The sequence below is a fragment of the Epinephelus fuscoguttatus genome, linkage group LG24 (genome assembly GCF_011397635.1).
Source record: "Epinephelus fuscoguttatus linkage group LG24, E.fuscoguttatus.final_Chr_v1".
Classification (NCBI taxonomy): Eukaryota; Metazoa; Chordata; class Actinopteri; order Perciformes; family Serranidae; genus Epinephelus; species Epinephelus fuscoguttatus.
The window spans coordinates 5,382,011-5,503,792 of NC_064775.1; the positions used below are offsets into that span (position 1 = coordinate 5,382,011).

Sequence of the window (121,782 nt, forward strand, 5' to 3'; positions counted from 1 at the left end):
ATTTTAAAATGATGTTGCATAATTATTATAATTTTTAAGGCCATTTTCTTGTTTGTTAGTTTTTAACTTTTTTTTCCTACTAATTTTCTTTTTTTTCCCAGATTTTCTTGCTTTAGATTTTCTCTTTTCACTAATTTCTTGCAAATTTTTTGGAGGGGTCATTTCATCTTTTATTGCACGCTGTTTTCTTCCCATGTATTTAAAACAAAACAAGACAGTTTTCTCCGGTTTCAAGCGGTTAAACACAATGTCAGAGAGCAAAGTGAACCTGGACACACGTGGAAACACTTAACCTTTTCTGGAGCTGGAGCCACATGCCTGGTCCCGTGTTTCCACTGATTTTACTTTATGTTCTTCACTTCCTAACAATTAAATGAGTTTTATGTGCTGTAGCAAAGCCAGGAAGTTGTTTTAGTAGCAGCGTGGGGGCATTAAAGTAGAAACAATAGACAAAAGCTCAGGCTGGTGATAGATTTTGGAGGCAAAGTATGCACATGCAACAGGCACACTGTGATTCTCAAAGGAGGAGCACTTCAGATAGCACTCATAGTTCTTATGTAAAATACTGCTTGTCTTTTTCTATGGAATACACTAGTAATAATAGTAATTATGCCTTCATACTCACCACTGTGCTGCTCTGTAATGGGCCCTTCTAAAACGGTAATGCAGCTTACAGCCACTAGATGGAGCCCTTAACATTCATTCTAAAGGAACAGGTGACAGTTTTTGTTTCACTCTTTCAAGAATCCTGTTATGGGCAACACAAGACACAAGGCGGTATGTTTTCGGGCTGTCCGTCCGTGTCATTCTCATGAGCACGTTGTCTCAAGAACACCTTGAGGGAATTTCTTTACATTTGGCACAAAGTTTCACTTGGAATCAATGACGAACATTAGATTTGGTGGTCAAAGGTCAAGGTCTGTCTCATTCTTGTGAACACCAAGGTTCCCATGGTCTTCAAAAACCGAAAAGTAATGGAATTTCACAAAGACATTTTCCAGGCCTGGAAAAGTCATGGAAGTAATAAAAACGGGTAAATAGGACAAGAAAGTTTTTTTTATTTACAGGTCCTTGAAACGTCATGGTTTGAAATTTTGTGCATGATAATGTGTGATGTATCAAGAACATCTTGGAGTTTCCTTACATTTGGCACAAACGTCCACTTAGACTGAAAAATAAATTGATTTGAATTTGATGGTCAAACGTCAAGGCCAGTCAAGAATTCGTAGGCTAATTATGACAAAACTTCACACAAATATCTAACAGGATAAGATGATGAAGTGATGACATATTATATCCAAAAGGTCAAAGGTCAATTTAGCTGTGACATCATGATGTTCTGCATAAAACACTTTTCTGGGCATGACTCAGCGTTTTTTATGAGAGTTCAGGACATTTCGAGATGTGTTTGAAGTGACAAAAGTGGTCATTTTTTAACGAGATTTTTACAAGATTTACGTTCATATTCGTAGCAACAAAAGTGGGTGATATTTAAGAGAGTTCCAGACATTTCCACTTTGAGATATGACATGCATCCTTGTGCATGCCTCCCACCTCAGGGCCAAGCTGGTGGCCTCGAGATTTCTCAGTCCATGTCTTCTTTTCTGATATCTTCCCTTCAGTGTGGATGGAATGAGCTTTCTCTCACAGTAGCACCACACTGCCATCTAGCGGTTGAACACCCACATCTCACCCAAATGTACTCAGGGAAAACTTCACCCCCAAAATGATCATTAGTATTAGTTACTCACCTTTTTTTCTGTATTCTGATTCTGTTTCCAAACATCAAATAAAGAAACAGTTACTCTTAGAAGTCAAGAGAAGTTTGTGTAAACAGCTTTATTTAGAAAAGGAGATAAAGGCACCTCTCTAACTGGAGAGTCATTATTCAATATACCAAACACCATGAGATTGAGCTCGGATAAATCGCTGCTCGGCAGTAACGTTAGTGTTCATCAGAGGTCGTTAAACGGCACGTTAACACTCAGACTGCCTCTGGAGGAGATTTAACATGTTGAATACTGATCGAACTTTACCCTTTCCTTTAAAACGGCTCTAGTCTTAACGTTATTCTTCTTATTTAATACTCCTCCCCCTCTTCATCTTCTTCAAATGAGTCAATGCCGACCTCTTCGTAATCCTTCTCCAGAGCGGCCATGTCCTCTCTGGCCTCTGAGAACTCTCCCTCCTCCATGCCCTCTCCGACATACCAGTGGACGAAGGCCCTCTTGGCGTACATGAGATCAAACTTGTGGTCGAGACGAGCCCAGGCCTCGGCGATGGCGGTGGTGTTGCTCAGCATGCACACGGCCCTCTGCACCTTAGCCAGGTCTCCTCCGGGGACCACAGTGGGTGGCTGGTAGTTGATGCCCACCTTGAAGCCAGTGGGACACCAGTCCACAAACTGGATGGAGCGCTTGGTTTTGATGTTGCTGATGGCGACGTTGACGTCTTTGGGCACCACGTCTCCGCGGTACAGCAGGCAGCAGGCCATGTATTTACCATGGCGGGGGTCACATTTCACCATCTGATTGGCTGGCTCAAAGCAGGAGTTGGTGATTTCAGCCACAGTGAGCTGCTCGTGGTAGGCCTTCTCTGCTGAGATGACGGGGGCGTAGGTGGCCAGAGGGAAGTGGATGCGAGGGTAGGGCACCAAGTTGGTCTGGAACTCCGTCAGGTCCACGTTCAAGGCGCCGTCAAACCTCAAAGAGGCGGTGATGGAGGAGACGATCTGGCTGATGAGACGATTGAGGTTGGTGTATGACGGGCGCTCGATGTCCAGGTTCCTGCGGCAGATGTCGTAGATGGCCTCGTTGTCCACCATGAAGGCGCAGTCGGAATGCTCCAGGGTGGTGTGTGTGGTCAGGATGGAGTTGTAGGGCTCCACCACGGCTGTGGACACCTGAGGAGCGGGGTAGATGGCAAACTCCAGCTTGGACTTCTTGCCAAAGTCGACTGAGAGGCGCTCCATCAGGAGGGAGGTGAAGCCAGAGCCGGTTCCTCCTCCGAAGGAGTGGAAGACCAGGAATCCTTGCAGCCCGGTGCACTGGTCAGACTGGACGAGAAAGAAAGAATTTATTGTTAAAGAAGTTTTGAAACAGACCAAAGAAGATACTTCTGATAGGGTTATATTAAAGGTCCAGCGTGTAGGATTCAGGAGGATAAATAGACCCTTTTAGGGCTGATGTTACTGATGATGTCATTTCATTAGCTGGAGGCAAAACAACTCTCCATGACAGGGCTGTATGCTACATAGGTCAAGCCCAACCTCTTATCAATAATGACTTACAGAACAAACACGCTTAAATTTTAACCCTTTTCTTACCAGTTTGCGGATTCTGTCGAGCACAGAGTCAATGTGCTCCTTTCCGACGGTGTAGTGACCACGGGCGTAGTTGTTGGCAGCATCCTCCTTCCCTGAGATCAGCTGCTCGGGGTGGAAAAGCTGTCTGTAGGTGCCTGTACGAACCTCATCTGGAGGGGAGAGAAGAGACAGTTTGATAGCATGTTAATACTGTACTTTTATCCACACTGACGGTGCGCCATGAGACAAACGTTTAGTTTGGGGATATAGATAAAAATTTGAATTGAATTTTTTTATCCAAAGCAACCCACGACATTAAGTTCCAATTAAAGTAAAGACGCTATTAGACATGAATTCCCACCAGGTGGCGCATTGGACACAATGTGAAATACGCAAAATACACAAATTAAGCAACACGAACGAAGCTAGTAGCGCCATGTTTATTCATGAGAGTTGAAAAATCTAAACTTCAGCAACCAATTTACGCCATGATAGCCAATCAGCACTGAGATAATCTGGGGATGTATGATGGCATGGACGTATCAGCGGAAGGTCATTCATCGATTCAGCAATTTCACGCGCATTTGACGCGAGTTAAGGCCTTTGCGCACTGAGTACATGTATTTGTCAAAAATTGCCACATATCCAAAAATAAATCTGACCTAACATTGTGTCAATCACGTTTGCACACTGAGCCCGTGTGTTTTATTTTGGCACATGTTGTGAATTTTCACAACAAATACAACGATAAAACACATCATAATCAGTGTGCAATGTTTCTGTGCCTAACGATTTTTTTTCACTTGACAGATTAAAAAAATGCATCCGGAAAAAAAACTGCTTGTAAAGGCCTTTAGTCACACTTATGAGGCAAGTCAAAAAAATATTCTAGCAACGTGAAAATTTGTATCACGTTTGGTGTGAACACAACATGAATTTTAGGCAACAAATGTCATCATCATGGTTTGGCTTAAAAAAAATAGGCCTACTGTTCTTATTAATGTAATGTCACGTCACGTCACGTCACGTCACGTCACTGAGTTTTGGTTTCACATGGGAAATGAACAGCTGTCTCTCGGGTGAAAGTCCGGCGTTTGTTTGCCCAATAGAATTTGGCGAATAGTCTGAATGTTGTTGGACTACACATTTGAAAATAAGAGCATACTTTGTTGTTTCCAAACTTGGAGTGAAAAGTGAGCTTTTGAGATCTGATTGGCTGATTCAAACGGGAGTGGGTGTGGCCAAAAAAACGACTGACCTAAAAACTTTAATTGGTTAAAATGAACTTTGGTCAAAATATAAACTCATATGAATGGCCCACTGTCTAGCCAACTAGTTAATATGTGTTCAGCTAGTTTATAGCTTTATTGTCTCTAGCTTCCTTCTCTCCTAAAATCTCAAGTTTTTATCTTACTTGAGCAACACCCTTATCTCCCAAACACGAGCTCCCAGGTAAAAGAATGTGAAACAGAAGGTTGGATGAAACTCCTCACCAATCACAGTGGGCTCCAGGTCGACAAAGATGGCCCTGGGGACGTACTTCCCCGTGCCGGTCTCACTGAAGAAGGTGGTGAAGGAGTCGTCGTAGCCCCCAGAGGGCTTGTCGGTGGGCATGTGGCCGTCAGGCTGAATGCCGTGCTCCAGACAGTACAGCTCCCAGCAGGTGTTGCCCATCTGGACCCCAGCCTGGCCGACGTGGATAGAGATACACTCACGCTGTGGAGGAGAAAGGAAAAGATTTCATGTAACCGTTTGAATTCAACATGATTTTGGGAAATTTATCGCTGAAGTCATCATGTAAACCAAACCCCATTTAAATTCAGACAGACTTAACACCCATTCTTGAGAACTGGGGCAAATCATGTACTACCAAAAGAAAAAAGCATTTTGAAAGGATAATATATATGAAATAAATATCCATCCATCCATTTTCATCCACTTATCCAGGGCCGGGTTGCAGGGGCAGCAGGCCAAGCAAAGTACCCCAGACATCCTTCTCCCCAGAAACACTTTCTAGCTTCTCCTTGGGGACCCCAAGGCTGGGTCTGATCCGGGGCCTCCTAACTTGCCCGGAACACCTCTAACAGGAGGCGCCCATCCTGATCAGATGTCCGAACCACCTCAACTGACCCCTTTCGACGCTAAGGAGGAGCGGCTCCTCCTTAGTGCCAAGAACCGCCACCTTAACGTGGTAGAGGGGTTTTCGTGTCCTTGTGAACCTGGGAGCTGTGTTATCCAGGGCTAATAGCCCTTGATAGGGCCTCCAAGGCATAGTGGTCCCAAGGGGAGGGGCCAGACTAAGAGCGATTCAAGAAGACCTTGATAAAACGGCATATTCGGACTTTGAGGATCTCGCCCAGCTTGGGGACACCAAAGGGATGTAGGGATGTTGAATGCCATCCAGCTACAAAATGCATCCCCGAATTCATTTAAGCCAACCCTTTGCCCTGGGTGGTTTAATCCAAACATTGCTGCCTTTAAACCTGTCTTGACCTGCTGGAAATGACAGTTGAGCACGAGGGGGGGGGGCAGGGTTGTGAACTTTTCAGCCTCTTTTTCTCTTTAAAATTATTTCCACATTATTGCCCCAACCAGATTTTTGTGTGGACTTTGCAGAAACCTGTCAGGTTTTCACATTATCACGCGAGTCGGATGTGACACGTCACCGATCTAAATAAGGGGTCAGCGGCGATTAACATACTCTTGTCAGAGTATCTGTAGGGGCCAAAGTGCTTCCACACCCTCCTGAGGTATTTCTAGATCCTTGTAAAGGATGTGGGTGGAGGGTAGCGGGTGGAGGCAATGGGTGCATGCTTGCAGGGGACTGGAACAAGTTTGGTCTCATCATTAGAGAGTAAATTTGTCCCGAGGGAGTTTAGGATGCAACGTCGTCTTTCCTGTTTAGTTAACTGACCCTTTAGAGCGCAAATGACAGGGAGCAGTGCGTAAAAAACTTTGCTTTAAAAATTGTGACATCAATGCATCAGATGGATTTCTGCTGCTTTGTCTCACCACTATTGCAGCAGTTTGTCTGTCAACAGAAGGCCAGCTGTCAGCGGGAACACGAGAACACAAACAACCCCTGTTATATGTATGTAATAAATAATTCCACCTTTACAAAGCGCTAAAAGAGGCTGCAGCTGACCTCTGACCCTATTCCCAAAGGGAACACGTGGGCCAGTAAAATATTCATGTTGTTGGGAGATTCCTGAGGAGTCAGTCTGACAGGACGGGGCAGCTCGTCATGTTTTTCCAGTGCTACGTCTTGATAGCAACGCAAACAGCTCCCAGTGAGGATCTGTCAATTCAGTCTGTTAAGTGTTTTACTTAAAGATGATGAAACTGCCTCTCAGGCCTATTGTTAATGTGAGTGACATGCGATTTTGATAAAGTGGGGTGACCTAGTTTCTTTCAGCTTAGGCACATTTCTCAAGAAACTGACGTCTCAGCGATTTGAACCACACAAACTGGTGTTACCCAACGAAATTAATTCGCAAAATGTAAGATATATGGTTTAAATAGTGAGCCAAATGTAGATCTGTTTCAAATATGAACTCAGTCGCCAGCTAATTTGATAATCACTTCATCAGTTTGAGTCAAAACTTCCTGATTCCAGCTTCTCAAATGCAAATATTTCCTGGTTTCTTTACGTCTAAATGACAGTAAACTTAATTTCTTTGGGTTGTGGACAAAACAAGATGAAACAAGTGCACAGGTTGCCTTAAATTTTTAAGTTGGATGAATTTGAGAAGGCATGTTGAGTGATATAATACTTGTTTTCTCAAATCGAGTCAACTTAAAATTTGAAGGCAGCCTGAACACTTACGTTAAAACAAATTATTTTTTTTACAGTATTGTCACGTAATTTCAGGGCACTTCAATCGGCGTATGCACGGCTGCACGTGAACAGTAAGGGGGCAAAAACGGAATATTTTGTGCATGTAAACCAGGGCTAGGTATCGCCCGTGATTTCCTGAATCGATTCGACTCTTATTCAATTTGATGTAACATCAATTAGGATATTTCTGTTCCACCAATTTTGCTTTAATCTTAAAGAGATACTCAAAGAACTAATGCAAATGGAACAAGGAACTACCTTGCACAAGGCGAATTTGCACATCTTGTTCTCTTAGGTCTCAGCTCTCTTTCTGGTCACACGATAGCCCGTAGTTTTGTTTGCACTTTGACGTGGCGCTGCAGTGCGGTTATGAAGCCCCTCGCTTTCAGACGAGCTTAAAACTGGAGGAGAACGTGCTGCAGACTGTTGCTGTTTAATGTATTCTACATTCCACATCTGGAGACGTGCAGTGTCTTCCGTGGACCAAGCTACTCCTCATCCTGCGTCCTTGCAAGCCAACATGGTTTCATCTGCTTTCTCAAGCATCCCAGCAACAGCGTGTGATTTAGAGGGCTGAACACAATGCATTAAAGTTGACACTAATCTTTCTGTAGTGGGCTTTTGTTTTGAATTTTGATCCTTTGACCTCCCCCCTCCCCCCTAAACCAGCCTGTGATAAGGACGGAGGAGGGGAGGGGGCATGGTGATACGGGAGCTGCCAAGTATGGCGATGGCAGCCAGCTCAGCACGCAGCTATTTTGAGTGACGCTTCACTCAGACATCTACCCTACTAACCTGTTTGGACTGCAGCTTATCTCATGGAAATAACACGCTGTCAGTGCCGAGCGCTCCTATTGTTGGAGCAAGAAAACAAAGCACAAATATATGCAGACAGAACTTGGTGCCGTTTTGTGGGCCACAGAGCTTCGACAGGATATGAGAAAAAGTGGGAGTGGTGCTGGTGTTGCAACATGCCACACTGGTTCATGCCTTCAAGACACACGCAGCTTGTGAAAGTTACACTTCCTGGCATCTGGGTAACTATCTGCTTCCTGTATCTTGTCCTCAAACTACGTCACGGCTGACATTAAGGCCTCAGCATGGGAGAGCAAACATAGTGGAGCATTGTGTTGTAAGCCTGTGGTGGAGTAACCCCCAAAAATGCTTGATTTTAAATTTATCCCAGCTGAAAGTGAGCTGGAGGGATAAATGTAGTGACTCTGAAGGCAGCGTGACTGCCCACACCTCCTCTTCTTTCTTGCTGTATCACAAATGGCCCAACAGGAAGTGTCAGCAGACCTAAAACCAACAGGGGGAAACGGTCTTTTCTCGTCGTCAACGCTTTACCAAACTGCTTTTCCTCAGTTCTGACTTTCCAAACGACCTGTTACAACACTCTCACTGTTTGCTATGATGACGGGAATAAAGTGAAAAGGGGAAGGTCAACGTCCTGAAATCACGCCGACGACTTAAGACTCTTTAGCTCTTGTAAAAATGTTGATCCACGGCTACTAGAGTTTATCGTCATGCGCCTGAGCTCATAGCCGTCAGGAATAGAAATGTAAAACACACAAGGGGCCTCTGGAAGCCACATCAGCATTCCCAAAACCAGCCGGGCAAACAAGCACGCCCTCCTGACAGACACACATATGGAAACAGTTAACCTTTACTGGAGCTGGAGCCACATGCCTGGTACTGTGTCTCCACTGATTTTACTTTACGTTCTTCACTTTCTAACAATTAAATGAGTTTTAAGTGCTGTAGCAAAGCCAGGAAGTTGTTTTAGTAGCAGCCTGGAGGCATTAAAGTAGAAGCAAAAGACACAAGCTCAGGCTGGTGATAGATTTTGGAGGCAAAGTATGCACATGCAACAGGAACACTGTGACTCTCAAAGGAGGAACACTTCACATAGCACTCATAGTTCTTATGTAACACACTGCATGTCACTTTCTATGGAATACACTAGTAATAATTATGCCGCCATACTCACCATTGTGCTGCTCTGATTGTCCTTTTAGGAGAAGAGGTTCAAACTTGCAGGCTCTCACAGGGCGCCTATAATGAGATCTCTGTGAGTGAAGTGCTATCAGTGTGTGTCACAGACATTTTTATAGTTACTACAGGGGGAGGAGGAGGAGGTGGAGGAAGAGGAGGAGCCAGCAACAGCTGCAGCTTTGTTCTCTTCATAACTATTTTTTTTTTCCACAGTAAGATGTGGCTTCCTTTTTGACGTTTTCAGAGTAAGAGCAGCACCCGAGGCGCTCACATGATGTGTGTGTAAAGTTTATTTGAAGTGGGGGGGAAAGGGAGCGTTGTGATCTTAACTTAGGTATTTCAGACAGAGGGAAATAAAGTACTTGATAAAAAACTTTTTTAAAACTTTGTACTGCATTTGACTGACAGCTGGAGCTGCTTTTCAGTGTAAGATTTAATACATAAAACATATGGTCAGAAAGGATATGATGCAACACATTCAGCGCCCCAGGCAGGCCTTCCCCCACCTCCCCTCCCCCAGCTGTTATTATTATCACTGTTATTATTGTTTATATTTGTTGCATTTTTTCCTTACTCCTCAAAACAGCCCAAAACATTCTGATGGACACCCAGCATTTGCTTGAGCTGCTGCCATGCAGGACAGGTAAATCAAGGACAAACATACATGCAACACCTTAGCTAACAGCCAACTACGCTGTAATAACAAACAATAAGAGAATATGTTCTGTGCAGATTTGGTCTTCTTGTTTTCGTACTGCATCCCAAATAGGGCTGCAACTAACGATTATTTTTACTGTCGACTAATCTGTCGATTCTTTCTTCGATTAGTCGACTAATCATTTTTATCAAAAAATGTGTTAAAATGTTGAAAAATGTCGGTCTGTGTCTCCCAAACCCCAAAATTATGTCATCTAATGTCTTGTTTCGTACTCATGCCAAAGGGTTTTAGTTCACCGTCATGGGAGAGTGTGTAAAGCTGCCAATATTTGAACGTAAGAAGCTGCAGTAAGAGTATTTTGGGGGACTTTTATAGTACTTTTCTATCAAAAATGACTCAAACCGATTAGTCAACTACTAAAATAGTCACCGATTATTTTAATAGTCGATTAGTCATCGATTATTCGACTAATCGTTGCAGCCAGTGGGTCACTTTATTCAACAGAGTCACACTTGAGAAATCCTGTCCCTTGATAATCAATGAAGGGAGGTGAGAAGGGGCGACCACACAGGGGAGTGTATTTAATTGAAAAAGAAAGAAGCAGTTTGGATACTTTAAATTACTTCATCATATTGTTTACTGTTGCATTGGAGATCGAATATGGCGCTGAATTCCTCAAAGGGTAAGACACCGCCGGTTTCGTCTAACAGATGACGAACATCTCCATCCACTCACTGAAAACAAGGATCTGTTTTTGGAAAGGATGAATCTACATTTCCAGAAAAGTTATGTATATGCACAAACAGTTCTACATGGACAGTGTGTCTCAAATCAACTCAACTCAAATATTTTGAGTGCATAAGTGCGTTCACACTGAGAAGTATGGAAAAATAGAGTGCACTGTGAGCACCCGTATGGTGCACTCAAAACAGTTAAGAGCTGTGTTTGAAACCGTCCACTCACTCACTATTCCCTATTTCGTGTTTACTATGCAGTGCACTACATGGAGAACGACTGAACGAGATTTCGGACACTAACTGAAATTTTCTGAACGTCATTGCATCAGTAGCTGCGCCGCATACTCCTGTGACGCAAGTGGACGCGCCAAGCATCATGTAAACAAACCGGGCGCTTTGAGGATGATCGAACTGTATGATGGTTGTACTTTTTGTCAATAAATTGTTGAAATGCCGATGGTGTGGACGTTTGGTTTTGTCAGCTATGGTTGTGTGTCTGCATTGTGAGCTGTAATAGCCCACAGTAGTGCACGAGCTACAAGCTACCTGGCTCGTGCGAGCTAAGTGGCTATTGTTAGCTCGTGAGCTAACGTTACCGGCTAGCATCCTATTCGTTTCTTTTCTTTTTGTGCCATCTTTGCAGTTGTTGTTGTTCTTCTTCTCCTCTGGCAAAAGACGACCGCATTGCATTGTGGTATACGGGAGTAAAATGTAGGGTACATTGTTTGTTCACTCACATTTGCTGTGCATTGTGGGTATTTTATAGTCCACTATATAGTGAATGAAATTAACCGCGGAGAATTCAAACAACACCACAAAATGGCGAACACACTATATAGTGCACTATATCCGTGATAGGGAGTGATTTCGAACACAGCTAAGAAGTTGAGTGTGGAACTATGGACACTTCTCGCCCTCAATGGTCGCCATCTTGGCTATGAAGCGGAAGGGGAGGGGCCACTTTTCAAACTGGAAATGGACTGCACAACAGTACAAATACATGTGTTTTTGCACTAAGCACCACTATACTGTTGTCGGGTATAAGCCAGCAGTATGTTTATTGGGTTAATGTAGCAGTCTGTAATGATTTGGTACCGTGAACGATAACGCGAATGCTAACGCTAGTTTGCTAACTTTGCGGTTGTCATTTCCAGTGAGTGCACAACGGTTGTGTTTGGTTTGAGACAACACTACCATATCGAAATTCGCGCACTACGCCAATAAGTACATAATGTACATAGTATACTACATGGAAGTGTGCTGACGGAAGTATGTGATTTGAGACACACCAACCTTCTCTCAAAGTCGGTGGGGTTAATTTAACGGATAGAAAATTTGACAAGAAATCAGTTAGTTTGGTCTATCTATCTAAAATCTTTTTCTTTTTATTGTTCACTTCCTGTTGCTCCGGAAGTAAAGGAAACTCACTTTAAGATTATAACAGCAATATACCCTGTTATTTTCTACACAAAAGATTCCGGTTTGATCCTTGTATTGTTTGTTCAACTGAATCTGTAGATCATCTATTTTTCAGTTGTCCCTTTGTCAATTTATTTTGGTCTGAAATTCACAACTGGTTGTCCCTGAAAATCGATAACATACCTTTGTTTACTTTAAATGACATAATTTATTATATGGACAACTTGGACACTGATTTTTCTGATATTATTAATCTTGTGATTATTTTTTATATGTATACAGTCTTGTAGGTTGAAAAAGTTAACAAATAAAGCTAAAAAAAGATTATAGCTCGATTATAAGTTCTCGCTCTGTTGTTCACTGTTCCCTTTTGTTTTATTTAGTAAACTTGAATTATTGTCTTTTTTTCCTGTGCCGAAACAGAAGAATTTTGTATGTCATCTCCGTCTGTGACGTTTGCAATTGTATCCTTGTTGTTTTTACTCCTTGTCTTGTTTGTACATTCTTTGTTCTGAATAAAGTTTGTAAAAACAAAAGAAAAAAAATGCCCCCTTTTCCGTTTTTTTCTTTGTAACGCAAACGCAACACGTTCGAAACGCTTTACGTCAGCACGCTACGCGCCAATTTTGACAGTGCGGAAGTGGGAACAAAACAGCAGCGTCAACGCGTCAGTACTCCGGTGTTTTTAACATTTTATCGTTGAATTTTAGCTACTTTTGATAAACAATTATGTCTCAGCAGGCAGGGTATTCACCCAGCTTCAAGCGACCGGCGGAAATAATGCGAATGAGGCGGAAAAGAACCCGAAGCGACGCCAGTGTCTTCTCCAGCCCGAGCGGCCAGGGCTCCTCCTGCAGCCCCGGACAAAGCGACTCATCCCCGGCAGGCGTTCGGCCTTTCTCCCCGGGGCCGCTTTTTAACACCCAGGCCCGCTCTGGAGGTGGGGTGAAACGCAGAAACCCGTTCGCGAACATTGAAAACACTTACAGCCCCAAAAAGAAACTTCTTATTTATAACGACGACGGGAATGCTGAAGCTGGACACAGGTACAAGACTATGAAGGGGACTGGAGAGGAGGAGTGTGGAGGAGTTTTATCTTTCAGGGCAAAGTTGGCTGAGGCAGAAAATCAGGAGCACCAAGACAGTTCCAGCGAGGTACCTTCTGCTTGAAGAAACTAATGTGTCATTAGAATTTGGTTTTGTTGTGGCATCCATTTTTATATTTTCCATTTTCTGTCCTTTGCTGCAGAAGTGTCTCACCTTCTCTGAGGATGACTCCCTATTTGAAGAGGAGAAGGAAGATGTTAAAAGCCCACTGCTGAAGGTTGGATTTCTTTTTCTGCTTTTTGCACGTTGATACAAAAAAGATCTGTCTCCTCACCATTTCGGTTGTTCTCAGTTCAAACATTTGTTGTAAAATTCCTCTCCCGTTTCTCTACCCAGAGTCCCCAGGCCATCGCCCCAGCCTCCATAGCCCCCCCAGTCTGCACAGAGTATCCAGCAGACTGGAGCCTGAAAACCCGCCTCCTCTTCACCTCCCCGCTCACCCTGTCGTGGGCAGAGCACCCCAAAGCCCAAGAGGAAGCTTCGGGGCTCAGTCAGCACTGCAGAGCTCAGTTTGGCAGCCTGCCACACAGTCTACAGGTAGACTTTTGAGTGTAATCATCACTCATAACATCACAGTGATTATCCCTATGTATCATGTTTAGTCAGAGAATCCTTCCTGTCACCTCTCCAGGATCCCCGGTCCTGCTCAGAGCTGCGCTGTGCCTTCCAGCAGAGTCTGGTGTACTGGCAGCACCCCTCCGTGCCCTGGATCTCTCTGTTTCCCCGGATCAACGCTGAGAGGAGCTTCGCTGGGAAGAGCGCCCCATGGGCACAGGATAGAGCGCTGCAGCAGAGTCTCATGAGTGAATGGTGAGGCCAGAGATTCGCAGCAAACTAAGCTAAACTCTGCATCGCAGCATCTCTACTCCCATGCTTTCATATAAAACAAATTAAGTGCTCACCTGCTGCGAAATGGTTTTAGCATTTTCTCTGTGGTTGTCTTCTGCAGGTCGGTCAGCCTGTCATCTCTCTACAGTCTACTGAAGGCCAAGCTGTGTCCTTACTTTTACCTCTGCTCCTATCAGGTAGCTATTTGTGTGTGGAGGACGTTACAGTATTTCCCTTTGTAGTCAGTTCGCTTAATCTGATGTGCTCTGTTCTGTCAGTTTACAGTGCTGTTCAGGGCAGCAGGTCTTGGCGGCTCGAGCAGCATCACTGCCTTAATTTCTCCGACAACCAGGGGCCTTAGAGAGGCGATGAAGGCTGAAGGTAAGACTTGCCTAGCCTATTACTGGTTGATAAAAAGTGTGACGGCAGCATTGCCAACTCTTGATTCATCTTGTGTGCCTGTAGGTATAGAGTTCAGTCTCCCTCTAGTGGAGGAGAGGAGGAAGAGCAGGGAGCAGCAGAGTCTGGCAGTGCCCCAGGGAGAGGAGGACGAGCCGGAGAAAGTTCAAGAGTAAGTGTGTCGTCTCCGCTGTCTGCTACACTTGCCGCTGTATGAGTAAGAGGTTGTGTAGATAAGGTGTTAAATGGTACGACAGACAGAGGGATCTCACCAACAGTTCTGCATCCAAAAGGAATGAAAGGGTATTTAGTTTGTAGTAGGGCTGGGCGATATGGCCGGAAAAAAGAAATCTGATTTTTTCACAACAAATCCGATTCACGATTTAAATCGATTCCACGTACTTGGGGTCCAAAACTTTCAGCTGACTTTTCCGCGCATACACAGACAGACACAGGTGAACACACAGTCTATGGAGCGGAGCCTGTGTTGCGTTCAGACGTCATGTAAATAACAAATTCCAGCACTTGAGTAGGGATATTTTTGTCGGGAGCAACACCTCTCTCACTCGGCAATCAATCAAACATTTAATCATTAATCAGAGTTCCAAATATATATTTTAGTGTACTCTATGAGACTGATGTAATTCAGTTATTTCTGATAGCCATTTTGATACTTTGAACCACAAGTTCTGAACAATCGGTGACCCATTGTGAGGTCTGATCCCGATACATTTGATTTGATTTTTATTTGTCTCAAACAAGCACAAGCATGAAAACAGGCAGTATATGTAATAAAAAAAATGGCACACTGTGATAAGTGCCCCTGAATTTTAAAAACAAAGGATTAGTATGATCAGGGTACCCAGCATGATGAACCATCCTTATGACTCTTTTTGTAAATCTTTTGTAAAGTGCTTTTGGATGCATTTCCCTATACCTCAACACAGTAGGGCAGATTTGGATCAATAAGTGCATAGTACAGAATTTGAAGTGATTTCTGATCTAAAACGTGTTTAGTTTTACCCAGTATTCCAATGCTTCTGGATACTGTGGAGCGCAAATATTTGATGTGAGGTTTCCAGCAGAGCTTATGGTCAATTAAAACACCATGAAACTTAATTTCGTAAACTCTTTCGATTTCAACATTTTCAATTTCCAAATGTACTTCTAGCTTAATTTGACGATTTCCAAATATCATAAACTTAGTTTTGTCCAGGTTTAACGATAATTTGTTTACATCAAACCAACACTTTATTTTTTGCAATTCACTTTTGACCACCAATAATAGCTGCTGCAAGTTCTCCCCTGAACATAAAATATTTGTGTCATCTGCAAAAACCACCCTTGGTTAATAAGGGTCAATATTTCCTTGGTCAGTATTTACAGGAAAGATCATTTCGATGGTGTTAACGTTTTGTATATTCGCGATCATAATTTTTCTGTTGTAGTGGTTCTGAGCTGAAAGAGGGCACGGACTATAAGGCAGGTGATGAAGGAGAGAATGACGAATACAATAACGATGACGACGGCAGCTTCTCCTGGCTCGAGGAGATGGGAGTCCAGGACAAAATCAAGAAGCCAGACAGCATCAGCATACAACTGTATCCTCCCACTTCTCTCTGTAGGCCGTCCTGTTTATGTAGCATACGGTAGTGATGTCCAAGTGAAGCTTCATGAAGCACCAGTTGTATTTGCTGAACCCACTAGATGGCGCTCTTGGTGTAATGAAAAAGGCTCAAGGGATGGCAGTGCAGTTTGGTTTCAACTAGTGATGTCCAAATGAAGCTTCATGAAACACTGCCTTTATTTTTTGGATCCACTCTGGCACTCTTTGTTCAACAAAGGGTTGAAACCAAACTGCATTGCCATCCCTTGAGCCTTTTTCATTACACCAAGAGTGCCATCTAGTGGGTTCAGCAAATACAACTGGTGGTTTATGAAGCTTCGTTTGGCCATCACTGGCATATGGCTTAACTCTTCCAATACATTTAAATGATGTCTGCAACATGTTTCAAAAAAGTAAACAGATTAATCAGTCAGAATTAGTCAGAGCTCCTTGACCACTAGCGTAGTCGCAAAGAGGGTCAGACCGTGTCTCTGGATCACAAGCCGGAGTCTGTAGTGTGCGTGGAGGGATCCCACACCTTCACCCTCATCAACTTCCTCATCAACTGTAAGAGCCTTGTGGCTTCGGCGGGCTCCCAGGCAGGGTTACCTCCAACGCTCCTGGCTCCCGGTGCTTTCAAAGGAGCCACAATGCACACCCTGAAGGTATGCACACACACACACACACACACACACACAGACTGTAAATATATATATATAGGTGTTTCTGTGTCTGCATCTCTTAGCCTGTGTGTTTTTCTTCAGGCTCGCAGCGTCAATGTGAAGAGCCAAGTTGGTTCTACGTACCAGAACATCAGCAGCCTGGAGATCACAGGTACGCAGCTGCGGGATCTTCTTAATCTAAAACCTGCGTATGCTAGTGGGCTTTTCCACCTGCAAAGGCATCCACAGCATTAATGGTTTCCTCTTTCCTTCAGGACCCATCCTCCCCTCCTCCCTCCACACCATCACGACCCTCCTGCGACCTGCACAGAAAGGAAACTTCTCTGCTGCTCTTTACACACATGCGCCTACTGCTGTCATGAACACATGCAGCACTACGCAACAGGTAGGACAGCCATATACTTTCAGTGAAACAATTGAGTCAATGAGGACTTGTTGAACATCTAATGATAGCGATGGCCAAATGAAGCTTCATGAACCACCAGTTGTATTTGCTGAACCCACTAGATGGCGCTCTTGGTGTAATAAAAGGCTCAAGTGATGGCAATGCAGTTTGGTTTCAACTAGCAATGGCCAAATGAAGCTTCATGAACCATTGTCTTTATTTTTTGGGTCCACTCTGGCACTCTTTGTTCAACAAAGGGTTGAAACCAAACTGCATTGCGATCCCTTGAGCCTTTTTCATTACGCCAAGAGCGCCATCTAGTGGGTTCCACAAATACAACTGGTGCTTCATGAAGCTTCGTTTGGACATCACTGTCTAATGAACCTTATGTGTGTTTGCAGTGCACCGGTGGGTCAGACCTGTCCGGTTGCGGCCTCCATCCCGCCTCCATCGAGCAGCTGCAGCAGACGTCCACTCTCAACAAGACCGCTCTGACTCACATCAACATGAACAACTACAGCTACACCTGGAAGAACTGACGCAGGGAGGTGCTGCACGTCAAGATTGCTGTGCGTCACTTTTACTTAACAAAAGACGATAGGAGCAGACAAATGAAATGACACTAGTCTGTCTCTGGATATGTACGTGAGATGCCTTCACACAACATATATTTGATCTCTTTAAAGCTGTGCTCTTGTAACAGATGTGGATTTTAATGTTGATAAATGCATACTTTAGTAAGCTTGTTTGAGATTTTGTTTTATTTTTTTATTTTGAAGAAAAGGTTCAGGTTGTGAGACTAAATGCTGAGGAAGTAAACACATTCTCTGTGGATTTATCGACAGTTGGCAACTTTTTGTAGTTGCCACATTCCCAGATTGTACAGTAATAAAACTAGTTTTCTATTCAGTTTCAAACTTTCTTGAGATTTAATAGTTTTTAGCCCAACGGTACCAGGAGCCAGACTGAAAATAAGCCTGAGTGAGTGACATGTTAGTTTTTTGTATTTATTTATTTCCATATTGTTACAAGAACAGGTGTTTGTGTCTCCTGGTGAGTGTCAATCCAATATTATCTCTCTGAGTTTCTGTCTCCACTAACTCTTGAGGTCAGTATTTATCTCCTTAGTTTCTAAAAACACCTGATGGTTGAATTAAAGGAAACACTCTCAAAAGAAATCAAGGATTTCAGGATGGATTTCAAGGACAGAACTACACCTTGACTTAGATAAAACGAGCGACAGAGTGGGACAGGTGGAGTGCTGACTTTGGGAGTTACAAATACTGCACCATGAATTAATTAGGCATCTGGTTAATAAAGTTTCGGAGATGGAAGAATGTACTGAATCCCTGGAAAACGACCAGATAAAATAATGTGCGTATATTTAACATACCGGAGGAAAGTGAGGGCAACAATATGACAGCCTTCCTCAAACAGCTGTTCACTGATGTGCTTCAGATATTAACATCATCAGAAAAGGTAAAGATCACAACAGGCCGGTTAAGTGAAACAACAGAGAGCCTTGTACAGATCCATGAGAGGACAATTGGCAGAAAAAAGGCGGGAAAACACAACAAAGACAGAACGTAAAACCAGACATGACACATGAGGAGAGAACCTACAAAAAATGTCATGTGGGTTACATTAATTATTTTCTAATATAATAATTCATAATAATATTTTGAACTATAACAAGTTTGTGATTAAGTGCACGACACAACCTCCTTTCCTGGAACTACACCATGTGGTCCCACAAAATTTGAAAAGCCATTGAGAGTGCAATTACACCACTAGATGTCACTGTTCACCAACGATAAATGACTTTGCTGTTCAGGCCAGCTTCATTGCAGAGGGATTTCAATTAGTCAATCATTCTAACATGGACTAAACTGTTCTGTTTCAAAGCGTGGCTAATGATTGCACATATTACCTGCTAAACCTAGAGTAATAGAGTAATAATAACATGTTCTATCGGCTAATCTATACCTCAAACTAAATGCAAAGTTATCTCTAAAAACCAGCGTTTACTTCCTGTTTCCCTAAACTGGGAAGCAGCTCATTTGCTTCTATTCATGTCTTCATACATGAAAATTAAATAAGAGCACAGCTTCCTAAAGCTGCCTTATTAGGTGATCTATCATGGTACATTCACTGTGATTGACTCAGATTAAAAGTCGCTGCATGATAGTTAGCATAGAGGAACGGGAAACACATTCAGCAATGTAAAACACTCCAATTTGGAAAATGGTCAGCAGTAATGTGTAATACAAGACAGTTTAAAGCCACAGTGTGTCGGAATTTCTCCCATCTAACGTTGAGATCGTATATTGCATTCAAACGGATAGAGCACTCTAGCAGCTAACAGCTGTTAGGGGCTAGCAGTGCTGGCCTGTGATTGCATTACCTTTCTCCTTCAGCAGCTCTCTCCACCTGGGAAAGGCTACCCCGATGTTGACCCTCGTTTTTTGAATCCGCCGGTTACGTTGCCTTTTTGATTCCCTTTTGCGCTTTCTTGACGACAAGGGTTCCGTCTCCCGTGATGCTGCATATGCATGATCCTGCATTATGCTCAAAGAGTGGGACTTTGTTATGCTGCAGTAGTGCCGGGGTAGTAGCGAAGCGCCTCTTGCTCCTCTCCTTCGGCTTCTCAAGCCTCGTCCACATGGACCTGTGCACTTCTGAAACCAAAGTTTTTCGGGCTCCGGTTTCAAAAAAAAAAAAGGTCCACATGAGTGGTGTGATAAAAAAAAATATGATATCCACACGAAACCGCAAAACCCGCTACCAAGTGATATAATACGCATGCCAGTGGGTGGCGATGTAACTTCTAACGGAAAGGCCATTTTAACCAATCAGAAGTCAGAGTCAATATCGGAATAGGGAAGTGCGGAAAATAAAAACAACCCAATCCACAAAAGTCGTGTAGTTGGGGTAGCTAGCAACAGGAGCAGCCTCCTTCGTTGGTCGTTCAGGCGCCTCTGCTGTTGAATTAGGTCGAGCAGCTGGATATGCCATCCAAAGAGAGCAGATAGCACGCTCACAAATAAAGTTAGCACCAGCATTTTTGTTTGGTCTGCAATTTCACTAGCGATTTACTGTCGCTCTGACGTCAAACAATGGAGACGGGTAATAAAATACTGCGGTCATCTTATCTACACGCAACCACTGGCACTGGACTCTTCCAAGAACTTCACCCTGGACTCCGGTTTCAAAGAAACGGGGTTTCAGGGGCCCAAAAGTGCGGTTGTGTGTGGCCAACCAGCCAAATCGCATAGACTAATACACAGTTTCAGAAGTACCTGGGTCCATGTGGACTGGGTCTAGCAGTGTTGGCCTGGCTCTCAACGAAAACACCAAAGGCGGGGCTGTATGTCCCTTGCTGGCGGATGTATTCTCAAGATGGCAAAACGTTATGGAACCCCCCAGACGACTTACCTACACAATGAACAAACAAATCTGAAATTCTCCTTTTTACGAGAATAAGTCAGACATCAATTTTTTCAGTAAACGACTGAAAATGTTACACAATGTCCCTTTAAAAACATGGTCCAATAAAGCCCCTGGGACTTTGGCCCCTACAAGCCCCAACCAGCAAGAGCTGACATATAATACCTGCTAACATATTTATCACTTTTGGTTATAAAACACACTTTCTTAAGCCAACCCCTGTGTGACGTGAGGCCACAATCAGCTCTATTGTTCCCTATCCTTGGCAAGATCGACCTAAGAGTTCATCTTAGCGCAAGAGATGCCATCCGCCTCTATTGAAAGCATGTGGCCCAGCCACCAAAGCCACGTGTGCCCTTGTGATGATGCTCTTCATTCTGCTTTCTCAACAAGGTGAGGAACCAAAAGCTTCCTCTGTGAGGTAATCTTGTAAGCGCAATGGCTGATTGCTTCAAACGAGTTTGTGGGATTGTCAAACAATATCTCGGGGTTGCTTCTGACTTGTAAAGTTGTGGGTATGCTCGATAGTTTGTAGTGTCAGTCTCTTCTCAAAGGCATTTATGGTGTTTTACTCGGTTGTATGAATGGAAAGTTTGAAGCTAGCTGATATGGTGAAGGGGTTGGCCAACTACTACACCTATAAACACTTTTGCCTTTAGACCTATTCAGATGACACTTCATATGATGCATAGCTTTGCTTGCTCTTCCAGATGATGTTGAGCTTTTCCAAATCCCAGTCTTCTTGCTGACAAGGTTGCCCGAACAGGTGAAGGCCTCCACAGAGTCAAGTCTATCATTCAAGAGCCCAACCTTGGCCTACAGTAGATCAGCTTTTCATACAGTGTGCTAACTGCTTCACCTTTATTTAGCAACCCCTGAGTGTGTGTGTGTGTAAACTGGCAAAGAGGGCAGGCTAGGGCTTGTCTGTTGTCTGTAGAAATTCCTCCAGGTTCAGGAATAGCAAATGATAAATGTGTGTGTGTGTGTGTGTGTGTGTGTGTGTGGGGGGGGGGGGGGCGCACAGGTCCAGGTGGTAACATTCAGAAGAGAAAGATAATCAGCTGACCAGTAACCACAAGACAAGTTGTATTTTTCTCCGAAGACGTTTATCTAAATCAAATCTAAATGTGCACTGTCAACAATGTCAAAACAAAATGATTGTGTGTGTGTGTGAGTGAGTGTGAGAGAGAGAGAGAGAGAGAGAGAGGAAGGGGCGATGAAAACGTGATCAAACGCAGTTGTCATTTACAGCCAGATTTATATACAGTAAAAATTGACAGTGAATCGCACACACACTCACACACACACACATGAAATGCTACTACAAAATGTTATTGTCGGAATAAATAAAAGCATTTAACAAAACTCCATGCGGCACTGGTTTGTCAGTGTGGTGAGCAAATGGAAAACTGATCCCCACTGGTTGCCATAATTAACAAATGTAAAGTCAGAGATGATAGGCTCAGTTTTTCTAAAACAAAAAAGTCAACCAAGAATGAGTAGAAACAATGACAGAGGTCAACACAAACAGGCTGTTACACTATGAGGCATAAGCAAATCATCTGTACAAAAACATTAACAAGATCGAAGAGGAAGAAGTCTTGTCTTATAAAGGAAGCTGAGTTGAGATCAGTCGGGTGCTGCTGCATGCACTTTGTCAGTGTAAAACTAAAATGTTACCCTGCTTCTTTCCGTTCATCAGTCCATATTTGGTTCCTTCATTTATTAAAAACCCTGTTGAACAATGCACCTGCCAGCCAGTCTAGTCAGATGGCATACGTTACTGGGTGGAGTTTCTCCAGAAATAAAATTCCTAGGAAGCAGTTTCCCAAGTATTACTTTGGGAAGGTGACGACCAATACTGCCGCTCACTGGGAGGCGCAACCACTGAGTTTCCTCCATGCTCACTGCTGATGAGTCTAGAAGAAAATCTAGGGGCAATATACAATACGGTACACATACAAGTTTGAGTTCGTCTATCTTACAGGGAGTCCCTTGAAGGATAAGTCTGTCAGTATTGTCGAAGGTCCCATGTGAAGACTCAAACCAACAGTGAACGCATCTACCAAAAAGTATCAAGTGTATCTTCAGTAATGGTAATCGTCTTCCGCCATTGCTGTTTGAAACACTCAGTGACTGTGGCACTGGGCAAAATGTTTCTTTATTTCCAACTCGCCATGTTTGAGCGTTATCTTTGACGTTACATCGACTTATGGCCCCTCATATCTTTTGGATCGGTGTGTATTAATCTGTCCAGTGTTGTCTGATGTCTGTCGTCGCCTTCAACCACCCATGCCGGTTCAGTAAGGTCTCCAGACAGCTTCAGCAGCCGCCATGTTAGTCGGGGAGCTACTGTGGCTGGACTCCACCTCCACGCCCACTATTTCATTCTGATTGGGCAAAGACGGGTGAAGAAGGGAGGAGCCCGTGGAGGCGTTAGTGCATGGTGGCAAGATCCTCGGCGGGGAGCGGGAGTCACTGCTGCCTCCTCCCCCTGCCATCATGGAGAACTGGTACGAGCCGGCAGTGGTGGAGTAGTACAGGTGATACGGCGAGGAGGTGGACTGGAATGGCCCGTTCTGAGCCTGGTGGGGGTTGTTTGCTGGGTAGGGGGGTGGCAGATAGGTGTGGTACCTCCCCGCTGGAGTGGTCGCCATGGCGGTTGCCATGGTGATTCCAAGGGCGCTGTTGGAGACGGCGTTGTGTGAGGGGGCGTAGGTGAAGGCGCCCGCCGTCGGAGGGTAGTGGACACGGGGGTCTGAGAAGCGGGAGTCGGGCAAGGAGGGGAGGGAGGTGAAAGGTCGCTCTAAAGTCATCCTGGGGTCGCCAAAGGCTGTGAGGTCAGGACCTTGGAGAGAAAGGTCAGAGGTTACGACCTACGAATTCACCGACTTCTCCTTGTTTTCTGTGTGTCCACGTGCTCGTGTGTGTTACCTGTGAGTCGTGAGGAAAGGTCACCGAGCGTAGATCGACCTGGCGAGAGGGGATTGGCTGTGTGGACGGAAGGTGTGGTTATCTGGCCAAGGTAAGGGTACGATTGGTCGTAGGACCAAGATGGAGACGACTGCATCTGTCTGGAGTCTAAGAGAGGGGAAGAGAGAGATTAATCATTGAAAGGTGTAAAGCAAAGGGTTTTGATCAGAGTAAATGTGAGTGGTTGTTTCCACTTGAGTCGGCCATCTTTATTTCCTAGAGGGGCACTTCAGACTTTTGGTATTACACCTCTAGGGACTCACAAGACGCAGACTGAAAGTGAAGACTGAATAGCAGTGTTGAGACAGAAGCTGTTGACAGTCAAAGGGACAGAAGAGAAAGAGATAGAGGAGAGGAAGCAATTAACTTCGGGTGGGGGTGGACGGATAAAGGGGAGAGTTGTGTCTGAGTGTGTGTTGGAGTTATTTCATTCAATCCAGTCTTTTTCCCCGCAGTCTAATAAATGGCACTGATCACCCACAGACTTGCAGACAAGTGTGTACTTGTTTGTGTGTGTGTGTGTGTGTGTGTGTGCGCGCGTGTGTGTGTGTGCGCAGTCAGAAGAGGAAGCAAATTGTACACAGCAGCTAAGACGTCAATGAAGGCTTTTCAAGTCTAGCCAAGAGCTCGATGTGTATGTGGTGGTGTATCTGGGTGGTGGTGGTGAAGCCCAGGCCCCGTGCCAAGCCCCCTCCTCGCCTGGGTTTTCTCCCCAGGCAGAGCGCACTAATGTACGGCAGGAGTCACACATGACTGGCTATTTAGAAATTGAGCTAGAACACATAAAAAGACACATATGTGGTGTGGTGCATCGCTGCGGTTCTTTGTGAAAACCATGTCGCGTTTATCATTCACAGTCAAGAAAAGTAGTGAAGTGAAAAAAGGAAAGGCAGCATTAAAGGAGAAATGAAAGCCAAGCGTTGAAGGGAGGAGGGGTTGATGACGAGGATAGTGCGGGGAGAAAAGGAAAGACAGGAGGAAGAGAAAGAGAGCGAAATCGAGAATGGCTTCATAACGGTTTCCTGTTGCTATTTACACGTTCACAGCAGTGAGAAAAACACAGAAAGCAGGAAGTACTGAATGAGCGCTACCTCTCAGTTTCTCTTTTACTGAGCCTTTAGTTCCCATCACTATTCTCCACTAGCTGCTTAAAAGGAATGCTAATTATGATATTAGCCTGACTTATCTTTGGATTTGTTTGCAGTGAAGTTGCAGCTCCTTTAATGGCCACTAGATGCTGGCTCTAAGGACTCTGCTTGAGGCCCTCCTGATATGTATCTTACTATATTATCACGAAAACTCTGTCTGTGTGTGTCTGTTCCACGTTTTTCTCCTCACTGACTTGGTCAATCCATGTGAAATTTGGCACAGTGGTAGAGGGTCATGGGAGGATGCCAATGAAGCAATATTACGTCAATTGGCCAAAGGGGGGCGCTATAGCAACCGATTGAAATGTCAAACTTTGAATGGACATATCTCATGCCCCGTATGTCGTAGAGACATGAAACTTTGCACAGAGATGCCTCTCCCCATGAGGAACACATTTGCCTCAAGAACCCATAACTTCCACTTATATAGATTTTCCGCCATTTTGAATTTTTTGAAAAACACTTCAAATGGATCTCTTCCTAGGAAGTTTGAGCGATCTGCATGAAACTGGGTGAACATAATCTAGGGACCAATATCTAAAGTTCCCTCTTGGCAAAAGTTGGAAAACTTCCTAAAACTGAGCTTCTATAAGGCAATGAATATTGCGGAGGTCGTGGCTCATCACATAAAGGTGTAGAACATCTCAAGGGTTTCACCCATCACCACGCAACTTTGTAGGCATATGACCACACATAATCTGAGGGGACTCCTCCATTATTGAGCCCATCAAACAAAATGGGGGCGCTAGAGAGCTCATTTCTTATCTAGGCCTAACCGCCATATGGATTTTTACTAAACTTGGTAGATATGTAGAACAGGACGCCTCAAGGTGACTGGAGAAATTTAACTCTAATTGGCAACTGGGTGGCGCTATAGCAACAGAAAAATGCTTAAAATGGCTAAAATGCGACCGATCACATACCAATACAACATATAAACACTTTAACTATCTGCCTTTCAACGTGCTACCTCAACTACTAATGTACAGTTTTAACTATCTATGGTACTACTGTACTTTCAATAAAGCAATCGTACTATCAACTTCACAAACACTCTGTCTGAATACATTGCTCTTCTTAATGGGTTCAGTTGACTATTTAATCTGAAATTTCCTATGACCTGTATCCCAAACACACACCATGTGAAACTGTGCGTGGGCAGCTGTGCACTCAGTGGGTATGGACTAGTTTATCTTAATCTTTTAGAATTTGTATGCATAGTTTTTAATTCTGACAGTTCTACATTTTCTCTTTTTTCTCTTATAGTGTCACTTCCTGCCAGCTGACTCTCATTTCCTCCTTAAGATATGACTTACTTCCTCTCTCTCTCTCTCTCTCTCTCTCTCTCTCTCTCACACACACACACACACACACACACACACACAAACAGCGTCACTACCACTAAGGGCAGAAGAGGAACAGACACTGTATTTTAGTACCACATGGAGTATCCACGGCAACCACAACACACTCTCTCACGCGCACTGACACATACACACTCAGACCACAATGGACCTCACAAAAACCACAAGGAGGAACAATGAGATTTGATGCAAGCTGTATGCAAAAGTTTAAGAAACACACACACACACACACACACACACACACACACACACACACACACACAGGTTGCTAATAAAGTTTAATCAAGACACTCATTATTTTTCTAACGGCCATTAAATGAACTGTAATTTGAAGCAATCCTTCAACACTTTGGGTCGTATGCTTATCCCGGTCTTACTAGCCTATATTAGGAAATTTGACTACAACCTTAAAAGGAAATAAGTTCTGACAACTAGAGACAATGTTGAATCATTATTATGATGCGTATATGAGTTGGTCATGCACCGTACCTAAAGGGCTGCTGTATCTATGTATGAATGTCCAAAAATGGTCCTTTGACTACCTACTGTCAGCAAGTTTTGCGTATAGAGAAAGATTCAGCTGGAGGAAGTGAGGCATCAGTCTCACTCACCTCCCTTGCAGAACGCCAGCGACCAAACTACACCATCATAGGAGGTGTACAGAACACAATTTGTCTTAGACAAGCAAGAAAATGGAATACTCTTCCTTGCTGCCTCTTCGCTTCCTTTCTCGATTAAGGCCGACAGACGTAGGTGAGGTTTAGGTTCTTACCGGCAGTAATCTGAGCATGTGTGGGACTGGAGAAGGTAGTCGAGTTCAGTGTTGCTGATTGGCGGGTGTTGGCAGGGTGTTGATGGTGATGGTGGTGAGGAGGCGTCACCCTCATTGAGCTCCGTCTCAGCTGCTCCAGCTCCGTTAGCCTCTCGGAAAAAGCCAGCGAGCCGGGTTTGACCTCGTCCATCTTCTGACGATGACCTAGGAGAGAGAGGTGACATGACACTATCATGAATCTCAGAGGTCTGTCCATTTAGGGAGCACAAGTGATTGTGAATCAGTCACCTGCTTTGGTGCAAATCAAAGTGACAACAGGTGCAATGGAGAGGCAAAATCAAGACAACCCCCCTCCTCAGATAGTTGCTCTCTCCTTATCCTTCCTGACTGATTCTTCTCTAGTTTTGTGCTCTGCTAGTGTCCTTGTCACTGCTGGCAGCATGAGGCGGTACCTGCAGCCCAATCAGGTTGCACAGATTATCCAGCTCCTCCAGGATGGCACATCTATACGTGTGGTCGCAAGACAGTTGGCTGTGTCTTCCAGCACAGTCTCAAGAGCATGGAGGAGATACCAGGAGACCGACTGTTACACGAGGAGAGCTGCACAGGGCCGTAGAAGCGCATCAACCCAGCAGCAGGACCGGTATCTGCTCCTTTGTGTGAGGAGGAGCACTGCCAGAGCCCTACAAAATGACCTCCAGCAGGCTACTGGTGTGCATGTTTCTGACCACACTGTCCGACTCCATGAGGGTGGCATGACGGCCCAACATCCTCTAGTGGGACCTGTGCTCACAGCCCAGCACCGTGCAGCTTGATTGGCATTCGCCAGAGAACGCCAGAGCTGGCAGGTCCGCCACTTGCACCCGGTTCTCTTCACAGATGGGAGCAGGTTCACACTAATTACATGTGATAGGCGTAGAAGATCAGGAGATGCTGTGGTGGACGTTATGCTGGCTGTAACATCATCCAGCATGACCGGTTTGGCGGTGGGTCAGTGATGGTCTGGGGAGGCAGATCCTTGGAGGGTCGCGCAGACCTCCATGTCATAGCCAATACCCTGACTGCTGTTAGGTACCGAGATGAAATCCTCAGAGCGACTGTCTGACCTGACGCTGGTGCAGAGGGCCCTGGGTTCCTCCTGGTGCAGTGGGCCCTGGGTTCCTCCTGGTGCAGAGGGCCCTGGGTTCCTCCTGGTGCAGAGGGCCCTGGGTTCCTCCTGGTGCAGTGGGCCCTGGGTTCCCCCTGGTGCAGGACAATGCCCGGCCTCATGTGACCAGAGTGTGCCAGCAGTTCCTGGATGACGAAGGCATTGATGCCATCGACTGGCCCTCTTGTTCCTCTGACCTAAATCCACTTGAGCACCTTTGGGGCATTATGTATCGGTGCATCTGACGCCACCAAGTACCTTTGAATCCTGCTATCAGCTGGTTGATGATTTTGGTTTCCACTGACTGTTATTACGCAATTTTATTCTCAACAAATTGTGCAACATACATCAGTAAAGATTTTCAACTTGAATAACTGTTAATCAAGATCTGACGTGCGATAAAGGGTTCCCTTATTTTTTTCAGCAGTATATATTGCCCCCTTGCACCAGCTCTCTGCAGTTTCAATTGAAAGTGAACACAAAGATGTGTAGAGGTGATTTGTCAGCTGAATCATTCTTGTAATTTGATTACATAATCCAAGGATTACAGTAACAGTTACAGCCCCACACATGCTATAACAATGTCGCGACACTGTTAACACTCTGTCTGCTACTGCGCTTGGGAATCTGACGATGGGCGCCACATAGGGGTCTGGCTGTCTCTCTGACTGTGTGTGTGCAGTGGTCTGTCACGCTGTCTGTGGTGTTGGCTGCACTTCAAAGCACTGAGACTGAGCTCCAGTTACAGGCACTTCCTCCCAGCGGAGGAAGTGTGCGCATGTGTGTATTTATACTAAGTGTTTGTGTGTGTGGGCGAGTTAGAGACGAGTGATGGTTATTCACAGCTGAACGGAGCTGGCAGGAGTCTTCCTCGCGTCTTTTCTGACCAGTGCCACTCAGCCCAGTTCCATTTAACATGAATCATAGTTACAGGACAAACTGTGTATTAGTGCGTATTAGCTGTCTTTCTCTTCTGCTTGCCGTCATCTGCCTTTAGAAATCCTTCTGTTTCATCAGAGTGTGAGAGAGGAACTCAGTGTTGCATCAGGTTCCTTATTGACTCACTCAACTGAGAGTTTGCTGGAGGAATTGGAAACATGTCTTCACTTAGATTCTAGTTGACTACAATACAAATTTAAGTACGACTGTAGATAACAAATTGAGCTCACATGTTCATAAAGTATAGTACGATTGTTACTTTTTTAAAGATATTTTCTGGAGCTTTTTGACCTCCAAAAAACATTCGAGTCCGGCCTGCGACCCTTTGCTGTGTGTCAGTCCCCACTCTCTCTCTCCGTCTCCCCATTTCACACACTGTCCTGTCCATTAAAGACAAAAAGCCTACAAAAATAATCTCATAATCAAAGGGATAGTTGTAACACTCTCAGTTTGGCCAATTAGAAACGAGCTATGGTGACATCAACATAGTCAATGCCCATTTACAATTGGAGCTCACTGGTGAAGCCACATGTCTCTGAGTCCAAGTTTGTCTCTTCTAGAGCCAAAAAACAGTTCTTCAGGTGAGACACCAAACATTTTCATCACAGTTGTTTTTTTGCATAGTGTCCACTGTGTTATCTGTACAATTGTTTCACTAACATAGACTCAAGTAGTAGTTTCTCTAGTTTAATTTGATGTGTTTCATTAGCGCTAGCTTTGAAGCTAAATGCTAAAAACGGTTAGCTCTTTCATGGCTGCTAGGCATGGCGAGGGTTGTAACTCTTTGTGAGTTGTAAGTGTTTATTGTTCAACTGTTAAAATGCTGTTCAAACGTCAACCTCATTCAGGCTGCAACGTGCACACACACACACACACACACACACACACACACACACACACACACACACACACACACACAGGTTAATACTTTATTATTCTTGATTTTATTTATTTTAAGTTGTTATACATTTCTATTTATTTTAATATTATAATTATTGTATTCTTACAAGTTTATTGTTCCTTCTTTATTATTCATTGAAGTGCTTGAATACATTTAGCCTATTGTGAATCTTTTTTAAGCACAATAATTTAATTGTAACATCTATCCCCAGCTACTGTCACAACTCACCCCGGTACTGGGGTACGTTATAACAATATACGTCTTTGTATTTGACATTAATTTCCATAATCTGTGATGGTGTAGTAGAAGTCAAAGTGTGTGTTATTTATAGCAGACAAATATGGGTACCATGTATCAAAATTTAAGAGCTCTAACAAAAAACCCACTGAGTTACATTTGCTCAAACAAAAAGTGTTACAGTCATCCCCGGTCTCCCCTACATATAGCTAGGCCCAAATAAACTAATATACCATGGGTATTAAAAAATAGCCCTGGCATTTATTTGTTTCAATCACTGACCTCAACCAATGTATATCTGTGTGTATGTATATGTTACTATGCTACAGACAAATGTAATGTGATTACAGTAACATTGTAACATTGTACTAAACTTTTTTTTAGGTTTAGTGAAGCAATTAACCCCTTACACAGACCTAAATCCTTATTTATTGGGGGCTCATGCGGGATAGAACATCCATGAGGTGAAGTTTTTGTGAGAATCTCGTGGCCTTTTTGTGTGGACGTCATCTCTTTTGTTAAATTATTTGTGGCTGTTGCTCTGTGTTTAGCTGAAACTTTAGTTTTGAGCACCCTTGTTTTAAGGGTGGCGGTGTTCTCTGCTGCTGTCCCTTTTCCCTCCCTTGCAGACCTGCCCAGGTGTGCTGCATTACCTAACGAGGTGCAGTGCACCTGTCGTGGAGGAGGTGTTAAAGAGCTCCTGTGGCAGCAGCAGCAGAAGAGAGAGGCCTCTGGTGTGGGGACTGCTGGTCCTGTTTGCTTGTTTTACTTGTCATAAATCCCATGGATGTGAGTGTTTTAAAGGTGTTGCCATCAATACCAAGATGCTTCACTTGGTGTCATTTAGTTGTACAGAATTTTGTGACATCAACTCACATTCATGCTTTTTTTTTTTTTTAAAGCAACACAAAATGTGCGCAGGGAGAGCATAGAGAATTAGATGGGACTAAAAACGGAACCCTGTGGGACTCCACGTGTTATTATCTGCTGAGGAGGGGAAAAAGTCACTCACGTCGTGGCTCTCTGGGCCCGTCCACTGTGATTTTAATGGCTCTCTGGTATGTGGCCACCTGAGGAGGGTTGGTGAACACTGTGATGGTGAGAGTGAAGCTCTTCCCTGTGAAAGAAAAGGGAAGGAAGGAAGCGGGAGCAAAGGGCAGACAGAGAAGAGAACAGGAAATAGAATGGAAAAGAAAAATGTGTTCATTAATATTAGGATCTTTTCATTATCTTTATCTTGATTATGCTAGACTACATTGACTTTGCATTAATTAAGGTGTGCCAATATACTATTTTAAGAAACACTTAAAACCAATTGCATGTTTTATTTGACCATGACATAATCCAAAAATATCAAGTGTCTGTACCACACATATATGGGACTATTCATGTGTGTGTGGTGTGTGGAAGTGAGTGTGGAAGTACCACCCACTCACCACATGTGCAGACCACCACTGTTATTGAATGCCAGGGTCAGAGTAAAGTTACAGCGTGCAGACAGTCACACACACACACACACACACACACACGCGGGTGTTACTCTCACTTATGTGCCTGTTTACTCTCTCTTAACATTTCCCAATGATTACACGTTAAAGTGACATAGCACATTCGGAAAAAGGCGTCACAACATTTCCAAAGATAATTATAGACCAGCGCCACATGATTTGCATTCACACACACACGGTGGACTTGTTATCAAACGGACAACACGGAGCATTTAGCCTCAAACGTGTGGGAGCTTGTGCTGTGTATAGAGTGTGGGCGTCATATCAAGGCAGCAGGGATGATGCGAGAACATCTAGTAATCACACAGATGGAATATTGATATCGGACAATCCTTTAAAAACCTTTAAATATTGGCACATGACACACACGACGTTGATTTGAAATTAAAATAAAGTTTAACCAAGCACAAGTTTGCTGACCACTGATTCGACCACTAGGGGGGGTGTTATCACTTCAAATGTTCTCTCCAGCGTCCACATCTACACAGCATACACATTGTTTACTCTACATCCTGCTCTATACACAGTGTATTCCATGTGGTATAAATAGTATACAGTGTAGAGGAACATGAAGTGTGTTTTCGCGCAGGTTGTTTACAGAGAGAACTTACAGTAAGATTTTGGCTGATAGAGACACAGGAGGGAGGGAGGGAGCGGGGAGAACAGCTGAAGTCTTTGTGTCTGTTGTGTCTATCAGCCAGCCGGTGGCATCACTCTCTCACACACACACACACACACACACACACACACACATGGAATCACAAATGTACGTGTGTGTGTGTGTGTGTGTGTGTCTTGACAACAGTGTTTTCTGGGACTGTCTCTCTAATCACCCTTATGTCTCTCACTGTCTGTAGATAAGAGCAGTTTTAACATAAGAGGTGTGTGTGTTGCTCAGTTAGTGTCAATCAGATGGAATTTGTTATGCACACTATTTTCAAAACAGCAGTGTGTGTGTGTGTGTGTGTGTGTGTGTGTGTGTGTGTGTTTTACCGGAATAATAAAGTTGTGTGTGTGTGTGTGTGTGTGTGTGTGTTTTACCGGAATAATAAAGTGGTGTGTGCGTGTGTGTGTGTGTGTGTGTGTGTGTTCACAGAGTGTGATATTGTGAAAGAGAAAAATGGCAGTCCTGTTTAAAAGAGGAACTAAAAGCGAGATTTAAAACTGGTTGTACGTGTGCACACACACACACACACACACACACACACACACACACACACACACACACACAAACACACACAAAAACACAGTCATATCTGGTGGTAGTAGGCCAAACCATGATATGAAACCAACACACAAGCCATGACAGATGTTGCATCATTATTTCTTTTACCTCCACAGTAGCGCTGCCATGTTTTATTGCACTCACACTCACTGTTTAACTGTTTGAAGCTGACGGGTGTCGCAGCTCCTGTTCAGCAGAGGCCTGTTTCATCCGATTCTCAACATGCAAATTCATCTTTTGTTGACCTCGTGAAAATGCGTCCATGTCACACACCAAGATAAACTCAGATTCACCAGGCAGTCACACTGAAATGCCACTGCATCGAAAACAAAAAGAAAACAGCACTGGTGGGACGTGTGCTGATGACATGATGAAATGCAATCCTGGAAGGTTGGTTCGGGTAACAGCTCCAGGAGTTTGAAGGTTAATCAGACAGTTTTATCCGTCGGATGTGGGAGCCCTTTGCTAATAAGAGGCCTGCAGCTTTTTTATTAATTTATTTATTGCTGTTGTCGGCCTCTGTCGCCATTTTAGAAAAGCTCCACTTTCAAGTTTGAGAAATGCATGGCATATTTTGGACGGACGGCTACAAAAAGCAAAATGGTGAAGTGAAAAAGATTCGTTGCCATCAATAAATCATCAGTGGGTGCAGTTGCAGGATGGCTTCTCATTCGGAATGAAATAAATCTGAATGAAATCATTCGGAATTAAAGTTTTCCAGGTGGTTTACATGGGACATATTCATTCCGAATGAGGGTTTACACGCACGAGGTTTGGGGCAGGGAAGGTTTCTGATTGGATAGGGGGCGGGGCGGATGTTACGTGTTTACCAGAAGAAAACACTGTAGTCCTCGCTCCGGATAACAAGATTTTTGACGACGCCGTTCTTAGTGCCTTTTTCAGGCTTGTTTTGCTTATATTCTTGAAGCAGCAGAACGACAACAACCTTGTTCTGCTAATGCTTCGTCTGTTGAGGAGGAGAAGGGAGGTAGAAGACCGTGCTGTGGCGAATGGAAACCGGTTAGTACAACGAGTCCGACGTCATCGCGCCAGAAGGGCAAGGAAACGAGCATGCGCAGAAAGAATGAACTTAAAGAGGAATGAGTGTATACAAGTGCGAGAAATTCTTTCATTGGGAATTAGAAACAGAATATTCCAGCCCCTTACATCGGAATGAATTTTCAATCACATTGGCCGTTTTCATTCTGAATTAGGTGTTTACAAGATCACTTTTAATAGGAATGAACTTTCATTCCGAATGAAAAGAGAATTAAACTGTCCGTGTAAACACACTCATTGTCTTTTGAAATCACTAATGCATCATACATTCCTAAGACGTGACTGAATCACCTTAAGTGACCTTTAAAAAATGCATCACAATGAGCAAGGTTATTTTTTTTACACATTCCAACACAGCTCTAAATGTTTTCTATTAAAAGTATAATCATGGAAATGCACACTACACAGATATGATTGTAGCTGACTACAAAAAAGTCACGTGAATATTGCTTCCACTTGCTCAAAGTATAGCTACAAAAAAATTCGAGTACCAAAATCTAACTCTCAGTTTCTAGACGGTTATAATTTTGGAATAGGATTTAGCAAAACCAACCAGTTTCTTTACTAAAAAATCATGTGAGCAGTGGCAGTGTTGCTCTGGGTTGTAACTAAGTGCATCGGCAAAACAGAGAACACTGGCTGATGATGACTAAGTTTGAGAACTGTAACCTTTGACACTGACTCACACAGACACCCACACACACACACACACACACACACAGTCGCACACAGAGAAACCACTAGTCAAACCACTAAACCACTCATTGCTGTCGGCGGCTAAACTAACCACTTCCTACCCAGACTGTTAATGACATTTAAGGTGGGGACACTTCACTCAACAATGTGGCTTGTTATCATACACTGAACAACACAGGGATCTATATATATATATATATATATATATATATATATATATATATTTATATATAAAAATATATAATTTAAATTGTAGAGAAGACATATGAATCTCAAAGCGCTATTTGTTGGTGTCCTGCGTTAACTCTGATCCAGCTGTTAATTTCAAAGGCAACAGTTTTTTTTTATTATTTTACACTCGTCCTCAGATGGAGTGACGCCGGGAAAAGGAGCCTCATTGTACTCTGCGCAGCTGAATTTGCATGAAAACAAATTTCTACTCCTCATATTTCTCCATTCAATATGCATCCCCTGCGCGTGAATTATTAATGTGCTCATTTTTCAACTGCAGGACTTTGGAATCTGTCAGATATTGACAGTTACTCCCATATTTCCATTCAGCTGGGGAGTACTTGTCATTCTCGTGTGTGTGTGTGTGTGTGTGTGTTAGCGGGGCTTGTGTACACAGGCCTAGTGTTTTAAATAGATAAGTTGGGACATTTGCCTGTGACTGATTTAGTGTAACTGTGGACTAGTGTGTCCGTTAAAGAGAGAGGGGAGACGCAGCGAGGTAGACGTTGAATGGGGTGTTACGAGGAAGTTGTGAATGCTGTATTTATTCACGTGTACTTCCCCTAATTTATCCCTGCTGTGTTGTGTACTTGTGCAAAACACACTTTGAGCCTCAACCGGTCTGAAGCTTCTCTCACCGAAGCTTATATTTCTGCCATCTTTTAAAACAGACAAAAATCTGCATTCATACTTTCGTTGTTTTTGCATTTGTGTGTTTTCATTTGTGCATTTTTTCTGGTTTAGCTTCTCTGCACTGGCTCCCTGTGAAATCCAGTATTGAAATCCCTCTCCTAACTTACAAAGCTCTAAATGGTCAAGCTCCGTCATATCTTAGAGAGCTCATGGTGTCATATTATCCCACCAGAACACTGCACTCTGAGAATGCAGGGTTAGTCATAGTCCCTAAAGTCTCCAAAAGTAGATCAGGAGCCAGAGCCTTCAGCTATCAGGCTCCTCTTCTGTGGACCCATCTTCCTGTTGCAGTCCGGGAGGCAGACACCGTCTCCACATTTAAAATAGACTTAAGACTTTCCTCTTTGATAAAGATTATAGTTAGGGCTGGCTCTTATAGTTAGGGCTGGCTCTTATAGTTAGGGCCGGCTCTTATAGTTTGGGCTGGCTCTTATAGTTAGGGCCACCTCTTATAGTTAGGGCTGGCTCTTATAGTTAGGGCCGGCTCTTATAGTTAGGGCTGCCTCTTATAGTTAGGGCCGGCTCTTATAGTTCGGGCTGGCTCAGGCTTTCCTTGGACCAGCCCCTAGTTAGGCTGACTTAGGGGGTGATCACACAGAAATGAGACGCTAGAGACGCGGACGCTTCAAAGACGCTTTAAACGCTCGAAGTACTTATTCAGTGCACACTAGCTACTGGCGTCTGAAGCTCAAAAAGTTGAAAATATTTTAACTTTTCAGCGTCTACGTGCGTCTAAAAAGAAGCGTCTACAAAAACGCGTGTCTAAAAAGACGCTTGAATGCCGGTCAGACGCGCCGTATCATAGGAAACAATGGTTTTACTGGCGTTGCGTTTCTAGCGTTTCATCTCGGTGTGATCGCTCCCTTAGGCCTAGTATGCTGGGGGACTTCCTATGATACGCCGAGCACCTTTTCTCCTTCTCTCTTTCTCTCTCTCTTCATTTGCTAACATGTCACATGCATGTCACTAACTCAGCTTCTTCTCTGGACCCTTTTGTGCTCCACTGTCTCGCAGATTCCCTCAGATCGTGGCTATGCCTGTATCGTGAGCCGTGGTTCTACCATTTTTTTCCCCATTCAAGATTTTTGGGGGGAGTTAGCGCTCTGAGGCAAGTTGTGATTTGTGATACTGGGCTTTATGGATAAAATTAAAACTGAATTGAAACTGCCGTTTAAATGTGTGTGTGTGCGTGTGTGTGTGTGTGTGTGTACCTCTTCCGCTGCGGCCAACAAAGCGCAGGTCGTTGAACCTGGCCACTTGGTTCTTGATGGCGGCCGTGGCGTTGCGAAGCTCAGCCGAGTAGTTCTCATCGTTTCCCGCCATCACTGTTACCAGGGTGCCGTCGGGGATGTCGCCCAGGGCAACCACCTGGTGATATGAAAAACAGTAATGTAGATGTTGATTGTTTTTTTTTTTGTTTTTTTTTTATGAGCATTGGGACTTTAGTGTTTAGTGGCCCGTGGATGACTTGCGCTCTGAAACGTAACGTAAAAGATGCAAATTATGAAAAAATCAACTCTCCCAAACACATGTGTAAAACGTAAACGTGTGACTAGAGATTAGAGACTCTCCTGCTCCACAGCTCCACACATATACAGCCACGGAGGCTTATTTCCATATTAACGCTAATCACACCAAAGCATCAGTGTGCAAATGACCATCGCAGATACTGTTCTACGGAAGGTTTCTCTTTTAGCCTTGAGCTCTTTAAGCAAGTAACCACAGCCCGTGGTGAGTGGGACACTTTGGGACTGACCTCGTGAAATCATTTAAACTTTGCTCCTCGACAAAAGCATCTGTTTCCATGGGATAGAACTGGTCTAAGGCTGGTCTAATAGCTGATGTTTCAATAATCGGTCCGGCCCTGTGGTGAAATGTGACTGGATAAAAATATTCCGTAAGTGGTGACTCACTGGATTTGAAAAATACTGGTGTCAGCTTGCTAATACATTCATGAACTGGGGGAGAGAGAAAGACACACACACACACACACACACACACACACACACACACACACACACACACACACAGAGGCAAGAGACTGGCAGTAATGGGGCATGAAACTAGCCCAGCAGAATAAACAAAACAAAGGAAACAATTATGAAGCTCTCAGGCCAGTGTGTGTGTGTGTGTGTGTGTGTGTGTGTGTGTGTTAAAGGATGCCTTTGGTGTATACACACACATTGTACCTGTGTGTGCACCTACAATGCAGTGTGTGTGTTGTCACGTACACTACATATGCACCAGTGCATATTCTAGTGTTCATATACAGTACATGTGGGTCTCTGTATATGTGTGTGTGCACGCATCGTAACAGTCATCCATTATCAGTAAGAGGCAGTGACATCCGCTCATGACACTCCATAATGATGCACAGTGCGCCAAACTCTTCCTCTCTCTCACACACATATACACACACATATACACACATAGCACGCGCGCATGTGTGAACACTAATGCATAAAACTCAATAAATCAATCAGTGGCGTGTTCTGTGGCTAAAAGCTGCTTTTCCACAAATGCATTTTGCCTCAAAGTGCAGGAAAGCCGTCCACGTCCACACACATGAGGGAATACAATAAGAAATGCAAGAAAATTAGCCCATCATGCTGTGAAAACAGACGATGGAGACATCAAATTGTTCTTTTTTCTTGTCGTAAAAGAAGCTCAACCCCGGTAAAATGGCCAGCCTTCATAAAATGTTTAATAGCATATTCAAACAGAAATCTGTATTAGCTGATCGGACTTTTCATTGCTGCCAAATCCAAATTTGGTCATGTTGCTTTTGTGGGATTTTGGATTTTTTACAGGACAGCGTTTTTGTTTGGAGACAAATTTTTAATCAATGAAATTATGCTTTAACGTGCTCGCTATTGCTTTGCTACGTAAAAAATAATTAACAAATTTTACTCACTTTGCACCGTTAGCTGATATTAAGAATAATTATACATAAATATTCCTATTTAAATGTCATTTATAATTAAAAAAAAATGCCAAAGACTAACTGATTCCAGCTTCTGGAATATGAGGATATGCTGCTTCTTTATTTTGTATTTTTGTACATTGTGAGTCTTTTGATTGCAATACAGGAAGTTAAAGATCTCAGCTTGAGTTGTAAAATATTTCCAGACCAAAAAAGATGCAATGAAAGAGTAGAAAAGCAGAAAATTAGAATGTAATCTGAATATTTTGTCGGCTATATCGCTGTCAATTTTGATATATTTTTTTGTGAAGTATAATGACATGTATGGTTATTTTCCTGCAATGTCAGGTTGATTCCCTACAGCCTGGAGCCAAAGTGGTGATGCTGCGGTGTAAAATACAAGTCAGAGTTGTGCATGAAAAAATGCAGCAGTGATGTCAGCAAAATGTGCTTGTCTTTCACTGTGTACATAATACAAATGAAATCATTTTTTGGAGCAGATACACACCTTGAAAGCAATGGGCAAGGTCTTGTTACACCTCCAGTGTGTGGGCAGCACCGAGCAGAGGAAATTGGGACTGTCCGTCTTCACCAGCTCACCTGGGTGGTCTGAGATCACCTGTGAGACATCACAGTCACTGACCTGAACTCATTCAGTTCATTAAAACAAATTCAAGGGCTGACATATTTAATTGCATGTCACTGTACCTCCACCATGCCGCGGTCGGCCATGCGCAGTTTGCCCACCAGAGCCGCCCCACCTCCGGCCTCCTGGGCGCCCAGAGGCAGAGCCTCAGCCATCTTCCCCCCTGAGGCCAGGGTCGTTGAAGGTGGGGTGTAACGCCGGCCAGGGGCTGGGTCTGAGAGGAAAAAGACAGAGTCAGTTAAGTGGAATTTCCTTTGATGCTTGTCTAAAGGAGGTGAAGCTTAAAGAGCTGCAGTTAATCAGTGCTGCTTCCATATGTGAATATTTTCTGCTTGGACAAAGACGTTCAAATGTGAGAGGACAGATTTCAACCCATGTGACACAATGAAGACAGGAATCAGAAGGAACCTGATAAGCAGCTGTCTGTGCGTCTGTCTGCAGTGTCGGTGGCTCTGCTGGCTTGTCAGTCAGCCAAGCTACAATTGAAGCCGCATGCTGGGGGTTTGGAGTTTGGCTTACAGTTAAAAACCCTCCCACTGATGCTATGTTGTGCTGAGCTGCAGCCGCGCAGAGAGCTCAGTGAAGGGGCAGTGTGTGGTTTGAACACAGGTGTCAACAGAGACACGTGAAAATGTGAGTGTGATTCAGTGTGTTCAATAATCATACCTTGTTTGTTCCCTAATTTTAGCAGCTGGTGATGGCCTGGGTGTGTTTACGGCTGATTTATTGTTTTGCGTTCCTAATGTCACAGGATGTTGCGTCATGAAATGAACTTTTCTTGAAGCAGTGTCAAATTCTCTTGAAATTATTTCAACGTTCTCATTAAATTTGAAAGAAGCAAAATTATTATACAGAAATTCCCTGGACTTTCAAACCAGTTTCGATTTTTTAAAAGTCTATAATCAGTCCTGCAAATCTGCTGTGACTCCAGGTGCACACTCACATATTAAACTTGCTCTATTATGGGATAGATTTTTGCTTGTAATATTTTTGCTGCGCCACACATGTGCTTTAAGCATCACTGAGCCTGCCAGTGTGCGTCCGTGGTTTATTTACATCAATGGAGGAAGTTACAGACTGAAAAAGAGTTTGCAAAGCAGACACGAACACCACAGCTGCTCTGGGATCAAATCTGAAACAAACAGTGAGAGGGTTTCTTTTTCGGTTTTAGGAAAACTTAAATCCATCGTGGATAATGACGCAGAGGAGAGGAGGGAATTTGCTGCGTGACTTCATATTATTCTCCTGCCTTTACCCTACAGAGCATGCTGCCGGAGGTGAAGCTGTTGTGCACACACACTCTTATTATATATTTGAAGAGAAACATCGTGGAGAAATGACTTGTACCGTATTTCGCGTCCCACAGAAACACCATTTGTGCGCCACAGTGCGTCCACAGACACCCAGCTTCCCCGATCCGCAATATAAACCTCCCGGTTGCGTCCTGTTTACGGCACAAGCAGCAGATTCGCGTGTGGGTATTTGTCTGTAGCTTCTTGACTTCTTATCTGCCCATAAAAAAAAAAAGATGTCGTCCAGGTGCGCCGGCGGATTTCAGCCTTCGTGCGTAAAAGCCAAACGTCCAAAGTAGGTTTCCAACACTTATGCGGCGATCAAAAGTCACTCTGAGAAAGTCTTCAAAGCTCCTTAATTGTGTCTCCTCGCAGATGAAATGAAGCCTCCGCGCGTTTGTCATCAAAAGTGGAAGGAAAGTGGCAAAACACGGAGGAAAGCCGTGCGTAAATCTGACCTACTGTTCTGATTGTAACGGCCTACACTGAGTGCACCGTTACAAACAAGCCGCTCCGTCTCTCTGCGCCCCGGTTAAGTCTCTCCCCCTTCCCCGCTACATGAATAGAGCTCACGGCACACAGCGCCAGGCTTTTACCGGCAGACCTCTGGATTTGCATGTCACTCGTGCGGGAGCAGCTCTCAGCCAATGGAGAGACTCGCCGCCTGCTGTCACTGGAGGCGTATTAACCAATCAGTGGAATATCCGTCCGAGGGGAGGCGGGGTTTAGGGGAGAAGGAGATCAGGGCAAAGCACAGCAGCACTTCCTCTTGAGCTGGAGCAGCACCACAAACTGACACTATGGTCAGCATGGTGAGATGACGCAGGGGTAGGTGTTAAATCTGTGGCTGTATAATAACTGAACATGGATAAATGAGATAGGTCTGCAGAAACAAACAAACAAACAAACAAACAAAGTAAATATTGTCGCTGTGACTGGTTAAAAACAATCACAGGCTGTCAGTACCGGATATGGACGATAGGGAGCAGTAGGTGATCTAATGAACGACAGCCGCACCACACACACACGCGCCATGGAGAAGGCTCAAGTCTCTAAATGAGACTTTCATACGGTGTTAAAGCGAAGCATGACTTGAAACAACTCCTGTTGTCCAATTAGTTTTATTTATTTTACTGGTTTTAGACAGTCCCAACAAAATTCAGTCTTCAAAACCACTAAAAAAAAAAAAAAAATTTCAGTGTGACGTTGATTTAAATGATGATAATTTAGGAGAGCAGGATCCAATAGCTTTGAAAATTGTAAATATTTTTTTATGCAATGGATTAATTTTCAGTAATCGTATTCATATTCATGCAGAGGCAGCAACTGTGGTCCACAACATATTGATTTTAATTTTGTCAGGATGTGATTTTATGGGGAAAAAATTATGAAATTTAATTGCCAGTAAGCAAAACTCTAATGTAAAATGACAGGGAATAATGAAAGCAAATAACAAATAAAACACACAAAGAAAAAGAAACCAAAAAAAAAAACAGTGCAAATAAATAAATGAAATATATATATATATAAAAAAAATTAAGATAGCTTTAAAAAAGGAAATTCTAAACAAATTAATTAAATTTGTTTAAAGAAGAAAATCAAAACATGAAAATAAGTAAAACAAAACAACATGGAAAAAAGTTAAAAACAATCAAACAAACAAGGACATAACTTGGAAAAACGTGCTTAAAAACTATAATAATTCTGTAACATAATTCCAAATATTTTTCCCCCTATTTTTTATTATTAAAAAAAAAATCTAAATCTATACATTTTTGGCAAAATGTGGGACACTTTTTTTTACCAAGTTGCTTATTGCCTTTTCCCCCATGTTTCTGAAAGAAGCCGCACCGGTTTTTTATTCAGTAGTATTTGCGAAAGGCGTCTGAAAGCAGCACAAGATAAGTGATGTCACTTCAGCTTCCAAAGGGTTAAAAAAAATTGAATTTTGTCCTCCTGCTAATTTCTTGCAAAGTTTCGGGGTCATTTCTTCTGTTTTTGAAAGAAATCAAGCCAATGTGCTCAGCTTTCAAAGGGTTAACAAACAGCTGACTGATGATCTCAGCATCCCAAAATGCATCATGTTATAACTAAGCTTCAGTTCACATTTAATCCAGTGTTGTTTCAATAATTATTCCATTAAAGGTTCAAGTCCTGAAACACTGTTATTTTTCTGCTCGTTTATTACTATTAATTTTCTGTTTTTGCAAATTCCCCTGAGATGGTACATCGTAAGTAGATGAAATTTCTCCAATGATTGGATGTTTGAGATTAAATACTCCTCGACAAATATGATCTCAGTAGGCCTGACAGGGATGAAGAAATTAAGGTTCAAAAAATGCAATGCTGATTAGATTTTCCGCCATTTCTAAGATTCTGTATTATATATGGTAGTTTTTTTTTTGGATCATCACGAGACAAAGCTTATTAAAAGTTATTGTTGATATGTTATTTAGTTTTTAAAATACTCACCAGTGAACTTTCAAAGGGCCATAGCTCAGCACATAATAGACCTACCTCCAAAGCCCTCGTCCCAATCATCACAAAACTTGCAGGATATATCCAGATTGATCAAATCAGTGAGCATCTGTCTGATCATCATAAAATCTGTCTTGGATAACCAAGACTTTGATAACTATGACAAGCTGGGAGGCACTATGCTAAGTTAGCATGTAGCAAGGTGGTTAGTAAACCATTACCAGACCAGAAATAGAAGATCCTCCAATACCCTACAGGTCTGGTGTTGGACCACTTTGGTTTTGCTGTGAACTATGAAGGCGATCAAGAGGAAGTGGAAGATAAAAAACAACGTTAGCGTCCAAGCCAGTCGCACAAGCACCCTTCACACCAGGGGACGAGAGCTGCTGTGGGGGTAGCAACCTCTCGGTCAGCAGCTACTGTCTGGCAAGAAAGACTTAAAGGTACATCAGTGACAACTGTTTTGCTTGTGTTTATGTGATTGTGGACTTTAACTGAGATGTTTTAATGTATTTATTACACTGATAGATCTCAGACAGCTTGTGGGATGTAGCAGTCAGTGGGCGAAAGAAATGACATTGGTACCATGCACTCTAATGTCAGCTTTAATGTCAGCAGGAAATGGGCACTGACGTATGGCCCCATTATTGTTAAAAGAATTAAGAACTGAATTAAAACGCCATAATAATTTTATTTTCACGTGTAACAATTTGTGAAATTAAAAGACCTCTAAATATGTTGGATTTAAGACAGTAAATATTCAACTCTATTTGAAGTTATATGCTCTGAATTCCTGTTTTTGAATTTTCCAGTCGGCCATTTCAAGGTTTGCGAATAAAAAAACACATTTTTCTTCCAAGTTCACAAATTCAGTTTAAAAAAAATAAATAAATTCAGATTAAAAAAAAAAATGCCTGGGTTTTTTATTTGCTCATCTGAACATGACTGTTAACATCTAAAAACGACCGGGTGAATTTACAGTAACTTACAGTAATATCCTCTTACTCACGTGTGCTGGGGCTTTTGACTGCATCACATGGTCATCCTCAGCAGATGTAGCTCTCTCAATTTTAATTTGTAGGAATGTTGGACACTTGAAATATTTCGTGATTTAAAAAAAAAGGAAAAAGTAGTTTTGCACAACTAACTAACATCTGGTCAGTCAGGAGCCTGGTGTTTATTGGTAGGTAATTTTGGTTTCCTGTGCACCTGCCTGTTTGAGTAAGGCCTCTTTGGGAGTCAGCTGATTTGATTTGAGTTAAATCAACACGCTGTCGGATGAGTTTTTGTGAGATGCCAGTCTGCCTCTACGTCCGTCCCTCAGTAGCCAAAGGGGGGATGATAAAAAATGTAAATGCCTCCACTCTTGTCTCGGCCTGAGATGGACCTGACGTGATTTGCCCTTGGAAATATCTATTTTTCACGTCCTCATGCAGGGCCTTTTTTTATCTGAAGATCATCTGTGAGTGAATTCAGACACCTCGAGATTTGGCGTCGCAAATTATCTAATAAGAATGACCAATGAAATCACATCAATAATTAACACATTTTCCTGCTTGTATTCAAGCAACATATTCAACCTGCAGTGAAAGTATTTCTGTCAAGCTGCAATTTCATCAAAGTTACTGTCATTAAATCTGACACTGGGCATTTATTCCTCATAGAACCACACTTATAAATAATTCAAACACTGAAGGATGCACTGAAACTATATATCTGGGAAAAATTTCGGCCTTATGCCAGGTATACTGACAGATTCTTTAGAAACAATGCGAGTTTGGATGCTGATAGCAATTCATATAATCATGTATCATCATATCCTGTAGGCTGTTGGCGCTCTGAGGCACTGTTTGGAAAATTAACTAAATGCGATGCCTGAATTAATCGAAAGTAAAAATGGGTCGGATCTTCCTTAAAATTTAAAGACCAAAGTCAAAACATTTGCGTGAGTATGAATCAAATGAAGATACTGTGGGAATAAAGTCACAAATGAAACTGTGGACACAGAGAGAGCGAGAGAAACGTGGCAGAGGGAGAGGAGTTGGATTTCATTCAGCCAGCATTTCCCACCGACTGACTTGTAACGTGAGCTGCTCGGTGTCTTCTGATCCATAGTCAATACCCCGTCAAAATCACCTGTCAAAGTTATTGATACCAGCATTGCTTCGTATCATACGACTCAGTGTACAGTGCCATCTGTGAACCAAGCAAATAAAGATTCCTCAAACTTTCAGGGACGATGGAGTGGTGACTTCTGCACACTTAATATATCTGACTCGATTTAATTTTAAATTGCCTTGTTACCAACAAACAGGCAATCTACATTGCTCACAATGGCCCAGGGTACAGTGCACTGTCATGGATATCTCGGATGCTTGTTTACGGCCTTGTGGCTCTGCCGGCCATGGATGAACCAAATTCATCCAGTCATCTCCCTGGCAGTTGTGTTTGACCAGTGTATTGACTAATAGTTATTTTAAGTGCCCCGAAATTATAGAGGAACAATGTAGTTTGGCTGTTTGTTGGTAAGGAGGTCATGTTGAAATAAAATCACATCAGCATCACATCAATTTTAAGTGATGCAGAAGTTGTCACTACATCTTCCCTGTAAGTATAAGTTCTTCGTAAGATCCCAGATTGGTTATCCCTTATTCCATGCTAGCTATGCAAACTGAAAAGCTCAAATCATACAAAAATAATCCAGCAGAAGCAATGCCATTAACATTTTGTGGGGTTTGAGGATTACAGTGTGACGATCTTCTTGGAAAAACATGGATTATTGGATAATTATGGCCATAAAATATGTTATTTAAAGCAGTGTTTCTAGACCACAATACATGACAAGAACATTGACTGAAACAAGTTCAACATGATAAAAAAAAGAAATTTGTTCGTCATATGTGATGGTGAAGACGATGACTATGAGGTGTGAAGGAGGAATCAGATTTACCAAAGAGTCCGCTGCCTGTCCGTCCCTTCCTCATCAGGTACATAGCCCAAGACAGGGGGCCAGAGTTGGAGAATGCCCCAGGGTTCATGCTTCAATCCTGGGTGCAGAAGCAGCAACAGCTGGGGCCAAATTTCCAAAACCCAGAGGGAAGAGAAAAGAGGATATCAAGGGAAAAAATGATAAGATTAAGGCGGGGAAACAGCAAGAAGGAAAAGGGGCATTAAAGAAAGGGAAATTAACAAATGAATTAAGGTTGTTTTTTGTGTTTTGTATGTCCAAAGTCCAAAACACTTTCAAAGAGAGCCAGAAAACTCATTCGGAAAGAAGAGCTTCAGCCTGTCCTCATTTTCACGAACTCCTTTTATACCCCTCATTCATCACCTCACCCCAACCTCACCCCTCCTTCCATCTCACCCTATATATTAGTAAAAACCAGGAAAAAAAGTGAGGGAGAGAGGAGGAGGAGGTGATGGAGAAGGAGGAGAGGAGCCAGTCAAGCTTAATTCATTCCCTCCTTCTCTAAAGCGTAGCCACAGGGGACGGGACTCCACTTTGCCCTCAGGCTCTTTAAAGCTGCTAATTTCATTTAGCTACTCAAATGATTTTCTCCCCTTTTCCCCTCCCTCCTCTCCTCCTCCTCCTCCTCGCCCTCCACTCCGACTATTTGGAAGTTCTGGTTAAAAATTGAGGTCACTCACTTGAGCGATAGTAGTTTGTTTGATTGATTCGTCCATTCAGTGTTTTCTTTGTATCTGTGTTCACAGAGTTTGAATTTGACATCAGTTGTATGTACTGCGATGTGTTCACCATCATCACATAAAGTCTGAAAGGGCAGAGACTGCAAACCGGGGTGAGGACATCAACTCATCAGTGTGCAAACTCTCCTTCTGCGGACTTCTAGCGCTAGCCAGGTCAAGGTTTCCAAATGTATACATCAGTAAACACTGAGGAAGATGGAGAAGAAATCGACACCAGCTGAACAGGCTTCCTGTTTGCCATTGTACAAGTGTTGAAAAATAAAATGGACGACCTCTGTGCTACATCCTGGTCAGCGCCATTCAACCAGAAGACGCTATTTCTATATGCCGATTTGACACTTTTACTTCCACTTACTGTCATTTCAAAAGTATCACATATTCAGAATGGACAAGAGAAACTTGTACGTTATTTACAGTTGGGCAACATTTTCAGTGAAGACAGAAACACTTCTTCTGAAGTACCATCTCTGGCTTTGCTGACAGCTGTCAATCAAAGTACAAGGAGGATGGTGTAGGCGTGATCTTGCTGAAAATGACCAGTTATAAGACGTCCCTTGCCTTCTTTGGTTTCCACCCCTAATTGTCAAAAGTGTGGTTGATTCTACAGCAGATTTTAACTTTGAGAGCATTAAACACATTGTTTTCTTTTTCCTACGGTCACTACCTGGAGCTCACATAAACATATTGGAGTTACGCTATGTAGCGTGTGAAATATGGTATGGTGAATGTGCTAGGAAAGGTAGTATCGGCACTGTCACTACCTGGAGCTTGCATAAACATATTGGAGTTATGCTATGTAGCGTGTGAAATATGGTATGGTGAATGTGCTAGGAAAGGTAGTATCGGCACTGTCACTACCTGGAGCTTGCATAAACATATTGGAGTTGTGCTATGTAGCGTGTGAAATAGAGTATGGTCAATGTGCTAGGAAAGGTAGTGTTGGCACTGTCACTACCTGGAGCTTGCATAAACGGAGCCTGGGTTTGTTGAAGGTGGCAGTGCTGTTTGGGCTGAGAAAGCCATGTGTAAGTAAGGTAAAGGAGGTTGTTGGGTTGGTGCGGGGAGCAGTGAGACCTGGCATTAGGGGAGTGTCTCTGGGATGCCAGAGATCACTGTCTAGCCTCCTGGAGGTGTCGTGGGACCAACTAGATGAAACACTGGTGAAAGGAGGTTCCCACCTGATGACCCCAAAGACATGTTAGTTATCACTGCTCACTGGTCTGTATAGTTAAGCCTTGCCATAATAGCTTATCATAGGGCTTAGGAGGCTTTAATATTTAATCAAAAAAGAACATTATTACACAGTGATGGGCTATGACTATACACAGGTTGTGTGACATCTGTGGCATCGTGCTATGTGATCATTTTACCAGTCAGCTACTCTGTTGGTTAAAGCTCAATAGAGATTCACAACCAGACCTCAAGGTAGCACACATACTCGTGGACAGTGACTCCCCCAAAGGCCCTTTGGCTGGTGACATCACCGAAAAACTCCCTATGTGGGCGTTTCAGAGAAAGACAGAGAGTGTGTGTGCACTGGCTGTGACTGTGTGTGTAACTGCTCCCTGTAACCCTCAATGGCAACCTCAGACCATCAGACCAGCTGCGTGTGTGTGTCGCTGGGTTATGGTGAGCCACAGTGGTTGTCTGAGGTGTGTGTATTCGTAGTGAGCCAAAACCAGACCCACAGAAGCTCAGTTTATCCTGTGTGTGTGTGTGTGTGTGTGTGTGTGTGGACTGATGGTGAGTGAGTGTGGTTCTGGAGACATAAGTGCTCTGGTATCAAACACTTGCTTTTTTCCTCCTCTTGTTATTCTTTTTAATTTTGTGCAACACACACTATAATCATAGTGAAGTGGAAAAGACATGAAATCAAAAACAAATGACCCCTCTTTCTCTCTCTCTCTCTCTCTCTCTCTCTCTCTCTCCCTCACTCTTTCTGCCAGCGGCTGTCTGTCCCTGTTGTCCCCTGAGCTGGGGCCACCCTGAGGCCAATGACAGTGGCATGGTGAGGATCAATAGCCTACAGACACACACATGCTGCCACCCTGAGCAAGGGATTGATGGAGCGATAGAGAGAGTCTGGGGAAAAGGAGACGTCCTCTGGTTTTATCTCTCCTTTAACGCCTCCGCACCCGATCACACACTCGAAACATTCATTTATTTTGCTGCTCTGATCATAGTTTAATCATCTCTCCTTGTATGAACAATCATTTAGAAAGAGAAACTCAAAATTAAGACGTCACTGATCTGAAAAGCTTAGAAAATAAAAATGAAAATAACGCTTTTACAGTCAAAAATAGGAATTTAGCGCATGAGGAGTGAATTAAGTGATGATTTTATAGTGCTAATATTAAAGTTTTATGATGTCTCATGTATGAAATTTGCTTTAAATAAAGACACACACACACACACACACACACACACACACACAGTAAAAACAATAAAAAGGAGACGTTCAGTTCAGACGCTGCTCAGTAGATTTGTATCGAAGCACTCTCATCAATTGATCAGTGACGGAGGAGTTAGTAATTGTCTGTAGTTAACAGAGTAGCCAATTCTATCGCACACACACACCCGCACACACAGTACATGCACACACACCTCGTCTATAATTCATGGGGTGTATTGTGCGGATGCAGTTAACTGCTGCTTAAAAGTAATTAATTGATTTTCTGACATATCAGTTAGCAGCACCACCTAATGACACACACACACACACACACACACTGGGAATGCAGACTTGCACAGGGACTTGTCCTCCGATACTTAGGCAACACATAGATTTCCCTGCACGTTACACACACACACACACACGCACGCCTCACACAAAATTGTATAGGTGTAATTATTATTTTGAAAAGGGTTCGTTTGGACGCTGCTGCTTTATGGCATCAACTGCAAACGGGTGCTGCTGTTTCTGCCGCTGACAGATGGAGGAAGAAGTGAAAGGTTGACGGTCACTAAAGGTCAGCAAAGGTCACCACTGGGCATTTTTATACAGCACTAAGGAGATATTCAGGAGTTAAACTAACCCTTGTGCACGTTCCCGAAGAAGACGCACAAAGACGAGGCAAAATGATGGATTAAAAATTGACTGTGCTGCTGGAAACATCATGGCCGCTCGCTTTCTTGTTCACCAGCTTCCTCTTTGGGCCGCTGCTCCCTGGTTCTTTCTCATTCACACTGGAAAAAGCGCACCAAAATGAACCGTACTGCTCGGTGGAAACGGGGCTTCAGAAGTCCAACCCCATACTTCTCTTGGCCTCTGGAACTCTCCAGGAACTAAATTTAGTCCCTAGTTTTACCCGTTCCCAAGTCTCCTCAACGCTTCTTTGTCTACGAAACTAAAAAAACTTTATGTTAAAGTAAGAAGTTTGTTATAAACTACTGTAATCAGCTCTTAATAATGTCACTTTTTCCTCTGTAAATTCCACTAAAATTGGTGAAAAGTACTTTTAATGTGCAAAAAGCAATATGTGCATTAGTCCTTTGTCTGCGTGTGTGTGTGTGTGTGTGTGTGTTGAATTATTCAGCATGCCTCTGCGATGAGAGAAGATGGGCTTATTCTTGCTAAACTAAAAATTGATTTTCTGACACAAGAAATGAAGGACACGGAGAAAGAGAGATAGATAGATAGAAAGACAGAGAACGAGAGAGAGAGAGAGAGCACACCTATTCAATCATGCACGCAGCGCACAACACAGCGTTCATTCTTTCAACGTGGAAACGTAAAAGTGGAAATAGATGGAGAAAGACGGAGAAAAGCGAGACAATGTTTCTGAGAGAGAACGAGCGAGAGACGGGATGAGACGGAGAGACGGCACGGCAGAAAGAGAGATCGAGAGGAGGAGGATAGAAGTGCCTTAGGCTGTGTTTAGTGCAGTTTGAATGGCTGAGCAGGTGCATTAGAGCAGAAACTTTTAACTCTCTCTCTCACACACACACACACACACACACACACACACACACACAGCTGGCTGGACGGTGAACACGAACGTCACAACTGATCTGAAAGATTTACTGCCAGGACGTCTAACTCTGTCCATTCCGCGTTGGCAAAGTACTTAAAGACGAACTGTTGACAGATGCCTCACACTAAGGCCGTGTCAGCGTGGACACAGTTTTCACTACAAGCCTTCTGGAGCTTTTCCCCCCAACGCTATTCCGCATGTTTTCAGAAAGGTTGCTGGAGAATAGTCACAGACACCCTTTTGACCACTGAGTCAACAATCTGAACCTCTTCATTGTGAATGGTGCTTGCCCTTGGTGTGACCTAACTTTGTCTAAAATCGATGATTAATTCCTCAGGTTTAGACACATTCACATCCAGGAAATGATCGTCGCATCATTTAATAAAAGCAGGTAGTGCCTGACCATGAGCTGAATCTTGGCCCTGAAGAAGAGTCAGAAGGGCAGTGGCCTCAGAGAACTGTACAATGTAGCTTCCCTCTTGTAACGTTCTACAGCTGTCTGTGTACATAGTAAAAAGTAGGGGTGACAGTACACAGCCTTGAGGTATGCCTGTGTTTGAAAGCCTGATGCTGGACATACGTCTGTTCACCAACACTTGCTGGATTCTGTTTGTAAGAAACTCTAAAAGCTACACTAAAAACTGATCTGGTAGTTTAAAATAGGATGCAGCGTGGTCAACTAAAATGTGGGGCTGCATCTTATTAAAAGCAGAAGAAAAATCAGCAAATGAAATCCTCGCATGGCGTTTCAGTTTCTCCAGGTGCTTGTACACTTTGTCTAAAATAAAAAGTTTTGCATCATCGACGCCCTTACCAACTTGATACGCAAATTGTAGGGTATAATTTGCCTTCTGTAAAGGCCCTGACACACCAAGCCGTCGGTCAAAGTCGGGCTGTTGGTGAGCGTCTGTCGCCCTACTTTTTGCGGTGTGTCCCGCACCGTCTGCACTTCGGCGTCGGCAGCTTTTCAGCTGATTGAGCCGTTAGTCTCTGAGCTAGCCCTGGCTTTCCATTTGGATCCAACCGGAGCACCGAGCCCTGGTTATTCAGGTTAAAGTGGGAAGAAGCAGCAGGTCTGTCGGGCAGCTGTGGAGGAAACACCAGGACTGACTGGATGTAATAGTCCGTGGAGGTGCTGCGGTGCTCGGCTGCACAGATAGGAAACTCCTCAGCTGACAGGACTCCGCTCCGCTTTCCCTTTTTCTGTTATTTCCTCTCACGCAGGCGCAGAACGTACGTGCCACTTGGCCGTCGGATGTAGTCTTTGTAGTGTGTTCAAATGCAACTGACACAGGGCGACGTGAGGCGACGTAGACTATGCAACAGTTGGCGGTTTGGTGTGTCCGCACCTGAATAGAGACCATCTTATCTTTTATAGTCTTTTCAAAAGTCTTCATGACAAGGGATGTAAGCGCAACACAGCTGAAGTTGTTTAACTCCTTGGCATTTCTGGATTTGGCAACAGGCACGATGGTGGAGGTCTTCCAGATTTATGGTATCTGACCGCGTTTGACACACATTCGAAAAAGTTATATCACACATAGATATCACACAAAAGCCAGGGACTGTGTCGTATTAAGTGGCATCTAATATAATGATAACTTGCTAGCTTGCCGCATGGACCTTCAGTTAGCGCCCTACCTTGAATTTAGCCAGCTAAGGGTGTGATTTGGGACTGCTGTGACTCCCCACTGGATCAGCAATTTTTGTGTTGCTCCCATTACAAAAGTTCGACCCAGAGCTGCTGCTGGCCACAGTGCCGGCTGAAATCAAGTTGCTACAGCCAACAACTGTAGGTCCATCTCCAGAGTTGTGGCCCACTCTCCCCCCAAGTAAAGTAGTGTCCGAGGCAACGAGTGAGCTGCTCATTATTAACAGGCACATACACCTCACTGTACCAGTCACCATAGACAGCCACAAAAATCAATGACTGTTTTTCATGGCCTAGATCATTTTTGACAGTTAGAGAAAGGTACTTCCAATCAACTTATTAGCCATTCCCACCCCTCAGGCTTTGGTTACTTAATGCTTTTTGCAGCACACGTATATGTGTGTGTGCATGTTTGCATGCAAAGTAACCTCAAAGATTCTGAGAAAAAAAGAAGAAACAGATCATCAAAGCGGAAGAACCCAGCAGAATCAGCCAATCAGACACCTTAAGCCCAACCACAAAGGGACACACAAAGTCCCAAACGACCCGATGAATAAATCAGAAGGCTTCATCGCTGGAATTTACAATACAGAATAGGAGGGCGCTAATGGGTACAGGCACATACACACACATAAAGACACTCACTTGTTAACCACAATGTGGGGACAAATGGGGATGAAAGGAAGACAGAGGGTGAGGAGGAGTGAGAAAAGGGGTGAGGTGATTCTTTGCATGACTTCTTCGTTCACCGCAGGACTGAAGGGACCTCGCCTCGCCTTGAACAGGACACCTGTCCCGCCTGCTTTTACAGACACACGCCCGCCATCTCATCCATTAAGGCTGAGGGGGAACCAGTGTGGTTTGGGAGGAAAACGGGTTGGGAGCATCGAAGCTGTGGATGATCAGAGGCTTTGTCGATTGTCAGATGGCTGCTCTCTGTCGGCGGTTTCTCGAAACTTCGGAGGAGGTTAGAGTCAGCGGGGAAGTGTAGCGAAGCAAAGAGGGGGACTGGAAATAGAGGTGGGATAGTTCATTGTGTATAGGTGGGTATAGCTGCAAATGATACTGTCTTACTAAATGAAATGTATGTGAAAGTGAAAGTGAAGGAAAACTATAAGATGTCAAGGTTTATCTCCGTAAACCCGACCCAACTGCAACCGAAACATAACCACTGACTGCCTTGGACTGGGTTCAGCTTTGCCATGAATATGGTTCTGTGGCCGAGCTGGTGGTTCAAACACACACACAGAGTAACACTAACATTTTCAGAATTGACAGCAAACAGAAATAACACCAAAGCCAAAGACAGTTAGTAGATCTATGGTTGTAAGAGGTGACGCCGCACAAAAATACGAGAGAAAAAGATATCAGTCATATTGATTTTCGAAGGCCAATATTGATATTTTTGGATTACAGCTGCCAAAGTTTGACATTTTGAGAAGTGAAAGCGCTGCCTTAGGCTCTTGTTGAGTGCAGCCTATCAGTGTTGGAACAGCTGATCATCATAGAGCAATAAAAACATTTACAAAGAAATATAATTAGTTATCCTGTGTGTTCTTCTTCTTCTTTCTTCTTCTTCTTTCTTCTTCTGAGGAAATCCTACTTCCCATGCGCGAAAAATCACCAAACTTTGCACAGAGGTCCAGTCTCATGCCAGATTGCCTCGGCTGCAAAAACAGGCCAATAGTCTCTTGACCTCAGTCTCAGAAGTTGTGAGTTCAAGCCTCAGCTAAGGCAGAACGGACATTCTAATGTGAAAGTCCTATGTTCAGGCATCATGCTGTGTGGATTAGAGACTACCAAGGTTAAAATAATTATGATCCAGGCAGTTTCACAGAGAGACAAATACTCTTTATCAACACTTTTCCCTGTTTATTTGGCTTAGCTATCAGTCAATATGCAGAGTCTATCCAATAGCTACTTTTACATTTTAAAAAATGTTTTCATCTTGCCTAATTTTGCCTAAAATTGCCCGGCCCTGACCAGTTCTTTTTGTTTTTAGTCAGGCGGTGTCCTGTTTGATGAACTCACTGTATCAAAAGCAGCAGCAACGCGCTCCCACTCACTGCCATTCACTTTTCTTTGGTTCGATGACCCCGCTGCCCACCAAACAATAGGCTGTGTGCCACAAGCACCTCGATTTCTACATCAGAAATATTCGTTTCCTTGGTTTTCCTCTTGGTCACTGTGCTTTAGCATTAATGAGGTGCTGTGCATTAACCTTTAACACTTGAATGTGGGCGCGTAGGGGGCGGGATATGAACGGACCAAAACCTCTTACAGCATCCACTGGTAGAGGTCAAAGGTCATTGAGCAGGAGTCAGTGGAGGACATGGTGGATTAGCACCAACAGCCATGTGTTATCTTTACAAGGGCAGACCAGCTCATGAAGCAAAATGCACATCGAGACAAATTAAACTCCACAGCCGTCTCCAAAGTATCGCAATGTGTGAAACTGCAGTCCAGTCGACTCTTTGAAGACGCCAGCGCAGACACGCTCCAGAAACACTGAAGTGATTAAGCAAGCAAGCGAGTCGGAAGGAAGTGAGCGAGGGCAGCAGAGAGGGAGGAGAGATGAAACGGAGGAGAGGAAATGAAGGGATCTTCATTGGAGCTCCATCTTCCTGCTGCAGCTGACGGAGGAGGACAGGAGGAGGGGAACGCTGTAAGAAATGACACCGAGCTCCTGCTTACGGAATGCACTGTAAAATTACAGATCTTTATCAAGTGTAGTGTCAAAGCCAAATATATCTTCTTCTGTGCCGTAAAGCTGTGGCCTGGGAACCGGGCAAATATGCAAGCTCCTGTTTTGTTTGCTCTGGCAGGTGCTTCTGGCTCATGCTGGACTGATCACAACCGATCACGCTTATAACTGTGTCCAGGCCAGTTGTTAAAAACCCGGAGGAACCGCTGCTTTAGAATCCAAAAATAACCCACGATCAAGCTTGTGTAACGTAAACTGGGTGACGTGGGAATCCACGATAAAACCACCAGCTGAGTGTTGACATTTTTTGCAGGGGGGGAGGTGCACAGATCAAACAGCAGAAGCAGGCTGTGTGATGTGTGGCCAGATCGCCACATGGGAACCACTGTTTGTGTGTAGGTGTGTAGACCGCATGTGTATGCACGTGAGTGTGTGTGTGTGTGTGTGTGTGGAAGGGAGAAAAAGAGAGATGGATCCATAGAAGGCAGTCTGTGCTTATTCCCAGGCTTCAAAATAAGAGCCAGAGATCACAGCTGGACAAATGACCCACAACACACACACACACACACACACACACACACACACACACTACAATACAAATAGGAAGAATGAAAGAGAGACTTTATTGGGTCCTTATGGGGCTCTTGGTGTGTATCATCATGATTATGTGACTAAACATAAACATATGGACGCTGTGTGTGTGTGTGTGTGGTCTTGAATCATAATGATTGCAGCAGACAACTGCGGCATAAAACCCTACTGGATGCAATAGCTGGACAGCAGGAAGTGACTCACACTTGCGCACACACTCGTCAACATGGCAGCACAAAAGGAAAGTAATGCACATTAGTAGTAAAGGAAAAAATCTCTCTCTCTCTCTCTCTCTCTCTCTCTCTCTCTCTCTCTCCAAAAAAAAGAGAGAAATGAAAAGGAAACCACATCTATGCAAGTGTTATATGTGCCCATATGCTTGCTGAGGATATTCATGATCCCCACAGGATGAACCCTTTCCTCTAATTACGCACGTATCGTTTTAAATCTGAAGCATGCATGGACTTCAAGCAGCTGATCTGGTCAAACGTCTCAGGCTTGTCAGGTCTGAAGACAGTGACCAGTTGAGAAATAGTCGTCGCACGTGGTAAACTGAAGGGAGGAGAAGGAGGGGTTTCTGGTAACACAACAGTTCTAATTTCTCATAAGTCCTTCCTTTCTTTCTTTCATCTACTCTATCCTTTTTTCCATCTCATTCTCAATGACTTCCCAACATCAGCAGCATGCTGGGAAGCACATTTGTTTTTTTCTTGTAAGCAATCAAATGGCATGACTGAATCATTCTACTCTGGCATGACTGGATTGCTGACTGAATTTAGATTTTAGGTTGTATAGAAATGTGCATTTCACCACTAAAGCCTAGTTCACATTACACGATTTTCACCATCTGAGGATCTTGAGAGCCACCTTGGGTCGGATGGTCTGCCACGACGAGTCCTCATGTGTGAACAAGCCTACGAGCAAGTCGCCCCCTTGTCTGCAACTGGGACTGGATATCTGGCATGCTAGAAAACTGGAGAAGTGTGACACGACTGACAAAGAGCATCAGCCAATGAAGCGGGATACGTCCCACGTCAGCACGCAGGAGGACGGAGGAAATGTCAGGAGGACGAGCCGTAGGGTTGCCAGGTCTGCTTATTAGCCATGACTTTGGGCTTGTTTCTAAAGTGGAGTTGCTTATTTGGGCTTGCTCTCTAAACGTCACCTTCCTCTATATAAATATATCCGTCACTTCTTTTGGGCTTCTTTCCATAGCCCTGGTTGCTTGTTTCTCTCCCAAGATCTGGCAACAGTAGCCCCTTTTACACTGCCAGATTTTCCGCGAATGTTGAGCCGTTTTGCCGGCAAGCTGCGAGCGTTTAGACACACAGAGGCGGAAAGGTGAGTTGATCCGAGGTGCCCAATTTTCCGCCTCGTAGGGTAGACATATTGGCGGAACCCTTTTAGTTTAAAAAGACCGAGGTGGCCTTCCGCAACGGTGGATAAACAGGAAACAGCTGATAGCAGGAATTAGCGAGCAGCTAGTAGCAAGAGGGAAACACAAACCTGACAGACACTGTAAAGATGAGCAACTGGGGAGACAAGGAATTCGACGGACTGCAGTGTTCACAGCTCCACCTTTTAGTGTCAGATCTGTGTGCTAGGTACCCCAACAGAGGGGGGACCAAAGATGGGGATGGCAGGGAATGGTTCCATTGGCTCCCTCTTCCCTTCTTCCTGTTCCTGGACTGCCAAAATAACAGTTTCCATTTCTCATTTTGTGCTGTTGTTTTCATGCAGGAGCGCGCGCACACACACACACGCACACACACACACACAAACACACACACACACACACAGTTAAAGTCCAGTCAGCCCTCTCTTGTGGTTATTTATTGTAAAACTCTGCTTGGGTTGTGGCTTTGGTGTGTGTGTGTGTGTGTGTGTGTGTGAGAGAGAGAAACAGAGAGAGGTGGTGCGTGCGGTTTGCAGCATGGCAAACCACGAGACTATAAATGCAAAGCTGGGCTGCCACATGCAGACACACACTCATCCTCTCTTTCTCTGCTTTTACTCATTCGTTTATTAAAATTTCTGCATTCAAATTGCACAGACAAGAATTTGCATTGAAAATCAGCTCTGCCATATATCGTAGTGACGTACGACGAGTGTCTGCATGTTAGAAAGAAACACAAAATATGTATACGCCATATATTTCCCCCTACTGTTGCAAAGTGTGTGTCTGTGTGTGCTGAATGTGAGGCCTTGTGTTTCCAACGGTCGTTCTGCCACACACATCCTCTTTGCTTCCTTCTTCCCTCACTGTCTCCTCTGTCTGTTACAACCCCCCCTCCCTCTGTCTCTCTCACACACACATGAGCAATAGATATTTTGAAACAGTCAAAAGGCTTCTTGGCGTTTCTCAAAGTCAAGGATCCTTCCCTGGTAGGACGGGTCCTACAGAGGCAAGGCAAGAGTCCTCCCTAGCATTCAGTGAACACACGTTGGAGCAGGCTAACGAGCGCCCCCAGGTGTGTGTCGTTAACCCTCAGCAGCCTGAGGAGGTTACCTGCAGGACATGTCAATCAATACGTTTACATGCACGCAGTCGTCGAGCTAAGCTCATAGCTCGGCTGATCAGTCAAGTCGGACTCCTCATCTTGTCTTCTGACCAAGTACATCAGACTGAACTAGTTCCGGCTGACCTGAAGAGGAAGCTGATGACAAATGATGATGGTGGAGATGGATGTCGCTGTGGCTCTGTACGTTTCGTACATGCTTTACGTGTTAATTATATTACAAATGCAGTCTACCACGACTCTCTTTTTGCCATGGTGTTTGTTTGTTTGTCCGGGAGTTTGTCCTTCTTCTTCCGGGTGAAAGCCTGCAAAAGAAAAAGTGGTGCATGCGCGGAACGCCGAGTACGACGCCAGCCGGACTACGTGGATACATGCAGCAGTAGTTCAATTTTCAATTGAATTATCTAGATGTGTTAGTCCAGCTACAGATTGTCCAATTTCAGTCGGACTAAGCCAATAATTCGATTTTCTCAAGCTTCTCTGAAAGAAGGACTCAGTCCTCGGTAGAATTTGAAGGATCCTTGCTATTGGAACAGTCCTTCGGCCGGATTTGATGATGTACCATCCTTGAAATTCAACATAATTACACTCAATTGATTCATACGACTTTTATATCATAATTACAATTGCTTTCATTTTAATCACACATTTTATACAGCCTATTAACCTCTCGTGTGAAAACAACATGACAGTAAATGCTTTTAGTTTCTTGCCAAACAACAAATATTCGGTGATCTCAGCATGAGCTGGTTTTATTTATCGTCACGATCATTACAAAAGAGGATTACCTAATCATCATTGCAAAACATGGTGAACACTTACAGTATGCAGTAAGAGTAGCAGACATACGCAATCTCTGTCACCAGTGACATCAGTAGACATTCCAGGCTGCTGCAGCTGTCACTGAGAGAGTCACAGTCATATCAGTGTGTTTAATAATGTAGCATGATTTCCAAAGACACTGTCAAACCCCCACGACATTACTAAGAAGTGTTTGTTTGTGATAGATAACAGATGCAGTGATATCAGAGTGGACGTGGAGCAGTCTGTGGCACAGATTGTTTCACTATTAAAATCTGATGATGAGTACTGGTTTAAGTCACTGTTTAGCTGTGCGTCAAGACAAAAAGCTGATTTATTATATAATTATAAGTCTATTTTACTGATAAAACAATGTAAAAAAAAAAAGTGCTTATTGACAACTTAAAATAAAAAATAATAAAAAATAAAAATAAAATTAAATTAAATTAAATAAAAAAATATATCCTCTGATGAAGAAATAAGGGTTTATGTCATTTAAATTCTTAATATTCGCTCAATGGGATTTTTAGCTTGTGTCTGTCATTGTAATTTGAGGCTTTTGCCCCGAACAAAACAAAACATTTGACGATATCATTTTGGGAACTTTGTTAAAATTATAACTCTATTTTACTGATACAACAATGTCAAAAAAAATGTCCGTTACAAGTGAAGGTCCTGCAATTCAGTGCTTATTGGCAACTTCAATAAAATGAAATAAAATAAAATAAAATAAAATTAAATTAAATTAAATTAAATTAAATACAATTAAGTTAAATTAAATTAAATCAAATCAAATCAAATCAAATCAAATCAATTAAATTAAATTAAATTAAATTAAATTAATTAAATTAAAAATATATATAATGATGATGAAATAATGCTTTATGTCATTTAAATTCTTAAAATTTGCTCAGTGGGATTTTTAGCTTGTGTCTGTTATTGTAATTCGGGGCTTTTGACCAGAACAAAACAAAACATTTGACAATATCATCTTGGGAACTTTGATAACATTATAACTCTCTTGTACCGATACAACAATGTCAAAAAAAAAAAAAACTTCCATTACAAGTGAAGGTGCCGCAATTCAGTGCTTATTGGCAACTTAAATAAAATGAAAATTAAATTAAATTAAATCAAATCAAATCAAATTAAATTAAATTAAATTAAATCAATTAAATTATATTAAATTAAATCAAATCAAATCAAATTAAATTAAATTAAATTAAATTAAATTAAATTACATTAAATTACATTACATTACATTAAAAAATATATACTCTGATGATGAAATAATGCTTTATGTCATTTAAATTCTTAAAATTTGCTCAGTGGGATTCCTAGCTCGTGTCTGTCATTGTAATTTGGGGCTTTTGACCCGAACAAAACAAAACATTTGACGATATCATCTTGGGAACTTTGTCTCACACTCTCGCAGGAACCTGATACGTAACTGCGGTGCTGAAGTGACCTCCTAACACTGGCACCAGGCTCATTATTCACCAAAGAAAGCACAAGTGTGCTTTGACATTGTGATGGGTGATGAATGTGAAAAAGCTGTTGTGTGAGAAAACACAAGTGCTCTGTGAACACATGCATGTGTGAATGTGGCGACACACTCAGAGTCAGCATCACCTCTTTTAAAATCAGCCTGAAGCAGGCCCGTGGAGTTTCCTCTGCTACACTTTGCTGTCTCCTGATAACACACTTTCTTTCTGTCTCTGCAACACACACACACGCACACACACAAACACACACACAGAGCAGGTGGAGCCTCCAGATAACCAGAATCAGCTCTAGACAGGCGCGTGAGATGTGGCAATGAAAGGCGAACAATGTCGCCAAGTGGAAAGTGGCTGATGTGGCGTGCAACGTGATGGGGTCAGATGTGACGAGGCGTAAATTAAAGAAAAAGAACTGCAGAAAACAAGCTGCAAAGTAGTTTGATAAATGAACAGCGGGACGGGACCTGTGCGGACTGTACACGCAGATGATGGAAACGCACAAAAACAACTTGGAGTGTCTCACTCTCAGCCAGACGTCTGAGATATATGGAGCGGGAAAGGAGGGATTTCTCCCACAAACACACACAAACACATACACACACCTCACGTCATGACGTTTTCCATCGAGGTCAAGTGTTAAGGAAAATACATAGGACATATTTTTGGGGGCAGCAGTAGCTCAGTCCACAGGGACTCGGCTTGAGAACCAGAGGGTCGCTGGCACAAGTCCCCATACGGACCAAATATGGAGCGTGGACTCACAACTGGAGAGGTACCAGCTCACCTCCTTGGCACTGCAGGGGTGCCCTTGAGCAAGGCACCGAACCGCCAACAGCCCAGGGCGCCTGTCCATAGGCAGCCACCTCGCTCTGTGCGTTTTGGTGTCGTCAGTTCAGTAGAGTAAATGCAAACATCGGTTGGAAGCTAACAGTAAACTATCTTGTATTGTGCTATCTGCCTCAGCTGAAAGAGCTCAGATAAGTCAGAGCAGATAATCACACACACACACACACACACACACACACACACTGAGCTGATAAAGCAGCAGTGTCTGGTAGATTTATTCAAACAGACTACACACACACACACACACACATGTATGTGCACATGTAGACGGAGATAAAGCAGCAATGCGAGTGCGGTAGATTTGATGTTACGGACGTGATGTGTTGACATAACCGCTCGCCAGGAACCAATGGGATTGCATCACAGATTAAATTCACATTGACTGTTAACCGCTGCTGGGTTAACCACATGTGATTGGATCAGTTTTTACTGGTTAAAATCATCCATGCTGTGGTTTGATCATCAGCGTGGATTCTTTGTGGGCGAACCCTCGACGACACGTTTCAGAAATTTGAGGTATGTCTACTGAAGAAATCAAGATCTTCTCGTCCCGCAGGGGAGATATTTCTTAAATTAGCCACAGAGTCAGTTGGGAATTGTCTGTTGAGTTATTTGAAAAGTACTGTCGATGGAGAGATAAAGACGGACTGCTCAAACCGCGACGTAACTGCCAGGAAACCGGGAGATAAGCTGTGAGCGATCATCGCCAAGATACACTGGGAGAGCATGGGACAGAGCCTTGCTGGCCTACAATGGGAAAGGGATTGGTATATTTCCTGACGACACCCACTTTCACAGGCGCACAGAAGGCATTATGGAGACGTAAAGGAGTTCGGCTAGGTTGGGGATCTCATACAAAGACGAAAACAACAAATTTCTTGCTCCCCAAATAATTCTGTGTGTGTGTGTGTGTGATTTTATGTCAAAAACATTTTGTAAAGACAGAAAACTGTCACAGTCTCCCTCCCTCACCTGCACCTTGCCAGCCAGCCACGCCCCCCTCATCAAGACAACTCCTCTCACCTGCCTCCTGCCTCCAGCTGCAGCTCATCAGCCAATCAGCCTGGTATATAAGCCTCTCCAGCACCCACACACGCTTTGCCAGACACGGCAGCACTCACAGCACAGTACCCAACTGCTCTCGGCTCACTCACTCACCACTGAAGCTACCAGCAAATTTTTGATATGCTTGTTTAGGTTCGAAATACCTAAACAGCACAGATGACCTTGAAATACATCCATGCAGAGATACACTTACCTCGTGCACAGTCGGATTGATAGGACGACAGTGACTCAAAGATGCTGTTGGATGCCATGAAATTATTATCTTAAGATTTTCCTTCCTCTCCAGCCTTTTTGAAATCTGCACATGAATAGAAATGTCACACAAACACACACAGACAGCGAAAGGTCAAGAGGAGATCCACCAACATTCGTGGCCAATCTCTCAACCACAGACCACATCTATCTGTGCGGGCGGGTGCATTTGTACGTGAAGGATGGCAGAAGGCTTCCACCTCACCGTCTGCGTCGCCATTTTCTCATTTCCAAAATGTCTGTAAGCGTGGGTCAAAGTTCCTTTCATTGCACAGATCGTTCGGCTCTGGTCTGACCAATCAGACTCGGCTTTACGTCGCTTAGAAGCCCTGGGTTAACAGGGAAGTCTGTGCCAAACTTAGAGCATGGACCATTACCTACAAGTCAGGTGATTTGGATGAGTACAGGAAATCCAGTGATGCGCTCTGGAGGGTAATTAGCCTACATTCAAGAGTACTGTGGAAACGTAAATGGATCTAGTGTCTAGGTGCCATGTTTGACTTTTGGTTCCAAAGGTACTATACCGAAGGTGTTTGGGGGAAATGGGGCTAACGATACTCTGCAGCTTCTACAGGTGCACCATGTAGATTATACTGACCAGCTGCATCACCGTGGAAGTTGCGCCGCCTTCATCTGTAAGGCTCTACAGAGGGTGGTGAAAACCGCATGAGAACATGAGAATGGGGCTGCCATCCATCGCACGGCACTGGGTTAAAAACCAAGATAACTGCATCAAGCGTATTCTACATGAGCTCAGAAATGGAAATGGAAAACCATTGTCAGCAAACACAGTTTGTCACCTCATCTACAAATGCAAGTTCAGACTCTACCGAGCAAAGTGACAGCCATATATCAGCGACATCAAGAAACGCTGCAGGCTTCTCTGAGTAACTGCGACCGACACAAAGTGGAAAAGTGTGCTGTGGTTTGATGAGACCAGATTGATACCAGCTCAAAGTTCAAAGCCAGCATCTGTGATGGTATGGAGGTGTGTTAGTGCCCATGACATCATGGGTAACTTGCACATCTGTGAAGGCACCGTGAAGGTTGAAGGGCACATACAGGTATTGGAGCAACGTATGCTGCTATTCAAAGTCTTTCTCAGGGATGTGGCTGCTTATTCCAGTAAGACAACGCTAAACCACTTTCTGCAAGTGTTACAACACTGACGCTTCATAGTGAGAGAGCGTGGGTACTGGTGTGGCCTGCAGTCCAGCCCTGCCTGCCACTGAACATGTCTGATGCACAAAACTCAACATCAGAGACCCTGGACCGTTGAGACATCGGAGTCGTAGAAGAAGAATTTCACCTTCACAATTTCAACAGTCTTCAGTTCCCAAAAAGGAAAAGGTGATGTCCCTCAGTGGTGAACATGCTTCTGTCCCAACTTTATTATAACATGCTGCAGGCATCAAATTCAGAAGAAGGCAGTGGTGATAGATGTAGCTCAGGAGAGACTGGCAATCTGATTGATGCAATATCGCATATCAGTCTCAGTGGGGAAGCAGTGTTGTAAACACATGTGTCGTCCCAACTTTGATTTAACCACCAGTCGCTCTACCCACAAGGTGATGTAGGGAGTGATCAGACTCAGTCAGACGCACGGATGCTTTAAACTTTTGCAAGTTTGTCCACAAATTCTTTGCAGAGTCACAGCTCAGCGAGCTAGAGCTTTTGAAACTGAGCTGAAATGAAACTGAAACTTTCATCATATTTATGAGAGAACGGCAGGAAGGAATAAACAGGTGATGTAGTTAAAAACGACTTGTAAAAGTTGACAACTGTGTACTCAGTATTTGTATGATGCAGCAGTAAAAGAAGGATCCTTGCAGAACATAAATAGTGGAGGTAAAGACACTGTGGTTGTGGTATTCTTACCCCAGCCGCAGTGTCCCCGTCCTGGGCAGAGTTGATAGAAAAAGCTTCTTGTGGTTTTTCCAGCAGACCGGCGACTCAGATGCAAAATAATCCACAAAACTCTCCCGTTCTTTCAGCCTTTCTCCACTTGTGGTATCTCTATCTGTCTCTTGACTTGCTTATAGCTCTTTTCTGCTTCCGCTGTTTCTCTCTGGCGCCATACACATCTTCCTTTATCTCTCAACGCTCTTTACGACTCTCTCTCTCTCTCTCTGGTTTTGGTATGTGGTTCTCCAAATCCCCTTGTTGATGACTTTTTGTCTTCAGAGTTGAATCTCTTCCTGACATCAAGTGTCACCAATGAGAGATTGTGTTTCTCTTCTATTATCTGGCATCGTGGCTTTTGAGTAGGTATATATGTGTGTGTGTGTGTGTGTGTGTGTGTGTTGGTGTGTGTGCATGTGTGTGTAATCAAACTAACCACCTGCCCCCATCAGCCAGCAGTTTTCATCGAGGAAGTAGCTGTGGTTAGAGCAAGCAAAATGGAGGGAGAGGGCGTTGTGGTGTATGTTTTTGAGCGCTCATATGTGCATTTGTGGTTTGCGTGTGTGTTTGTGCAGCGGTTGTTAGAGAGAGTGAGTGAGTCACCTTTACTTCACCAAGCCTCGCTGCAGGTCAGACAGTTAGACCGCCGTGACCACTAGTGTGTGTGTGTGTGTGTGTGTGTGTGTGGGTGTGTTTGTGTGCGTATGACCATGATGATGGTTTGTGGAGGAGAGAAGTGTAGTCCATGGCTGATATTATTACTGATATATTTTCAGTAGGAGTGATCAGTGCTGCACTGCATTTCATACAGGATGTGTGTGAGTAACAAAAAAAAAAAAAAAAGGGGGGATTCCACTGATTTAACGTGTGAATGTCAATTTACTGAATCCATCTTTAAACTCACAAGGCCTGAAAACAACATGTGACAGCTATAATTTACCTACGCCTAACAGACCTTGAACACATCACAATGTAACTTGCTGCAACCATGAGCTGTTAGCTGCCGCCACCAGCTGCTAGCGGCTAACGCTAACTAGCTATCCTCCTGCCAGATTTGTCCTTCACAATGTAGCATTATTGGAGGACAACAATAGGTCGCGTCCTCTGACACGACTACAGCGACGTTACTGCATCCTTCCATCCCCGAGGGGTTTGTCCGTAACACGTTTTCAAGGACCAGGCACCAGCTGCTACTCGCCATCTTGTCACACAACACCGTGATCACTTTTCTTTTCTTTCTTGTACCTGCTCGTTAGTTTAAGTTTGTGGCCGTTTGTCTGGAGAGGAACATCAGCCACTGCCGTCGATGTTCACCTCACAAATCGGCGCTTCCTCGCAATAAGAATAACGTGTGTGTTACTGTGTGTGTGTGCCACGAAAGCCTCTACACCTGTTGGTTAAATATCTGCAATCAGCCTTCTGAGTGGAGGGTTGATGATGTACAAACACACACTTACTCACACACCTAACAGAAACTTAACCCTCAAATCCACGCCTCCTTAAACCCCAACACCTGCAGTGACACACTTCCACCCCTCCTTAACTCCACCTCAACACACACATACACACACAATACCAGAATAACACACACTGCCCTCAGCAGGTTTGGGTTTCACACTAAATCTGATCTGACATGCTCACTGTGTAGTTAAATTTTGCTAACCCTTGGTGATGTGATTATTGTTTGAGTCACATCGATCAAGTGTCCTAAAGTGGCGCTTGACTGAAAAGTTGAGGACTGGGTTGGGAGTGGACGTCCTACTGTATGTCCTGGGAGAGCTCAGTGGGAGGCTGCTACCCTAACCCCCCTGACCCCTCCCAGACACAACATGACCCCCAGCTGCAACTTCCTGGGTCACACTGGGGTCAGACGCTGACACAAGGGGGATTCCCTGAAAACATGGTGTTTCGCCTGGGGGCGGTGCCTTATATCCGGCACCACACGGAGCGTTGTGTGCTTGACGTGCGTTCTTGTCAGTTCGCACTGGGTCATCTTGGCACTTTTTGGATAAGACAGCAAAACTGTAACCTTAAAAGTTGTTTATTAACCTTACTTTGCCTTAACCACAAGAAAAAAACCTACGGGAGCCCTCTGGACTAACTAGCTTCAAACTGAGATTTTTTTGTGTGTGTGTGATCACTGATTTATGAAGATACCAAGAGCATAATCACCTATTCCGCACTAGGGGGTACTATTTGGGTCCACCATCATTCCTGTGGCCAAGAAAACAATACCAACCTGCCTGACTACAGCCCAGTGGCTCAGTGGCCTCCTCCACCTACATCCTAAGCACAGGAGCACCCCAGGGCTGCATTTTAGGACCCCTGCTGTACTATCTGTACACACGACTGCGTAGCCACTTCAGACTCCATCACCATCATTAAGTTTACTGTCAACACAGCTGTGGTGGGCCTGATCACGGATAACAATGAAAAGGCCAACCTGAAATAAGTAGACGACTTGACCCACTGGTGTCAGGACAACAACCTACTCCTGAAGGAGATGATTGTGGACTTTGGGAAGAAGCAGCAAAGAAAATACGCCCACTGTCATATCAGTGGTTCCCCAGTGGAGAGTATGGATAGCTTCAAATATTTTGGTGTCCACATCACTGAGACCTTGACCTGGGCGCCGCATACTGACTCATTGGTGAGAAAAACAAGGCAGAGACTGTTTTTCATGATATGCCTGAGGAAATTCTGGGTATCCCCTAAAATACTGAAGAGTTTCTACTCTTACTGCAAAGAGTGGGTCGCTCAGCTGAACGCACTATACGTACTCCTCTACCCTGCTTAAAAATGTTTAAACTAGATGCTGCAAAAATAAGGAAAGTAATAAAAATAATAAAATTAAACTACACTAAACTAGATTAGATTTTTCCACCTGTTTTCCGAACCACTCTCCACCTCCTCCCTTCCTTGTCTTCCTCTACACCCCACAGAGCTCCCACGACATCAAACCCCCTCATCTTTAGACCCGGCTCAAGTGTATTTTTCTGTGTGTGTGTGTGTGTGTGTGTGTGTGTGTGTTCTTACCAGCTGCTAAAATACAACAGCTGAAATGGCCTTTGAATGTATCAACAAACAACACTGGATTCAAAGCTGAAGTCTGGCTGCTGTCCAATGGCAGGCTCCTTCCACAGACTACCATTCAACTATAGAGAGCACTGAATTATCGTCATAGCCAGACTTTGAGTCATAACAGCACGCAGAGGTGGGAGTAAGTCACACACATGTGTAAGTCACAAGCAAGTTTCAAGTCTGAACCTTCAAGTCATTGAGCAAATCAAGCAACAAACTAATTAAGTCAAGATTACATACGCTGAAACTTTCTACTTCTACTTCACTACATACAGAACAAAATCTTGTATTTTCACCTCCACTGTTGTGAAATGGAAACTTCCTTCGTTCCTGTGCCCTTGCCTTAATGAACTCAGTTTCCCACAATCCACTGTTTTTCACACCTAGGCTCAACAAAAGCACAGCTCTTGCTTTGAATCTCTGATGTCTTCCTCCCCTCTCTGTTGCATGGAGCATAAGAAAAGGCTCCTCTTGCTGGATGGCTCTCCAACCTCCACTGGTTGCTCACTGCGGACAAACCAGACTTTTCTTTTTACGAAAAAAGGAAACAAGGGCTCCTGGTTAGTCAAATCAAGTCAAATCAAATCAAATCAAATCAAATTAATTTATAAAGCACATTTAAACAACAACAGGTAACACAGACAGACTTGCCAAACTCTCATACAGATTTAAAAGCCAAAGAATAACATGGACAAATAAATGGAGGCTCGATTATGTAAAGATTTATAAATTAAGGTTAAAATTCTAAAATCAATTCTAAAACGTACAGGGAGCCAGTGAGGAGAGGCCAGCGCAGGAGAAATGTGCTCTCTCTTGCCTCTTGCAGTTAAAAGGCTGCAGTCGTGAAAGGAAGTTCTGGCTCATCCCAACATAAAGGGCATTGCAATAATCCAGTCGGGTAGAAATAAAAGCATGGATGAGTCTTTCAAAGTCGTTAAAAGAGAGGCAGGACTTGATGTGTTTATCCAAATTAAAACCACTGTCCATGATCACACCAAGGTTTCTGACGGATGATTTTACATACAGTGTGGACTTTCACTGCTCAGGTTCATATCGGGGCCAACACAGGCGCTACTGGGTCCAAATATCAGAATCTCTGTCTTTTCTTCATTAAAATTTAAAAAATGTAAGGCCATCCATGCTTTAATGTCTTTAAGACAGTCCAGCAGTGGCTGGAGGGTGCCATTTTGTTTTAAAGGCAGATAAATGTGTGTGTCATCTGCATAAAAATGACAGTAAGTAAAGACTGCTTACCAAAAGAGTTGTTATCAGGACTCAAAATATTTGTTTATAAGTGCGTGCACTGGGACACATTCCTTAACAGTTATTTAAAAATTGACTTCCACAGTTATGCTAACAAGTCCACTGCCAAGGACCAAATGGAAGACATCAACTTTTTGCTACCTGAAACCCCTTCCAAATACCCAGTGCACAAGAGAGGTTAAAGGGCCAGTGTGTAATATTTGGCATGGTTTATTGTCAGTCTGAATCTGAATCTGAATCTTCTACCCATTAATATGTTTATACAAGTGTATAATCACTATAAAATAAAATTCGTTTGGTTTTCGTAGCCTTATAGTTATGCTTTTATATATATATATATATATATATATAGCAAGGGCTTTGCTTTAGAGAGGTCGCCATCTTGCGCCGCCATGTATGTACAGACCGAGCGGACAATCCAGCCAGCCAGAGAACGCGTTTCGCGTGTATAAACGAACCAACGAAGACAGAAGGAAGGAAGGAAGAAGGAGAAGGAAACAGCAGAGAGTGTTAGTAGTTTGTAGATAGAGAGTAGTGAAAAGTTTTTTTAGTTATAAAGTTTGCGAATTGACCACACTTACCACGCAACAGGAGAGAATGAACCCGAACTGTCATCTGCGAGGAAAAGAAGACGCAACTTCACTCCTTGTGATGCACTCTCTGCTGCGCTTTTCCTGATGATATATCTCCCCAACGATGGCAGCAGTAGCACTGAATCCCATTCTGTGCGTTCAGCCTCTCTTCTCGCCCGCTCAGCATCAAACACATGGAGAACACATCGTGCGCGAGGCTTTTTGTTCCTACGAGGCCGCCGTCATTTACCCGACGGGAGGGGTGAGCGAGTGAGCCCTGCAATCTAGAATTTGGCCACTGATGTCACTGTTTTCAAGCCATTTTACACACTGGCCCTTTAAGTGACTGGCACAGATAAAGGCCCTGACACACCAAGCCAACGGTCAGCCGTCGACCAAAGCCGGGCCATCGGTGAGCATCTGTCAGCCTAGTTTTTTGCGGTGTGTCCCGCACCATCAGCACTTTGGCATCTGCAGTTTTTCGGCCGATTGAGCATCAGCGGCGGAGCTTGTCGGTGAGAGAAATCACTCTGATTGGCTGTTCAGGTTTTATTCACTCGCCCCTGTAGTGAGTGAATCTGCCTGTAGTGAAACCGGGGCTAACCGGTGCTTCCTCCTCAGGCTCCACTTCACTCAGCTGCCCCACAGACCTGCTGCTTCTTCACACTTTAACCTGAATAACAAACTGGAGCTAGCTGGGAGCGGCTAGCGGAGTGTTAGTCGCAGCATTACCGGAGGGAAGGACAGCCGGTTAGCCTCCGCTAGCCTCCAAGCTAGCCCCGGCTCTCCGTTTGGATCCAACCGGAGCACCGAGCCCTGGTTTGTTATTCAGGTTAAAGTGGGAAGAAGCAGCGGGTTTATCGGGCAGCTGAGTGAAGTGGAGCCTGCGGAGGAAACACTGTCTGGATGTAATAATCCGTGGAGGTGCTGCGGTGCTTGGCTGCACAGATAGGAAACCCCTCGGCTGACAGGATGTACCACTCTCTCACTCCGCTCTCTCTCACGCAGGTGCAGAACGTATGTGCTACTTGGCTGTCGGATGTAGTCCGTGTAGTGTGTTCAAATGCAACTGACACAGGGCGACGTGAGGCGACGTAGACGACGCAACAGTTGGCTTTTGTCGCCGCTAGATCTTTGATGTCGGTTTGGTGTGTCCGCACCCTAAGGCTCTTCCTTCTCAATGGTCAGCTCCAGCACCATTACGCCTGAAGGCCTCAAAAAAAACAACTGATTTAAAAAAAACAGTATCACAACAAAGTGATGCTTTGAATCGTCATCATGCAGTTCTTCTCCTGAACACCCAGAGATGCTGTATGGAAGGCAGCTTAAACATCCAAGTTCCTGTAAGATATCAACAAGAGGTTTGCAGAGGATCTCATCACAGCTGACTGCCAAAGAAGACGCCAGCTCAAGGAAAGAGGCCCCTGCTGGTAAAATGGTGCATTACATACTCAGTGTGTGCCTTTGCTAACAGCACTAACAGCCAGTCAAGACCTAATCATCTACAGCAGTGGTTCACAACCCTTTTCTTACTAAATAAATCTATCTATCTGACATTCACACCCACTCTCACCACCACATTAACTACACAATCAGTTATTTTGCTCACTAGCTATGCATGGAATTCATGGAGATATTGTGATGAATGCTCATGACATCAAATTGACGAGGGATGAAGTAAGGCAAAGGGAGGTGAGGAGGGACGGTGGGAAAAAGTTTAAACGGAGGAGGAGAGAGGAGATGGAGGAGGTCCTCCCTTACAGCTGGCTGTCTGGTCAGTGTGAGAAGCTACTGGAAGCACAGTTAGTCACCCTTCTCCACACACCCAAACACACACGCACACCTCTACAGTTATGTTTGGCCCATCAGTGGAACAAAAGAGGTCTAACTGGTCCTTCAAGGACAGCGTTGTTCAGACGATGCCTCATCATTGACATCTGTTACTCTGACACACACATATGCACACACACACACACACACACACACACACACACACACACACACACACACACACACACACACAAAAAAACTTTAACAGGATGGCTAAATGATCACTCATCCATGACATCATCAGAGCTCAATGGGACAGAGGAATAAAATCCCAGTCGTGTGTGTGTGTGTGTGTGTGTGTGTGTCTCCTGGTAAATGATCTGACCCCCTGTGCTGTTACAGACAGTGAGGCCGTGCTTTTAGTTATGTGTATCAAAACCTGGATGTGGTTTGGTGCTTCAGACTCACAGATCTAAGTTCAAACTGTCAGAGTTCACCTTTGTGACAGCTAGTGTGTGTGTGTGTGTGTGTGTGTGTGTGTGTCTCACAAAGAGATGCGAAAAAAGATTCCATCGCCTCCAACTCAGCAGCAGGAGGGGGATTCTTCCAGTAAAACACCTCCTTCTGAGCACACACACACACACACACTGCGGCTCATTCTTCACACACAAACTCATGCATGCAGAGCAGTGGGATGTTGGAATATATTACATCAACACACACACACACACACAGTCACACTGAGTCACGGACACCTGGTGCTGTCGTTCCACAGACATGTTGTGTCTGTCGTGTTGTTCAGTGTGGCAGCTGCACATGGACGTACAGAAAACGGACATGAAGCTGTCCGAAGCCTGAATTTGGGTGTGAATCCTCAATGGTGATCCATACTGAGATGATGCGCTGACTCATTTCAGCTGCTTCTACGTTGGTTACATATTAGTGCTGATCTTGCTGTTAGAGTCATCATGACTGCTGCGAAATACCTGCTATACACTAAAACTTATATTAGTTCTGCTCAAGCACTCGTAGCTCTTCCACCTCTGGCTCATAGCGCTCTATAGTCCCATCAGATGACTGCGCTCTGAGAATGCTTGAGGTTACGTGAGGTTCCTAGAGTCTCCCAAAGTGAAATCAGAGCCAGAGCCTTCAGCTGTCAAACTTTGCTCTTGTGGAACCATCACCAACAGTCTCCATGTTAAAGAGTAGGCTAAAGACTTTCTGCTTATAGTTAAAGCTGACTCAGGCTTGCCTCGGACCAGCCCCTAATTAAACTGATATTTAGGCGTTATCTGGCAGGGCGCTTCTCCTGATACACTGAGCTTCTGTCTCCGTCTATCTCTCTCCATCTGTACACACTCATGTCCCAAGAATGCATGTTGTGGGATGCGATGTGTGGAGCAGGCTGCTGTGGTTGTGCAGATGAAGGTCTCCTGGTTTTGGTGTCTGTAGGCATTTTTGCTGGTAAGAAGCAGAAGTTAAAGTATTCGGCAAAACCTACACCAAAAAAACTATAAAAAGTGTAGTAGGGTTTTCTAGATTATTGTGTCCTAATCCTTTGACTGCTACACCAAAAGTACCAAAACGATTTGACGTCTTAAAGAACTGCAGAAAGTTTGTTTTTGTATCAGGTCCCATCCCCACTCTTGATTTCCGAACTGGCTGTTTTAGTAGACTCTCGGCCTTCATACTCATGTTCAATTACGCCAGAAGGACACCTTTTTTTTTTTTTTTTTTTTTTTTTTTTACAATTTTAACTTGTTTTGGGATGGTGACTCTCTTTTCAAAAGGAACAGGATACATCCCAACGAGCAGGGTCGCCGCTTGTATCCTCTTCACCGGTCCGTCGTGGCGGAGAGAGAGCTGAGCCAGAAGGCGAAGTTCTTGATTTCCTGGTCTATCTACGTCCCAACCCTCACCTATGGTCATGAGCTTTGGTTAGTGACTGAAATAATAAGATTACAGATACAAGCAGCCGAAATGAGTTTCCTCCGTGGGGTGGCTGGACTCAGCCTTAGAGATAAGGTGAGGAGCTTGGACATCCAGAGGGAGCTCGGAGTAGAGCTGCTGCTCCTTCGCATCGGGTCAGTTGAGGTGGTTCGGGCATCTGATCAGGATCCTCCTGGGCGCCACCCATAAGAGGTGTTCTGGGCATGTCCAACTGGTGGGAGGCCCTGGGGTAGACCCAGCTGAAGGGATCACATATCTTGTCTGGCCTTGGAATGCCCTGGGGTCCCCCAGGAGGAGCTGGAAAGCACTGCTGGGGAGAGGGATTTCTGGGGTGCTTTGCTTGGCCTGCTCCCCTGTGACCCGGCCCTGGATAAGTGAACAAAAATGGATGGATGGATGGATGGAGGTGTGCTTCAGAGGTGTTGAAGGTGCAAAACCAAAAAGCAATGATCCTGGGTGGATGTCCGCCGTAGGAAGGCAAAGATTAAACAGCTTTTAAAGTATGGAAGACCCAAGTGAGCTTAATCCAGGCAACGACCCTCCCGTGTCAGCCAACTGCCTGATGAGGTTGACCAGAGCATCTTCCAAGACAGTGGGAGGGGAATCATAATGGTTGTCACGCAACTTCCTACAGCTGAATCACGACAAGACAGAGATAAGCAACTGCCTGCACACCTTCAGTCGTTAGCTCAGCTTTGAATCTCTCATTAAAACAGTAGCCTATGTGAGACGTTTTAGTATCTCCAAAACCTTCGTACGAAACCAGCAGTGTATGGACTGTGAAATATTACAGTATGCAAATACTAGACACTACGCCAGCATAGATATATCAACATAGGTGAGTATGATCCTTTAAAGTTTCAACAGGGCACCATACTGGTCAGTGAAAATGGAAACTAACAATATACATGATTCAAGACATATAGTGTTGTCAACCATACTCATACCTACACACACGTACGCACACACATGCACACACACATAGAAGCGTTATGCCTTCTCGGCTCATGAGGGGATGACTGTTTACTGTACCCCCCCCTCCCCCTCCTCTGTCAGTATAGAGATCGGGAGTTGGCAAACAGAGCACGGCAAATGTGATAATTGGTCCCATGTGGTTTTCAGGAGTGTATTTCTGTGTGTGTGTGAGAGTGTGTGCTAAAGGTTTTGTTTGTTTGTTTATTTTGTCTTTTCGGAGAAGATGCTAAAAGCAAAAGTTTCAGTCCGCAAAGTTCGGAGTAACTTGGTTTAAATTAAGGGCTGAGGGTCGAGACGGGTGGAGAAATGACAGGAACAGGAACAGGAAGATAGTAAAAGAGCAGAGATTTTAAACAGTGGTGAGATACAATAAGCAGAAAGGGCTCATTCTGTGGTCTAAATCTGACTTTGTTCATGATAAAATGATGAAAAAAGCTGGGACCATTCAGCAGCTACATTTTGATGATCAGATGGTTTTACAGTACCACAGCCAGCAGCCATCAGTAACTGGGAGGATGACGTGAAAATGGTATAAAATCACCCATAGGGACAGTGTCTCTTTTTGTAGATAGTTCTGCAATGAGAAACCATGGACTGTATATAAAAATGGACAGTGCTACAGCTCCCCAAAAGAGAAGCCAAAACACCTGCATCGCCCCCTGGTGGCTGGCTGCAGTATGGGTCATCAATTCTCATTGATTTTCTGCCAAAGTTTGGCCGTTTTGCCGGTAAGCTGCGAGCATTAAGACACACAGAGCCGGATTGGCGAGTTGATCCGAGGTTCCCAATTTTCCGCCTCGTAGGGTAGACATATTGGTGGAACCCTTTTAGTTTAAACAGACCAAGGCGCCCTTCCACAACGGGAGGGGCTGTTGAAGACTTGTGGGAGGAGCTGTTGATGACGCCGCACGTGCGACCCACTGGCAGTGCATAAACAGGAAACAGCTGATAGCAGGAATTAGCGAGCAGCTAGTAGCAAGAGGGAAACACAAACCTGACAGACACTATAAAGATGAGTAACTGGGGAGACAAGGAATTGCGCGCCCTCCTTGTCCTCGCAAACGAAGAGGCCATTAACCGTCAGATGACGGGGACGGTGAAGAACGGGCCGACTTACGAGAGAATCGCCGAAGGACTGACCAGCCGTGGCTTCCCTCCCACGTCACTGTTTACGTCACACGCTGAGCCACACGTTTTGTTACTTGCTCACGCCCCCCATTGCCCCGAAAAAGGCACATTCTGTATAAACAAAAGTAGGTAGGCGGCATTTTGCTGCACTCCCTGATTTTGTTTTTATACTGCCAATGCTGAAAAAAGACTGATTGGGCTTTCCTGCAATTCCTGTCTAAAAAGGGCTTAAGACCTCAAAGTACATGTCAAAATTTTCCCAAAGATGGTTTCTGTCATTTCAGGTAGTTCTTATCATGCTGATGTTCGCTCATGTGTTCGTTTATTTTATTTTTATCGTATTCGGATTGAGGTCATGATTGATTGTCTGTACCTTTTGATTTTTGCGAAAAGCCAAAGTCACCTACCTACCTACAGTACCTACCTATCTCGTTTTTGGGAAAAGTAGTATCATAACTGTGATGCAAATGCGTTTCTGCCCCACACTGGTCCTAGACTATCTCTATACAGACCGGTGACAACTTAAATAGGAATAGATGGAAGCTTTGTGACTATATAAAAGCCCTTGCTACTTCAAGGGTTTATATATAGGTCATTTTCGAAACTTTTAGAAAACCTAACAAGAGAAATGTGTAACACTGGTATTGTCATGTCTATGCCTTTTCTATCACAGTGAATAAAGTGATGGGATTTACATTTTGTTATTATATGTTAGTGCTAATGTCCATTTTAGCTTTAGCTTTAAACATACACCAAAAACACAATATATTTAATGATTATGTTCTGTTAATCTGAATCTAGAAAGTAACTAGAAACAAAGGTTGTCAGATTAATGTAGTGGGTTAGAAGGTACAATGTTTCCCTCTGAAATGTAGTAGAAGTATAAAGTAGCAGAAAATAGAAATAGTCAAGTACAAGTATTACTGTTCCAAATCTGAAGCCATACTTATTGGCACTCCTCATCAGGTCCAGTCATCTTCTATGACCACCATCACCTTCTTCGGTCAGGACACCCTCTTTGACTGGAATTCCTGGCAAAAGTCTGCAAAAATTACAACTTATTCAGAACAGTGCTGCTAGGATCCTGATGAAAGTCTTGCTCTAAGATTACTTCAATGAATTACTCACCCAGCAAGCTTCAACCTGGGATCTACGCTCCCTAAACCAATACCTTCTCCACCTCCCCAGAACCAAGCTCCGCACTATGGGAGACGGTGCCTTTTGTTCTGCTGCCCCTCGTCTCTGGAACTCCCTGCCCGGCCACCTCAGAGCCCCACAGACAGTGGATGCCTTTAAGAGAGGCTTAAAGACTTTCCTTTTTAAAGAAGCTTTTGACTCGACCTAGGACTCTTTGAATTTGTTTTTATAATTGTTTTAATGATCTACCTTTTAACTGTGTGCTGTAGCACTTTGACACTTTTCATAAATGAAAAGTAGTACATATTTTTTGGTGATAATGTTATGATGGTAAATTTGAGAATTTATCAGCAGTCAGGTAAAAGTCATTTGAAAATCTGGGTCAAGAAACTAAGTGTGGGCAATTGTAAAAATAAAAATAATCTTTAAGGTAAGGGAAGGTTAGGGTAAGGGAATAAAATGACTGCCCCAGTTGTTTTTATAACCTCATGTAGACTGTCTAAAGTTGAAATGCATTGGTCTATCAATTCAATAAAGATTTTTTTTTAAACTTCTTTTCATTTTCATTAAATTACACAAATATATACAGCAGTTTTCAAGGTGTATATTCATACAGACCCCACACCCACCCCAATCCATCATCCTGTCCACATACATAAAAGAAATGAAAAATTAACTAAAAAAAATAAACCTAACAATAAGCAAGATAAAATAAAAACAGAAATGATAATAAATAAAAATAAATAAAAATAAATAAATAAAAATAAAAAAATGTTAATACATGAGCAGTGACAGATTAAATGAGTTCATGAATCAGATTTTTCCAGTTGAGCATATAATGGCTGCCAAAGGTCATGAAATAAGTGACCTCGGTTGTACCTCTCCAGTGTTATTTTTTCTAAAGGAAGGAGTTGAGATATAGAGTTCAAAAACATCTCGAAGGATGGCAAAGATTCACTTTTCCATAAGAGAAGTATACTTTTTTTTTTTGCAAAGTACGTTATGAAAATCAACAGTCTACATTTCTTAAGGTCTAAATGGCAATCAACTATATCATTCAATAAATAAACACATGGAGATGATACAAATTCTAATTTTAAAACTGATTTTGTAAATGAATGGATCATATTCCAGAAGCTGTTTAATCTGTCGCATTGCCAGAACATATGCAGGAATGTTCCCTCTTTTATTTTGCATCTTGGGCAGTTTGGAGAGTTTTCTATGGAGATTTTATGCATTTTTATAGGAGTGAGATAGAATTTGTGTATAAATTTGAAATTGGTTTCTTTAATTCTATTGCTTGTAAATGGAAAATATATTCTGTCACAGATGTTTTGCCAGGTATTCTCATCCAGATTCATCGCCAAATCTGTTTGCCAACTCTTTAATAGAGTTGGAAAAACTGTTTGGCATCCCTTGTTTAGGATATCATAGGTTTTGCTGATTATACCTTTAATTGAGAATGAAGTTATTAATATTTCTTCCAGTTCGGTCAGTTCGAAATTTAATTTGTTTTCTTTGATAAGTGTCTCCACCCGTTGATGTCAATTACAGATAAGTATTTTTCTAAATCAGGGTTTTGATGAATAGGTGAGTGGACAGAACTACATTTAGTGATATTGAATTTTCTTGAGCAGTCCTTCCATGCAGATAGAGTGTTAACAACAGTAAAGTATCGCTTCATGTTTTTTATTTTGTTAAAATGCTTCATGAATATAAGAGAATCCAAAGGTAGTGGGTCAACATATCCTGCTTCTATCTGTACCCAGCGTGAGTCTCGTCTTCCCAGTAAAGAATTTTGAAGTATAATCAGAGTGCCTCAGATGACTTCTTAGACTCAGACAGCTATTTATGTTGAGTAAGAATTATGATTTAATTCTATGGAGAAGAAGAATCAAATTTGGAATAAAATCTCAGGGAATTGTGATTTATAATTTTTTGTTTGGCCTAATGTTTGTTAGAAGGATTTCTCTTCTGTACTTGATTGTTTTATCCATAAGATGACCTGCTGTCTTAATGTTGTCTTGTGTTTGTATCAGTCAAATGTAATGTATTACATTTGATTACTTTTGGATGTTCTTTCCAAACAAATGTTTTAAACTGGGCAATAACGCTGAAAAAGTCCTGAAGTAGCTTATGCCAAAAGCATTCCTGCACAAATTAATGGTATGTTCTATATATTTCGGTGTCACCCCTTTGAAATCTCCAACATTTTGTAATTTAATAACATATTTTTCTCAGTAACTGCAACAGATCACAATTACTACAAGATAAAGTTCCACATTTAAACAATTTAAAATTAAAAGTTTGTCCTCCAACTCCAGCTTCATCTCTTTGTGCAAGTCACGTTGCCTGTTTGAGCAACAAAATGACACGTTTCCTTTTTGCATTATTTGAATAAACAACAGCCCCCCGAGGAACCAGCCCTGCAGTGATTGATACGTGGCCAAGGGGCGGGGGATGGGGGGGCACGTGTGGCCCTTCTCCAGTAACGAGGACTAACGCTGCTGACGATCCTCTGCTGGATTAGGCCACATTGTGTGTTTGACATTTATGACATGATTACTAAATTTAAAGGCTATGCCGCTTTGACGGCACACTTTTACGTGTGTGTGAGTGAATGCTGACGATGTAACAACCAGATTTATGGCGAGGGCGGGACTGCGTTCTCACATTGTGTGTGTGCTGTTTATGGCGTAATTACTGAATTTAAAAGCGTCCATTTGATTGCGTCCTCACTGCGTTTGTGGTGTTTGTTTTTATGCCTACATTACCAGCCACTTCTGTCTTTAAAATGTCAATGATCGTTGTGTGTGTGTGTGTGACGGCTTTAACAACACTGGGACTTAAGTGAGCTAACAGTATTACGAGCTGATTATCTGACGTGCAGTATTTACAAACCATGATAAGTCACTAATGGGTTAATGGCTTAATGGCGTACACAAACGCGCAAACACACACGCTCTTTAACACAATTATGATTATTCTCCTGTGTGGTGCCGCACTTCTTCTTTGGTCCACGCTGCATCAGAGTCAGCCAAACAATAGGACACACGCCGGCGGTGTGCATGACGCTTTGCTTTGCTGCATGTTTGGCTTGGACACACCTGCTGCATCTGTTCTCTCTCCCCCTCTCTCTCTCTTTCTCTCTGCTTCTTTACATCAAAGCTATTCATGATGCTGCAGCTAATTATCAAGCACGCATACACACACACACACACACGTGTGCAGCAGCCTTATCAATGGCGTGTTAATTGCAGACGTGTTCTGACACAAGATCGCCACGCTACCTTGAGCACCATAATTATCACCAACACACACATGCACTCTCTTAAACAGTGTGTAATTACAGGTAAGAGGAGCTACGAGGAGCAGCAGGTGGGTGCTATATCACATCTCAGACGCCCCCTGACTGGACATTTAAACACACCTCAGGGACACAAACAGAGGAGGAAGGATTTCAGGAGCAGTTTGAAAATCATCACATGTGGTTGTGTAGTTTCACAACAATGTACTGTCATTGTTTATGCAAACATAATACAGAAAAAAAGCTTGCAATATACATAGTTTTATTTATTTCACGGTAATTAGTAGCTCATAACCAAAAGGCACAGGGAAGGATGAGAGGCTGTCAGCAGATAAACAGAGATCTGTGTGGGTACATGAGACCCTAAAAAAGAGGCTGGATCATGGGGAGTACCACCAGTTGGTCCAGGAGCTTCGCATCCATGATGGCTGTTTCCAGGCATATTTTAGGATGACTCTGGGGAAGTTTCACAACCTGCTGTCTGGGTATCCAGCAACAGCTACCACCAGTTTCTCCTCCATTGTTTACGCAATGTAACCTTGTTGTCCTGACCACCACAGAATGCCCACCTCTCAAATCATCCAATTGGACGATGGGGGAAAAAAGCTGAGATGATGTAGGGTGCTTTTTCAACTCGAGGAGTACACAGTGCTGCGGCAAAAATACCTGGCACCAAGAGTGCAGAAACCTGAGGCACGTCACAACGCAAAAACTGTGAGCAAACAGCTTAATTCTCATTTAAAACGATTACAAAAAGCCGCCACCAGCTACTAAAACGCTTTCTGTGTGATCAGGGCCCAAGCTGAAGATGCTTTCTGTTTCAAAATGAGATAAACTTGGAAGCTGGAAGCTGTTGTTTGAAGGAATTACCTCCCGTAGGAGTGAGTACTTGAAAAATGCAATATAATATAAGGATTTAAAAGATGTTTGTGGTCTGTACAGAGGCTACTCCTCTTGTTTATCCACAGGAGGTTAAAATGACAGCACCGGACAAACAGCAGCTGCTGAAGGAAAGGTCAGAGACACTCTTTTCTGACCTATTCAAGAATAGAGATGTCAGCAACCTAATCTTCCTCATAGACCAGCCAATGGCATGGCACTCCGCCATCAGTACCCACTACCCCTATGTGGCGAAAGAGGGCATCCGTAATGGCTTGAAGCTCAAAATCAAACAGGCCGAAGACCTTGAAACCATCATGATGACAGTCAACATGTATAAGAATGGGACTGTCTTGGTGCAGGGGAACCTCGAACAGTTTGAGCTGGACTAGGAAAGCCTCCAACAGGGGTCTGCCCCCACTGACAACACCTACACACTAAGCTGTCCCACTTCTGACCAGCTCTTTCAAGAGTATGAGCCCAGACCCTGAAAGAGCAGCTGGACTCACACCCAGAACCCTGTGAGCCCCGCTGACACCAACCAGGACCCACCGACTCAACAGCCTCCCTCTACCCACAGACTAACACCACCAGTCATTTCTCCAGACCAACACAGCAGAGAGAGAAGACAGACATCGTCAACTTCCTCATTGCCACGCAGTGCCTAAAATCTGGTGTCCAAACACCCAGCGTGCCATGGACCTGCTGTCAGAGGAGCAGCTGGGATCTCCAACGACCTGAGGACCCAACAGGAGCAGAGTGGTCATATCCACCCTGCTACCAAGGAAAGACTTCCATCCAGACGTCATTTACAGTGTCAACAGCAGCATACCCAGAGACTACATCCTGAGGCCCAACATTCATTGACTGTTTATCCAACCATGTCCATATACTTAAGAACACTGACCCCATCCTTCCCCGGTATGAAAGACCCCCATGGAGACCAGCTCATCCGTATCTTCCCCACCACCACGCCCCATGAAGACCCCACCAGGGCAGCTATGACTCCCCTCAAGCAAGGCCAGAACCACCTCTGCCCACAAGAGCCCCACCCCAACCACAGCAACAGATGTCACACCCTGGCCCACAGAGTTACGTTCAGGCAGTGAGAGGAGAGGCAGGCCTGCCCCCACCATTACCCCTGCGCCTAAACCACACAATGAACTGGGAGACTTCCAGCAGATGCTCACCCTGCTCTGCTCTGCTCTGATCTGATAGGTCAGGCGCCGCACTAGACAACTCCTCGGTTCTCATTGTTTTGCTTTCATACAGCAAACATGTTGGGTTGTTAAAAGGAAGGAAATAATCTCATACTTATTTAATTTGTTCCGGAGTTTATCTGATTGTAACACTGAATGTACCTATGAGCGCTTCATACTTAATGACATCTGATGTCTGATTTGGGACAAGGCAAAAAAGGTACACTCAATAGAATTAATCAAAAAGGCGAACTTTCAGTTTGGCTTAAACTAAAAAGAGAGGTTGTCGCCATGAGATATATTCATGTGTGCAGCATGTATCCCTCCATCAGAATCCTCTTATTATACTGAAAATAGCTTCTTGAAGATGAAATCAATCACTACAAGGCCCAAGGAAGCGTAGTGATCTGTGGGGACCGTGACGCCAGAGCAGGCTTAGAACCAGATTCTATTCACCCACAGGGAGACAAGCATATACCTGGCCAAATTAGCATTCCCATCCCTTCAACTTTGACAAAACTGTCCACAAAAGTGGGAACCAACTGCTGCAGCTATGTCGAACACTGGGTCTGTACATCCTTGACTGTCAGCTTCGAGGGGACTCCACATCCAATGATAGTAGAATTACACTCTACATCAGGAAGACTGTAGATTTAACTACACAAAACAACCCTATGGATGGACAAACGACAGCAAGGACGACAATCACACAAACAGTTCACAATTAGACCAATTTCTCTCAACCTCACACCACCACAAAAAACGTCCTGAATGAGGCTGTACAGGACATGAACTATATACTTGACAAGGTAGCAGATTTATCCAATCTGGAAAAGTCTGAGCGTCACAGGTCAAAAAAAGTCAACCAATAAACAGACAACCTGGCAATACTGAGCTTCGCCTCCGACATCAGGAAACAATAAAATTATACAGACGAACACTTAAAACTAAGAAGGGACAATATGCGCAGCACCAACTTGATATAACTGAAGAGTCCATCGACTCAAATAAATTCTGGAAATAAATGGCATTCTTTCAGCAAACCACATAAGGAAGACTTGGCTTTTCAAAACGGTGGAATACGGAAAGAACAATTTGAAAACCTGTATAGTACTATTACGCTAAATTTGGCCCACGATGATCTCAACAAATTTTAAATCAGTAACAACAGAAACCTTGACACAAATTGCTGAGGAGGAGATACTGGCTAAAATCCAGACCCTGAATGTTGCCATATTAAAGGGAAATTTCGGTTTATTTCAACCTGTCTCTTATCGTCCTAAATTTGTTTCAAGTGACTAATGACATAAAAATAATAGTTAGCATGTTAGCTGTTAGCCTAGATACAGCCGGGGTGCATAGTAGCGTCAGACCTGTTAAAACGTAAGTGAACGGGCAACCTTCAAGTGCAAAGTTAGTCCACTAAACAAGCTTTTTTTCCACAAAGACTGTCTCATATCGTTAGGATAAATGTCAGAGAACATATAGAAAATGACATGTAAACGTGTTGTCTTACCTTACCGGTGTGCTGCCATGTTTGTTTACCATCTAGCTCTGCTTTCCAAAGCGTGGCCGAAATATATCTGGCGAGCTCTAAATAAAGCCCAGCTGGATGCTACTCCAGGTGGAGGTGTCTCGTCCTCGGTCACATCCAGACCTTGAAAATAAGGCTGCAACCGGTCCCATTCCTTGCAACAGAGGCATTCCTCTTCTGTGGGCACTGGGGCACAGCATTCACAGGTACACCACCAATCTCCAGAGCTACGCAGCCTTGCAGCAGCCATTCCTCCTCTCTCGTCCTCTACCTGTTGCGCCTCTCTCTCTCCTCCTCCGTTCTTCAATTTCACAAAGCTCTTCGTCAGTGTATTCTGGCTCAAATAATTAAGGGCGGTCATCAAACTCTGCAAAATCAAATTCCTCCTCCACAAAGTCAAAGTCTGGCAAAAAGTCAGCCATTATTCTATAAATCTTTCATAAAATAAATGAATGAACTTTTCAGGCTACTGTCCGGTTCTGCCTTCTATCTAGGCTAACGGCTAACATGCTAACTATTATTTTTTTGTCACTAGTCACTTGAAACAAATTTAGGACGATAGGAGACAGGTTGAAATAAACCGAAATTTCCCTTAAAGATTATTCAGCCTCGTTCTGAACGTTGGATATTTCCCTGACATCTGGAGCAAAGGAGTTAGCACACCATTCTTTAAAAATGGAAATAAATTTGACCCAAACAATTCCCGAGGTATATGTGTCAGCAGTTGCCTGGGGAAGTTGTTCTGCAGCATCCTAAACAGCCGACTGCGAGACTTCCTCAGTGACCACAATGTCCTGATGAGACCCAAAACAAATGTCAATGCTATTCGGCCCTAAACAGACAGAAACTGAGAGAGATACTGACAATGTAATAAAAGAAATATGACTAATGGTAATAACAGTATCAGTGGATGTAATAGAATAGTATCAATGGGAGCAACAACAGCTGTAATAAAAGCAGTAGAATGTATGCAGTACCAGAAGTATGACAAATACTAACAGTAGCAGGGACATCAGGCACAGCCACATCCAGGTACCATCACGATCCAAGGAGACCTGTGAGGAGAGAAAGCACAAAGACTCCAAGTATCATGCATTCATGTCCAAACAGCATAACTAGGGGCTGGTCCAACTTGCCGTTGATGAATTACTAATGTCATAAGCCAGACTGGTGACATGAATATTTCCTGGTTTGGGGTTTTGGATCTGCAGCGAGGTTCATCAGCAGGATTTTGATAAGGTGGTAAAATCCTGAAGCTGTTTGTGTTTCCTGAAGCGACTGCTGAGTCCTGGCAGGGGCTTCACATATTACTGGAAAATCCAGTTGCAGGCAATTTAAACATCTGTTTTCAATTTTATGTGAGCTGCTACTGGCTAATTGTTGAGTAACAAACAAGACACACACACACACACACACACACACACACACACACACACACAGAGTTGCTCAAATTTACACACTCATTTATAGAAATGTACCTCATTTCTCATGTCTCTCTCTCTCTCTGTCACCTTCTTGTAAATTCTTACTCATCACTGACTTGACGGAGCACACATTGCATGGCGCCTCTCCGGTCATCTGACCACTCAAAGCACTTTTCACACTGTTGGCTGAGGCTACCATTCAAGGCGCTACCTGCTGCTTAGTTTTTAACACACACACATCGCTGAAACAGCCATCGGGAGCATTTCGGGGTTCAGGATCTCGCTCAAGGATACTTTGACATGCAGACCGGAGGGGCCACTGATCGAACCGCTGATCTTCCGTTCAGTGGACGATCCGCTTTACCTCTGAGGAACAGATGCAGGAGAACAAATGGAATTCAGCTGTGTGTGTGTGCGTATACTGGTTTGAGTGTTCAGACAGACCTTCAGAGTTCTGTTGGAGGGTTCAGGCAGGTTTTGAGGTTCATGTTCGAATCAGATCTAGGCTGTGGGTAAAGGATGGGGGAAGGCTTTAGGGTTAGGGTATGCAGAAGTCGGTGGTGTAACTGCTGTTGATTCATCCTGTGTGTGTGTGACTCGGCAGCGTGGATTGTTTTCCAGTGACCCCTACAGGCCAGAGATGGCATAGCAATAGAAAATGTCAACATGACAAAGATGAGAAAAGTTTTTACAGCTGATGGTGTGAACATTATGGAGGCTTGTGGTAAAAACAGATGCAGAACATTCTGGCAGAAGTCAAGCTTTCTTGTTTTTTCCTTCTTTTATTTTTGGGGGAAATAGAGTGCCTATGTCCCATAGGTAGACTAGGATAAAAGATAAGGTTGTCTGATTCTTCTGCCGTCATGATAGTCCTATAATCATAAGAAAGCTAGGGTACGAATATATTTGGTTATGAGTTTAGCATGTTGGTAGGAATAAATTGTAAGAGGAACCAATTTTGGAAATGGACATCTTGCCCCACAGCTGACAGAGAAGGTCTCAATGTCTGAATGCTGCAGGTGGAGGTGGCGCAGGTCCTCCTTTATCGCTACAACAAGGTTGACACTTGAGACACTCCCCAGGTCGTAACCACTGCAGCGGTTGAGAAGAACATCTGGGACTGCTTTCTATAGGTATGGCTGAAGAAGGGGAGAAGGCTCCTCCACCTCAGAAGATCACCCCAGCCGAACCACGATGAAGATGCCGTCAACACCAAGGTTGTCCTCCGTAGTCTCTGTCGCTGTCTGGACTCGTGCCAGACGTGGCTGTCCCCGTGATGAAAAATGTGGCTGGATGGACGAAAAACATTGGCATAGAGGAATGTATCATATTGTAGGCAAGAGAAAAATACAAAAGAAACAGCAGTGTGTGTGTGTGTGTGTGTGTGTTTGTGTGTGTGTAAACAGCCACAGACAGCATGTCTCCTTGTCTGCTGCCCCTCAAATAAATTCTGCGCTGTTGTTTTTCCACTAATACAGCTACTGGAACAATCAAATATATTGACTAACACACACACACACACACACACACACACACACACACACACACACACACACACACACACAGAGTCTTGTCATAGGTCTCTACAATTGGTCCGATATGCAACATTATCTGGTCACATACTGGCTCCACTGGACACACACACACACATACACATTTAAAGACAAACAGTGATGTGCAGACACACACTTGGATATTCACATATAGACTCACACACACACACACACACACTGACCTACAGTCCACACTTGCACCAACTCTGCGTCAGCTGGTCTAGGCCCATTGATCCCAGGTTCGGTGCCACGGAGCTTTGAATCCAATACTGATAAGAAACACACACACACACACACACACACACACACGGGACAGACACATAGACTCCAGCCACAGCTGGAGTTGCATTTTTTTAAATCCTTTTTAAATCTCAAGCTTGTGTTTTTTATGCGGAGGGCAAGGATGCATCATACCAAACTCCATTAGGTTATCTTATGGCTAAGCATTTTTGTATTGTAGATCATAAAACATTAAGGGTGTTAATCATTACAGACCTGGCTCATGAAACTTTTTTTTGACAGAGACAGTGGAGTTCACACTTGACAGTTGATGCCACAGTGACATAGTTGGAAGCAGGAAGAACTACCAGTTGGATTTGGCCTCTTGGTAGACGGAGGGTGGGCTTAAGATGTTACTCAAAAACACAACTTCATTGTTCCCTTTTCTAGTATTGCAAACTAGCTGCGTTTTCAAGAGCGAACATGGTGGTGTCTTTGCTGAAATTACCCTCCGAAATACCCTCATTCTGCTGTACCATGCATCCAAGTCCTCTGACTGGGAAAGAGAAGGAAGAGAGTTGGGATACGAGCTAGACTGACGCAACTTCCACTACTCTACACAACGGACTGAATGAAATAAGACTCAGGTTAACTTAGCAATCTGACAGCCCACCCATGGGTCCTTGTAAGGTTTTATTTGATGATCACAATATGTCAACAACTGCTGTATTTTCTGTGCTAAAGTGGTTTACTCATACAACCAATTGTTTGAATTCTACGCTCCTAGCAGTTCGACCGATGCGGACTATTTCGAGATACAACCACCACAGCAGGTTCAATACAGTTATAACTCGCCCTTGTAGCATTATTATAATCCAAAGATTGATAATATCCCAACCAAAACATTCCTCATACCAGACGTTGCGCTAGACTTTTTCGTCGCCGGTCATTTTGACCGATAGGGTCATAAAAATCCGGTCATAATCTATTTTTACCGGTCATTTTAATTTTAATTTTTAAATGATAATAAAGATATTCAAAGACATTTAGTTTTCATTCGTTCGTTTTTAATAAATCCAACAAGCAAGTTATAAAGTGTGCATTACATGACATGTACGAAAAGATGAACAGACATCCACACACCCGTGCCATTACTTATGGCCCGTGCCATTACTTATGTTAAGGTTATGTAGTTATGCCTGTAGGCTCGGTGACACAAAATTAAAATTGTAATGAAGTGATTAAGGTATTGAAAAATGTGTTCAGTTATGCACTGTGTTATTTTAAATTATAAACACGGTATTTTCTCCTCACGTTCCTCACTCAGTGCGTGCTGTTGTTATTTTATTTTGAAAATTGGCTGGATTCTCTCGTCTTTTCTGTGTCCGACTTCCTGTTTGGTTCGATCCGCTCTATCCAGCTTGGAAGCGCTCACGGCTCCCGTGAAAAATAGACCAGACGCCGAACTGAAGCGCTGCCTCTACTCCGCGGGCGCTCCGCTCTGCTCAGCGGCCTGTGTGGACAGTCAGATAGGTTAACATGGGCGCTGACTGAAAACTGCCTCCGCTGCTGGGCGCCATGCTTCGGTTCCGCGTCGGGTGTGTCCAGGGCGTTATGTCAACAACGCTACATGAAGCAGATGAATGATTTTTTCTCTGCAGTGTGAAAATGGCAGCCACTTAAACCACTGACTGTGCACTCCACCACCAAGTGGGCAGGGGTGGTAATTGCAACCAGTCAAAATGACCGACGGCCTTCAGATTTTCCGGTCATTGTTGTAAAAAATCGGTCAGTGACCGAGAATATCCGGTTAACGCGACCCCTGCCTCATACACTCCTAAAGGTGCAGACAATCTGAATCCAGTGACACATTTAGCCCAATCACATCATTACATCCATAGATATCCAAGAACTGCCATTTCAAACATTCATATTTCTCCACATTGTCCATAATATGTTCATTTTGCTTGTAAATATTGCTGATAGCTCTGTATCAACATGGTGGCTAAACCCTGACCTTTTGATTGACACCTCACTTGAGCCAATAGAAGCTTCCATACTCTCCTTATGGCCTTAAAAGCAAATGTGGGACTGCGTTGAAAGATGGGGCAATTGGCAGTTGGCCTGATGACTCATGGGTCTTGTAGTCAGTGAACTCCTTACAGGCACCATAGACTATTATAAATATGCATAAATGATAAAAATATGGCTCTTCTGTTGTTAAGTGAAAAAAGGCCTTAAATAGACATTTCAGTCACTGCCAGATTTTCGGCGAATGTTGCGCCATTTTCTCTGTTTGGAGTGTTTCATCGCCTGTCTTCAAATGTGACAAAAAGGGGTCTCCACACAAAGGAGGGAGGGAGGACAAGGAGTCTGATGGCATCACCCTGTCCTCCCCGAGGGATGGCAGAAACCCTTTTAAGACTTGTCTCTCTGTCTGTCCCTCCGTCATCTCTTTCTCCAGTTTTCCCTGTTCGCTATCTCCCCTCTCCCCCTCTCCATCACTATATCAGGCAGGGCAGGCTCTGCAGTCAATAGGGCCATTAGTAAATAACAGATACATAATTTATTAAATATCCTTAGATACATATTTCAGCATCGAATTACCAGACACGGTAGGAGTGGGGGGAGAGTGAGTGTGTGAGTGTGTGAGAGAGAGGACACATGGGAGAATGGTAGCGACACAACTAGATGACACTTTGCTGTGTCAGTAACTATTTACATCAAGGTCTGAATGAAAAAAAATATATTAGATATTTAGATATTTGCTTGTCTGATCTGTCTTTCTTACAGGGCTGTTGCCTGACCTGCAGCAGAGGGAGCAAGGGGATCAGGGTGGAAACGACACCAGCTGGGCATAATAATCAATCAGGAATATTTCCACTGCCAGCTCACCTAAGGCTGGAGAGCGCCAAGCTGCGGCCAATCAGCAATTACGGCCTGCTGGATAAAGATGAATGCAGAAGCAGGAAGAGAAGGAGAAACCATAAAGGAAAAAGGACTCCAAGGAAGTTAGCAAGGCTCCCAGTGTGGTAGTGTAGTTGGTAGTTCGAATTTGGTTGCGCTATTTTTGTGGGTTGGGTTGTTTTTATTTTCCGCACTTCCCTATTTCGGTATTGACTCTGACTTCTGATTGGTTAAAATGGCCTTTCTGTTAGAATTTACATCGCCACCTACTGCTTTGACATGTGTATTACATCAGTTGGTAGCAGGTTTTCCAGTTTCGTGTGGATATCATTTTTTTTTTTTCAATTTTTTTTTTGGAAACCACAGCCTGGAAAAACTTCAGTTTCAGAAGTACATGGGTCCGTGTCGACTAGGCCCAAAGGCCCGAACATACTCGGGCGGAACGTACGCGGAACGGACTCCGTGGAGGTCCGCGCGGACTCAAAGTGGATGCCCGCAAGCCCTGTGCGCGCAAAGCTCAGATTTTACAACCGTGCGGACTCCGCTCCACACACCAGTGACTGCTCGGCAGGTATTTTTCACATCGCGGGGATTTTTCACGGACATTTTTGCACTCGACTATGAAAGCCCAGATGACTGCGGACATTCCTCACGGAGTCCGTTTCGTGTACGTTCCGCCTGAGTATGTTTGGGCCTTAAGAGTAGGTTATCCTGATTCTTGTTAGGATATGGGCAAGGTGTTGGGGCGACATGGCCTTCCAAACGGAGGTTCTTCAGAGGCACACTCCAACCCAAGTGTTTGGGGAAATCATTGGCAAGATGGCTGCACGGGCAACAAAAGAAATTTAGCTTATGCTTGTTTCCTTAATCTTTATAACAAGCATAACAAAAGAAATGACTAGTATACCAATGCAGTTCGATAGCTAGTGAATATTATATTGTTATGGCAGAGTTGCTGCACTTGTTTACTGCGCCTCTAATATCAGTGCAGCCTTGCGGGTTCAGAACATAGGTAGCCATGTTAGCCATTTGGGGTTCAGTATCTTGCCCAAGGATACTTCAACATGGGACTGGAGGAGCCAGGGATCAAGCCTCTAATGTTCCGATTGGTTGACGACCCGCTCTACCTCTGAGCCACAGTTGCCCCACAATATTGCTATGTAGCAATGCCGTTGTGGCCTTATGTAATAATTCAAAATGAGAGAATAAGAAATGGGATTGGGCCTTAGTCTGAAAGTCTAAAACTTGTCCAAGTTCTCACAAAGAAAGAAATATGAGAAAATTCACCAACGCCACCTTCCCATAAACTCATGGATCATTGCACACACCTTTGCATCTCTCAGATCTCCACTGTACATCAAACATTTCTCCCTCACATACTAATATGTGAATATTTATTCATATTTGATGCCACTTTAGATAAAAATCAATGAGGTAATCAAGTTGTCGCTATTAAATTGGCGCTGCAGTGGCGATTTTGCATATTCATCGCTGTTCACATCATTAAAAACACATCCATCGATGCCACCGCTCCCGACTCGCCTTTAATTACTTTGAGCAAACATATTGAGCTGCGTCACAAACACACACACACACACACACACCAACACACACACACACATACTAACTAACACGTTCAACTGCGAGAATGTCTGCATTGCAATAATGCTGAATCGGTATAATTTTCACAGAACACTTAAGGTGCAAAACTGCAGTGTTTTGTCAGACAGAAAGTGACAGTGAACTGATGTGTGTTGCATTCTGGGAGAATCCCGGTCTGCTGGGAAAATTAAAGGTGTCCACGGCAACGGTCAGCTGAGGTCACTCGTCGATCTGGGGTGAAGGTTTGAAGTATTCTGATGAAGAAACAAATGCGCTTAATGTCTCCAAACATCTTGAGCAAGGTCGGTAACAAAGAAGGCGAAGCTCTCGGTTTACTGGTCCATCTACGTCCCAACCCTCACCTATGGTCATGAGCTCTGGGTAGTGACGGAAAGAATGAGATCGCGGATACAAGCGACCGAAATGAGTTTCCTCTGTGGGGTGTCTGGGCTCAGCCTTAGAGATAGGGTGAGGAGCTCAGACATCCGGAGGGAGCTCGGAGTAGAGCCGCTGCTCCTTCGCGTCGAAAGAGGTCAGTTGAAGTGGTTCGGACATCTGATCAGGATCCTCCTGGGCGCCTCCTGTTAGAGGTGTTTCAGGCACGTCCCACTGGTAGGAGGCCCCAGGGCAGACCCAGAACACACTGGAGGGATTACATATCTCGTCTGGCCTGGGGACACCTTGAGGAGGATCTGGAAAGCGTTCCTGGGAAGAGGGATCTGGGGTGCTTTGCTCGGCCTGCTGCCCTCACGACCTAGCCCTGGATAAGCGGATGAAAATGGATAGATGGGCACTGGCCACCATTGTTGTCCTACTTCAATGGCGCAAGAGAGAGGTTTCAGTTCTGTAACCTCACCACTAGATGTCACTAAACCCTACACACTGGACCTTTAACTCTATGGCAGCATGCCTTTGCCTTTAGATATGGTTGGCCAACACATTGTAAAATTTTAGTTTGTGTGAAGCATGCTTAAGCTGTGCTACATTTGGCCTTGTAGAGTCCTGCAATATGACCACAGTACCAAGAGCGTTAATGTTGGGGTTATGTTTATGCTATTGAAACAATAATAGGACGTGAAATGTCGAGCAATGTTAAGTTTAAACAAACCATTAGATCTGTTCACGTGATGCATGATGTTGGCGTGATGCATTTTGAATAACGGCATTTTCCAATTCTGATGTACAAAAACGTGTGTATTTCCTCAGTTTTAGTGTGTCTGTGGTTTCTGTCTGGTGAAATGTGAAGTGTGTGTGTGTGTGTGTGTGTGTGTGTGTGTGTGTGTGTGCATGTCTTTGAAGCGGCTCACTCAGCCTCCTGCTGCTGATGGAAAATCTCTCATGTGTCGAAATGACCGCATCACCTCTTGCTACCCACACACTCTCTCTCTCTCTCTCTCTCTCTCTCTCTTTCTCTCTCACTCACACACACACACACACACACACACACACACACGCATGCACATATTCCCTTGCGTCTTACCGCTCCCACAAAGCCACAATGCATCTTGGGAACCATTAAGGAAACCAGAGACCACCGCAATGGGCAAAGGACACAAACAGAAGGAGAGAGGAGGAGGGCGAGAGAGATAGAGATGGATGATAGAGCTGTGGAGAGAAAGAGAGACAACTTTAGGAGAGTGATCTTTTTTGTATTGCATCATTGTGATTGTGATTTACATATTGTAATGAATGGAGAACCCTTTTTTTGAGTACAGTTCGAGGTCAGACTGAGGCCAATTTTGTCCATTCAGTAATGAGGGTTAATAGTCTGTTGAAGTATTAATTATGCATTTTACACCTGTACATTTTTTACAACAAATTCTCCAAACCATGCAACCACATCAGTCGTGATGTTCCTATTGTCTGAATACGACCCCCAGGAGCGTTTCCTAAATTAACATCACGTGGTTAATAACAGTTGCAGTTGCAGTTGCACCAACACTACAGTATGTGGTTAGGTTTTGAAAAAGTAAATTTGTTACTAACCTGTTCAGAGCCCAATTAAAAATAAAAAATAAAAAAATAATAATAATAATAATGATGATTTCTGCTCTTCATGCACTCCTAAATCATTAGCAAAAAAAACGAAACAAAAAGGATACGTAATTATGTGTTATTTTTTTCTGTCCATTCCAATGGATGAAAAACCTTAACGCAGAAATTATTTAATACTAAAAATGACAATAAATGGTCTTAATGGACCTTTTTTCAACAGAAAAAAAACATGAAATTATTTATTTTGCAAGAATAGTTAACCTCCTATCCTTAATTCCTAAAGTATCTCCAGAAAAACAGCACGTTGAAACCCTCCTGAGATGCATATTGTGTGTACATAATCAATAAAATGCATTATAAGTTGATTGTTTCATCGGAAACTCAAAACAGAGCAGTATTTCGCCATTTAAACAGGATTCCCCGTGTTCATTTTCAATGATATTCAGATCCATTGTTCATTCCAACAGATGGATATGTTTGAAATACTCCTGAGTAAAAGCTGTAATTTTTTTTTTTTTTTGTCATTATATAGTAAGATTAATAGACTAGTGCCTCGTGCTTCACAAGACTTGTTAAAAAAGAAGGATCCTTGCTTGGGAGGATGACAAAGCTCCTCAAGAGCAAAAGAGGACATGACACATTGTTTTCATAGGCTGAACAATGGACGGGAGAAAAAGAAGAAGAAGAAGAAGAAGGAGAAGAGGTGTTGTACACTGTGAGTGATGCAGTGGGACCGCTCAGTGATGGTCACCTGTGATGCCGCTGATATTGACACCAGCAGAGCCCGAGAGGCTGCACTTTAACGCTGAGCACTGCACTCTGCTGGGGCATCAATCACACACGCAGACACACACACACACACACACACACAGAATAAGGCTGTAATGAATCAACATTTGCTTAGCACACAATGCTCACACAGTATTTGCTTAAACCGATAAATTTCCTCCTTCTCTCAACCCCTTTTCAGCCTTAATCTCACTTTACGTCTTCTTCTCCTCATTCCTCCACATATCACACATGGTTATCAAATCCTCAAAGTCTCTATATCTTCTACCACCTTCCTGCTCTTCTTATCCCCCATCTACTCCTCTTTCTTCTTCTCATTTCTTCTCCTCGCTTCCTTTCTTCCCCTCCTCATTTCTTCTCCTCATATTCCCCAGTTTCTCTTTTCCCACCTTCCCTAACCCCTTCTTCTCCCTCTCCACTTTCCCTCTCATTTTTTCCCCCCTCATCCGTCCATCATCTTAATTCTGACCTCACTCCCTTTTCGTTTGTTCTCCTCCGCTCTTCCCTCCTTTTGTCACCTCATCCTCAGTTTCACTCTCTTTTCTCTCCTCTGCTGTCTTTGGCTTTTTCCTCCTCTCTCTCCGTCCTCTCTCTCTGATGTGACCTGATCTCAGTGGATCGAGTGTCATTTCTCTGCTGTAATTAAAGTCCAGTTTACTGCAGTCCACTCTGGTGTCTGGTGACAAGAGAGACAGATCATCCCTCAGCCCCCCCACCCACCCCCCACCCCAACACACCCACTCAAAATTCTTTTCAGGTCCAGTTTCCCCCTCCATTACTCCTTTTCTGCCTTTGTATTGTTTCTTTATCATTATAAGTTTCCCTCTCCTTGTTTCGTCTAACGCTGTGTGAAGGAATTCTCTTCCAGCCACTCAAAGTGCTTTTACACTAGGAGTGGCCATGGCTTCCATACGAGGTGCCACCAGCTACTCAGTTTTTAACACACCGGTGGAAGCATCATCAGGTGCAATTTGGCGTTCAGTACCTTGCCCAAGGATACTTCGACATGCAGACTAAAGGAGCCGGGGATCGAATCGTCGATCTTCCGATAGGTGGATGATCCATTCTACCCCAATTCCATTTCTACCCTGTAAATCTTCCACTTGGTATTGAGTGCCCTCGTTTGCGAGGTAGCCCTTGATGAGGGAAGTGAGAAACATTAGGATAGAGATCTTTCCCTAAGAAATGAGACACCACTTCATGCAAATTGGCATGGCTGACGTGCAGGCATACGCCACGCGTAGTAGCGACGCAAGATACCGGTAGTCATTCATTCGACGTCTTCTAGTTCTGATCGATTTTGTTTTGGTAAGACGATTTGTTCAAATAAATTGACGCTCTGTTCAGCCGAGTTGCTGATGAGTTTACGCTAGTCCAACCATCTGCTATTTGTATAGCCTACATTCCGATTGTACAGTAACAAATTGTTTTCCAAAACTTGCCGAAGTTGCTGACTTCGCAAGGTGTTCTGGGAGATTTCATCTTCCACTTCGTTGAAAGTGGGTCAGGGCTCCCTCGGAATATAGGGCGGGTTTTAAGTGTCCACTAACTCAGTTCTGTTTTGGGACACCACTAGCCTAAACGTGAATGCGCACAACCAAGTGCAAGTGGGTATTTCTAGGGGAAGTGTGGGTATTGGGTCAGGCCCTTTCTCGTGATGGCAAATGAGCCTTCCTGTTTCCTGTTTCAGGAAGGCCAAGCCAAGCCTGTGTCTCTGCAATAGGACCCCTACTGAGTTGCTCCATTTAAATGAACGAGAGGGCTTTTCCCACAGTTATGACATCACATCAAAAGTTCACTAATTAATATGTTATAGATAAAATGGTAAATGGGCTGCATTTGTGTAGCTCTTAAAGCAATTTGGGATTCGGTATCTTGCCCAACAATACTTTGACATGGGGACTGGAGGAGCCAAGGATCAAACTGCCGATCTACCGATTAGCAAACGACCCGCTTTACCCTCTGAGACACAGCCTACCTCTGCGAACTGTTTCTCAGTCGGGTGTCATCAGTGACAGTCTATGCTGGCTGAGTGGCAACATTATGGCAATAAGAAGACTCAAGGGAATCCCAGCACCCGACCAAAGCTCTTCATCATGTTCTGTGAATAGAACATGTTCGTGGTGACCTTTGGACGGAGCCATGATGGTTGTTTTCCTGTTTCCAATGCCAAACTATTTCTCAAAGTTTTCATTTGAAGCCGTCATTGTATTTTCTGTCCTCAGACTTGTGTGGTAAGATACGATAAAAGATCAGAGGGTTGGCCGTACAGAAGCTGAAGCTCCCTTTAGTCTGATTCCATTGGCTGTCCCATGTTGCTGACTCTGGCTTTAAAAAATGACTAATCTGTAGAGGTGGGATTATAGATCTGGTCTGGCAATGGCTTCCTCTGATAGGTCTAATTATAGTGGGTCACCATGGTGATATGATATCCAGGAAGTATCATGTCCCCCTACCCTAGACGGGGCTGATCACATGACCTGGTTTCACCTGAGAAAGGCAGATTGATGAACAGGTTCTAATTACATTACGCTCAGCAGTGATTCACTTTTAACATGTTACACATCAAGTTCATTTGCAGATGTGTTCAGGAATATGTGCCCCCTTTAAATGCGCATTCTTACATAAAAATGGGTCATATTTAAATATGACCTCAGGACCAACACAGCTATCATATACAGTTGTCAGCCTCCTGCTTGTTGTTTGTGTTTTTACTTATATTTCACTCATAATGTGCTTGTAGCAGGTTTATGATGGATTTAGAGCACTTTAAGTGTCAGCACAGTGTCTTCAGTCTGTGATTATTGATGGACTGTGTGTGTGTGCGTGTGTGTGTGTGTGTGTGTGTGTGTGTGTGTGTGTGTGAGAGACCATTTCCAGAAAACAATACACTCCTCCTTCCCAGTGTTTCTGTTAAACAACAATACACTTAAAATCCCAGTCAGTCCAAGGAGACACTGCTCTGCTTTAATGTCACTGTAAAGAGATCAAGATTGCAAACACACACTCACATACCCACACACACACATACACACACACACACACACATACAATCACACACAGAGGGGATGCCTGTGTGTGCTCGGGTGGAAGAATGAAGAGAAAGAAAGTGAAGGACAGACAGGGCGATAGTGACAGAGAGAAAGAGTCCTCCAGTTTTTAAACATCTTTTATACAATTAGAACTTAGAATAAGCCTTTATCAAAGAAACATACTGGAAATCTTATTTCTGTACTTTTCATTTGTTCAGTTACTGATACATGTTTCCCCTCCCTCTGTGTCAGAGGAATATCCTTAAACTTCTGTCATGTAGCGCAGATTTCTACCTGTTACTCATCCCTCACCCTTTTTTACAATGTGACATTTGCAGCTCCCCTTACTGCTCTTTTGATTGATATTTTTGACATGAATATTAAATCTAATTTAAGTAATTTTTTGAAGTAATTTTTTTTTAGTTAAGTTATTATTCCCTGTCAACAGTAATTCGTGACACCGCTCGTCAATCACTTTATCGTTACACCCCACTAAATTGGTAATTGCGGCCTTTTTTTCATAATTCTGACTTCACATGTGTCTGTGTGACTGTCATGGTCATTTTTGATTTGAGGTGAATTTTGTTTGCAAAAATTGTGCGCTACTGCTGGGGTGTCATTGCATAAAAAGGAAATGTATTCAGTTCACATAAAACAATGCCAACTGGGAGCACGGAATGAAATAAGCAGGAGTCTAAAACCAGAGCCTTGAGGTACCCCACTTCAGGGAACATCACAATCAGAACAGAAAAACTAAATCTTAAAAGCTTATGACATTAATACTTTGTCTTTGCTAAAAACCTGTGCACTACTGCTGGGGTGTCAATGCAAAAAAAAAAAAAAAAAAAAAAGGAAATGTATTCAGTTCACAAAAAACAATGCCAACTAGGAGCATGCAATGAAATAAGCAGAAGTCTTAAAACAGAGCCTTGAGGTACCCCATTTCAGAGAACATGGCAGTCAGAACAGAAAAATAAAATCCTTAAAGCTTATTTTTCTGATTGCAAAATTGTACAGTCATAATGTCATGCTGTATGCTTGATTCTGCTTGGACCAGGGGTCACATTAACAGGATATTCTCGGTCACTGACCGTTTTTTTTACAACAATGACCGGAAAATCTGAAGGCTGTCGGTCATTTTGACTGGTTGCAATTACCACCCCTGCCCACTTGGCGGTGGAGTGCACAGTCAGTGGTTTAAGTGGCTGCCATTTTCACACTGCAGAGAAAAGGCAATTCATCTGCTTCATGTAGCGTTGTTGACATAACGCCCTGGACAAACCGGACGTGGAACCGAAGCACGGCGCCCAGCAGCAGAGGCAGTTTTCAGTCAGCGCCCATGTTAACCTATCTGACTGTCCACACAGGCCGCTGAGCAGAGCGGAGCGCCCGCGGAGGTAGCGCTTCAGTTCGGCGTCTGGTCTATTTTTCACGGGAGCCACGAGCGCTTCTGTTGAGCTGGATAGAGCGGATCGTACCAAACAGGAAGTTGGACACAGAAAAGACGAGAGAATCCGGCCAATTTTCAAAATAAAATAACAGCACGCACTGAGTGAGGAACGTGAGGAGAAAATATCGTGTTTATAATTTAAAATGACACAACAGTGCATAACTGAACACATTTTTCAATACCTTAATCACTTCATTACAATTTTAATTTTGTGTCACCAAGCCTACAGGCATAACTACATAACGCCCTGGACACACCGGACGCGTTAGTGCCGTCCGGTGTGTCCAGGGCGAAGCCTTATGGCACGGGTGTGTGGATGTCTGCTCATCTTTTTGTTCATGTCCTTATTAATGCACACTTTATAACTTGCTTGTTGGATTTATTAAAAACGAACGAATGAAAACTAAATGTCTTTGAACATCTTTATTATCATTTAAAAACGAAAATTAAAATGACCGGTAAAAATAGATTATGACCGGATTTTTACGACCCTGTCGGTCAAAATGACCGGCGACGAAAAAGTCTAGCACAACGTCTGGCTTGGACTGTACCTTTCTTTTGTTGTTTCAGAAGCTCCTCTACTCTTGCAGTTGTAACATTCTGAAGGCACATTTAATTTATTTTGATTCGGGGAAAGAACAAGAGTCATAAGAAGCACCATTGTGTGTGGCAGGCAGCTCATTCACACTGTGGCAAAAGACACTAAAACATCAGATTAAATATAAAACATAACGCAAACAGGTGCTTTTTCAAGACGCATTTTTGCCATTTATTGACCCTTGTGTATGTCTATTTTGGGGACTCATGGGTAAAACCTCTTTAACCTGTAACTTTACTGTTATTGGGGGTTGTTTAAGGGAAAGGGCTCCACAGGGAACAGGAGAAGTGAACTGACTGTTGTATGATAATATCAGTTTCTGCTGGAGGGAAATATGAGCAGAAATCTTTAAGAGACAGAGAGGGTCCACATAGATCTCCAGGGCCGCTGCTCAACCATTTCTGGACGGCCGTGATACAATACGCTCTGCTCAGCACTCAACACAGTTTGGTTATTCAACCAATCCCTGATGACTAATACAGTCAAGTGTGTCAGGACATGTGTGTGTTTGCGTGTGTGTGTGTGTGTGTGTGTGTGTGTGTGAGTTTTTCTGCATACTAATAAAGGCAACTTGGACTTCTGAATGCCGATACTGATATGTAGGAAAGACACAGGAACTGAATGAATCTTTTGTGTGTGTATTTATTTACCTGCCTCTGCTGTTCTGTCTGGAGATGTAGTGACTTAGACCAGCGGTGTGTAAGAGAGTATAAATAATATATATAATTTGTTAAGCTATGTGTCCAAGAAAAAGTCCAGTTAGGAGAAGGGGTTTGAATTTTACAGGGAGTCAGTGCAGAGAAGCTAAAACAGGAGAAATGTGTTCTCTTTTCTTAGTTCCTGTCAATACACATGTCGCTGCATTCTGGATTAGCTGGAGAGTTTTCAATGACTTATTAGAGCAACCTGATAAAAGGGAATTACAGTAATCCAGCCTAGAGGTAATAAATGCATGGGCCAATTTTTCTGTATCGTTATGAGACAGGATAGGCCTAATTTTTGCAATATTACGCAGATGAAAGAATGCAGACCTTGAAGTTTGTTTTACTATATGAGAGCTAAAAGACAAATCTTGATCTTACGGTAGTGCTAGAGGCCAGAGCAATGCCATCCAGAGAAACTATCTTCAGAAAGAGAGTTTCTAAGGTGTTTGGGACCGAGAACAATAACTTCAGTTTTGTCTGAATTTAACTTAAGGGAATTGGAGTTCATCCAACTTTTTACGTCTTTAAGGCATCTTTCAGGTTTAGTTAATTGATCTGTTTCTTTGGCTTGATAAATAGATACAATTGTATATCATCTGCATAACAACGGAAGTTTACAGAGTGATTTCTAATGATGTGACCTAAGGGAAGCATATATAAAGGGAACGGAAGTGGTCCGAGCACACAACCTTGTGGAACTCCAAAACAAACTCCAGCATGCAAAGATGATTCATCATGAACATGAACAAGCTGAAATCGATCCGATAAATAGGATTTAAACTAACTTAGTGCAGAACCTTTAAGGCCAATTAAATGTTCCAGTCTCTGCAGTAGAATTTGATGGTCAATTGTGTCAAATGCAGCATTAAGATCCAATAAAACAAGCATAGAGATGAGTCCTTCTGAATCCAGAAAATCATTTGTAATTTGAACTAGTGCTGTCTCAGTGCTATGATGCACTCTAAATCCTGACTGAAATTCCTCAAATAAATTATTATCATGGAGAAAATCACACAGCTGGTCTGCGACTACTTTCTCACGGATCTTTGAAAGAAAGGGAAGATTAGATATTGGTCTATAGTTGGCTAACACCTCTGGATCCAGGGTGGGCTTTTTTAGTAGAGGTTTAATTACAGCTACCTTAAAGGACTGTGGTACATAGCCTGTTACTGAGGACATGTTGAACATGTCTAGAATATAAGTGTTAACTACAGGTAAGACTTCTTTAAGTAGCCTAGTTGGTATGGGGTCTAAGAGAGACTTTATCCCAAATTTTGGGCAACAACATCCACTTTTTATTTCATGGTATACACACCACTGCTCGGACTCCACTTGTCTGTCACTCCAGTGCAACGACATTCCCTTCTTGGCTTTCTTGACTACAGTATAAAGTAACATCACTGCTGCTCAGCTTTTTATGTGCTCATTCTCAACAAGCTATACATGCACAAAGTATCAGAGGACTTTAACCAAAATCTGTCCTGTCTTTTCACAATCACTTCCGACGCTGTCCTGACAAACCAGTAGTTCTGTGTGTGTGTGAGTTTCTACTCCTCTTGTTGCCGCTCAGCTCTCCTGTTGCTGTTTTGGCATCTGGCTGCTGTTATTTGTTTGTGTTTGCCCGTAGTCGGTTCCGCTGGGCCGCCTTTCCTCCAGCGTGTCACGACCAAACGTCTAACAGAGAGCTAAAGGGAGGCCTCGCGGGGTCTGTGAGTGCGAGAGAGAGAGAGAGAGGTTTTATTGTGTCCTTCAACAGTGCGTGTATATGCGCAAACAAGTGTGTGTGTGTGTGTGTGTGTGTGTGTGTGTGTGTGTGTGTAGGCACAGGTTTTGTCAGTATTTAATTTTGTGTGCACATGCGTGTATGCTCGCAGGCGAGTGAGTTTGTGTGTGTGTGTGTGTGTGTTAGAATACAGGTTCCCCAGGGTCACAGTGAAGGGCTTAGTGCAGCAACAGTACTGTGTGGCAGGTAAATAAATACACACACACACACACACACACCAGGCCCTGTCTGGAACTAGCCGGGTGAAACCACACCAGTGTGGGCTAAGAGGGGGGAGTGTGTGTGTTTGTGTGTGTGTGTGTTGGTAGATTTAGTTTTAAAGCAGATGGCCAGTTGTGATGTGAGCTCGCACCAACAGAACACACACTCCGACTCTGATAGGAGACTGTACAGTATAACTGAAGGTAATTAGAGTCAGGTCTCTCACTTAGTAATATAGTAACACGCACGTCACATCCCAACACTCCAGAAAGTAAAGTTTAGCTCGCTGGCACACGGACATGTGTATAGTTTCTTTACTAAAGCCAGTTCAGTGTTCCAGTTGGAATATTTCTCGCCAAGGAAAAATAGTGACTTTGTTTAAGAACTATTTTTAGCGGAGTCGAAATAAGGGCACAGCCGTCGCACACTGAAAAAAAGGAGCATTTTAGGGCGCAGTAAAAGCAGCATGTGTATGGTCTTCTCTTTTGTATGAAGCCAGCTTGGCTGTAGTGATTTATATTTGGAAGTACCTTGGATTATTTAGGACTTTGCTATTAATTTTATTGTTACAATTGAATCAACTATCAGGTCACCGTCCTGGTTTTGGTATCACACTCACGCTTGGTACATTGTGTTTGTGGGAGAACGTGGTGCCTTCATGCATCGTTAATAATGGACTAATCAGTGTCCATCATCTTACTATACCTTATCTTACTATGTAATGACAAAAACTCTGTGTGTCTGTTCCATGTTTTTCTCCTCACTGACTTGGTCAATCCATGTGAAATTTGGCACAGTGGTAGAGGGTCATGGGAGGATGCCAATGAAGCAATATTACATCAATTGGCCAAAGGGGGGCGCTATAGCAACCGATTAAAATTGCAAACTTTGAATGGGCATATCTCATGCCCCGTATGTCGTAGAGACATGAAACTTTGCACAGAGATGCCTCTCCTCATGAGGAACACATTTGCCTCAAGAACCCATAACTTCCACTTATAGAGATTTTCCGCCATTTTGAATTTTTTGAAAAACACTTCAAATGGATCTCTTCCTAGGAAGTTTGAGCAATCTGCATGAAACTGGGTGAACATAATCTAGGGAGCAATATCTAAAGTTCCCTCTTGGCAAAAGTTGGAAAACTTCCTAAAACTGAGCTTCTATAAGGCAATGAATATTGCGGAGGGCATGGCTCATCACATAAAGGTGTATAAAATCTCAGGTGTTTCACCCATCACCAATCAACTTTGTAGGCATATGACCACACATAATCTGAGGGGACCCCTCCATTATTGACCCCATCAAACAAAATGGGGGCGCTAGAGAGCTCATTTCTTATCTAGGCCTAACCGCCATATGGATTTTTACTAAACTTGGTAGATATGTAGAACAGGACGCCTCAAGGTGACTGGAGAAATTTAACTCTAATTGGCAACTGGGTGGCGCTATAACAACAGAAAAATGCTTCAAAATGGCTAAAATGCGACCGATCGCTGTGGCTCCCCCTGTGGACCAATGTTGGTGTTTTTCTAATTTTTGGTATGACTAAGTCATGGTATGGTATGCTGTACATAATCACGGAAACTGTCAGTGTGTCATTCTGTCAGTCAGTCATTCTGTCTGTCCCACGTTTTTCTACTCACTGACGTGGTCAATCTATGTGAAACTGCACGTAGGCATTGAGGATTGGCATAGGTAGAAGGTGACAAAGCTACCAATGGGTATGGAGTAGTAGAGAATAAATTTCTATCTGTAATCTATCCATACCTGGTGCCTTTTTTGAAAGAAAGCTATCAATGTGTTTTAATAAAACTGAGGAAGAATATATACTGGACATTACTACTACAATCCACTGATGACTCCAGCACCATGGACAGCAACGTGAAAACTTCCACCACAGTCACTGTAAGGGTGTCTTTGCTCCTTATTGCTGATTTAGCCAGTGTTCATGAGCCAGTGTTCATGTATATGACCTGTGCACTCACTACTTACCTTGCAGGTTGAGCTTTTACATGTGGTGATAAAGGTGACCTCAACTCAAAAGCAAGGTGAAGGTGCAGGTGCTGCTGGTGACAGAGGGAGTGCATGAACCTAATGTTGTGGAATTTATATTTGCTCATTTGACATCGGTGTACAGATCCCTCTGTTCTCATTGGCTGTGATGTTAAAGCGTCCAAATACACTTAATAAAAAACTCAATAAACTCCACTAAAGTACTGAGAATGCAGTCAGATATAAGACACATGCAGACCTCAGCAGCTGATATTGTTCTTTATTCCTCACCTTCATGCAAATATTCAAACATAAAACTCATTATTCAGTGCCTGGTGCTGCGAAATTGCAAAAACAAACTCATTCAATATTTGAAATCTTCGTTTGTTCAGAGTGATATCACAAAACCTGAGGGACAGGCTACAGTAGCAGGGTGCGTTCGTGTGACGCGCGCCCACAGTAACAGTGATTTCCTGTCAGCTTGCAGCATCACAACAGGATGAATCCTTGTTACTGACAGCAACACGTCACTGTCATTCACCGTAACCGTCTGTCTGTCTTCAGCCGGCTTCACTGTGCTTGGAGATGACACCGACCTGCACGGAAACACACAGAGAGATGAATGAATGGAAAAATGAAAATGGATGCAGCTTTAGTTTTAGCCTCTTTGCAACACGTTAGTTTGACTGATCAGTTTCCTGTTGATCAACCGATTGATAAATCAGCTAATCGTGTTCAGTACGTAAACCTGAGACTCCATCCTCTAATAAAAACAATCGTATTCCCTGTTGCCTGCAGCCCTGTTAACAAAGCGCAGCAACACGGCGACAATCAGGTTTGTGCGCTGCTGCACTCTTTTCATTTGCACTCAATCAGCTGTATTGATCTGAGCGCCGTGATTCGCCATCTACGACTACACAATCTGCATATTCACACACACTCATGCGCCACACAAACAAAGGGATAAAATAGGGAGGAAAAGAGAGCAGGAGAAACTCAATCCATCTGTCACCTTTGAGAGCGAGTGACCTCTTTGTGTGTGTGTGTGTGTGTGTGTGTGTGTGTCTCCCCTGGTGGCTGTTTGTGTCAAGGGAAGGGAAACTTAAATCAGCAATTACGGTAAATAATTAACAAGCTTAACAATGTATTATTAATGAGACTGACGGCCTAATTGCCCTCCGCTTAAAATGGACAGATAACACCTGAAGATAGATAGACAGATAGAGCAGACACGGAGGTAAAGACAGAGAAAGGGGGGGTGGAAAGACCACTGAGGCCAAAGAGAGACAAAAAAAGACAGTAAAGTAAGAGCAAGTTAGAGAGAAGACGGATGGAAGGAACAGCTGTAGAAGATGAGGCAAAGGAATGGAGGAAAGGAAGTAGAGGAGCACCAAACCGTTTAAAAATTATGAAATATTAAAATCCAAAGAATCAGTGAAGACACATAAAGGAATCTCTGTCTCTCTCTCCTCTCATCTTCCTCTGCTTTCTCCCCACTTAGTCTGTATCGAGTTGCCCAGACGGAGGCCTGTTAATTGAAGCGAGAGTACAGTGTGAGTGTGTGTCGGAGCTAGCATCGAGCTTTTAGCAGTATCTACACGCTATTGGATTGAGATCAAGTTGGCTGCATTAACACCTAGTAACATCTCTGCACAGCAAAACACACGAGTGTATCAGTTGGGGCTGATCATTTCTCTATACTGCTGCAACTCTTTGGCTCAGCAGGGAGAAAGCTTGGAGTACGCGCGAACGTTAAACCAAATTGTTTGGACCAAAGCGACTGTGAAAATACTCTTTATTTTGCTGTTTTATAGCATTATTTTTTGTCATTGGTGTAAAATAGAAGAAAGTCCATGATCAGAAATGAAAGACAGATTCCGGTTGACTCACCTCCGTGTGTCCGTCTGCCGAGTGTGTGAGGTGTTGGTGTGTCAGACGGCTCTAGTTAACCAGGCAGCGGTAACCTCTGGACTTAAGTCGGACCTGTGGACTTTGAAGAGGGGCGTCTAATCTTTATGGCTGAGGACAGAGTGGAGACTGGAACAGAGATAGACGGAGATATGAGGAGGTGTTGTAAGAGCCGAGAGATAGCCGACACATGTCCACACCTCTAGCCTTCGACACTTATTCTGAGCATGGGGGCTGTTTTCTTCTGTTACTACTTTATGTTGGGATACTGCATTTATCGCAGAGTTGTGTACGGTTCTGTAAAACACTACAGATGGAAAGCTGGCTGACGACAAGCCGAACACACGCAGCAGTCAAACTGAAGTCTCTCGCTCTCTCTCTCTGCATTAGCCGTATAACTGATGTCACAACCATTATGTGGTCTGTGGGTTGCTCTCTCTTTCTTCACCTCTCCATTTTTTTTCTGCTTCTCTCTGTCTCTGTCTCTCCCTCCCTCAGTTTGTCAGGACACAGGGAGTTGTGGTCAGAGGGAATTGTGGGAGGAAGAGGCAGAGAAATAAACACCACATCCCAATGAGGCTAATGTCAAATCTGCCTCATTATCAACAGAAACCCTCTTTTCATCTGTTTGTGTGTGTGTTTTCTGGATCTCTCTCACTCGTTCTCCAATACACACACACAAATACACACACATACACACACACACACCACCTACCACATAATCACATCATGACTTTTGACAAACAACGAAAGTGTTACCATGAGATTCAGATGTATGAGTAATGAATTACACTCTACATAGTTTCTGAAATTGTTTTATTGCTATTCCAAAGCATTAAAGGTAAGTTCGTAAAACACGTTGGCCACAGCAAGTAGTAACTGGCTCCACTGACGGAATAAATGGATCTGCCGCCAACGCACTGGTGCCAGACACAGCAGGACACTCCCAGAGATCCTGTGTCAAGGGTCAAGTCCGATACAAGGAGGCCCCACCTTGGATCAGGGGTACATCTGGGGTACCGGCACATCACAAGAATCCTTGAGCAGATTGGGACCTGGGAAATTTATACGCCAGGTCGACACCTTGAGCTTTTTGTCACGCTCCACAGGCCATCACTGCCACTGGGGAGTACTGTTGCCATGAGGGGGGGTACTTGGTCTCCAGTGGTGTTTGAGTGGGTGGAACATGTCAGGTGGTATCCACATGAATGCCAGAACCAAAGGTTTCCCAGCAGAACAATGCACTGGAGCAAAAATAATCCATTACTACTCTTTCTGTTTCCCTTTATGTATCAGTTTGTCAAATAGATCACTGAACATATATTATGTTGATTGGTTCTGTGCACACAACATCTATTACATCTGTCTTTCCACCATTTTTTGGGGAGTCTTTCCTTATCCGCTGTGAGGGTCCAAGAACAGAGGGATGTCGTGTGATGCAAAGCCCTCCGAGACAAATTGTGATTTGTGAATTTGGGCGTCATAAATAAAATTGAATTGAATTAAATTGAATTGGCCGGACTTTTACGAGGGGTGACGGAAATGCTTTGAGCCTCAAGGAACCATAAGAACTCTTCCACGGCTTCCATGACGTCATTGTCGTTGGCGAATCTTTTGTTGGGGAACAGGTGGAAGCCTAAGGGGGCCAGGTCTGGTGAATATCGTGGGTGAGGAAGAAGTCGGAACCCGCAGTCATGGATTGTTGCCATGGCAATCGCTCAGGTGTGGCCTGGAGCGTTGTCACGCTTCAGTAGGTCAGAGTAATAGGAAGTCATCGGCATAGTAACAAATGTCAGTGTGATTTTGAAGGTTTTCTTTTTCAAATAAATCTTTGGCTCTGTGTGGTTCTCTGAGCTTCTTTTTATTTTTGCGCTGTGATGTTTTAGAGAGTCATTAGCCCCTTTTACACTGCCAGATTTTCAGCGAATGTTGGGCTGTTTTGCCGGCAAGCTGTGAGCGTTTAGACACACAGAGCCGGATTGGCGAGTTGATCCAAGGTGCCCAATTTTCCACTTCGTACGGTAGACATATTGGTGTAACCTTTTTAGTTTAAACAGACCGAGGCGGCCTTCCACAACAGGAGGGGCTGTTGAAGACTTGTGGGAGGAGCTGTTGATGACACCGCACGTACAAGGCAGTGGATAAACAGGAAACAGCTGATAGCAGGAATTAGCGAGCAGCTAGTAGCAAGAGGGAAACACAAACCTGACAGACACTGTAAAGATGAGCAACTGGGGAGACAAGGAATTGCGCGCCCTCCTTGTCCTCGCAAACGAAGAGGCCATTAACCGTCAGATGACGGGGACGGTGAAGAATGGGCCGCTTTATGAGAGAAACGCCACCTGACCAGCTGCGGCTTCCCTCCCACGTCACTGTTTACGTCACACGCTGAGCTACACGTTTTGTTACTTGCTCACGCCCCCCATTGCCCCGAAAAAGGCGCATTCTGTATAAACAAAAGTAGGCAGGTGGCATTTTGCTGCACTCCCTGATTTTGTTTTTATACTGCCAATGCTGAAAAAAGACTGATTGGGCTTTCCTGCAAATTTGCCTGCGCCATGTCTTGTATCTACGACAAAACGCAGACAGACAGAGAAATAGGAGACATTTTATTTTAATTCCCTGGTGTCTCCAAGCACTTTTGTAGTTTACAGTTACAGTCAACCTCTAACAAGGCAATTAAAACAGGAGCTGGCAGACACATAGAAACCTGCCCCTCACACACACACACACACACACACACACACACACACACACACACACACACACACACACACACACACACACACACGCACACACACTTTCCACTCTTGTTTTAAATGGGAGCTGGCAAACATATGGACATCTCTCTCTCTTCCTTTCTCTCTCAGTCGTCCCCGATCTCCAGCACCCTCAATCTCTCTCAATTACTTCTCTTCTCCTGCCATCTCTCTTTTCTCTCTTCTGTCTCTTCATTTTCATTCCCCCATCTCACCCTCCTGCCAATGCCAATGCCTAATGGCTTTGAGCAAGGCAGCCCCCCCATCTCCCTCCTCCATCTGAGAGAGATTCAATTGGATTGGAAGCCAATCAATCACAGCGAGTATCGAGCTGTGATTGGATTTGGCTGGGACTGACGGGCTGAGGTGGGTGGGCAGAGGGGGGGCCGGTTTGATTTTAGCTCTGCTCCAATGAAGGTAGATCTGATGTATTATTGCAACGGACGTACGGACAGTGTGCGTGTGTGTGTGTGTGTGGATGGTGTGTGTGATTGCGGTTGACATGCGTCATGGTCTGAGGTTTTGAAGTGGTGCCAGCTCTGACTGATGCCTGCAGTGCAGCGTGGCTATCTGTCATATCGAGATGAACTGTATTCTGTGCCTCGAGTTACATTTTACATTTCAGACATTAAGCTAATGCGATCAAGACGGAGTGTGACCACAGAGTACGCTGAATCTTTCACATTGCAGGCATTTCAAGAAAACTATCGTAAGGAGGACGGAGAGTTGGAGAAATCTAAGTGGCTGGAAAATAAATACAAGTACTGTTCTTATGAGGCGACGTTCGTTTTCCACAAATCACCGTGTTCAGCTCAAGTGATCAAAACTGACCTTTAAACAACTGTACGATGGAGTAATTTTCACAGAGTTATCTATCCAACAGTTCAGATGTTTGACTCAAAACCAAGAAGGCTGTCCAGAGCCTAAATCAGGTTATTACACCAGGTGCCATTTCTCCAGGATCTCGCCCTGGTCCCTCAATGCAGCGCGACCACCTCTGAGTCTGGCTCTGATCCAGTCAAACTGAGATTAATTGTACTTGTAAAACCTAAGAATTAACAACCTACACACACACACACACACACACACACACACACACACACACACACACACAGGTGGAATTAAAATTAATACAATTATGGATTATCATTATTATTATATCTTATGTTTTCATAATACACAAAAACACACACATGTAAATGGTTCTGACACCAGTGGCAATCTGTAGCCACACATAATGCTGTAAGGAGCCGTTCAATACTAATTCACTAACCCTAACCTGCTTAGCACTGACCACTCACTCTGCATGTGTGTGTGTGTGTGTGTGTGTGTGTAAGTGGGAAGAGTGTGCTTGCATGTTTTCCTTTTCAGTGTAGTGAAAGCATATGTGACAAAGTGTGATTATGTGTGTGTGTGAGTCTAGCAGACCACGTCTAGTGTGTGTGTGTGTGTGTGTGTGTGTGTGTAACGCATTTAGTACTCCACATACATATTTCTTTGCTGTAACATGAGCAGTAGGCCAGATCAATAGAAATGTTTCTTTGTTAATGAAGATGTGTGTGTGTGTGTGTGTGTGTGTGTGTGTACTCAGGGTGTGGAGGGGGGGCACTTAAGCTGACCACTGCATCTGACCACAGTGGTCAGTCAGTGGATGATTTATACAACCCACAAAAATTCACCATCAGTACACACACACACACACACACACACACACCTAGACGCACACACACAGAGGGATTCCAGGTCAAGGGCATCCACATACTGTCCAAGCCTTTACTAATATGTTCCTTTAGAGTCACAGTAGAATAATACAGTCGTCAGATGACCTTATTTTTGGGCCTTTTTTGGTATTTTGGGTGAGAAATTGTGAAATTCTTTTAAAAAAAAAAACACGGAGTCAAGAAGAAAACAGGCGTTTAGTTTGTTATCTCACATCTTTTTTCATTCATAAACTGATCACAATTGGGTATATTGAGCTATATAGAGGATCTGATTCTTTGTTTAACGTCAGCTGGGACCCGTCAGAACCCAACTGGTCAGGCCGGGTTCAGATAACAAGTCAAAAATTTTGCTCTGGTTCGACCCACTTGACATGCTGCTGTGTTGTGCTACGGCCTATTCAAGTGCTGGGAGTTGTTATTTACGTGACAACGCCTCAACGCAACACAGGCTCCGCTCCAATTGAGTGTGTGTGTTGTGCTGTTGCGCGAGCAGCGTGTTTGACTGTGCGTAACAGCAGCCTTTTGATTGTTATTTACACACTGTCCATAACAATAGCTACGGTGCCCTCCAAAAGTATTGGAACAGTGAGTCCAATTCGCTTACTTTTGTTGTAGACTGAAAATATTTAGGTTTGACATCAAAAGATGAATATGAGACAAGAGATCAACATTTCAGCTTTTATTTCCAGGTATTTACATCTGGATCTGATACACAACTTAGAAGATAGCACACAAAACACAAAATAGAACACAAAATTTTTAGGTGAGCAAAAGTATTGGAACATATAAACTTAAAATAAAGTGAATGAGACTTAATATTTAGTTGCAGATCCTTTGCTTTCAATAACTGCATCAAGCCTGTGACCCATTGACATCACCAAACTTTTGCATTCTTCTTTTGTGATGCTTTTCCAGGCTTTCACCGCAGCCTCTTTCAGTTGTTGTTTGTTTTGGGGGGTTACTCCCTTCAGTCTCCTCTTCAGCAGGTAAAATGCATGCTCTATTGGGTTTAAGTCTGGAGACTGACTTGGCTAGTCTAAAACCTTCCACTTCTTGCCCCTGATGAACTCCTTTGTTGTTTTGGCAGTGTGTTTTGGGTCGTTATCTTGCTGCATGATGAAGGATCTCCCAATCAGTTTGGTTGCATCTTTCTTTAAATTAGCAGACAAAATGTTTCTGTAGACTTCTTCATTTTGCTGCTGCCATCATGTGTTACATCATCAATGAAGATGAAAGAGCCCGTCCCAGAAGAAGCCATGCAAGCCCAAGCCATGACATTACCTCCACCGTGTTTCACAGATGAGCTTGTATGTTTGGGATCATGAGCAGATCCTTTCTTTCTCCAAACTTTCACCTTTCCGTCACTTTGGAAAAAGTTAATCTTTGTCTCAACTTTTTCCCAGAATTTTTGAGGCTCATCTCTGTACCTTTTGGCAAATTCCAGCCTGGCCTGCCTATTCTTCTTGCTAATGAGTGGTTTGCATCTTCTGGTGTAGCCTCTGTACTTTTGTTCATGAAGTCTTCTCCGAACAGTAGATTGTGATACCTTCACTCCTGCCCTCTGGAGGTTGTTGCTGATGTCACTAACAGTTGTTTTAGGGTCTTTCTTTACAGCTCTCACAATGTTTCTGTCATCAACTGCTGATGTTTTCCTTGGTCTACCTGTTCGACGTCTGTTGCTTAGTACACCAGTGGTTTCTTTCTTCTTCAGGACATTCCAGATGGTTGTACTGGCTATGGCCAATGTTTGTGCAATGGCTCTGATTGATTGTCCATCTTCTCTCAGATTCACAATTGCTTCTTTTTCACCCATAGACAGCTCTCTGGTTTTCATGTTGGTTCCACCTCTAAATGCAGTCTGCACAGGCAAAATCTATCGTACCCAATCTGAAACTGAGCTCAGACATTCAGTGCTATTTATTGTTTGAATAATCAATGTAATTGGGAGACACCTGGGCAACAAAACACACCTGTCAGTGACATGTTCCAATACTTTTGCTCTCATGAAAAATGGGTGGGTTCAAACAAAAGGTGCTATCTTCTAAAATGTGTATATCAGATCCAGATGTAAATACCTGGAAATAAAAGCTGAAATGTTGATCTCTTGTCCCATATTCATCTTTTGATGTCAAACCCAAATATTTTCAGTTTACAACAAAAAAAAAGGAATTGGCCTCACTGTTCCAATACTTTTGGAGGGCACTGTATGTCAGGTAACAAACTGCGTCAGGCTCGGACTTAAAAATCAGAAAGTCTGTCAGGTCCGGGCTCGGTTATATTTGACGCAGACTCGGGTCGGGTTCAGTCAGGAAAATGCAGCCTGAGCCACGCTCTTGTGTGAGTAAGAGCAAAGGTTGAGCCCTGCCTGCAGCAAAACACAACACGCCACAAATGACAGCAAAATGCAGTACAAGTGCATTTATTTATATTTTTTTACCAAAAGCATTACAAGCATTTGTTTCATCGTAGCTATGTGTGAAAGTTTCATGCGTTTATGGCGCACGGCGTTTATCCGCAGGTGCGACAGCTGTGCAGAACCAACAACAAATTAATACATGATTGTACATTATTATATAAATGTAGCATTATCAACACAAAAGATGTACAGGTGACAAAAATAAAGGCTGCAACAAACACTGGAGAGAAGGCTACTCCCTTAAAGGGACAGAGACATTCCCTCGAGATAGCGACAAGGCCAAAAAGATTAAAGGGAGGGTTTGTTGTTTTAGAACTATTTACTTATTTTCTGAAAACTAAATAAGTAAATATTAACGAACAACTTGGATGCAGTGTTTTTTTTTTCTTAATGCATTGCAGAGCTTTTCAGTTATCAAGCATGTGATTGATTTTAATAACTGTAATGTACTTCAAGTGTGCAGCTGTATTATCTCAGAAAATTGTCTTGTGGGAGATTTTCAGCGTCAGCTTCTTCCAAAAAGTTATTATTTAAATCTTCTGTAAAGCGTCTCTGTCCAAACACCATGGCGGGGGGCAGAAAGGGCTGATGGGAAATGAATGTCACTTCCTAACAACTTGATTCCTTTCCTCTATCATCATCATATCACTTATTGGCAGCCATGCAGCCTCATTAGCATATCTAATTCATACATCACTCACACGAGGTGTCGAGTATGCATGAATCTTCTGGGTCAATATTTCATTTATCCTCCATTTGCACAATCACTGTGTTTGTGTGAGAACGGGTGTTGTACAGGTGCAATGTGAGTGTGTGTGTGTTGTGTATATCTAGTCATGTAGGTGTGCGGGTGTGATAAGAGGACAGTTAATGATTAAAGCCTGATTAGATTTGGATCGGGAACACTGTGGTGGTGTTACTTCATTAGGTTGGACTTCAAAGTTTAAAGGCTAAAGTCTCACATGGTTTCAGCAGCACTAAATTATCAACGCTATAAATCATGAACTGTTTGCAGTTATTGTTTCTCTGACTGAGAGGCAGGGAAGCTTCATTTGAGCCTACAGTTGCACAGAAAAAGATTGCAGTGTCTACAGCTCTTTTTAGTTTTTTTCTCTGCCATTTTTGTTTGATTGTCTGAGTTTTGTCTCTTTTCTGTCAGAAGTAGGTTTTTGTCTCTACTTGTCGCTACTGTCGCTACTTCTTTCAGGTAGGCCCACCACAGCTTTGTCATCAGCAAACCTAATGATGGTATTGAAGTGGCTACGTAATTGTGTGTGTACAGAGAGTACAACAGGGGACCCAAAACGCAGCCCTGGGGTGCTCCTCTGTTAAGGATAAGGGTGGAGAAGTTGTGCCTGCTCACTCTCACCACCTGTGTGCCTGTCAGGAAGTCATCCCAGCTTCATCATCAGTTGTTCTTGCACAAATAATTTTACTTATACTTAAAAAAACCCCAAAAACTGCACTTTGTGTTTAGTGCGAATTAAAGAGCAAAAGCAAAATACGCGTTGTCAAAAATGAAGCCAAAAAAAAAACAAAAAGAAAAAGAAAGCAAGCAAGCAAGAAAGAAAGGAACACCAGGGCGAGCGGTCAGTGTCCTCCATCCATCCATACTCCTCTCCCGCAACATGCATCAGTGGTTGTAATGTGCATGTCCGTGTGTGTGACAGTCTCCATTGATCCCCTGTCATCCTGATCACATTACAACCCCCCTCCGATTAGATCTACATTTTTAATTTTCCTCCATGGATGACCAAAAAGACGTGAGCACAGGATGAAGCAGTGGAGCAATGAGAGGAGAATTGTGGATGTGGATGAATATAGGGACTCGGCAGGGTCAGTGGAGGTCAGCTGGGAGGGAGAGCAACAGAGGGATAGTGGGATAGACAGCATATCTTAACATTGGCTCGCTTTAAAGGCCCACGCTCATCATTTAGTTTCATTGCTACAACTCATGTGTAGTGTACTACCCACTATGTTCCAAAGCAAACCCGACGTTTTTAGACCTTCCAGGCAACTGTTAGCCTACTTTCAGTCCGTTCTTGAATTTAAAACAGCTGCAGTTATAAGATAATAGCCTACATTTGTTTGCTAAGGAATGTCATACACATTGATTGATTAGTTTTATATAGAAACAAGGACACATTGCAGTTTGGTGTAGGAGTGAAGCAGGTTTTACAGATGGCCGATCTGTGGAGAACACATCTTCAGTACATCATCTCTCCGGGGTAAACATACCCCCACTTTAATGTTATTAATAACCATATTTATTATCATTACAGCCTGTGGCCACTCCAACCCCCCAACCCCCGACACACACACACATGCTGCATTAATACACACAAGCACATACAAGTAGAGGCAGCAGACACAGTAAGTGATATAGATGACAACACTCATCACTCACTGCTGAATAAGAGTCATGACCTTGGACCAAATGTCATTAAGGACTTCTTCTCTTTTTTCCCTTCTTCTTCTTTGCTGCTTTTCTGCACTGCATGCTTTTGCGTGCTTTGCGCAGCCTGTGTTAATGAAAGGTTGAAGTCTTTGTACTAGGATTATAAATTCTGCAATATAGGAAACTTTAACAATAAAATAAAGGTAAAGTGTTGGTACCTGATTGGTACCAGTTTGTGGCCTTTTACACTCACACAATACATCTTTCATTATGATGCATTACTTTAAAAATGAGGCAGGGCCCTGACACAAGGATAAGCAAGAACATCTCAGTATCCATCTCTGCATCCATATCCACATCGGAGGCACAGTGACACTGGCTGTGATCCTGATAATGTGCATCTTTCAGGCAAGGGATTGTAAACTGAACCACCTCTGTGCCCACATCAGTTTCTAATTGGATATCAGGAACTGTAATGTCCTTTATTTAACTGAAACTTGGCTAAATCCTGGAATACCAGACTGCATTCAACCAGGTGATTCTTTTTCTGTATGCCGATCTGACAAGTGTGTGCTTTATGGCGAATAAGGACTGGTGTGACAGTGTGAGGTGTTGTCCCTTTCCTGCACGCCCTGCGCCACAAGGGGAATTAACTCTTGGGATCACTGCTACCGCAGTTCAGGGGCAGCTGCAGAGTGGAGTCGCTGCCTTTTTTTAGGGGCAGCCATCTTGTTAAAGCAACACAATGGAGTTTTTCGGCCCTCAAAATATATATCCAAGATCCTTGTGATGGTACATCAACTCACATTGGTTGGATGACACGTCCGTCATTGCTTGAGAGCGTCTGTTTCGCTTGCAGTTGCAGGGTTCGGGTAGGAACCCAGACACAAAAAGGACTACAAAATTTGGCTGCTTTACGGCATACGTCATATCCCCCTCCACTCTTTAGAGTAGCGTAGCCAAACCGAGGTGAGTGAAGTTAGACGTGGTTGTCATGGCTGAAGCGACAAAGAAAAGGAAGAAGGTGAAGGTGTTGTCCGAGGAGCTGGCAGAGGTTTTATCGCACGTCACCGGTATCGTTGGCTTGTCAACAAATGCACGCACAGAAAGATTTTTGTGTCAGCTGTAACAGACAATACCGTTTTTCGTCTGTAGGGGGACCCCGTGAGGTAAAAAGCGCAATCCTCCATTGTGTTGCTGGGCGTACAACTGAAGACATGCATGAACACATAAGTATGTAAACTCAATGATAATATGCATTTCTGGGAAATCCACCAACCCCTCGCCACATGCAGGTACACCAAAACAAACTTTTCTTTCACCTCATTTTCCACCTTTCTTTTCACGCCATCCTTCCATATTTGTCGCCTCCCCTGCACTCCGTCCTCCCCCTCCCCACAGATAATCTCTTCCTCCTCCTCCTCTCTTCTCCCTTCCCTTCCCTCTGTCTTTCTCCTCTTCCTTATTTCTCCATCTGTCTCATCCTGGCAAGGCCATTAACTCATAAATCCAATACAGGCCAGCTCAACACTATCTGTCTTCTGCCGATGGAGAGCGGGATGGGATGGAGGGAGCAGAGAGGAGAATCAATGGCTGCCCTGACTGTCAGTCTGCTCACTTGTTTTCACATCCATCTACCCATCGCCTCCTCCAGCGCCTCCACTCCCCTCCCCACCCTCTTTTTTCCTTGTTTTGTTTCAAACCCAGTGGAGTGTTGACTAAGGGACCAAATGCTGACGCAGCTTCTCCGCACACTCACGAATGTAGCGGTGGGGATGACTTTTCATCTAATGCCATCATCAGGTCAAAGTTTTGTCGTGTCCAGTGCTCAGTGTCTCAAATCGGAATGATCATGTTGAGTAATTTCCATGTTCAAGTTTCGTCCGATCTATAAGCTTTCAGAAAACGTGCACAAATACGGACAGAATGAGTCTCCTACTTCAGGTAGCCGAATCCTTTCTTTAATGTAACAGTTAAACACACTGCTCTCATCCTGAAAAAACAGTGCATGCAATGAAGGTACCAAAAGATAGTTGTGTATGTGAGTGTGTGTGTGTGTGTGTGTGTGTGTGTGTGTGTGTGTGTGTGTGTGTGTGTGTGTGTGTGTGTGTGTGTGGACTGTGCTTCAGATATTTGGGAAATGATGAGAAGCACTTGGTTTGCCTCGACTTGTGGGCAGGCGCAAAGAAATATTGTTATACACACACAGAGGCTAGCCAGTGGCCTGCGGCTTTGGCACACAAATACACACACAAACACACACACACACACACACACACACACACACACACGCACTCGCAGTGTGGTTTTAGTGTTTCAGCCCCTCATAACCCACACTGGCCTCTGGTGAGCCACAGAATCCATGAGGTGTAGAGTGACAAGCTCGCTCTCTCACACACACACAGTCAGACACTCATTTGGTCATGTCATGACCTCTGTTAATGTAGGATTTGGGTTTCTTTAACCAATCACTGAGCAGATGTACATTCAGTGCATTGCCCTTCCTGTAAGACCACGGCCTGTCAGAGCATCTAGACTTCCGTAGAGAATGCCTCCATGTTAGAACAAGTCTTTGGGGTCTTTTGTAAAACCAACCCAAACCAAAACCTCTTCAATAAAGATTAAAGAAACTCAATCTGAGAGGGTCCTGAGGATATCAGACCAGATCCAAGTACATCCAAGACCTGAGCACCCAGCACGGCACATGCTGCCATTACAAAGGGTCCCATACCCGACACCAGTCAGCTTAACAAAATTCCAGCTCCTGCATCTCAAATCTCAGCTGTCTAAAATCTGTGAAATGGTCTTCTGACATATCATAGCAAGAAAAGCAAGCAGAGGGTATGGGTGTAAGTCCCCCAGTGACAGGGCCATGGCCTAAATCGTGAATGCCATCCAAAGTTGCTGGAAATCTGTCTGAACAGGAGGGAGACCAGATGTACCTGGGTCTGGTTCCCAGGTTAGCAGGGCCCTCCATCATAATGTCTTTAATTATTTCTGCGCTGACAGAATGCCCCAAGATGGAGTCATCCACCCCAAGATGGAGTCATCCACCTCAAGATGGAGTCATCCACCTCAAGATGGAGTCGCCCACCCCAAGATGGAGTCGTCCACCCCAAGATGGAGTCGTCCACCTCAAGATGGAGTCGTCCACCTCAAGATGGAGTCGTCCACCCCAAGATGGAGTCGTCCACCCCAACACGGAGTCGTCCACCCCAAGATGGAGTTGTCCACCCCAAGAAGGAGTCGTCCACCCCAAGATGGAGTCGTCCACCTCAAGATGGAGTCATCCACCCCAAGAAGGAGTCGTCCACCTCAAGATGGAGTCATCCACCCCAAGAAGGAGTCGTCCACCTCAAGATGGAGTCGTCCACCTCATGATGGAGTCATCCACCTCAAGATGGAGTCGTCCACCCCAAGATGGAGTCGTCCACCCCAACACGGAGTTGTCCACCCCAACACGGAGTTGTCCACCCCAAGATGGAGTCGTCCACCCCAAGATGGAGTCATCCACCCCAAGAAGGAGTCGTCCACTTCAAGATGGAGTCGTCCACCCCAAGATGGAGTCGTCCACCTCAAGATGGAGTCATCCACCCCAAGATGGAGTCGTCCACCTCAAGATGGAGTCATCCACCCCAAGATGGAGTCGTCCACCTCAAGATGGAGTCGTCCACCCCAAGATGGAGTCATCCACCCCAAGATGGAGTCGTCCACCTCAAGATGGAGTCGTCCACCCCAAGATGGAGTCATCCACCCCAAGATGGAGTCGTCCACCTCAAGATGGAGTCATCCACCTCATGATGGAGTCATCCACCTCATGATGGAGTCATCCACCCCAAGATGGAGTCGTCCACCCCAACACGGAGTCGTCCACCCCAAGATGGAGTCGTCCACCTCAAGATGGAGTCGTCCACCCCAAGATGGAGTCATCCACCCCAAGATGGAGTCATCCACCTCAAGATGGAGTCGTCCACCCCAAGATGGAGTCGTCCACCTCAAGATGGAGTCGTCCACCCCAACACGGAGTCGTCCACCCCAAGATGGAGTCGTCCACCCCAAGATGGAGTCATCCACCTCAAGATGGAGTCGTCCACCTCAAGATGGAGTCGTCCACCCCAAGATGGAGTCGTCCACCTCAAGATGGAGTCGTCCACCCCAAGATGGAGTCGTCCACCTCAAGATGGAGTCATCCACCTCATGATGGAGTCATCCACCTCATGATGGAGTCATCCACCCCAAGATGGAGTCGTCCACCCCAACACGGAGTCGTCCACCTCAAGATGGAGTCATCCACCTCAAGATGGAGTCGTCCACCCCAAGATGGAGTCGTCCAGCCCAAGATGGAGTCATCCACCTCAAGATGGAGTCGTCCACCTCAAGATGGAGTCGTCCACCCCAACACGGAGTCGTCCACCCCAAGATGGAGTCGTCCACCTCAAGAAGGAGTCGTCCACCCCAACATGGAGTCATCCAACCTGGACATGAGTTAGTATTTTTGCACTCCCAGTTCCCTCGTTTCAAAGTCAATGGTTTTTGAATGGGTTTTGTTTTGAGGCCTGGAATAAGGTTTGTTAAGAAACTTCCATGTTTTGTTCGACGACCCGCTGGGAATTTCGAAGCTTTTATGTGTCTTTACAAAGGAGATTGCTAACACGTTGCCAAATGACACTACAAAACATCATCATGCTGAGGACAGCTTTACAGACTTGATCTGGTAGGGACGTTAGGTCACGCAACCGAGGTGGAGTTTGATTATAGGCTATAACTTGACAGAAGAGATCCTTATTGTCCTTATTACAACTTAAGTCTTCAATTTACAGTTTGTCCATCGTCTCTGTCAGTCATAATACCGACAGCTTACGAACGAAGCAAACCTTTTAGCCGACGTAATCTGCTAGCAGAAATTAGCTAACATTAGCTAGCCTGCGTCGGCCTGTCTGCTCACGCTGCAGGAAATTCAGCTTTCTTTGTAAAGAATAAGATCAGGAAAATTGTGAAGATGTTTTTTTATTTCATTAACACACACACACAAACACACACACATCTTTTCTCCACAGGCCACTCTTCACCTTCCATCAATCCAAATGCTTTTATCTAACAAAATGCAACACGGCCATAACATCACTCACATTAAGCTACAAATGCACACACACACATACACACACACCTACCTAAACACACACACACACACACACACTCACAGTGGTTCTATCGTTTTAATCAGAGCAGACGTGTATATCCACTCTCTCTCTCTCTCTCTCTCTCTCTCTCACACACTCACACACACACACACACACACACACAGTCAGGTCGTGCCCTTCTCCTGTTTCCTTTGACACATGGTAATAGATTCCGCTGTAGCTCTACGCCTCAGCTAAGTGGCCTCACCTTTCACTGAAAACAAATCACTCTCTTTCTCTCCTGCTCACTCACACACACACACACACACACACACAAACACACGCACGCACACCTCCAGCCTCTCTCTTCCTCTCTTTCCATTTTCTCACTCACCCTCTCCTCTTCATCTTCATCTCTGACCTTCCTCCTCTCTCTCCCATGGGTGCTCTCCTCTTCCTCTCCGTCACTCAGCCCACCATCCTTTTATTTCCATTTGAACTCTCCGTTTTATTTCCTCCCGCTTGTCTCACTTTCTTTCAGTCACTTTTTAACCCCGGCTCATCAGTGTCAAACATCGGTCATGTCGTTGTTGTGATTATTATTATTGTTATTACAATTATTTTCTCATTCCTAGATTATTTTTGAATGTGCTATGGAACCATTTTTCATGCATTATCTCACAGTTATTATTTTATGGTTTGTGGTTTAAAATGTTTACTGCATTTGATTTTTTAAATCTTCTTTGTTGGTGTTTGTGGTCGTCATTATTAGCATTGCTCGTTCTGTAGAAGAGGGGGCTGCATGAAGTCTTTTAATTCACGTTGAGACATTTCGGCCTAATTTTTTCTGCTTTTCTGTCCCTTTGTTATTCCATACTGTGTGACAGAAATATATATGTTGTGTTCCTGTGAAAAAAATCAAGCTCAAGACAAAAATGTTTTTATTGTCTGCACCATTTCATCTAGTAGAAATATTCTAAAGACCTTTCCTGCTATTCCCTACATTTTATACATGTATGTCAGGGTAGAAATTATTAGTCAAATAAAGACAAAGAAATGTCGACGTTTACAAGGTGTAAATGTCTCGATTAGTAACCTTATTTAAAGTCAAATGTATTTCTCCACAGAGAGCCCACACTTTATGGCAGGTAAATATTGAATGCATATATTTAATATTTAAGTTACGTTCAGTTATAGAGTGTTTTATAGAGAATAATAACCATAGCAAATAAAATGTGTCAGAACAAAAACAGCAGTGTCACTCCCTCGTGCATCTTTTGTGAGGGTTCCAACAGTTTCTCCAAAATGACGAGCATCTACTTTTGCTTCATTTGATTTCTTACATGCTTGTTTTTCACCTGTAAGCTGCGTCCTGTCTCAAGTCTGGCTTCAGAGTAAAAGGAGACATTTTTACCATGGATTAGATTTTGTTTTTTCACATCCCATTAAGGTTTCAAAAGGTGTCCAATTTTTCCTGTAGCATTCCTGTAAACTTAAGGTATCATATAAGAGATTAGAGCCATCTCTATCATTGTATTCATTTAAATACCAGAGAAAATCTTACATTATTCTGCTGTGTTCTCAAAAGTCTTGAAATACCAGGATAAGTCTGAGAACACAGTATGAAACGATCCATTTTTTGAGATCAATGAAATAAATTTACAATTTTCTTTTTCAGTTTAATTCAATTTTATTTATAAAGCTCAATATCACAAATCACAAATAGCTACATTAATTTTAGTGATAATATTCTAATAATAATAACAACAGTAATTGTGGTAGCATATGTTGTAAGTACATATTAATATATGATAGTATATGTGTGTGACAATAATAATCATGTGTGTAAAATAACAGTAGCAGCAGCACAACCACGACACATAATCCAGGTGTTGCTGCGAGTGTTGCTCAAAGGCTCCGGAGAAGAAGCTGAGTTAGTGACATGCAGCTGTAGGACGTTTTAATTTGTTTTATTTTCTACATAAATCCAATTTAATTCTGAAAGCAAAACCACATGCGCTGATCACATTGGAGTACTGAAATAATTTCGGATTTATTTCCGGCTTAAGACGCTTTGTGCACCAACATGCATTCAAGAATGACTTCATCAACAGGCGAGAATTACAAAGCACCTTGAGGTGAATCATCTCTTCTGATGCTGCTGCTGCTGCTGCTGCTGCTGCCGCGGCCATGTAAAGAGGAGGACTGCCCTCTGGAGGGCCTGAGTCAAATTACTGAGAGGGCTCCAAGACTGCATTCACAC

General features: G+C 43.6%; 3 protein-coding genes across 7 annotated transcripts; 1 reads left to right on the forward strand and 2 right to left on the reverse strand.

Annotated features, from left to right (window-relative positions):
• Positions 1-1,814: 1,814 nt before the first annotated feature.
• Positions 1,815-9,292, reverse strand: LOC125885174 (tubulin alpha-1C chain-like). The gene is made up of 4 exons (XM_049570681.1): positions 9,133-9,292; positions 4,798-5,020; positions 3,326-3,474; positions 1,815-3,055 (listed from the first exon to the last, which is right to left on the reverse strand). Exons 1-4 carry the CDS (start codon positions 9,133-9,135, stop codon positions 2,081-2,083), a joined length of 1,350 nt encoding a protein of 449 aa, XP_049426638.1. The 5' UTR covers positions 9,136-9,292; the 3' UTR covers positions 1,815-2,080.
• A 3,253-nt stretch (positions 9,293-12,545) lies between these two features.
• Positions 12,546-17,829, forward strand: LOC125885172 (protein downstream neighbor of son homolog). The gene is made up of 12 exons (XM_049570674.1): positions 12,546-13,106; positions 13,201-13,275; positions 13,395-13,595; positions 13,690-13,868; positions 14,008-14,083; positions 14,165-14,267; positions 14,352-14,457; positions 15,734-15,886; positions 16,358-16,556; positions 16,656-16,725; positions 16,829-16,959; positions 17,361-17,829. The coding sequence occupies exons 1-12, from the start codon at positions 12,681-12,683 to the stop codon at positions 17,496-17,498; spliced, it is 1,857 nt and encodes a 618-aa protein (XP_049426631.1). The 5' UTR covers positions 12,546-12,680; the 3' UTR covers positions 17,499-17,829.
• Positions 17,830-21,508: 3,679 nt separating this feature from the next.
• runx1 (RUNX family transcription factor 1) lies at positions 21,509-64,625 on the reverse strand. 5 transcript variants are annotated; one of them, XM_049570675.1, is made up of 9 exons: positions 64,130-64,625; positions 45,589-45,707; positions 38,931-39,082; positions 38,731-38,841; positions 36,511-36,667; positions 30,900-31,004; positions 26,664-26,867; positions 23,341-23,487; positions 21,509-23,254 (listed from the first exon to the last, which is right to left on the reverse strand). In XM_049570675.1, the coding sequence occupies exons 2-9, from the start codon at positions 45,674-45,676 to the stop codon at positions 22,707-22,709; spliced, it is 1,512 nt and encodes a 503-aa protein (XP_049426632.1). In that variant the 5' UTR covers positions 45,677-45,707; positions 64,130-64,625; the 3' UTR covers positions 21,509-22,706. The 5 variants fall into 5 exon arrangements, with proteins under 5 accessions (XP_049426632.1, XP_049426634.1, XP_049426636.1 ...); XM_049570677.1 differs by lacking the exon at positions 64,130-64,625 and adding an exon at positions 62,193-62,210; XM_049570679.1 differs by lacking the exon at positions 45,589-45,707.
• Positions 64,626-121,782: the final 57,157 nt, after the last annotated feature.

What these genes read in the sequence shown, in the direction of transcription:
- LOC125885174 (XM_049570681.1), bottom strand. An exon ending in CCTGGAGCCCACTGTGATTG is followed by an intron (nt 3,475 to 4,797) that starts GTGAGGAGTTTC and finishes TCTCCCCTCCAG; the next exon opens with ATGAGGTTCGTACAGGCACC. An exon ending in TCGACAGAATCCGCAAACTG is followed by an intron (nt 3,056 to 3,325) that starts GTAAGAAAAGGG and finishes TTTCTCGTCCAG; the next exon opens with TCTGACCAGTGCACCGGGCT.
- LOC125885172 (XM_049570674.1), top strand. Translation starts at nt 12,681, where the DNA reads ATGTCTCAGCAGGCAGGGTATTCACCCAGCTTCAAGCGACCGGCGGAA. An exon ending in GCCTGCCACACAGTCTACAG is followed by an intron (nt 13,596 to 13,689) that starts GTAGACTTTTGA and finishes TCACCTCTCCAG; the next exon opens with GATCCCCGGTCCTGCTCAGA. An exon ending in AGAGGCGATGAAGGCTGAAG is followed by an intron (nt 14,268 to 14,351) that starts GTAAGACTTGCC and finishes GTGTGCCTGTAG; the next exon opens with GTATAGAGTTCAGTCTCCCT.
- runx1 (XM_049570675.1), bottom strand. Translation starts at nt 45,676, where the DNA reads ATGAACCCTGGGGCATTCTCCAACTCTGGCCCCCTGTCTTGGGCTATG. An exon ending in GACAGGCAGCGGACTCTTTG is followed by an intron (nt 39,083 to 45,588) that starts GTAAATCTGATT and finishes TTTTCCTCTCAG; the next exon opens with ACCCAGCCCCTGGCCGGCGT. An exon ending in ACATGCTCAGATTACTGCCG is followed by an intron (nt 23,488 to 26,663) that starts GTAAGAACCTAA and finishes CCCCTCTCTTAG; the next exon opens with ACTCCAGACAGATGCAGTCG.